The sequence below is a fragment of the Scylla paramamosain genome, chromosome 12 (genome assembly GCF_035594125.1).
Source record: "Scylla paramamosain isolate STU-SP2022 chromosome 12, ASM3559412v1, whole genome shotgun sequence".
Lineage (NCBI taxonomy): Eukaryota > Metazoa > Arthropoda > Malacostraca > Decapoda > Portunidae > Scylla > Scylla paramamosain.
The window spans coordinates 21665876-21800447 of record NC_087162.1 but is presented as its reverse complement, the minus strand read 5'-3'; the positions used below and the strand labels follow the sequence as shown (position 1 = coordinate 21800447).

Below are 134572 nucleotides of genomic sequence, written 5' to 3'. Positions count from 1 at the left end.
AGACTGGGAGGGAGAGGGGACGATGTATGCATATACGTATATTGGCTATTAACAGGTAACACACACACACACACACACACACACACACACACACACACACACACACACACAGGCCTTTCTCCCTGTCCCCCCCACCTACCCCTCTCTCTCTCTCTCTCTCTCTCTCTCTCTCTCTCTCTCCTCTCTCTCTCTCTCTCTCTCTCTCTCTCTCTCTCTCTCTCTACATTTATAATTTAGAGTTTTAGGAAGTTGTTCATTTTGGAGAGAGAGAGTGAGAGAGAGAGAGAGAGAGAGAGAGAAAGAGAGAGAGAGAGCAGTAGTAGTAGTAGTAGTAGTAGTAGTAGTAGTAGTAGTAGTAGTAGTGGTAGTAGTAATAATAGTAGTAATAATGTTTGTTTCTGAATGTTTGCTTTCTCTTACCCTTGTTTCTTGGGGGTGAGGAGAAAGGCAACCCGAGACACGAGAATGAGAAAGTGGGAAGGGAAAACGAAAGTGTTCCGAGTCGATGAAGTGTTTGAGTTAAGGAAATTAGTGGCGTTGTTGTTGGTGCGTTTACTTCCTTGTGTCCTGTTCGTTCGTTCGTTTTTCATGCCACCTTTACAGATGACGCGGGCCTTTGCCTTGCTGTGTCCTGTAGAGAAGATAGGAGAACTTAGGAAGGTGACAAAGGCAGGAAAGGAAATAATGCTCTTTGATATCAGTGAAGTGTGGGAGTTAGGGGGGACTATAACAGTAATGTTGCTGTTACTACCTCTGCTGTTTCTTGTGTCTTACCTTTGCAGTATTTGAATAAAGAAACGGTAGCTTAACCCTTTCACTACTTTAGTTGTCTTTCGTTAACATTGAAAGCATTGTGAAAAATAGCTTTCATGCACACAGAAAAAAAAAAAAAAGATGAATAGGAAATTAATATTATTCTCTCTGAGCTACATGTTAACATTTCTTAAGAATTTATAGTAGAAATGCGTCAAAAAAAAAAAAAAAGAGTTGTCTGTGACTATGGGAAAAACACTGTGTAGTAGTGAAGAGTGTGAGTTATGAAGATTACACTCGCTGCTGCTTGTTTCCTAGTGTTAGTTGAAAAGGGAGAGAGAAAATAACTAAGGAGAGATACAGAGACAGAGAGGGTAAGAAAGTAGCACACTTTAATGTCAGTGAAGTGTGTGAGTGGAGGAGATTAGAGACGTTCTTGTTGTCATTTAATTTGTTTCTGTTGTTTTACATTTGCTGTTTTGGAAAGAAAGAATTTGTAGCTTAAGGGAGAGACGGAGTAAGAGAAGAACTTTACTTTAAGGTCAATGAAATGCGTGGGTCGTGAAGATTGATAAAACGAGTCTCGATAGTGTTTGCTTCGTATTGGCCTACCTGTAGAGGAGAAAGGAAGGAACTTAAGAGACATACAGAGACAGAGGGTAAAGAAAATAACACTTTAAGGTGATTAAGGTGCGTGTTAAAGTGATGGCGGTGTTGCATGCTTCCCATTGTCTCCCCTAACCTAATCCAACCTGTAGAAGAGAGAGGAATATGAAAATAAAACAACAAGGTCACGAAGGTGTGTGAGTTATGAAGACTAATATCGCTGTTCTTTGTTTCCTGCTGTTTTACCTGTAGAGGCGAGAGGAAAGGAGAAGTTAAAGAGAGACAGGCAGAGAGCGGTAAGAAAACAACACACTTTAAGCTCACTAAGATGTGGGACTTAAGATTAGTGTTGGTGGTGTTGCATGCCTCCCAGTGTCTCCTATCCACCTCCTCGCGCCGCCCCAGAGTGCTTCCCGCCGCGGCACTAAATTGTTTGTTTATCGGCCGTTTCCGGGAATGCTCCTATGTCAGCCAGCGCCGCGCCGCCCACGGGGACGCCTTTTCCTGCTGGAGTAATGAAGCTGCGACAGGCGAGGCTGAGGTGTTTCGTGCTGCCATTAAGGAAACTAGAACATAAGAACAATATAAAAAAAAGATCAAATGGTAACACTCTCTCTCTCTCTCTCTCTCTCTCTCTCTCTCTCTCTCTCTCTCTCTCTCTCTCTCTCTCTCTCTCTCTCTCTCTCTCTCTCATGGCAACTAGCACGTGAGTAACAAGGACGACACTCTCCTCTTAACTGGATGTTTTTCGTACTGAAGAAGAAAACTGAATAAGAGCAAGGAATTCCACCATTTACGCACATCTTTTTCAAGGAAACGAACGTAACAAACAATATACTCTTAATTTTTCTTTTTTTTTTCCTCTCTCCCTCTCTCATGGAAATGAAACGGGAAATTTACTTAATATGGACAATAAAAATAAAGAGATATTCGCGTGGATTTTTCTGTCATGGAAACTTGGACGGAAATAAATGAAAAATACACTTATTTCACGTTCTTCACATTCTTTTGCTATGTAGACTGGAAATGTAAAGCCCAGGTTGTGTCTCATAGTGATAAACAAGTGTCTCTCTCGTGCAGGGACAGACTGAAAGGTTTTAGTTAATTCCTAGGTAATGAAGATTCACTACAGACCCTCTCATTAGAATGACAGACGCTCTTCAGAGATCCTGTCCTCTTTAAAGAAGAAACTAGAGGAGAGGTGAATGACTAAAAAAAATTCTGTCGTTTGTAAAGAAGAAAAGACTTTAGTTGAATGACAATAAAGTAATCTTGTCCGTTTGTAAAGAAGAAAAGTCAAGTTAAATCACAATAAAGTAATCTTGTCCGTTTGTAAAGAAGAAAAAGACTTAAGTTAAATGACAATAAAGTAATCCTGTTCGTTTGTAAAAAAGAAAAGGCAGTAAAATATTCCTGTCGTCTTTAGAGAAGAAAACTAGAGTGAGTTGAATGACAAAGAAATTCAGTCCTCTCTAAAGACTAACTAAAGGGAAGTTTATGATAACAAAAAAGTCATGTCATATCTGAAGGACATTAGAGAAAAGCTGAATGACAATGAAAAAAAAAAAATCTGTCCTCAGTAAAGAAGAAGAAAAATAACTAGAGAAGAAGTTGAGTGACAGTAAAGACAAATTCATGTAGATTTTATCCCTCGTTAAAAATGCAAACTAAGCAATAAAAATAGAGTTTAATTCATCTTTCCTCTTATACAAACTAAAACAATATGACAACCACAATATTTTTTAACTACTTTATGAAAAAAATAATAATAATAAGTAATAAAGAATATAAATTCCATCTCTCGTACGTCTTCCGTCTGCTGAAAACCGGATGGCAAGCACAACAAACTCCCTAATCTCACTGTACCTTCTTCGTTCTGCAAACTGGAAAATTAAGTGATGAAAAAGCAAAACTTCACAGTCCATGTACAGTCGCGGCTAGAGATCTTGTAACCTGACGCTCTGTATTCCTGTATTCCACTGTATTTAGCGTCTTCCTTCAGTCTTACGGCCTCTGATCTTGGAGCCTTTCACTTCTCAGGTTTTGGAAGGTCACAGGCAGCACATCGGAGGATTTAAGGTTGAAACAAAACGGTTAAGTTAGTGGAAATGAATACGACAGGTGGACAAACTTGTGGCCGTGACTGTACTGACGTAACCCGTGTACTGGAAACTGGAGTCTAAATATAACTGTATCTTTTCCCTTATATAAACTGACAAGCACCATAAACTTCATATTTTAACTGCATCTCCTCCCTTCTGGAAACTGGAAAACTAAGTGATAAAAAAAAAAAAGCAAAACTCCACAATGCACTTACCTACACATCCCGTTTACTGGAAACTAGAAGCTAAATATAACTTTATCTTATCTCTTGTGGGATATGGAAAACAAAATGATGAAAAATAAAAAGCAAAACTCCATAATCCACTTACATACTCGTATCTGGAAACTGGAAAGTAAATCTAAACTAGATCTTCTCCCTTATGGAATCTGGAAAAAAAAAAAGAAAAAAAAAACTTATTGATGGAGAAGCAAAACTCCATGTACTTACAAATTCCGCCTGCTGGAAACTGGAAACTGAAGCTAAACAAGAGGGACATAAGGACGATAAACTCTCCATTTCACGTGCAAAATACTTTCTTTATGAGGAGAACATTTTGGAGCGGCGCCGTAGCTTCTGATGAGCTTTATAGTAAGAGCAGTTCCTTATAATAGTCTCATGTTGCCCTATTTGTGAGCAGCGCGGCGTTGTTAGGGAAGGATTAGTGTGTGTGTGTGTGTGTGTGTGTGTGTGTGTTGATTAAAGGAGAAGGGAAATGAGGGAGAGGAGAAGGGACTAGAGGGGAGAAGAAGGCGGGGAAAGGAGGGAAAAAAAGAGAAAAGAAGGAAAGAAGATAATAGAGAAAAGGAGGAAAGGGAGAGGAGAAAGGAAAGACGAAGATTACCGGAAAGGAGGGGAAAAAAAGAGAAAAGAGAAAAAATGAAAGATAATAAAGAAAAGGAGGAAGAGGAGAGAATGGGATAGTAGGGAGAAGAGGACGTATGAGAAGGGAAAAAAGAGGAAAAGAAAAGAACGAAAAGAAAATTAAAGAAATGGAAAAAAAATATAAACAAAGGAAAAGAAAATACAAAAAAAAGGAAAGAAAAAGAGAGAGGACAAAGATGAAGAGAGAGGGAGGAAGAGAGAGATGTGATTAAAGGTAAAGGAAAAAGGAGGAGAATAAAGAAATTAAAAAAAGAAGGGGAAGGAAAGAAAGGGTAGAAGGGAGGAAGTCAAGGAGGAAAAAAAAAAGATGGTATGAGGGAGGGTGATAAGAAAGCAGGCAGGGAAGAAAAGAGATCGACTGGAAGGGGAGGAGAGAAAAGAAGTGAGGGAAAAAAAGATAGAATATAGAGAAAGAAATATATAGAAAAAAGGAAAATAGAATATAGATAGAATATAGAGAAAGAAATATATAGAAAAAAGGAAAAACTTAGAACTTAACTGTTATTATTTTAGCTCCTGAATTCCCGAAAACTGACATGATTTTTTTTAGGCAGAAAACGTAAATTAAATACAAATGCAGTTTCCTGTAATCAATGACTTAGGAAAAACGAGGTGTAGGGAGTGAAGCTGTATATATAGCAGCAGCAGCAGTAGTAGTAGTAGTAGTAGTAGTAGTAGTAGTAATCGTTGTTACTGTGGTGCCGGTGCCGGATACAGTAATGGTGGTGGTGGTGGTGGTAGTAGTAGTGGTAGTAGTAATAGTAGTAGTAGTAGTAGTAGTAGTAGTTGCAGGAGTAGTAGTAGTAGTAATAGTAGTAGTGGTGGTAGCATCCATAGTGTATAAGAAGTGGTAGTATACTACCACTTCTTATACACTATTGCTAACAACTGGCACAATAGTGGCAGTTGTTGTTGTTGTTGTTGTGTAGTAACAACACCACCAGCAGTAATAGTAGTAGTAGTAGCAGTAGCAGTAGTAGTAATAGTAGTAGTAGTAGCAGCAGCAGCAGCAGCAGCAGAGGTAACAGTAATAAGTCTATTCTAAAACACACACAAGGTAGACCAGCACTTCTTTCTCATGGCAGGGACAGATAGACAGTTAGACATGGGGAACCAAAGCCGCTGCACCCCACTCACGAACATAACCACACGGGAGGAAGGGGCGGGACATCTCAAGGGGCTCCACACGCACCCACTTCCCTACCTAGCCTCACCATAGTAGCCTTCCCAACACAGGCGCTGTACTGCAAGGTAAGCCAGTGAGTACCAGTAAAACTCCTCCGGGAAAGGGTAAGCTAATACGAATTCTCGTCCTGTAGTTGTCTTCCTATGGAGCAGCATAATGAAGTCTCTCTCTCTCTCTCTCTCTCTCTCTCTCTCTCTCTCTCTCTCTCTCTCTCTCTCTCTCTCTCTATTTCTTGGCCGGACTCCATAGCACGTAAAAGAAATAAAAATGAAGAAAGGGAAGAGAAATCAAGATCAACATTTATAGTGCGTCACTCTTCGGAAGAACAAGAGATGAGAAAAGTAAATATAACAGAAAAAATTAAGGATTGTTTACTCTCTCGGCAGCAATACATTAATATACGTATGTGTGTGTGTGTATGTGTGTGTGTGTGTGTGTGTGTGTGTGTGTGTGTGTGTATACATTCCCACTAGCCCTCCCTTCCGTGTTCCGCGCGTAACGCCTCTCCCAACATCAACACAATTTCGTAACAACTCTTTTGTCATCCTATAAAAGAGCCGTGTTGTTCTTATCTTTGTATCACATTTTTATCAGATTGGGTATTCATAGACTCCACGTAATCGGTTCTAGTGGGACGAGCCATAATAACTGGATTCCCCTCTGAACCGTGTCCCGCTGCAGAATGCGACCGAGGCACAAAACTCGCCTAAACCTTTACAGGAACTTAAATGCTACACTTTTGTTGTTGTTTAGCTTAGAAAAGACACGAGTAATCTCCTATCCTCTCTCCTTTTCTTCTGTGTGTCAATGCAATGTTTACAGCAGTCTAAAGATTAGCAGAGGAAGACCACGAGAGAAGGTAGTTTCAAGCTTTATTTTTTTACATACTAGAAATATAAAAATAAGGACTCCAACACCAGTCTTGGAATCCTTTCAACTCTACTCTTTGGGGACTAAATCCCTCAGTGGGCCTTTTTCTCAGCCTTATTGTACCCTTTACTGCAGCCCTTGGTCAAAGCTCCTCGTACATAAAAAAGAAAAAAAAAAAGAAAGAAAGAAAAAGAAAGAACTATGCCGGAGTGTGTGTCCATCTCACTTGCTCTTACTCTTGCCTCACTCACCAACATTTGCATTCGTTACATAAGCGGATTGAGGGACGAGTACCAGTGAGGGTGAGCGAGTCGCGGTGTGCCAGGAACCCTTTAGCTGTGAATTTTTTCTCTCGCTTTTATGTCCGGCTTCCCTTGTCTGCCATGGCTCAGACGGTGCCCCCCAACTAAGGACTTTTGGTTGTGGCATTTGGGAACCATCACCCTGAGTGGATGCCCTTTCTAACCTCGGACATTAGCCAGGATTCGAAACTGATTGACACTTGTTTTGATTTTAATACCCCTAAAAAATATACCACAAGTACTAAAAGAAAAAGAAAAGAAAAAAAAACTGAATACTGGATAATGCATTTTTCTTTAAGTGTTATGTTTTAAAAGCATAATCTAATCATACACAAGACTATCAAACTAAGATACCAGAGCAGTCAAACCCTAAAAATTTTACTGATAAAGGGTAACCGCAAACACTAAGAAAGCCTCACTGAATACAAGGTGATGCATTCTTTATGTAAGTGTTGTCTTTCAGAAGCATTATCTAATCATACACAAGACTATTACAGTATCAAGTTGAGAAACCGGAGCATTCAACCCCTAAGTATTTTACTGATAAAAACTAATCACAAACTAAGAAAAAAAAAAATCCTCACTGAATTCTAGATAATGCATTTTCTTGTAAGTGTTGTCTTTCAGAAGCATTATCTAACCATACACAAGACTATTACAATATCAAGCTGAGAAATCAGGGCAACCTTTAAAAAGTATACTGATTAAAAATAACCGTAAGATATAACAAAAACTTCACTAAATGCTAGATAATACATTTTTCCTACGTCTTTCATAAGCATAATCTAATCACACACAAGACCAATACAATATCAAGCTGAGAAACCAGAACACTCAACCGGTTAAAAAGACTGTAGCGATCCTGACAGCTTTGGTGACGGAGGGACGAGTCTGAGGGCGCTGCAGGGCTCTTCCAGGTGACGAAAGGGAGTCATGATGCATCAACACGTTCTTGTGTTGTTTTTCGAGACACCAAAGTTATGTAATCCTCGTGTTATGTCGTGGAGAGAGAGAGAGAGAGAGAGAGAGAGAGAGAGAGAGAGAGAGAGAGAGAGAGAGAGAGAGAGAGAGAGAGTTTTGGATTCAGCAGAGTTGAAAAGTGGACTACAGTTTCTAAAGCTCCATTCATATCGCAAGCAATCACGTAAAAAAATTGTCAAGGAGGTGAATGTAAGCACTCGTCTGTCTCTTCTCTTCCACGGTGGACTCAATAAACACTCGTACTTTCTCTTACCTTTTGAGTAATTTTTTTTTCAATATTATTTTATAGTCTTATCTTTCCTTTGTGGTTAATAAACAACACGGACACTATTTTCTTATCTTTTGAAGACTAAGACACTCATCTAAAATCTTTTCTTACTTCTTAATGGGATAAACAAACACTCCCCTTTATCATGTTCTTTTTTCCTTTATATTTTCTTTTTGGCAGTGGTCTTCATAACGGAACAAAGAAACACTCCCTTAAATCATGTTCATTTTTTTTCTTTTTTTTTAGGGTTGGGGGGCAAAGGAAGGGAGACCAAGATAAATTTCAACAGCCTTCGTCTATCCTTCTCCTTCTCCTATCCCGATGTCGCCTCCCTCTCCCCTCCCACCATCACGACGTCGCCTCTCCTCCCGCCATCGGTCCTCATGTCAAAATAAAACAGTAGGGCGGCTGATGGCAATGACGTGACCTTGACTGAGTTTTTCGGCGCTTTAATTTGCATAATGACTTCGGTTTTTTGGCGCCACATTAATGCAGCACTTAATGGAGCGGCTGTGTTGATAAGCTCCCTCTTGCCCCTGTTGTCTTAGGACGTTGGGTATTTTTTTTCAAAGGCGAGGCATTTTTTTTTTTTCTTTTCTTTTCTCTTTACGTTCATCGAATGAGTGAGAGAGAGAGAGAGAGAGAGAGAGAGAGAGAGAGAGAGAGAGAGAGAGAGAGAGCACGAAACCACCAAACAAAGAGAGACAGGATGACAGACAAGCTAGTAAGAATTCAAGCGAAAATTATAGATACAGACGGACGGACAAAGTGACAGACAAAAGGCGAGACGGGCAGAGAAAGCAAGGAAAAGCCGTAATCAACAAGTCCTGCCAACATGTCGAAATAATAACAATACTCACACACACACACACACACACACACACACACACACACACACACACACACACACACACACACACACACACACACACACCAGCAATGCGAGCAAGGTCTGGTATCTTAATGAGAGGATTCGGCGAGGCATTATACTTCGGCACTACTACCTAAGAAAAATATATACATGTAAAATACAAACCTTTCTCCTCATTTTACCTTTTTTTTTTCCTATTTTTTTTTAAGAGTACACGCTATCGTTTCTCTGATGCTAGAAATTAATAATGTGGTAATTTACTTCCTTTCTACAAAGTGAACAAGGAAGAAAGTAGAAATGGATGGAATATGATGACGGAAAAGAGCAGGTCGCCACAGTGCAGAGTAGTGAAATCACGCAGCCCAGCAGGGAACTGTGTGTCTGTTGCTGTTTGTATTCCTCTGTAACCCTTTGTGAGTCAGCACTAACTCCCTACATTGCCTCAGTGCTCAGGCTACCATCAGCCGTTGTAGAGGCAGAGGCACAAATGTCCAGCGATGCTCCTCCACCAGAGACGGTTTGGGCAAGGCAGACAGGAATGAGGAATACAAAGGAAGTCCAAACAGCCAAAGAGCAACTGGAAGAGGAGGAGGAGGAGGAGGAAGAAGAAGAAGAGCAAGAAGAGTAGGAGGACCAAAATACAAGACTGAAAACAGACTTCGATGTTCTTTCTATTACAATCTCTAGTTCTGGTTTCCGTTTATTTTGTAGGACATCAATAAGCGATAAAATAAAGAACATTAAAAAGACACCACCAATGGCATTTTTAATATAAAGTTACGTTGCTGAGATGTTTCAGTCATGGCGTCGATGCAGAGTCAGAAATCACGTGGTTTTAAGCCTTACGAAGGAAAGAAAATAAAAAAAAAAAAATTTCAGGTTATACCATTTAACTATTTCATTATCATTATTATTATTATTATTATTATTATTATTATTATTATTATTATTTGGGAGGGGATAAATAAGGGAGAGTGAATGAAGAAGAGTTGGATGAAGGAGGAAAGCGTATTGAAGTGACGAAGGAAAGGACGCCGAGCAGACTATACTTCTTAGCCCCTTTTACTGCTATGGTCGTCTCTTGTTGGCATTCAGAGCACTTTAAATCATTCTCATCACTTACACTCTGAAGAAACGGAGAGAATATGATGTTAATTTCGTCGTTCCAGGGTACAGAACTATTCGAGACACTGTTTTACGAAAATAAATGTGTAAAAACTATTATGTGATAACAAAAATTTGATAGTGAGAGAGAGAGAGAGAGAGAGAGAGAGAGAGAGAGAGAGAGAGAGAGAGAGAGAGAGAGAGAGAGAGAGAATCTTCCTCTTTAATTCATTACGTAATTTTTGCTGTCTATTTAATTGCAATACGAGGCTTGGCTTTATGTCATGCTGTACCGGTCCTCCTCCTCCTCCTCCTCCTCCTCCTCCCCCTCTTCCAGCACTATTTAAAACACAAAAGTAAGTGTGTAAGAAGTTGCATTAATGATCATGGCAAAAAAAAAAAAGGAAACACATGAATAAGCTCTTAGAATTAACCGTAACACACACACACACACACACACACACACACACACACACACACACACACACACACACACACACACCACATCACATCACATCACATCACATCACATCGCAGTATCATTTTCAGATTAATTTATCTCAGGTAGCAACATTAAATGAGAGAATTCATTGTAATCAACATTAACAAACAGCTGCTATCCACCTCCAAACATAGAAGATATATAGAATGTTTGATTTGATTCCGCTACCTAACACTAACTACACTGTTAGAAAAGAAATAGCTACAGCATGAGTGAAGGAAAGTTGTAACCTACGGCTGGGTCTTGTTAATGAGGTATAAATATTTGTTAGTTATTGACGATGGAGGAGAACATGTATCCCCTTAAGTATCTGGAATGGCAACCTGAAGGGGGAAGACAGCCGGGATGATTAAGATGATGACTAGATGGCGTAAAGAACTTAGAAGACAGGAATATACAGTTAGAAGAAGTAAACAGACAAAGACTACATGAAGATCGCGACAGATTGAGTTGTGATAACGAGATCGACAACTGACATGATCTCGTCTTTCTGGCGTTTGGTGTGGTGAGTTATTGAGGCTCATGTTCTTTCACCTTATAGACTCATAGGGAATATTTCTAAGGGCCACAGCAATGATCAGTCGGGTTCTCATGTGCATTTATTTTTCTATATTGGTGTAGAATCCTTCATTAAACTCCCACTAGTATCAATGACCATTCTTGAAAACCCTAAATACCTTCCATTATAGTTTTTCTTTCATTGACTGTCAGAAAACGTCGAAATGTTTAGAAGTAGGGTGAAGATTCGCTCTCCCCCATAGCCTGTTCCCGTAGGAGACGGCGAAGGAGGGAGCAGCGTTGAGGGGCGGGCGGGGTGGCGGGGTGGCGTTGGTTGGCTATTGATCTTGGGTAATCTGATGAAACGGTTGGGGGCGATGGAGCGAGGGAGGGTGGGAGAGGAGGAAGGGTGTTGAGGGCGCCGTAATGGGGTGATAACTGCAACCATAACTGTGCTGTTAACGAAGGCACTTCTCCTTGTCAGTTTGAAGGGATAGGCAGACAGACAGACGTGCGTACTGACGAGCAGGCAGAAAGAGAAATAGGTAAACATTATGTACAGAGGAGCAAGCAGAGAGATAGACAGACAGATAGACGTCACACATACAGACAAGCAGGCACAGATAGACAGAGAGGCAAACATTATATACAGAGAAACAGGTAGAAAGATAGACAGACAGACAGACAAGCAGAGACATACAGACAAACAAACAAAGATAAACATACGGAAAAAACAACCACGGAAAAGCAGAGACAGACAGATAAACAGACATATAGAGAAAGGAGGCAGAAAAACAGACAGGCAGACAGAAAGACAGACATAGATAATCAGACATACAGAAAAGGAGGCAGAGAGACAAACAGGCAGACAGACAAGATAGACAAGCAGGCAGACAGGCAGACACAGGCAAAATAAAGACAGACCTCAAACAATGAGAGAGAGAGAGAGAGAGAGAGAGAGAGAGAGAGAGAGAGAGAGAGAGAGAGAGAGAGAGAGAGAGAGAGAATCTTCCTTCCTCTTTAATTAATTACGTAATTTTTGCCTCTTGATCCATTGCAATAGGAGGCGTGTCTTTGTGTCATGCTGTACCACTCCCCTCCTCCTCTTCCCCCCCCCCCACACTGCTGCACTCACTGTAAACAACATACGAGTGGAAATCTAATCTAACCTAAACGCACCTGAATGATTAAACTCAACTATTCTACGTTTGTTACAGTATTTGAGCAAACGTACCACAATATAGATGAAGAGACAGGCGTAGTTCATGGCTGCTGCTGTTTGATAGATAGATAGATAGATAGACAGATAGCATTGGTGAGGGAAAGGGAAGAGTATGTAGGGGGAAGCGTGACAGGAGGAAGAAAAGGGGAAAATAGTTTGAGTGACATGAACGGCATTGATGCTAATTGGTGTGGTGATGATGATGATGATGGTGGTGGTGCTGGTGTAAAGGTGACTTTGTATAGACTGGTGCTCAGAACGTTAACTGTAATTGTGCTCCGTCATCCAGAAGTTTGTGTGGGAAGTCTCTCTCTCTCTCTCTCTCTCTCTCTCTCTCTCTCTCTCTCTCTCTCTCTCTCTCTCTCTCTCTCTCTCTCTCTCTCTCTGTGCTCACGCCGATTCCAGCACTAACTTTTTTTACTTTTTTAGTGTCAGCTCAGTAAAACACAAATTTATACAGACACTTTCACGAGATCACTATGCACTGTTTTGTTTCGTTTCTCGTTCTCGTTTTCACACCTCGTTGTATGTACCTCCCTACCTCCTCTGCCCACTCCCTCCCCACACGCCTCACCTGCAGGACTAGAGTTGTGATGTGCTGGTGACGTGAAAACATGAGGTGACGAAGAGGCGAGGTGGTAGGCATTGACTGGGTGACAGATCCTCGAAGTGTGTAGGACTGGGAGGAGTGCTGTCTTCTTTCTTTTCTTTTGTTTATTTTGGTGGGGATGGGGAGGATGGAGGGGCAGAAGAAATTGTGAATACGTTGTTTTGAGGTATGCATGAATTTATTTGTGTGTGTGTGTGGGTTATTTTTTTTAGGTGTTTGTGAATTATTTCGAAGTGTATGAGTAAGAGAGAGAGAGAGAGAGAGAGAGAGGGTGGGAGGGGGGAGAAATATCAAGTGTATTCAGAGCTGTGTACGGGGTGAGACCAAGGCTGAGTTGTGCGTCAAGGCCTTCATTATCCGGGGTCAGCAACAGCACTCACGACGCGGCCAGATAGGCTCAGTGTGTTGTATGTTGTCACCGCTGCCCTGCCTGGTAACGAAAATTGCACACTCTCTCTCTCTTTCTCTCTCTCTCTTTCTCTCTCTCTCTCTCTCTCTCTCTCTCTCTCTCTCTCTCTCTCTCTCTCTCTCTCTCTCTCTCTCTCTCCTGCTGACTTCTTTTTATAACGTAACACTTTTTTCTTAGACTCGGGAGATAACTAGACTTCCATATTGTATTTTTTCTTACGTAATATCAATTTTTGCGTACTTATTTTTTACGAGGTTATTCTTCCCCCCCACCCCCGTTTTCTTTGGTTAAATATTTACTTACTTAACTACCTCATCCTAGGACTTCTTTTTTTTTTTTTTTCATACCACGATACTTTCTTCCTTAACGTAATATCCACTTAACGCAAGGCTTTTTGTACACCGTTGCCTGTTAATGTCTTTTCTATGCGTTAATTATTTACTCACCCTCCCTGCGCTTCACTTCATCTATAAATAACTCCTGAGGTATTTGCGCGATGGATGTTCACCTGATGTGTATTTTGAGGGTGATTATGTGTTTTCATGTTTTTTTTTTTTTTTTCTAATTGGCGATATTTTTTGCTCGTTAACTGTTGATTTACCTTTCTATATATTTCACATTTTGTTTGTTCTTGGTTCTATTATCTTTTTTTTCCAGTTCGTTACTTACATCATCTTCATATATACATTTTTTTATTATAACATTCAACGTTTTTTTTTTCATTCATTTAATGTGTTAACTTTGGACTTATCTCCCTATTTCACCCTTTGTTTGTTCTTGCCTTTGTTACGTAGTGTTATTTTATTTCAGTTTGTTAATTACATCACCTATCTGTGTATGTTATTTTTTTTCTAGTTCTTACCATTATTAGCTTTTTATCAACGCATTTAATTCGTAAACTATTCAATTAAATACATACTTCACGCTTTGTTTGCTCTTCCTCTTATTCGGGTTTCTCTTGTCACTTCGGTAATTACATCACTTACCTTCGAAAAATGTACCTTCGTACATTTTTTTTTTCCCAGCAATACCAACTTAAGTATTCAATTCATTCATTTCATTCGTTAACTATATTGACTTACCTGGCTTTAACTTATTAGCGTTTCTATTTCAGTTCGTTAAATGCATCACCTACCTACATACGTTTTCTCTTACTCTCTTTTTTTTTTCTTTAATTCATTCATTATTATCTACACTTAACTACAATTTTTTTTTTGTTTACTGTTCTTTTTTTTTATTAATTCATTATTCACTTATCTATACCTACGTATACTTCATTTTTGGCACTTATTCACTTATTACACCTGCCTCATCTTCCGCTTACTGTTTTCTTTTATTTTCCTTCTCTCTTTTTCCTTCTCATCATCCATCAACCTATCGGTCACTTTTCAACCTTCACCCCTTCCACGCTTGGCTCCACTCACGTGTCTTTCCTTCTATGGTGAGACGGAGAGCCTGGTGGGCGGCGTGGGAAGAGAGCAGGTGTGAGTTGCTGATACGGAGATGGGCGAGTGTAGTGTTTTCAAGACAAGGCTCCACCGCTACTCTTCTGAACTGGTTAGGGTCACATTTTCCATTTCAGCTTCATTCTCACTGTGTATTCTACGTATTTTTAGAGTATTTGACTAGGTTCGGTTAAGTTCGGTTAGGTTGCGTTGGGTTGGGTAAGGTTAGATTAAGAGTCGGTATGGGATTTTAGAGACTGGCTAGGAAAGGATGGAGAGGGCTGAGACTCGTTGTGTGATCGGAGAGGCTAGCTAGAAGATGAGAGGGACGTAAATAAGAAGGGCTGAATCATTATTGGATTAGAGAGATAAGTTAGAAGAGGACAGGAAGACAGAAAAGGGATTAAAGATTCACTAAGAGAACGGAAAAGGCATCTACGGGGCATGGAAGGGCGAGAAAAGGGTAAGAGTTGATATGAGATCAGAGAGACTAGTTGGAAAATGATAGGAGGACAAAAAAAAAGACAAAGATTCACTAGAAGGACGAAGAAGGCATCTAGGGAGTTTGAAGGATCGTAAAAGGACTAAAAGTGAGTAGTGAATTGGAAAGACTGTCTAGGAAGGATTTCGAGAGATAGAATCACAAAGAGAAGAATGAGGAGGAGATGCATGGGAAGATATCGGCTAGAAAGGGTTTGAAGGAGAAAAAAAGGGGGGTACAAATTACTAGAGGAAGATTAGGAGGAGGAAGAGCATGAGAAAATATTGGCTAGGAAGGTTTTGGAGATGCTGAAAGTTTAGAAAGGGTACAAACCACAAGAAGATAAAGAGGAGGAGGTGCATGGGAACCTATCGACCCTATTCTGTGAAGTTCATCCTACTCGTACCATGGAACAGAGAATAGCGACGCTCGACTTCATTGCCTCACTCGTGTCCCCGTGCAGGTTATCTCTGGTCTCGGTGACTGGCGCTGTGGCTGTCCCCGCGAGATACGAGGGCACGTGAATGTACTGTATGAAAGTTGACGGGAGAGAGAGAGAGAGAGAGAGAGAGAGAGAGAGAGAGAGAGAATTAATAGGTAGATGAATAGATAGATAGACAGACAGACAGGCTGGCAGGTAGACAGGTGGATGGATAAAGAGATAAATAGATAGAATAGATAGACAGATAGATAGAGAGACAGACAAAAGAAACGTAGTGTAGACAAGAAGCGAAAGATAGAAAAAAAAGAGCAAAAACTATAAATCGTTAGAAAGATTATAGATTACGACAGAGAGAGAGAGAGAGAGAGAGAGAGAGAGAGAGAGAGAGAGAGAGAGAGAGAGAGAGAGAGAGAGAGAGAGAGAGAGGTGGATGCGGAGAACAGAAAGACAGGCAAAACAGACAAAGCGAAATAAACTAAAAGAAAGTCAGACAGTGAATCGGACAGACAAACACACAGACAGATAGTTAATTAAAGGATGAGTTTCGTAAGAGTTAGCTAGTTTGGTTCCTGAGACGTCTTGTTACTCGTCTTTTTACAACAGTTTACGTCATAGGAATGAAAAACTTGAACCGGGACAGAAACAGACTCGGAATCCCACGGTAGCAATTATTTAACTCCTAACTAAATCCTCAGCGTTGTTTTTTTTTTTCTTTTTTCTTTCTTTTTTGCCGAGACGTATTCTTTGCGTCAAGGAAGTCTGGAATAATCTGACCACCGCCCTGTAGACTCACGCCCACCTAAGTCTGGAAATGTCGCTTGGTATTCTTTAAGTAGTCTCTCTCTCTCTCTCTCTCTCTCTCTCTCTCTCTCTCTCTCTCTCTCTCTCTCTCTCTCTCTCTCTCTCTCTCTCTCTCTCTCTCACATTTAGATTCATATTACAGTATGTCTTTTGTGTCACGATAGTTTGACCTGACCTAAACAACTTGACAGCAGCCCTTTAAACACACATCCTTTTACATAATATCTTGATCATTTTTGCTAACTTTCCAACGCCTTCTTCTTTCATGTACTTCTAACCGTTCATGTCTTTTGTGTCAAGATAATCTGACCTAAGTACCGCCCTCCAAACACCCTTATTACATATTTTTAGTGCAGTCTAATAGTATTCTTTGCTAGCATCCTATTGTTTTCTTTTCATATGTTTATTTGTTTGTTTTAGATTCACGTACATCCTTTGCGTCAAGATAACTGTACCTGACTGAACCACCGCCTTTCAAACGAACACATAATATTCTTTTCTTAAGTTCGTTTCGTTTTCTTTATTTGATATTTTTAGAATCTTATGTAACATGCCCTTTGTGTGAGGATAACCTAACCTACCCCAACCCTCGCCTTTCACACAGACACTCTTTCAAGTCCAACGATATTCAACAAAAAATCTCTAAGTATATTACATTACGGTATTCTTCTCATATATATTTTAGCTCTATCAAATATAACATAACCTACCCCAACCATCATTCTGCATATAGGCACTTGAGAATCTGTTCAAGTCTAGTGGCATTCATCGATATCATATATCTTACCGCCGTCTTATGTTCTATTTTTAGTTCGAGACGTGACCTTTGTATCATGCTAAGCCGCTCAGTCCTCCTCGTTCCAGAGACGAAGGCGAGTACAGGCTGTTTTATTTCGCTCTTTATCTATGGAAGTCTGAAGAAGAATACGGATTGTTTAGTCACGTAGTGTTGTGTTCTTACTTGTAATGTAGAGGCTGTGAAGTTTCCTGTAAAATGCCACGTTGGTCTAATGCTCGTATTCTTAAACAGTTCCCGTATCAGCACTGTTTTCAGAGACGACAGGTGATTAGTCGTGTTCCCATGAGTTTTCTCCCCCATTGACAATGTAAACTTCTTGTAAAGTTATCACCAGAAACAAGAAAAGAAAAAAAAAATCCTTGATAAACTATCGCTAATGTAAAAACTATCTCAGACACGCAAAAACACCCTTGAAACATTAGTCACCTTGAAGTATATTCCTACACACTTCATTATCTCACACGTCAGCACTTTTTTTGAAAGGTCGCGGAAATTATCACTCGTGTTCTTCTGTTCCTACGAATCCTTTCCCTGCTGACAGGACAAAATCTTGTGAAACTACCACCAGAATCATCAAAAAAAAAAAAACCTTAGAATTTAAATAACTCCCGCTAGAGGATGTTAAACTTAAGATTAGACGATGAAAGGTTTAGAAATGCGGTCGTGAATGGTATGAGGTCCCCCACCACCCCCCCCCTTATTTTTTGTGTGTGTGTGGTTGACTCGCTGGTGCAGGAGCGCTTAAAAAAAGAAAATGCCAGCCTGTGTTTGGAAGTTAAAAATGCATTCCTTGCTCGTCTGACTCTGCCTCTCTGCTCCCGTCTACATGCTCACACACAAACACACACACACACACACACACACACACACACACACACACACACACACACACACACACACACACACACAAATTCACACCTTTCACCACCACAACGAAAATCTACATACTATTCATTCATGTATTTTAGTAGCCGCAGGACAACGTATGTATTCTGTGTTTTATTCATATCCTAGGTAGCGTATGTATTCTGTGTTTTATTCATATCCTAGGTAGCGCGCGCACACACACACACACACACACACACGGGATGCTGCTGTAGCTAGGCAAGGGACCGCAGTAATCAATATACGTAGTGTTGTAGGAAGTGGCGATGGTGGTGACGGTGGTGGTGACAATGGTGGTGGCGGTGGTGGCGGAGATAGTAGTAATTGTAGTAATGATTGTATCCATCACTATCACCACCATTAACATCACTTGCACTACAGTCATTACAAACAGTTAATTTCCACTACACATTTTTCTCCTCTTTGTGTAAGTGAGAGATTGTTAATAAAAAGACAATATTTTCACTTGTTTCTATGACTGATGATCAACTGACTGTGTGTTGCTGCCCCAAACTTCAGTCAATCGTTCAGTCAGTCAGTTGTTCAGTCAGTCAGTCAGTCAGTCAGTCAGTAAGTCAGTCAATGCACTAAACTAATGGTTATAAATGTTTTGTCTTTTTTCATAATAGCATTCTTTTACAAAATAACCGAAAGGAGAAAAGTAAAAATATCTTCTAAGCTTGTGTATATCGGGGTCTTAATAGTATTCGTGCAGTCTCTCTCTCTCTCTCTCTCTCTCTCTCTCTCTCTCTCTCTCTCTCTCTCTCTCTCTCTCTCTCTCTCTCTCTCTCTCTCTCTCTCCGTGTTTGTGCTCTTTTTAGTCTTGCATTGTTTTCTTTTTTTATTATTATTATTTCTTTTCCTCCCCTTCTCCTCGTGCTTTTAACCGGCTAAATGACAGTCGACTAGAACAAACACAGTAAGAGGCGAGCACTTTAATTAAGGCACGGTCTAGTTCAGCTTGATTGCTCTCTGCGGCTGTATACTGCTCCAGCACTCGTTGGAACACCTTGTCTGACGTATTTAAGTTATCCCGTTCCTTGTGCTGTTATTATTTTTGTTTATTCGTTTTGATATATAGTGAATCTGAATTGGTCTGATGTGTATTTAAGTATTTATTGCATTGTATTTATCCCATTATTGTGTTATTAGTATTATGTGTTAAGTGTAAAGGAACCGCAATTAGCTTGTTTAGATGCGTCACGTACGTGCTGCACTCTGGCGGCGAACAGCAGAGATACTTTAAGATAGAGTGAGGAATCGCCAGTTTACCCGTGCTATGGCAACTGTACACGTGCGCCCTTATGTTACACCTGTGAACGCCTTGCCCCTTCGCCTTGACACCTTATAGCGCCACAAGTTGGTGAGTGTTGCATGTTGTATTTGCACGTGTTTGATGAACAGATCAGGGAAGGAGTTGCAGTCTGTGTTTTGTTGTTGTTGTTGTTGTTGTTGTCACTGCCTCCACCGCTACTGACAGGATGGTTGATATTTTGATTGTTGCTGCCTCTATGCATATTACACTCCAAAACTGTCACCCTACGTTGTGCTTTCATGATGATTAATGATTCTGTAAGGATTTTTTCGTTTCACTGATGACAGCAAAAACAACAATATCTGACACATGTAAAAGGTATTTCTGGCATATCACATTCTTAAGCAGGTATCCGCCAAGGTAGAGAGAGAGAGAGAGAGAGAGAGAGAGAGCAACTCAACCCAACCCAACCCAACCCAGCTAAGTCTTTCCACTTCATTCGCCGCCTCGCAGTTTATGGCTACACTACATCACCTGAGCCTTAGTGCCTGAGTACTCTCCACCCCCCTCCCCATAATGCATCGAACAGTCCCTCCCGCTGTCACTGGACAAAGAACACTAAATATTCCCCCACTACGTTCTACTCGTAAAATACCCGCGCCACATCACCGTGAGTCCGCAAGTTGACAGTACAAAATTAAGAGTCTTTTCCTGCACTTCCTGAGATCGGATGAAAACTTGGCAGGAAAATTTTCAGTAAAACGCTCGCACCGCTTCACCGTGAGTCCCTAAGTTGATGGGTATAAAATTACAGTCCTTTTGCAGCTCTTCCCAGGATCTGATGAAAACTGTGCGAGAGAATTTCACTTCATTCCAGGTTCTTGAGACTGTGTGTGTGTGTGTGTGTGTGTGTGTGTGTGTGGACCGTATTCTGAAACGCTTCTGCACTTCACCCTGACAACTTTCAAAAGGCTGTAGTTGATGTTAATGGGTTTTTAAGGATGCTTTTACAGTTCTAGTGACAGATTATCAGGATCTCTACATTATTAACAGGAGAAACACTCGTGAGAACCTGGCTAATCACTAAGAGGTCTTTGTAAATAAGCGTGGTGAGAGCGAAACATTTCCAAATGTGTGGAAAGGGTTGGGAAAGTGACGAGGTACGAGAGTGACATCGTGAAGGGAAGGAGGGATGTATATACTCAATGGCTTCTTTAAAGAGGAAGCGTAATATTTGTGTGACGACGTGTGAATGGGTAGTCTTAGGCTGTAGTAATCTTTCAAGAGCGACGGAAGGCTGAGGATGATTACAAGCTACGTGAAGGGAAAGGAACAAAGATACAGTATGTACATAGGAGGGCAGTGTGAAGGAAGCAAGGAGACGTTAGTAAGAATAAATTAGAATGAGTCACAGGAATGTTGAAGATGGAGAGAGAGAGAGAGAGAGAGAGAGAGAGAGAGAGAGAGAGAGAGAGAGAGAGAGAGATGTGGGGGGCTGCAGAGAAAGACGGTGTTTGTGGAGGAGTGAAGTGGACATCTTAAAACTCCCACGAGAAGCCGAAATATATCGGTGCCTGGAGGATGGCGCTCTCTGTGTTGCGTTTGCCTCGGAGCTAAGCCAGGGAGGCAAACCAGCGGACTCAGCCAAAGAAATAAGCCAGCATGTTAAACTAGAGAAGTAAGCCACCATACCAGACCAGGGAACCAAGCCAGCATACCAGACCAGGGGACCAAGCCACCATTTTAGACCAGGGAAGTAAGCCAGCATACCAGACCAAGAAACGAAGCTAGCATACTAGACCAGGGAACTAAGAAAGCGTACTTAGCCAGAGAACAAAGCTAGTTAAGCCAACAACATAAGGCAGACAATAAAGTAAGCCACCAAAATAAGCCAGGATACAAAACCAACGAACTGAACCTCCAACAAAAAAAAAAAATAAAATAAAAACCAGGAGACAAAACCAACAAATTAAGCTATAAAAAATAAATCGAGAGCCAAACCAGCGAATTAACCCAAGCCACAGAACGAAGCCAGTGAACTAAACCCAAAAAAATAAGCCAGGAAACTGAACCAGTCAGTATAACCCAAAGAACTGAGCCGCTGTACTAAGCCAACTGAGGTAAGACAATGAATTAAACCCTCTAACTAAACCAATGTCTCTGTCTCTGCCTCTGCTACTGCTGGACTGGCGGTGAAGTGGCAGTATAGAGGTAATGTAATAAAGGAGGCGTGGGTGTGGGGCGGATGAGTCCAGTGGCGGCGTATGTGGCGGGGCTAGGTGTGCAATAGTGTTAAGTAAGGGGTGGCAGTGCTTGGGCGACAGGTGGCCTCTCAGGAAATGCAGTGTTGAATTGTGGGGTAAATGGACTGTGTTGAGTTGTCGAGTGGAGTGGAGCAGGAGTACGAAATGTTTGTTATTCTGGTGGTGGTGGTGGTGGTGGTGGTGGTTTTTGTTGTTAAATATTACTTCCGTCTTTTTCTTTCTTTCCTTTTTTTTTTGTGTGTGTGTGTGTGTTATGTATTCGTTTTATTTCTCAGTATGTAAAGATGTTTTTGTTGCTTTTAGTATGTAAACGTGTTGGTGGTGGTGGTGGTGGTGGTGGTGGTAGATATTACTTTTTTCTCTTCCATGATGTATTTATGCACGTTTTATTTCTTAGTACGTTGTGCTGCTGGGTATCATATCTGTCTTTGTGTTTGTGTGTGTGTGTGTGTGTGCGCGTTAACGTTATAAATCACTGGCTAAGAGTTGTCCTAGTTTGGATCATATTAAAAGTAAACAAAAGCGAGTTAGGCTCTTTTTGATACATGTGGACGCACGAATTCGTCCTTCAGTGTTGTGTTGCTATTGTTGTCTTGGGTCTGTGTTTGTGTTGCCTTATTGTTTAAGTTGCATGAGTTTGTGTTATGTTGCGTCAGTGTTTACGCTGCATCCGTGCTGTGTTGCTTCAGTGTCTTTGTGTTACGTATGTGGTGCGTTGCATGTGTGTGTGTTGTGTATGTGATGTGTTGCATCCGTGTTTTGTTGATTCAGTGTTTGTGTGGCAACAGTGCTTATGTTGCATCTGCGTCAGTATTTCTGTCGTGTATGTGGTGTGTTGCATCAGTAATGTGTTGCATAATTGTTAAGGTGTTGTTTCAGTGTTGAATTGCGTCAATGTTGTGTTGTGTTAGTGTTGCTTGTTGTTAGTATTCATGTTAGATCAATATTACAGTGTAAATTGTGTTTCTGTTCCATTTCACTGCGTTACGTCAGTGTTGTTTTGTAAGTGTCTGTTTTGTATCGCTGTTTGTGTTGCTTCACTGCTATTATGTTTAGTTCCTTCAATGCTGTTGTATTGCTTCAGGCTTGCGTTGCTTCGGTGTTACTGAGTTGTATCTTTGTTGTGCTTGTGTCAGTGTTTTCGCATTGCATCAGTGTTGTGTTGCGTTAGTGTTTGTGTTCCTTCAGTGTCTTGTTGCGTCAAGCTTGTGTTGCGTCGTCTTTGTGTTTGTGTCAGTCTTAAGTTGCCTTAGCGTCATTTATTGCGTCTGCATTGAGTTGCATCAGTGTTGAGGTGTTGAGTTGCAGACCTGGTGAATTACTGGAGTGGTGGTGAAGTAGACTGAAGAGGAGAAAGAGGAAGCGAATACAGCAAGAGAGAGAGAGAGAGAGAGAGAGAGAGAGAGAGAGAGAGAGAGAGAGAGAGAGAGAGAGAACTGGGTCATTGAGCGAGACGAGACGAAAAGGGCAGCGAGAAAGGAGAGTAGTGGGCGTGAAGGCAAGGCGACATTGAGACTGGTGAGGAAGACGGAGTGGGGTGGAAGGGAGGGAGGGAGGAGCGGGCGGGAGGACTGGAGACGCTGCTGCAAGGGTGGATGAAAGCCTTAAAAGAGAGACTGTGTGTGGGGGGGAGGTGGATGCGCGTGTGGCGTGGCGTGGGCGGCAAGGCGGGGGCGGGATGTCAGGAAGTGGGGCGAGAGTAGCGAGGCATCCAATACGGGGTGGGGGGGATTGGAGGTGATGGGAGAGCGGGAGGGGAGGAAACTTGAAGGGGAGCAACCATGGAGTCGCCGCCACCACTACTAGTCCTCCTCCTCCTCCTCCTCCTGATTCATGTTGTCTCAGGTCTAGTCGGCACGGGTTTGTGAGTCACTTCCTGAGTCATTCGTTCGTCTGATAATGTATTAGTTGGTATGGGTATTATTATCATTCTCTCTCTCTCTCTCTCTCTCTCTCTCTCTCTCTCTCTCTCTCTCTCTCTCTCTATTTACTCAGTCACGTTCATTCACTGTCTATATCCTTTCACTGACGTATCCTTTCTCAATCCTTACTCTGTTCATTCAACTCCTCCTCCTCCTCCTCGTTCTTGTTCTTCTCATTCTCCTCCTCCTCCTCCTCCTCGTTCTTGTTCTTCTCATTCTCCTCCTCCTCCTCCTCCTCCTTCTCCTCCTCCTCCTCCTCCTCCTCCTCCTCCTCCTCCTCCGCTGTCCATGAGCAGTTATTGACCATTGCCAAAATATCACTATAGAAATCCGATCTCTCTCTCTCTCTCTCTCTCTCTCTCTCTCTCTCTCTCTCTCTCTCTCTCTCTCTCTCTCTCTCTCTCTCTCTCTCAGCCTCACACTCCCTCTGCGACCGTCATTTGAAGCGACTTTTTTTTTTTTTTCAGCAGCAAGAAGTGATCAGAAGAAAACGGGGGAAAATTGAAAATAGCGAAGAGAAAATGGGAGGGTAAAAGAGAGAGATCGGGAAGGAATTTAAAGAAAGTGTGAGAAATAAGAAATAGGAAGGGAAGGAATAGATAGGTAGATAAGCGTTCTGTAACTAAGGCTCATAAGATTAATTTAGTCATTCCTTGTGTTTTTTGTTATGAGACTACGCCGTCTTAGGAGAAAAAAATAAATAAATATAAAAGACCCAAGACTCCTCATCTTCTCCTAAACCTAAGAAGGGAGTAAAAAAGTTATAAATATGAGACGTAATCGAAATGCAAAACCAATTAAGTTCTCGAATCTCCGTGAATGCAAGGGATCGAACGTACGAAGAAAACGGAGATGAGGAAAGTTAAGGGGATGTTTGAGCGAGAAGAAAGAGACGATGAAATAAGTGTTGTAATGCGAGTGCTTGTGAGTGACGGATTTACTTTGCTGAAGTTTCCTTACGTTACTACTAATAAAAAAAATAAACCTTATAAGAGACTTATAAGAGATGAACTTGTTAATCACTTAAGGGAAAACAACTTGCTTAAAAATTCTCAACACGGCTTCCGTTACAAGAGCGTAAAACGCTCTTGTTTGACGAACCTCTTAAACATCTACGGTATTCTGAACCAGTATGACGAAAGTAAAGCGGTAGATATGACATATATTATCTTGATTTTCAAAATGCCTTCGATAAAGACCCCCACAAACGTTTACTGTGTAGTGACTGGCCAGCCGGCTAGTCACTCCACGCTGATCCTCGTAGATTCCCAACATGCTAAGCTTCCCAGGTGTGGGACCGGCCAGACTCAAAGTCAGGTCAGGTCAAGCACCTGGGAGCTGGGGGAACCCACGAGGCAGCAGTTAGTCTCGCCTCGACTCTCGTCTCGCACGCCCGCGGCTGCTCGCCCGGGTGTTGCTGTACACCAACAATAAACCCGATTGTGGTCTGTGTTTGCCTCCGTGTCCTTGGCGTAGAGAACACTACAACTAATTAAAATCATATGGCATCCAAGGCCGACGTATTGAGATGGGCAGAAAACTGGCTAAACAACCGTAAACAAAGAGTAGTAATAAATGGAAAAGCATCCAACTGGACTAACGTAACTAGCGGGGTGCCACAGGTATCAGTCTTGGACCTGTTCTCTTCTTTGTTTATATAAACGACATAGATAAGGATGTTATCGGTACAAAATCGAAGTTTGCTGATAACACCAAAATAGCGAATACCGTAGTCTCTCAAAGAAATGCATAATAATCTAGAGAAATTGTCAGAGTGAGGGCAAACCAGGCAAAAGAGTTTTAATGCAGACAAGTGTAAAATGCTTTACATAAGGTATCAAAACGAGAAAGCAAAGTATATTATGAATGGTACCCAACTTAAAGTGTAGACAGCGAAATTGATTTCGGAGTAATAATATCGGAAAACCTAAAACCTAGCCAATAATGTTCAGAAGTCGTAAAGAAAGCTAATAAAATAATTGGTTTGATCAGCAGATCATTTGAATATAAATCTAAAGACACGATCCTCACTATATAACTCTGTGTTCCCTTCCCTTTCCCTTTTGGAATATTGCGTTCAAGCATGGTGCCCCTATTACTACAAAGACAAAGATAAATTAGAACGAGTTCAAGGTAGAGTAACAAAAATAATACCAAGCCTAAGAAGCAAATCATACGAAGAGCGACTTCAAGAATTAAATTTATTCCCATCAACTTAAACAAGACTAAGAGGCGACTTAATACCAGTGTTTAAAATAATCAATGGCATTAATAACATAGACTGCAGTAAATATTTTACGATAGACTCTTCAAATTACACCAAAGGAAACGGTTGCAAAATTGTTAAGAAATCCTTTAGTTCTCATGAATCAAAACATTTCTTTTTCCATCGTACAGTAAATCTATGGAATGGACTTCCTCGAGACGTGATAGTTTGCAGCACCGTAGAGACTTTTAAACGCCGTCTTGATAAATATTTTGCTCCCAGTCCACAGTTAACAGCGTTTGTTTGTTAAAGATTAAACTCCTTGCCTCCAGGAAATGAGGGCACCTCATTTCATCTATTTTAATTCTTTCCTTTAAAATTTCGTTCAGGTATTTACTTCCCCAACCCCTTAAAGTATTTATTTCCGACCTGTTTCCCGTACAGCGTATGCCGGAGGGAGTAGAGGGTGGGGAGAGAGCCTTTTGCTTTGGTGTCCTTGTCTTCTTCTATCACCTTAGTAGCCTTAGGACAGGTCACCTCGTAAGGACCATGTTATAAGGTCTGTTGTGGCCTGAGTATGTATGTAACTATGTAACATTCCAGACGCTTCTCCCTCATGTCCACTCATGTGCAATCTTTTCATCTTGTCTTGGGTCTTCCTATCTTTTTTCTTGCTTGTACTTCTATATTTATTGTCTTTTTTTTCTCTCATCGTTTTTCCCTTTCTCGTCATGACTCTTCCTGTACCATCTTAGTCTTACCTCGTGGGTCTGTCTTGAAACCTCGCCCACCTTCACTGTTTTTTATACCTGCTCTTATTTTACCTCACGCAACCTCCTGGTAAGTAAAAAGTAATAAAACTTGATAATGAAGTCTTAAAATTCATATTCTTAAGCGCTTTGTTCTCATCAGCGTTATTTTAAAAATACCACTGAGATAATAACTAGTTGTTTCTATCTTTCCAGTGATTATGCAGAATCTTTGTTAGACCATCACTAGAACCACGGAAACACCCTTGTAAATCCCAGTCACTTCTGTCATAGCATGTTAGAGGTAGTCGAGATGAGACGCAGAAAACGGTTGAGAATACGTCCTTTTGTCACACGGTCGAACTCATTAGTGAAAGTACCTGCCATCCTTACCTTCTGCCCCCGTGTGTCCCCTCATCCCTCCCGTCTCGCACCGCCACGCCCGCCCATTGCCTCCTATCCCGACCACCACCACTCCCCGCCCGCCACACCTCTTCCCTTTACTCAGGTGTTGCGTGTGGCTTGGGAGGAGAGGGCACTGCGGGAAGTGAAGGGCGTGTGTTGGTTATTATACTCAGGTTATCCGTGCCTTTTTGTTTTTTGCGTCTTTTTTTTTTCTGTGTAGCAGAGGAGAAGTAAGATGAAGATGAATATATATTAAAGTAAAATAAAACTGAAGTAAGGCATATTAGTGACCGTCTATCTACAATAACGCGGTGAAGATACGTTTTTTATTGATTTATTCATTTTATTTATTTATTTATTGATTTATTGATTTATTTATATTTCTTTTTGTACCACGGGAGGGATAAGAAGGAAAAGGTGAATATAGAATAAAGTAAAATAAAACAGTAAAGTATGTTAGCATATCGAGAAAGACAATAAAGACAACTTTGCGTCATTCTCTCTCTCTCTCTCTCTCTCTCTCTCTCTCTCTCTCTCTCTCTCTCTCTCTCTCTCTCTCTCTCTCTCTCTCACGCAACACAGGAACAATAAAATATGAAGTTGAATACAAAATAGAATAAAACAAATTCAAACCAAAAGAAAGCATATTACTAACCACTTATTCAGTGACACGATAGAGGCACAAAGTTTTGCATTTTTTTTATTTATTTATTTATTTTTTTTTTTACTCCATATAGACAGATGATAAAGTTGAATGTAAAGTAAAATCAAATAAAACCATCCATCAACAGTGACGCGGTAAAGGTACAGAAAAATATGCATCATTTTTGGCTCGCTTAGCATAGGGGGGGGGGAGTAAGGTGGCTGGGTGACCTGGAGAGGGCGTGAGAGCTGGCGCAGGCTGAGAGAGAAGGTGGAGGGCTGCTGTCTTGGTTCCCGCCTGCTGCTGCCGCGCCCAACTCTTTCTCACGTGATATTCAAATTTATCCTTCTTCACCAGTCTGTTTAAAGATCCCGCTCTCTCTATCATGTTTGTTTTTACTGCAGTTTCCCATGCTAAAGATACCGTAACAACAAGTATTCATTTTTTTTTTTTTTTCCACATACTGATTTTTCCTTTTTTCTTTTATATATTATTTTTCTTTGTACCAGCCTGTTTGGAGCTATGTCTGTTTATATGTATGTATGTGTGTGTAAAGTTACGTATGAAAAATGTTTATCGTATGTATTTTATTTATTTGTTTATTCATTTATTTATCATTTATTTATCTATTTGATTTAATTTGATTTTTTTTTTCGCTCATGGACGATGGTTTCTCTCTCTCTCTCTCTCTCTCTCTCTCTCTCTCTCTCTCTCTCTCTCTCTCTCTCTCTCTCTCTCTCTCTCTCTCTCTCTCTCTCTCTCTCTCTCCTTTTGTTTATTCGTTCATGTTATTTACTTCTACAGGAATCAAAATGCAAAACTTCCAAGCTATTTATTGGGTGTTACCTGGAGATGCATGAACGGTGTCTAAATCTTTGTTTCCTGTAGCAAAACAAGTGAAGTGTGTCATTACTTAGAATGAAACAGGTTGTAAGTAAAGAGTGATTAGAGATCTTGTGAAATTGTTGGTTTCTTATCCCATCCTTTTTTTTTTTACTTCCTATTTTCCATCATTCGTTCCATATTTTCTTACTCCCTTTTTTCTCAGTCTTCTTTGATTCCCTCTCTCCATCTTCATACTTTTCTTTCATTCTTCTTTTCTTTGTTCATATGTTTTCCTTCCTTTCTTGTTCTTTCCTCCCTTCCTTTCTTCATTTCTCTCTTCCCCTTCCTTCACTCTTTTATTTATGTATTTATTTGTTTATTTATTTATTGTAGATAGAGAGGGTTGTAGGTAAAGTACAGTTGCGTATTTTTATCTCTCTAAATCGTAGGTACCTCCTTTCCTTTCTTACTTTCTATTTTCCTTCCATCCTTATAATATCTTACTCATTTTTTTTTCCAGTCTGCCTTGCTTCCCTCCCATCTTTCCTTTCTTTCTTCCATCTTTCTTACTACGTTTTTTTTCAGGTTTCTTTGCTTTCTCCGTCTAGGCGTGGGAAACTTTCAAGTGTTATGTTCGAGCAAATGGCGTATTAACATTGGAACTTGCCGATAAGGCCTGTTAGTAGCTCTCAGACATTGCGATAAGCCGTTTTTCCATACCAGGAACCTATTGGCAAATGGTATATAAGCAAGCGTCTTCACAGGGCCGCTGGAGAAATACTCGTCAGTGAACTCTCCGCCCTGCTGCTGCTTGAGAGTAAGACCATCTCGCGTCCTCGCCAGCACTCTTCAGGGATGGCGCTGTCCTTCTTGCCGTGGGCGGTGTTGGGCTGCCTTGCCATCGCTTACCCTTGTTCAGCTTTTCTTCCCACCAGCCTCAATTTTACTGACCCCGATTTGGCGTCTCTCTTCTGCCCTGATCAGATGGTCGGACAAACCACGGACCACAAGGTAAAGTTAGGGCCGAAAGTCTGCTGGTAACTTTGACCCGTATGCTTGAACGCTTCGGGCTCTGAGAGGGAATGCTTTCAAAGGCCACAGTCATTATTTGGGTTCTCAGGAGTGTTTGTCCATATTAATGGTGTGGAATACTTATCGAACTACCAGTAGAAAAATAAAAACACTCTTGAAACTCCTAAAAAAAAAAAAAAAAAAAAAAAAAAAGTAATCGAGAAAAAGTGCCTCTAAAACCACAACACCCTAGGTAGCTGCCACTCCACAGTTGAAAGCAGAGACGTTAAAGAAACTCAGGAGCAAAGCCGACTACTTTTTCACGCACCTACGTAAAAAAAAAAAAAAAAAAAAAAAACATATAACCAGCGGGCTGACGCCTCAGGAAAGGAACTGCTCTGTTCGTTTCATAAATTTATAAAGAAAATTTTTGTCAACAGTGAAATATTAATACAGATCCCGGGGCGCAGTGGAACCAAAGAAAACTGGGGAAGAATGGAACAGCCCCAAGCGTTCCTACTAATGACACGAGTCTGATATTATAAAGACACTCGCTACTCAAGAATTGTTAAAAGAAATGGAACTCGTCTGAAGAGCCTTTATAGCATTGGGGTTTTGCATGTTTATTTACTTGCTTTAATGAGAGTTGAAAGGGTTTGCTGTTAGAGAACGATTAGAAATTTAGGATATACTTACGAATGTTTTATTATGCTTTCTTTGTTGATATTGATAGAGTTGAGTTGTCATTAAAAAATTGCCATCTTAACTACCACTTAATATTCGTTGATGTGAATTATGCACGTGGGTAGTTTCTCTCTCTGTGTGTGTGTGTGTGTGTGTGTGTGTGTGTGTGTGTGTGTGTGACTAATTATTATTGTTACCGACTTTTGTTTCGCGTTCTCTTTTTTTTTTCATAATTTTCTCTCATCTGTTACTCGTTTTTGTTTTTTTTTTTCTGGGATATCAGTTATGGACAGGACTGACGGGAAGACGGGACGGGACGGGGAAAATGTGACGATAAGACGTGACAAGACTATATTTATTTACCTGTTGATCCTTTCTTCATCACCTTTCCCTCCCTAACCACCACAACCACCCCCAGGCCATCACACGGGAGGCGCTGCGGCGGGAGGTTCGTCGTTTCTTCCTGGACGTCACCCCCGCCAACGCCTCGCTCACCATCCCCGAAGACGCCTCCCTCTCAGAGATGTTTCGCATCGTCTATGGTTCGTCCTCATCACCGGCTCGCTTCATCAAGGTATTGGGAAGTCGGGAGAGGACTATTAGCATCTGAAGTCTTATATCAGTATTTGTTAACAAGAAGAGAAATATATTAATTATGCAAGAAAGACGTGGACGGGCAGGAGGTCTGTTTCTATTTGTTAGATTTATTTTTACATGTATAGCACGCTCTCTCCCTCTCTCCCCACCCCCTCTCTCTCTCTCTCTCTCTCTCTCTCTCTCTCTCTCTCTCTCTCTCTCTCTCTCTTTTGCTTCCTGTCATTCATAGTTCATTCTATTTACCTCTTTTGTCATTATATATATATATATATATATATATATATATATATATATATATATATATATATATATATATATATATATATATATATATATATATATATATATATATATATATATATTCATAGTTCATTCTATTTACCTCTTTTGTCATTATATATATATATATATATATATATATATATATATATATATATATATATATATATATATATATATATATATATATATATATATATATACGTTAGTATCAAAAGGTCCGCTGTTGTTTATTCTTCCCACTTTTTTTTCCTTTTTTCCTTTTTTTTGTGTGTATACGTATCGTAAAACCGAAAAAAAGCTATCACTATTAACATATTCGTAAAAATACCTTCGAAATCCCTTCCCAACTCCCCCACAAAAAAAAAAAAAAAGGAATGACAAGAGTATAGTAATGGAGATAAAGCGAGTAACTGTTTGATAATAAGCCATCTTAACTACTTGAGTCACCTGACCCTGACTACATGGCAATCCAGGTCATCGCCATCTCCACCCTATCCATACTGATGCACTTTTGTTCTGTGTACCCGCCATCTTCATAGATCACAGCCTCATCCATCAGTGACTGTTAGTTTAGCCTGTACTTCTCACCCTTACTGGGGAACAAGAGAGAGAGAGAGAGAGAGAGAGAGAGAGAGAGAGAGAGAGAGAGAGAGAGAGAGAGAGAGAGAGAGAATCGTGACCATTTTCTCCAAGGCTGTGAATGACATCGCCTGGAGTAACGCCATGACGGAGGCGGGGAGTCAAACCAAGTTCCAGGCTGCGTACCACATGGACGGGGAGCGCCTGGTGGAGGGTCACACACTGCTGCAGGGCCGCTACCAGCAACTCATCAGAACCATCACCGTGGACAGGACCTACGACTTCTCCAGGGAACTGCTTGGTGAATCCCTCAATGGCATCCAGGTGAGAAGAGGAGAGTGGATAAATATATGCCTCAGAAAAAAAAAAAAAAAAAAGTAAATAAGAATATGGCATTATTTGTGAATGTAAAAATATATGGTATATGTTTTGAATTTTAAAGCATTTACAAAGTCAGTATTAATAGCCTAACAAAACTATTTTCATCGTCAAGAATTCGTTGCATAATTCCCAATTTACGAGTTTTTTTTTTTTTTTTTCTGTATCATTGTGCTGCCGGAATTGTGTAGAATTGAAATAGAAAGAATTTTCATGTAAACCTCTACCCTTCCATTCTGCAAGGAACGCTCACCTTTACGAATTCGTGTGCTACTGTTCTGCCCGGCAAGGTTCTTTAATACTGGATGGCTTAGGTATATGTTTAGTGGTATGAGAGGCAAATCCTACATTACTGCGGAAGTGGCAAACAAATAGAAAAAAAAAATGTATGTTTGTGGCAATAAATTTTGTTCCATTTAATATGTCTGATTGGCCTCACGTGGTATTTTGAAAAAATCCGCCATCTAACTTTACCTGCGTCGGTATCGTAGATGGAGATTCGATTATATTTCGAAAATTCGAAGCGTTGATGTGAGCTAATGAATCCTCGTACGCTACAGCACGGAGTGGAAGCCGCCTGTGCATTGAGAAAAATGCTATTCTCCTCCACCATTGTTATCTTATTAACATGTATTGTCTATTTCACAGGACTTTTATTCCCAGTCGACGTGGATTGAACTAGGACGAAATTCCATTCTGGAGGGGCTGGGATTGCCTGGAGCTGACATCGGGGAGGTGGCTGGGCCCGGCGACGCCACCTGCACCGACTGTGCCTCCGCCACGGTGAGCCCATCTGACCATGACTGTTGTGTGAATGGTGCGGAATCTAGACCTAACCTAGCCTAGCCCTCAGATAAAAAGTTCATGTTATTTCAATATTATTTCTCCTCTCGGGAAACTGAAATTTAAAGACGAACTTCCTCCCATCTGTGTTTATGTATGTTAGGTAGAACTAGTGGGGATTATGGAAATAAGATCAATCTACTGATATCGAGACATTTTATTTCTGGGTAAAACATGGTTGTTTTTTTTTTTTTTCTTATGTACATAATTAATTAACTGAATTAGCATATTAATCCTAACCTAACCTAGCCCTTAGATGAATATCAGCTTACACCAAAGTAGTATCCAGTTAGGTTTGTCAGGTTTGAATGATCATAGATGACTCCTTGGACAGGACTAGCTTGATCATCTGCATGAACGTAGGTTGAATTCATTGATGAGTCAGTCATAGCATGGGTCCCAGTAAGTATAGTCACTGAATTAAGTGTTTGGCAGGGGGAGGTATTACTGTACTTCACTGTATTCTAGAGAGTTTAGAATTTTATTTTCCTGTTATCTGATTAAATGAAAAGTTACTGAATAAATTTCCGTCTGTAATTATTCATAATTAATTTCTTTGGACACCTCAGCCTGGCACCAAGTGTAGTCCAAATTTGGATGAAGAGGTAATTTTTGCTCAAACTATTTCTGAAAAGCCCTTACCTGTTATGTAGCTACGACTAAATTGTAGATGTTGATTTGACTTGCATGGCCATTCTTGCATCCTTGTTTTCACCTCTATATTATTTTGCTCACTTCCATGAAGGGTGTGTGCACCAGCAATGTCATCCCGACGGGCCGGCTGAGCAGCGGCTACTATGAGTACACTGCTGTGGGAGCTGATGACCTTGTTGTGCCAAAACCTGATGGTGCTGGTGAGTATCTTCAGGTTATCTCTTGTTCATTCCTACTTAAGGGAAGAATCCACTAAACGAACTATTCCATCTCTGTACTAAACAGTCCACTTGTAATCCTCCCTTGTAAATAAGATTTTTATAAGAAATCACTGATTTTACAAAGTGATTAATAGATTGCATGTTAGAAGTTCCATCACTAAATTGCTCAAAAATACTATTGTGTCAGTAGTTACTGCAATATAGTGTTACACAACTTGAAATGAGTGTGTATAGGCCAGAAATGTAGTGAATGTGAAGGAAATTTTATGCTATTCTTTCACTTTTTCTTGTTTAGGCAAATGCAGTCATGGTGGAACACAAGATGCATCAGCAACAAAGACAGCCATAGGAGGGATAAACAAGGAGTCCACTTCTCCATGCTTCTCACCCCACCACCACCTCCACCAGCAGGCTGTGGACCTTGCTATTTCAGTGAGTTCACCAGCAACCTTTACTGATTAATGTTTATGGCTCAAAGGGATCAGCCTGATGAGTAGTTATGATTTTGGTCACTGATTTGGTGTTGCATCTAACTCAGAGAATATTGTTATGCAAAAATATTGGACTTTTACAACAAATAGATATGCAAGTCATTTGGTTGTATTTCGAGTAAATTCATGGTTATGAGGAAATAAGCAACTGAACGCCATGTGTCCCCTCCCTAGGCCAGTGAGTACTACATTGGAGTGCTGCGAGATGCCATTGGGACTGAGCACTTCACCAGTCTGTTGAACCTTTACCAAGGCTCAGCACTTTCCATTGTGATTGATACAACAGGATCCATGCAAGATGAAATAAACACTGTGAAAGAGGAAGCAACACTCATTGTGCAAAAATCCCATCCAGAACTATATGTTTTTGTACCATATGGAGATCCAGGTAAGCAATACAAAGCAGATTACAAGATAGAGAGCTTGGGAAAGGTGTATATGAGAGCAGGCAGAGTGGAAGAGGAATATTTTAATGTACAAGTTGATCTATTATGGGTTTGTATGATATCTTGTGCAATCTGTATTTTCATGTAATTATGACATCACCTCCTCCATTGTAGATTATGGTCCAGTCACAAAAACTTCCAATGCCGAGGAGTTCCTTGCAGTGCTGGACACTGTTGTAGCCAGCGGTGGATGTTGCTGTATACAGGAGAAGTTCTGGCATGGTCTTCAGCTGTCACTCATCAACACTCCCGACTATTCCACCATCTTCTGCTTCACTGATGCAGGAGCTAATGATGCCGAGCTGATGGAAGGTGTGTTGGCTCTTGTGGCAGCCAAGCATTGCAAGGTGAGCAAGATGACAGTTGTCATTCCTTTGTTCTGATAGGAAGACATCATCGAGATTTTCATCTAAAAACACATTTGAGACACTTATCCTGTAGTTTTTTACTACCATTTTTTAATCTTTTCGGGGTCCTGTAGTTTTTTACTACCACTTTTGACTCTTTTCGGGGACTGGCACCTCAGTGGGCCTTTTTTTTATAGCAGTTTTGTTGCCTTTGGCCATTGCCCCTCCTACATAAAAAAGATATATATATATATATATATATATATATATATATATATATATATATATATATATATATATATATATATATATATATATATATATATATAAAATAGTAATAATAAATAATAATTAACAAAGTACACGAGACTTACCGTAGGTCAGTTGAAGTGTACTTCTAATTTTTCGAGGCAAATCACCTCTGCTGGTGCGGAGATTTCACATGAGAGAGAGAGTGCGTCACGCGCTGCCGGCAGACTTTAAAGCAAGGACTCGACATCCACATGATGAACCAATTAGGAAATTAAGTAACCTGTAGAGCTTAAGGTAGGGAGGGAGAGGAGGGCATGTGAAATCTCCGCACCAGCAGAGGTGATTTGCCTCGAAAAATTAGAAGTACACTTCAACTGACCTACGGTAAGTCTCGTGTACTTTGTTAATTTTACTTCGGCAAAATCACCTATCTGCTGGGCGGACATTTCCCATGAGGCTTTGAAGCCATGTGGATGACGAGGGAGGATGCAATAGTAGAGAGGAAAAGGAAATGCCCCACAAGAAACAGTACTATAACTATTATTCCATGGAAGGATCTTGTACATGAGACAATCATACAATTGGTGCATAAAATAAGGTACATTGCATCCAACTTAATCCAATCTACAAACAATGTTGAAATATGGTAACAGTTCACATCATAAGGTAAACCTAAGGTACTAGATACTAAATACTTAAAATATCCGTGTACTGCAACACTGGAGTGCAGCAACAAACCCAAATCATGTCTTATTCTAGCACTGCATCCTGAAAGAGGTCAGAAGCAGCCACAATGTTCTTATTATAATATCTTGCAAAGGTAGATTCCCTAGACCAGCCCGCCTTAGCCATAATGCATGCGACAGGGACAGCCGCCACTCCAGCTTTTGAAGCTGCTGCTGGTCGCACACTACCAGCGGAAAACTTGGAGATGTCTATGCCGGACATGCGGAGAATGGTCCTGACCCAACGGGCAATAGTGTCTTTGGAAACTGATTTGTGGGGTTTTATGAAGCTAATGAGGAGCCTGGCATCAGTGTGCATCTCATCCTGTCTAAGCTCTTTAGTCACATCAATGTACCTCAGGAGAGTGCTACAGACACATAATCGTGGATCCTTAGGGTAACGATGGAATGTGACCCTGTTGATGTTAAAATTTGGTCTGGATTGTTTAAGAGTGCCCCCCAACTGTACTGAAATGGAGTGTTCATTAATGAGCATGTCTCTGATTAACAGTAGTTGTAAAGTTTGAATTCTGGCAGCTTGAGTTAAGGCCATCATCATAACCAATTTTAGCGTTAATTCTTTAAGGGTTAATGCATGTAAGGGGAACATGGACCTTAGTTGCTCTAAGACAGGTTGGACGTCCCAAGTGTCAGTGTACCTGGGCTGAGGAGTTCTAAGATTGAAAACCCCTCTCATGAATCGGATGACCAAAGGGTGATTTCCTGCCCTGCATCTGTCCACCACAATGCCGAGAGAAGACAGGGCACCCCTCGCAGTGTTCACACACTCATAACCCACACCCCTGTTAAAGGTTTCCGTCAAAAAATTTACAATGTGACCTACAGTTGGAGAAGTGGGATCGACATTCCGTCTACCACAAAACAACAACCACCTCTGGACATGTGGGCGGTATTGCCTCTCAGTACCTGGTTTCCAGGAGGCAAGTATGATGTTCGCAGCAGCCGGCGAAACTCCTCGTTTCTGCAAGTTTTCCCCTGACAGAAGGCATGCCATGAGCCTCGTGTGGGACATGATGGGGTGTGGATCTGTTGTGGATGGGTGTGTTAGAACATTCCTCCTGTTCGTTATCAAACGTGGGAAGTCTATTAGCAACTGGAGCAGCATGCCCATCTAAAACTGGGACGGCCACAGAGGAACCACCATCCAGCCTCGTGCTTACTCCACACGTAACTTCTGAAGGCACCTAGCAATTAATGAGAATGGGGGGAAAATGTAAGACAAATCAAAGTTTGACCAGTCCAAGGAAAAAGCATCAAAATATTTAGCCTCCGGATCTGGCAACCACGAACAGAATGTATTAACCTGTTTGTTAAGCCTTGAGGCAAATAAATCAATGGACGGTGTCCCAAAAACATTACACAAGGTAGTAAAAATGTGTGAGTCGAGTTTCCACTCATGTCTGTCATTAATCTTGCGAGAGGCTACATCAGCCAAGGTGTTGTCCTTCCCCGGTATGTGCGAGCATGTAACCCATGAGTCATGTTCCAGACACCAATCCCAAATCTGGGTAGCAACATCATTACAGGACTTGGACTTTGTGCCTCCCATTTCATTGACATAGTTTATGGCAGTGGTATTATCACAAAAAACTCTAACATGTCTACCTTCCAGCTCATGTTCAAATGCTTGCAAAGAAAATAGAATGGCTTTCATCTCCAGGATGTTAATGTGAAGCTCCTTTTCATCCAGGGACCAAGTAGCACTTGTAATCTGACACCCCAAATGACCCCCCCAACCAAGGCTGGAGGCATCAGTAAATAAATCGATGTCAGTACCTGGCCTAAAAATGTGTCTGTGGTGTCTGTCCACATTGTCTAACCACCAGGAAAGGTCTAGTTTCATGTCTGCAGTAATATTCAAAGGCCTGTCAAAATTACCATACTCCTGTTTCAAAGCGGCAATTTTTCTGTAGTGAAGTTTACCTAACTCCACTGCTGGGATCGCAGCCACCATGAGGCCGATCACCCTGGCCACCTCTCGAATGGGGGCAACATCTTTACACAAAAGTTCTGCACATCCTTGGCGAATTTTGATTTGTCTACGCTCAGGTAAAGAGGCAGTCATGAACTTGGTGTTAATAACATTGCCTAGGTATTCAATACATTGTGTGGGGATGAGAACAGACTTCTCCATATTGATACAAAAGCCTAACCTCTGCAACAGAGAAATGGTGGCCTGAATCGCCTGAAGACATCCTGAGTAAGAGTTACTGCAAATTAATGTGTCATCTATAAAGCTGGTGATAGTGTATCCTTCCTGCCTTAAAGTAGCAAATACTGGCTTCATCAGTTTGGTGAAAAGCCGAGGTCCCTCAGAAATGCCATTAGGGAGGCAGGTGAATTGATAGATAACACCTTGCCATGTAAAACATAAAAATCGTTGTTGCTCATCTGCAACCCTAACAGAATAATAAGCATGCCTGAGATCGACAGAAGCCAAAAAATCACCCTGGTTGATGAGCCTGATGGCCTGTTCAAAATTTTCCATTTTAAAATGTTTATATGGTATGTATTTGTTTAACCTCTCCAAGTTAAGAACCAGGCGAAATTCCCCGTTTTTCTTTTCTTGCAAAAAAAATAGGAGAGATAACCTGCTGAGTTTGTTTGTGTGTGACTTTAATGACTTTAAGCTGTAAAAGTTTTTTGATCTCTCCAGAAATTATCCCCTGTTGCACAGTGTTGAACCTGTATTCCAAATCATTAAAAAATAAAGGATGAACACTATCAACATCAATATCAAGGTGGCAATGCTGAACAATATCCAAAATGACAGGGTCACTGGTAATTTTACACCACTCATGCAGGAAAGAGTGTAGTCTGCCAGCTTCAAAACATGCACTTGCCTGTAAGTTTACTGGGGCTGCCTGCTGCGGCCGCCCCGGCCGCAGCAGGCAGCCCACATCCTGACGAGTGGAAGGCAGTCGTGGGGCAGCCCTGGAGCCATACCTCTGTTGCCCGTAGGGTTGGAACCTGGCGTAATATCCCCTACTAGCAGGCTTGTTCCAATATCCACCAGGGCGTTTACCTGCGAACTTGCTAGTAAAGGCAGGCTTTTTCTGCGAGAACTTACTCCGCAGTTTCTCCGCTTCCTCAATTTGTCTGGCAGACTGGGACACATCGTCACCGAACAGAAAGCGAGTAATTGGCACCTTATCTGAACAAAGATGAGCATATTTATAGTTTATCTCGCGTTTCATGACAAAACGCCTGGCCAAATTGTTCCTGTGATTGGCATTGCCTAGCAATGCCAATGCACCATTTAGCATGCTCACCTCATGTGCCAACTTGGGGTTACCTTCCTGTTCAGCCAAATCATCCAGTGCCACTAAGGATTTGGTGATAATGGTTGAAGCCCGCAGGATGTCCTTATTTACCTCCTTCAAGCGGAAGTCCGTCTTCCTGGCATCCAGCTTCAGGGCCTCCAACACCTGTGGGTTGCATTCCACTGGCGCAAGAGCATGGCAGTTATTAGGCCTCTTGACAACATCGTCCTCACACATGGCCTTGTAGTCCTCCTCTCTCATACCATTATCAAAGAGAAAGTTTACCATCTCTGCCACTCTATTGTCAATGTCAGCAACCACCGTGTCAGAAGGACCAAAGGCCTTAGTGCCCTGAATTAAGGTGCTGTCAGCAGGGGCGGCAGGCATCGACACTGCCTCATCCTCACTCATCCTGGCCGAGAAACCAGAAAAAGTGGCAGAACAAGGAGGCGACAAACCCCAGCCCCCCAGAGTACTGTCCTCCACAGTCACCTGCGCCGACCCAGTAGGGGGTGGTAGTTGCCGTCTGTCTGCCTTCAAGGCCTCCACTTCACCCCGCAAATCAGCCAAGGCGTCCAACACAACTGACCAAGGGGGAGGAGCAGGAGAAGTGCCGCGGGAACCACGTGCGTCAGCACTGTTACGTAATCTCATGCAACCATGCCTCCCACTCAAGCGACGAGATGAATGATCCCTGTGCCTGTCGTCGTCATCTTGAGGGCGAACAGTGGACCCAGGGAGAGGAGAAGGCCCACAGAAGGCACGTGGGGCAGGAGGGGAAGGGGATCGAGAGGCAGAGGACGCTTCACCGACATGGCTGCCGCACTGCGATAAGGAGAACAAAGCCGTAAGCTTCCCACACAGTTCCATCGTCAGTGGAGACCGATATACCAATAATACAACTCGCCCCAAAAACGGGTAACGAAGTTGAAGGCACTGTACCTGCGTAACAAGTATCGTGGCCTTATCTGAAAGAAAACAGCAAAAACTTGGGAGTCCGTATGACCCAGAATGACCGTGTCTGCCCGACGCGGCAATCAGCAAACAACTGGCGGCAGCGCGTGACGCACTCTCTCTCTCATGGGAAATGTCCGCCCAGCAGATAGGTGATTTTGCCGAAGTAAAATTTCATGTTTCATCTTCAGGTTAAGTTTTCATATGTCCACAGTATTGGCTCATCATTGAAGTCTTCCACTCATTTCCATCAATATCAAACTTTAAAGGGTGAAAAATCCAAAAAGTGTTTGTGACTGATTTTCTCTTAATTGAGTCATGCAATGAAAGTGATTTATTTGAGCCATTAAGTACAATGATGGATAATGATATGATTTAAAATTGTTATTAAGCTTAGCTTCAGCTCAGTGTTATTTTTCTTTCAGGTGAATATAATCTACAGTTACAACAACAGAGAAGACAGCTGCCCTGACTATGTTACCTCAGGCACAGAAGAGCTTAAGTATCTTGCTACCATCTCTGGTGGTCTCTTTATAGAACTTGAAGATTTTGATGCCAGTGACATTGACGGAATTATGCAGGAGGGTGTGGATGAAAATAAGGTATATTGAAATTATCTTGATCAAATTTTTTAACTAACATTTCTTTGGGTACTCTGTGTCAGAGAAAAGATTTGATAAAAGAAGTCATATGGACAACAAAAAGCACTGTCATTGTAGTGAATTGGCTTATTGCACTCAAAATGGACTGGTAATTACAAAGATGGAAAGGAGTTCTTTAGTAGGAGGTTATTAATGCTGTAAATCTTGGGGTAATTAAATTGATTTTGTGACTGCCTTAATATTTTTTTTCTGTCTAACATTTGATCAACTTTGACAGGTAAGTCTTGTCAAAAGAGATGATGTGAAGGGACACCAGGAATTCTCCTTCCCAGTTGATGACTCCATCAGTGATTTTGACTTTGTCATCTTTGGACCCATCACAAAAGCCAGTGTTACTGATTCTGTAGGTAAGTATGATAATGTATATCTATTAAATTACATATCAGTTGCCATGAATAAATAACAATGTGCATATATGCAGACATGAAGTTACAATTGCAAAATTTTAATACATGAGGAGTTGAAATGCAAGTCTACTTGCTTCTAGTATCAACTTGATGGGAAGGGAAAACCTAATTACTGCTGGCTTCCTCTTTCATAAGAATTATTTAATTAAGCAGAAATTGAATTGCAGGAACTTATCATGATCTTATGGATAAGGACACCCTGGCTGTCACTGACGGAGTGGAGATTGTCTCACATACACCAAAGCTCAAGGCAATCAAGTTCACAAAACCAGTTCTAGGTGACTGGTTCTTTGAGGTGAGGAAATGCTCTTTAAATGTGTCTTTGTGTGGAGCACTATTTTCTTTATTTCATTTCTTAACATATACCACTTTTAGATTAGTATAGCATCTTCCATATGAAAAATTCTTATATAGAACTAGATATGTTAATAAAAAAGCTAGTATTGAATACTTCTATTATAAATAGTAATTGGAAGTCATTGCTGGCATTAATTTTGGATATGATTCAGAAGTGTTATTCAGTTTTAGTTTTTAAGAATGCTTCATATGTTCTGAGGCAAGAATGTGCTTCCGTCTTTTCACTTTATCTGTATTTATCAATAAAATACATGTGATTTGTATTTTCCATTATAATGAAGCAAAGATCAATTTAGGTGAGTAATAAGTCTTGACAGCCCCCCAGAGGGATGCCCAGAAGGGAAATGAGGATTCAAAAACAGTAGATTATGAAGCTACTTCAGTATTAATCAACACATTTATCCTAATGACATCACAGGCAGATGGACCCGAGTACAGTGTAGCAGTGAGTGCATCCTCCACCCTTGGTCTCCTGACTGAGTTTGCCGAGCTGGACCTCAGTCCTCCAAGACCTGGCTACGTGGTGGTGCGTGGCCATCCTTTGTCAAGTGAGTTGTGTGAAGTTATAGTGATTGCAAGATTATGGTAATGACAATAATGTATACTTTATGTGATCTTTTATACAGTAAAGTAAAGAGACTGGCTCTGGATTGGACTTGGAGGATTATTAAAGAATATATCAGGAAAACTTCAAGCTGCATTTACATATTTCTACACAGTTAAGACTAACTCGTATCAAAACTAGAGAATATTACTAATTACTAGATAGAATTACTAATTGCTGAGTAGTACATTGTTTTATTGCACTCAGCCTATTGGTCACTCTCATTGTGCTATAAAGTACTTACATCTTATGGTGGTTGTTCAGCTCCTTTTTGTTTTATTTTTAGTTAATTAATTAGTTTTATTTACTTACCTGTTTTTATTTTATTCTATTTTTTTTTTTTTTTTGTCTAATTACTTTTTTTATTCATATTGTTGCATTCAGAGCATCCCAGTGAAAATTTGTTCATAATTTTATCAAGGATGGTGAAAACGTTATTGTTGTTTTAGATATGAAGTATTATGTGGAAGTGACTCTCTTTGGCTACCTAGAAAGTCACGTTAACAGTGTAACATCAATGAAGTTTATTGACACAGTAAGTAACATTGTCTCATATTTGATCTCTGTTGGAATACAAGATATAAACAGCAACAAATGTTCTGTACAAAGCATATTATAGTATATGACATGTATTTATTTTGATTATTCCATTTATATTATCAAAGTTTTGTATCCTTTTCTCTTGTGGCTTAGATTCTCTCTCTCTCTCTCTCTCTCTCTCTCTCTCTCTCTCTCTCTCTCTCTCTCTCTCTCTCTCTCTCTCTCTCTCTCTCTCTCTCTCTCTGTGTGTGTGTGTGTGCATGTTGGTTTGTTTTTAATAAAAAGTGTATTTTCCCATAGGTTGGTAATGAGCTTTCCAATGTTCCCTATAATGGGATAGTGGATGAGCATTTCTTCATCTTGTCTGAGAATCTCCCTGCAGGTTCCTTCTACATCCAGATTGACGGCTTGCTTGAGTCAGGTGAGGAGACTGTCTTGGTGTGGGGAGGCATCTTAGCTGTACCCATCTTTATTCATCTCTATGAATATATTTTATATAGTATTTATTCATTTTTATTTACTTTTATTTTGTATCCACTTCAATTACATATATTTTTACTGTTTTTCCTCTCCCTTTTTTTTTTTCAGTGTACTTCAAATTAATGATTTATATATAATGAATCCTTTTTATTGCTGAGAAGTATGAGTGACTCTTAAATTTTCATTCACCTGCAGCCTAAAGGAAGATAGTCAAAAGTAAAAGTAGACTAGCTGCAGTTAAAGTATGCCTTGCCTTCATCCTTTAGATATATTTCTGCTCAGTTAAAATCTTAATTCTCCATTCTGTAGCCCCACAGTTCACAGTCAAAGCCTATTCATTTTTAATTAAAATATCCTCCTCATTCACTGAAATCATCCTTTACCATAAACAAAGCTAGGCATCCCTGCAAGCCATATACTCAACAGATCATCCATTCACATCTTTGTAACACTTATGTTAAGTATAATGTAAAATATATTTCCTCATTTTACTTTTCCCAGGAAGTCCCTTTATTCGTCTGTATGCTACCATGGCACAACCTGTGGAGTGCCTCATTGAGCTTGTGGTAGCAGACTCTGTGCTGTCTACCACTCCAGGCCATTCCACAAAGGCCACTTTTAGAGTACACAATTATGGACCTAAAGCTGAATTCCAGTATACTGCCATTGATGAAGAAAAGTTCATACATGATTGGAGCCCTCATAAGTAAGTTCATGATGCATGTTATAATATTTGAAGATAACATTTGCTATTGGTAGAAAAAATGCTACAGTACATCATAAGTATTGTAAGTTCTCCAAGCATTTGATATAAGATATGACTGAAATCTTTGTTTACTTTTACTCATCAGATCTACTATTGCTTCCATGGGTTTTGTTGATGTCGAAGTGGACTTCAAGGTGCCATCATCAACCTCACCAGGCACCACCAGCACCATCACCTTCACAGCCAGCTCTCTCCTCAATGAGCACAACATCAATACCTACATCACGTACTACATCATTCTTGATGAGGTACTGACACGAGTTTGTTTTGGAAAGAAAAGGGAGCGAAAGACTTGTATGTTTGTAATGAATCCAGGTAGCTGTTTATTACAAAGTTAAAAATAGAAGGGATGTCTGAGCACATTTCTTGCATTTGTGTGTCATTGAAGAAATAGGTATTCCATATGCACAGATAATTCACTTCAACCTGTCATTCATTTACAAGGTTGTAGGATCACTGAAGACCAACCACTCTAGCTGATTTTTGGGTAGGCTGAGATAGATTACCTAATCTAACCAGATTTAACCTTTCCTATCCTAGTTCAGCCTATTATTATCAAATATAGAATAATCTTACCAGCTCCAGAAGTACCTGATGTGCCTGATCTTTGTGTGATGCAGCTTATTTTTTAGATCAACTGAAATTCACTCTTCCCAGCATGACGACTCTATGCCTCCGACCTGTGTGAGCACTGATGTTCCTGACTGTGCTGGCTATGACTCTGAAGATCTGTGCTCTAGAAAATCTTGGCTAGTGGAGGCAACATTACAAGACGATGATTCCGGTGTGTAATATTTGCATGCATATAATTCTTATACAGCACCGTTGTGAAACTGTAGCTTACTACCAAAGTCACCCTATCAGTAGATCCATAGCTTATGAAATCAGCATCTGTCACTTACGTATGCGTGTGTGTGTGTGTGTGTGAAAGAGAATAAGCTTATGCAGTTTTAAAGCTTGCTATATTTCATTCTGTTTATCACCAAAATAGAATACAGTAAGTTTTTCACCATTGTATATAATTCATATATCCTTAAGCATAGTTTTATTTTCATAAAGTGAAGCTCAGTGCAGTATATGTCTGCCACATTTCACATAGATAATTCAGATGTTTTAATGCCTTGTAGGTAACTCTTTCATCAATTCCTGCAGGACTGCTACAGGTTTACTCCCAGCCTGATGGGGACCTGACTCTGGATGGGTTCTCAACGGGTACCACACATCCAGTGACAGCCACCTTCAATGGCAGCTGCTGCCTCCGAGCCATGAATACGAGGTGTGTCATTAAAGTTCCAGGACTGGTGCCACACAAGTTTTATTTCACATCCAGGCTACAAACTATAGGTTATCTCCTTCGAAGTAATCCCCCTGGCACCGCATGCACTTGTCCATCCTTCTCTGCCAGGCTTGCATGCACTGCTGGAAGGATTCTTGCGGGATGCTCCTCAGCTCCGTCGTCACGGCCTTTTTGATGTCGTCCGCATCATCAAAACGGGTCCCCTTCATGACCTCCTTGAGCTTGGGGAAGAGGAAGAAGTCGCACGGAGCGAGGTCAGGTGAGTAGGGCGGTTGCTCCAGCACGGCGATGTTCTTCTTGGCCAAGAACTCTCTGATGCTCAGGGCATTGTGAGCAGGCGCATTGTCGTGGTGAAGCAGCCACGAGTTGCCCTGCCACAACTCCCGCCTCTTCTCGCGCACTGCACGAAGCAGACGCCGCAGTACTTCTTTGTACACATGTTGGTTGACTGTCTGGCCCTGTGGCAAGAACTCGCAGTGGACGATGCCCCTCACATCGAAGAAAGCGATCAACATGACCTTGAAGCTGGACCTGGACTGCCTTGCTTTCTTCGGCCGTGGCGACGCCGGACTCTTCCATTGAAGGCTCTGGCGTTTGGTCTCCGGGTCGTACTCAAATACCCAGGACTCATCGCCGGTGATGACTCTCCTGAGCAAGTCTGGTTCAGTTTCCAGACGCTCGAGGATGTCCTGACACACCTGCATGCGTCGTCCCTTCTGGTCATCGTTCAGGAGTCTCGGCACCATCTTCGCACAGACTTTCCGCATGCCCAGATCTTCAGTGATAATCTTCCACACGCTGTTGTGGTTCATGCCAAGCTCATCTGCGATCTTTCGAACAGTCAACCGACGATCGTCACGCACCATCTGCTTGACACGCTCAACATTGGCCTCATTCCTGCTCGTTGAGGGTCTTCCACTCCTGGGGTCATCTTCCACGTCCTCCCGGCCCTCTTTGAACCTCTTGCACCACTCAAAAACACGTGAGCGTGACATTGTCTCATCCCCGTACACTTTTTGCAGCATACCCAGTGCTTCTGACGGCGTTTTCCCCAACTGCACCAAAAACTTCAAGTTTGTTCGCTGTTCAGCGCTCATTGTTAAACGACCTGCAACAGAGGACATGATTTTAAAAGCACGTAAGAAAAAGATTAGTGACTGTAGAGGGTTGGGAGCGCAGTTGTATACTCCAGAAGGATTACTTTGAAGGGGAAATATGGTGGTTTGTGGCTTGGGTTTGAAATTCATCTTTTAGGACACCAGTCCTGGAACTTTAATGACACACCTCGTATTGTTGGTGTTGATGTGAGGGGAAATCTTGGCTACTGTCGCTATGATCTTGGACCCCTGAAAGGTACAGCTTCTGAATCAAGGAGTTGGTGAAGCCAGAATAATGTGGTTTTTCATTCATTTGTATTGTTTTATGTATATGTTATAAGTATAACAAAGCATGTTATCATATGGATATCATAAGTGAAAATCATCATATGTCATTATCTCACTGCTCACATTACATTGTTATTATTAGTTTTGGGTACCAGTAACACAAGAGGTGTGATAAGTTGAATGGTCCAATAACAATGAAATTTTATTTCCTATAATTTTCCTTTATGAAAAAACTACTTTGGTGATTGTGTATATAAGATCATCACTTTGGTGTGCAACATTTTTTTTGCTATTTTATCTTTATTGGTGCCTTCTGTTGTATTAATGAAGCATTGTATCCCTCTATTACTGAACATCATGAGCAGGTTCTGTAGTGGAGTTTGTGGCAGAGGCTGTGGGAGAGAGCTGGGTGTACCTGAGGTGGAACATCAGTGACATTCGGGATGACCTAGACAGATATTCTATCCTGATTGATGAAGATTATTCTGACACTGTAGGTATATGGTTCCTGTGTAAGACCTCTTCATCTGTAATGTGATAAATGCTGAACATTCAATTTTAATGTGGTATATTGTGAAATATTTGGTGCAGGTGATGTGGTGACCTCACACTATAGTTTATACTGTATTGTGGTGCCCACAGTTTGGATGATGAATATTACAACCAAATTCAAGTTCCATAATTGCAAATTGGAGGTTAAGTAGACAACCTTGCTGAACACAGCATTGAACATTCCAACGAAAAACTTTTCATCTGTGAATAATGAATATTTTTCAGTCGCGCTGTCCAGACCTTGTGTGCTACAAGAATGTGACTTACCTGGATTCCTGTATGCTGCACACTTTCACCCTCACAGCTCGCTACAAGAGTGTTGATGGAGTGGTGACAACAGGAGCTCCACGGAAGACAGACGCTACCACATCGGGCCCAAGTGAGACCGCAATTTGTTGTTGGACACAGTTTCTGAATGAGCTTACATTGCTAGCCAAATGCTTAATTCTAGTGAAAATTACAAATAATGATAGTGCCAGAGCCTCTGTGAGTAGGAGGAATTAAAGGGCACATTTTAGTTGCAAGCAGAGGCTGAAGCTGACCAAATTAATGCTTTACAATTATAATGTATTATGCATTTTGTTTAGGTCCTCTACCACCCACCAATCCCTCCATTGACTACACTAGTGACACCACAACCAGCCTCTCCTGGACACCGCCAAGTAATCGAGCTTGCCTAGATCACTACCAAGTGAGTGCTACTTCTCTCTTTCTTGGTAGTTGTATTGTCATTATTGTCGTTATAATTTTTATTATTATTATTGTTTAGAAGTCATCCACACTCTTTCTATGCAGGTATGCTTCAAGATGTATGGGACAACATTGAATACGTGTAAGAGTAGTAGTAATAGCAGCATAGTTCTTGAGGGACTGGAGCCATGTGCCATCTACCACATTAACATCACTTCTATCTCTGTCACTGGTCAACTTAGTGAGGATTCCCTTCTCTTTGACACCAACACTGATGATGCAGGTACCTTTTCCTTTCCTTTGTATACATGATCCTGTAGCCAAGATGTCATGATAGTAAAGTTTCAGGAATACTGGATGTAATTATCAAAGTCGGGTGTTGTTCCTGCAGCACCTGGTGCACCCAGGAACCTGAGAGTGAACAATCAGACAGAATACATGGTTTCTTTGGCTTGGGATAACCCACTTGACAGAGCCAGCTGTGTGGACAAGTAAGTGCTTTGAAGTCTGTCAGCGTAATGAGCTGGAATGGTGTTATATCTAACTTGACTTCAGGATCACCATCTTTATCAAAGTGTTTCACACATTCATTATTCTCCTTTTTTTAGATGGAGGATTTCCTACCTTAAACAAGAAGTTAAATACCAGGAAGTGAAGCTTGTGGCTGACAACTATGCAACAGTCTCTGATCTTGAGGCCTGCTCTGAGTACACTTTCTTTGTATCTGCTGTTTCTCCAAGAGGAATTCAAGGTGGCACAAAGTCTACCCAAGCTATAATGGAGGAAATAGGTGAGTGCAAACTTCATCTGGGTATGACTATATTGACACAATATTTATTTTATGTGATTGTAAATTCCATTCGGAGGACTTAAGTGAAACCTGGACCTAACAGAGCCAACAGCAGTGACATCAGTGAAGGCCACAGCACTGAATTCCAGCAGTGTGGAGGTTGTGTGGGTTCCTGCAGTCAAGGAGGAGTGTGTTCACCACTACCTTGTTTGTATCACTCACCTCATCAGCTTAGTACAGGAGTGTCACAACAAAACAGATCTTCAACAAACCTTCACAGTGAGTCATCATGAGTTACACAAGACTGTAGGTAGATAAAATTTGGTTGTGTGATACTTACATCACATTCTTCCAGTGGCAGTGTGTTCTCTTTATTGTGCAACAGTGTTTCTGAAAGCTAGCTTTATTTTCATGTTGGTGTTGTGTTTACTCCTAGGGTCTGGAGGCATGTGTGGACTATGAAGTGACAGTAACTCCAGTGTCTCCCATGGGTGCTCTTGGCAGCCTCACCTATGATCTGGCCAGAACTGTTGACTTTCGTGAGTTTTTTTAATAGTATTTTGAAGGTAGAATGGCACTAAGAATATTGAGCATGCCTTTGCATGTAGGGCATTATTGCAAATGTATTTTTAATTAATTTCCTCAGGGCCCAGTCCCCCCACCAGTCTGCAGGTGACAGACATCACTTCAAATACAGCACTTGTCACATTTGGGCCACCATTGGAACATCCACTTTGTGTTGTAGAGTATGACATTGAGGTGCAGGAAATGGAAAGTATGAAATCCAGTAAGGTGAGTGAATTATAATTATGTCTATTCATCTAGATCTATTAATCTGGTAAGATTACTGTGAAGGACCAGGAGCTTCAGATGGTTGAGCACTTCAAATACCTAGGTTCCATCATCACAGAAGAAAGATAAAATCAAGAAATTATATGATTAATACCAGTATTGCAAGATGAGAACATCAGCCTCAGAGGTAAACTGAAACTCGTGTGTACTTTTTTTTTCTGTATGCCTGTGAGACAAGATGCTCATTGAAGAACTACAGAGGGAAATACTTGCATTGAGAATGAGATACTACAGAAAAATTATGGATATTTCATACACACAACACAATGAAACAAAAGGCTCATCATCCAAAGAACAGTCCAGTCAAAAAAAAAAAAAAAAAGACATCAGTAAGGTAGGGCTTTGTGACAACCCAGGCCATGGATGAATGGAGGGGGGAGATGCACAGCAGCACCCCATCACCCAGGTCCAGAGAAGGGTTATAGGATCATTGGTAATGACTTGTGTTTTAATAATTTGTGGAATAACCGGCTTGAGTTGCACATGTTTGGTCTTTCTTCCATATCTAAATATATCCAGTTTCTCTTCAATTGATGTTCAGTCCTTGCAGACATGATCTCTTCTAGTTTATTCCAGATATCTATACTTCTGTGGGAAATCGGAATTTTACCATTCCTTTTACCTAATTTTTTCATGTCTTCCATAATGTCTATTAGCCTCTACTTGTCCCCATGATAATTAGTGTTTTCTATCTAACTTTATTAATTTATTTATCAATTTATATAATACAGTCATCTCCTCTGTTCTTTAAAAAATTGCATTTCAATATCTTTTTATTTTTTCATGTTTGATCTTTCAACTATTTTTGTTCCTATGCTCTGTATTGTTTCCTGTTTCTTTAGATGTTTTCTTATTAGAGGACCATGCAGTTCAAACATATTTCAATCATTGCATTATTTTTTTTTATTTAATTATTATTATTTATTTATTTATTTATTTATTTATTTATTTTTTTTTTTTTTTTACATTTCTATAAAAAAGTAGAAAGCCACACTTTATTCCATAACATTTTCATTATCTCCAAATATCTTCTATCTGGTGATAAGTTATTCTGTATCAAAACTGTCAGGTCCTTGTCTCTTCTTTTGCTCTTGATATTATCTTGTCTACTTCAGCTTTTCCCCATTTCTGTCACACAACATCCATGTACAGCAAATTCTAACCCATATTATTTTTTTGAGAAGCCATACTTTATGTACAGAAATGGTACGTGTTTCTTTACAGATGCTTTCTCCCAGTGTGTATCTGCACCAGACATTGTCAGGTTTGAATGCTTGCACTGACCATGAGATTCGGGTCTCTGCTGTTACTCCCTCTGGACTTGTAAGCGACAAGTCAACTGTTAACTTCACAACAAGTGAGGACACTCCTTCAGCTCCTCGAGCCCTCACCCACATCACAGTCGCTGTGAACCAAATTGAACTGCATTGGTTTGCACCTCTGGTAACTGTCATTTATTTAGCTTCACCAAAAGGTACTGTGTCATCATGAAAATACAAAGAGTAGTTTGCTGTCCTCCCTTTTATGAGTACTGCCTGTCTTGCCCTACAGACCAATCGCCTGTGTGTTGACATGTATAAAGTGTCTTGGACCAGTGGCAGTGACAGTGGCAACATGGACTACACCCCTTCAGGCCACCCACCAGAGGTGAAGGTAGGTCCTTGAGAGGTGCTATTCACTTTGTCTTCTGAAGTTATATTGATTGCTCTGTAAGTAAAGCACTTTTCCACTTTCTCATATATATTCTTCTCCTACAGATGACAGTGAGTGGACTGGAAAGCTGCTCATCATACACATTCACTGTAGTACCTGTGACACCTTTGGGAGACAAGGGACCCTCTGTCACATACACTGTCTCCACCAGCTGTTAGAAGATTGAAAGACAAAAAAAAAAAAAAAAATAGAGCTGCTAAAATAACTGGAAAGCCCTTATGTTTGTCAACTCAAGATTCTGGGGCACCACTCCTGACGTTGATGAAGGCCTGCAAGACATGAGGATGTTGGGATGAGGATGAGGATGAGGGGTGAGGATGAGGGTTGTTGGTGCTGTAATTGTAACTCATCCATTAGTCTTTATGGACCAGTAGATTCTAGTGTATTTTCTGTATTACAATTAATTCTTTCTCTTACATTTCTTAGTAAATCTTGAGTTTTCTTTACCTTGCTATTTGTAGTGAAGAAAATTGACAAATGTTTTGGTATTTGAGATAAAATTGCATGTATGAAACTAATCACATTTATATATTGAGCTGTACTACTTGTAACAAATGCATGCTTGGTAATTAAGGAAAATCTTGTTGGTTCCAACAAGACAAATAATTATTTCTTAGATTTTACTTCAGAGAATTCTATTGGCAAAAGATAAACAACTTTCTCAAAGGAAAGAAGTAAAAAAAAAATGTTGAAGAAACCTTCCACATGTATATGTAATTACAAAAGTATGTTTGCTATAATAGATTAAGTTTGTCAGTAGCAACATTATGACTGGCTGCAAAAACACCATATGATATACAAATATGTTGAGATCATTCACCATTACTAACTTCACCTCAAGCTAATAGAATACCACATAAATGTTTTCACAGACAGTTCAGCCAGTTCATTATTCATCATTCATCTACATGATTTAGTTCAAACACTGCTGTATTTCCAGTACTTATTCATATGTCTTCACTTTCTAAAAACAGTATTGACACTGAGTAACTTGGGTCACATTCATGACAGAAATAGATGGCACACTATTGTTTACATGATCACATGAATATTACTGACTTTCTTGGGACAGGCTTTGTTCATAGCATTGTTCTAAACTATTTGACAGCAGCAGAATTAGAACAGCAGAAGACTCATGGAGTCTGATGACTATAGTAACACTTGAAGAGAAATTTGAATGCTTGTCTCTATATAGTTGATCATCTTATCACAGACCATATTCTTAAATGTGTCAGTGTCCCATCTCAAATACTGAATAGAAGTTACAACACAAAACCTTTAAGATCTTGGAAAAAAAAAATCAAATTTTTGTTCCCAGCCAAATACTGCAATTTTGCAGGGCTGTTACTCAGATTAAGGAGGAAGAATTTACATGTCTAAAAATTTCTTTCAACTTAACAGGGTATGAAAGAAATCACAATAATGTGATTTTGGTGCATCTTAGTGTTTTTCCACTCCACAATTTTTTTTTTTATTCTTATTTTTAGTCAACCCAGCTATGTCAAAGGCTTTTTTGATGAAGGAATGACAGCTGGGGTTATGGACTAGTGGACAAGTACTGTATAAGATAATGAGGGAAAATTAATTTTTGTTTATAGATGACGAATACCACATCATAGATGAATGGGAAAAGAAGAAGAAATGTATCACTGAACTTGAAAGATTATGCAAGAAGAGAATGTCCATTATGTAATGCCATGTGTTTTGAAATAATGAGGAATGTCTCTAAAGAATAGCATTTTTTTCCTTCTTTTTTTTATGTTGGAGGGATATTGACCAAGGGAAAAAAAAAAGAAAGAAAGAAAGGTACTGTTTAAATATTGCATCCGTGATTGAACAATCAGGGTGCATAAGTCACTACCAACTGTGATATAATGATCAGTATTGCCTGAGTGGAATTTGGTCAACCTTTACTGTACATTATTCATTTGTAACCAACAATGATAAGATAGAGTGAGGATGGTGATGCAAGATGTACTGTGATAGTGCTGAATTGTGAAATGCTGCAACAGGTGCTTAAAGTTTCAGCAGTTTGAGTTTATGTATTAATATCGATGAAGATGGCAGCAGATCATAGAGAGAGAGAGAGAGAGAGCAGTAAGAGGATATTTGCAAAGATTTTCTCTATGATGGCAAAGATGTTATAGGAGATTTTTGTGCTGTCCACTTAAACCATATGCATACAGCATTAATAAAGAGGATGAACACTCTGGAATTTAAATATTTGAAAAATAATTACTTGTGTGAAGTGGTTTGGCTGATTAAGATATTATAGGATCACTGTTTTTTTTTTTTGTAAGAGGGGTTCTGGCCAAGGGTATAAAAAAGAAGGCAAAAAAAAATAAGGCCCTTTGAAGATGTCATTCCAAAAGAGAATTGTTCAAAAAGAATTTATCCAAAATTATGAGGCATCTTGAAACCTTCCTCTTGAAAAAGTTTAAGTCATAGGCAGAAGGAAATATAGAATCAGGCAGAGAACTTCAGAGGTTACCAGTAAAAGGGATGAAGGACTGAAAATACTGGTGAATTCTCGCATTAAGGAGGTGAAAAGAATAGAGATGAGAGAAAGTAGAAAGTCTTGTGCAGTGAGGGTGCAAGGGAATGCATGCATAGATTGCTAAGAGAATAAATCACAGATGAGTGCTTTTTGTTCATCTAGAAGAAACAAGAGTGGTTGAAATCACTTACAGATCAAGAACAGACCATAGAAGCAATAGAGAGAAGTTTTAAGGAAGCACTGGACCACAAGGCCCAAGAATATAGGCATGAAAGGCATACATGTGAGAGGAAATTAGTTATATATAACTTTGTAATAAATCATTGCCAAGATGATTTACATGAACTACAAGATGATTTAATATTGCCACTGTGAAGACTTAACTTTAAATAAAGTAGTGGCCATTATATTGTGAGGGAAGTGAATAGAAACATTAGGTGAGTGAAATATAATGGAAGTTCACTCTTGGTAAATTTGTTTGTAACAAACCAAAAGGTGGCAGCAGATGGTGCCGGATGAGCTGCACCACATGACGACTGTGCAATTTCACAGCCACAGGCACAGAGGTAATCTGGCAACTAATGAACCAATTCACAGAGTAGTATTTTCTATATGAAACATGTTACTTTTTGTCATGGTCTGTTGTGAGAGACAGCTGATAAAAGCAAGGAAAAGAACAAAAGGAAAAACTGTTCATTCCTTATCTTGTTTTTTTTTTTTTTTTTCCAAGCTACGTTTGCATGTCCAGCACAAGGAAAGTTATATAGAAATTATGAAATTTAAGCCTTTTGCTGGTATTAGTGCAAAAGATATGAGAAGGCTGCCTTGGCTCCTTCTCCAGGCCTCTTCATGGTTGTGAATGAGGGTGGGTTGCTACTGTTGGTGTGTTTGAAGAGAAGGATGAAAAAATGCCAGAGAAAGTGGCCATTCAGGTACTGAAAATATGCAGAAACATTGATGAAAATGTAAACGAGATGCAAAAAAGTGAGAACTGGTTAATATATAATCTGTTGTCATGGATGGCTTCTCTTATGTAGGGATATAGATGTAGCAGATGTATGAATGTGGTAACATGTGGAGAATAAGTGAACAACAGTAATTACCAGAATTTTTTAATTTTTTCCCAACATGCAAGGTGAAATAAAAAATTAACTTTACTTTTTTCTACATATATAAACATCTACCTGAGGAGGGATGGGAGAGGATGGAGAAAGCTACTTATAGATTCCTTTAGTGAAAATGTTAAAACTTTTTGAAGGGTGCCCATCTCCTTATCATCACCCCTAGTTGTTCATTTTGTGGGTTCACATCAAGAAATGCCATGTTCACATCACTGATGTTTATGTTTTAGTAGAAAGGATAATAACAGTATAATAAAGAAAAAATCCATATGCCTGTTTCTTGTAAGTGGGAATATAAAATTTCCATAAGAACTCACAACTTTTCTCTCATCCATTTTAGTTCTTGTTCATATGATAAAAGGAACACTAGTACAGAGGTGTAGTATGCTCTCCTTTGTTTAAAGAAGGAAAAATTGCAGTGCTACAACAACTAAAGAAAATGAAAAAATAAAAAAGATAAATGAAAAGCTCTTTTTTTACAGATGGCAAATATGTAATCCTTTCCAGGTACATTTTCTTTAACATCTGAGTGGAATTAATAACTCAAAATGTTGTTTCTAAACATCACTTACAGTTGTTGTAAGGGATAAAATTGAATGATTCAGAAACCTATAAACTGCTGCCTGCCCAAAGCAGAAACCCACAAAGGAGTTGCTGTAACTATTTTATGTAGGAGGGACACTGACCAAGGGCGACAAAAATCCAATAAAAATAAAGGCCCACTGAGTTGCCAGTCCCTGAATAGGATCCAAAGAGGTAGTAAAAAAATTGAAGGATTGAATTGATGAATAAGTGTCTTGAAGCCTCCCTCTTGAAGAAGTTCAAGTCATAGGAAGGTGGAAAGACAGAAGCAGGCAGGGAGTTCCAGAGTTTACCAGAGAAAGGGATGAATGTTTGAGAATACTGGTTAACTCATGCATTAGAGAGGTGGACAGAATAGGGGTGAGAGAAAGAAGAAAGTCTTGTGCAGCGAGGCTGCAGGAGGAGGGGAGGTATGCAGTTAGCAAGATCAGAAGAGCAGTTAGCATGAAAATAGTGACAGAAGATAGCTAGAGATGCTACATTGCGGCGATGAGAAATAGGCTGAAGAAAGTCAGTTAGAGGAGAGGAGTTGATGAGATGAAAAGCTTTTGATTCCATCCTACCTAAAAGAGCAGTATGAGTGGAACCCCCCCAGACATGTGAAGCATACTCCATATGTGGATGGATAAGGGTGTTGTACAAAGTTAACAGCTGGGGGGGTTAGAAAAACTGGCAGAGACGTATCAGAATGCCTAACATCATAGAAGGTGTTTTAGCTAGAGATGAGATGTGAAGTTTCCAGTTTAGATTATAAGAAAAGGACAAACTGAGGATGTTCAGGGTAGAAGAGGGAGACAGTTGAGTGTCACTGAAGAAGAGGGGATAGTTTTCAGGAAGGTTGTGTAGATGGAGGAATTGAGTTTTTGAGGCAATGAACAATACCAAGTTTGCTCTGCCCCAATCAGAAACTTTAGATCAGAAGTCAGGCATTCTGTGGCTTCCCTGCATGAACTGTTTACTTCCTGAAAGGTTGGACATCTGTGAAAAGATGTCAAAAAGTGCAGGGTGGTATCAGTGTAGGATTGGATAGGACAAGGAGTTTGGTTTAGATCATCGATAAATAATAGGAAGAGAATGGGTGACAGCACAGAACCCTGAGGAACACCACTGTTAATAGATTTAGAAAAACAGTGACCGTCTACCACAGCAGCAATAGAACGTTAAGAAAGGAAACTTATGATGAAGTTACAGAGAGAAGGATAGAAGCCATAGGAGGGAAGTTTGGAAATCAAAGCTTTGTGCCAGACTCTATCAAAAGCTTTTGACATGTCTAAGGCAACAGCAAAAGTTTCACCAAAATCTCTAAAAGAGGATGACCAAGGCCACTCATCAGTAGAGCGGCCTTGACGGAACCCATACTGGTGATCAGATAGAAGGTTGTGAAGTGATAGATGTTTAAAAATCTTCCTGTTGAGGATAAATTTAAAAACTAGATAGGCAGGAAATTAAAGCAATAGGGTGGTATAGATAGGCAGGAAATTAAAGCAATAGGTGGTAGTCTGAGGGATTGGAACAGTCATCCTTTTTAGGAACAGGCTAAATGTAGGCAAACTTCCAGCAAGAAGGAAAGGTAGATGTTGACAGACAGATTATATGCACAATGACATGTGCTGCAACATTATCAGTGGGTTGTAACATTTCTTGACCAGACAGATAAGAATCACACCTGACACATGTTAGGTTCAGGTAATATCTCCCAGCCTCTGCAGCTGTTGTCTCTCAAGGGACAGTGTGTTACAAGTTTACTTTACAAGCAGTATATTATGAATCTGCATTTTGTTCTGCTTTTGGCTGGACAAAATTAAATGTTGTACTATATATTACTAAAGAACCACTGGCTTGAGTCTATTAAGGTATGTGTGCTTTGAAATTTTAAAGTATGGAAGTCTTCACAAAATGTTCATTGATTGTACAGTATTTTCCCATAGAATCCATGATGACCTGGTTTATTCTGCTTATTTGATTTCTTTCAGTTACCTGATCACATAAATGTAAGCATGAGGTCATAATCCTTAAGGACTTCTCTTTTTTTTAGAGGATTGTGATCTGGAATTGCAGGCTCTTGGGAAAAAAAAAAAAACACTATCAGCAGAGCATTTATCAAGTGACATGACTTGGATTTATCAACTACTCCTTTCAAACATGTACACTCCCTGGAAGTGTAACCCAGCTTCCTAATGTTGCTATTCCATATTCATAAAAGATTAGTTATCACATTTTTTTATTCTTTATCAGTAAATATTAAAAGTTGTGTGGCTGTCAGTAGTGCTCATGGAGATATTCATCAAAATGATGTAAAAGATTTTGTTAGTCTCTTATTATCAAATAACCCTTTTTTAAGAAAACAAGGTTATTTCAACATACAACAGTAAATCCATATCAGCCTGTTTTATGTTTTGTTATTTTGTTATATTTAATAATTAATTTAGAAAGAATAAAAGTGTCAATTGTGAGATGTGTAAAGCAGGATATAAGTAACTTACTGGTTTTGTAAGTGGAAAGAATTAATGAGGAAAAACTAAATGTGCAACAGTTAAGAAACCAACAATTTCTTCAGGGAAGAATTTTAACTTTCTGGAAGTATTCCTGTGAAGTAAGTTCCTGGAAATAATGGCATATCAGAGATATGAGAATTGATAAAGATACACAAGACAGCTGGCATCATTCACATCTTATAAAACCAAGATGAAATGTTAAGCCAAGCTTAGACCAGCAGCATTCTACCATCAGGCATCTGGTGTGTTTGTAGTGTCTTCACTTCATCCTTTTTGTGAGCCATTTTACTTCAAGTACTCAGCAAAGACCACAACTGAAAGGCTCCCACTCCCCTCCCCTCTTGCCCCCCCCCCCCTCTCTCTCTCTCTCTCTCTCTCTCTCTCTCTCTCTCTCTCTCTCTCTCTCTCTCTCTCTCTCTCTCTCTCTCTCTCTCTCTCTCTCTCTCTCTCTATTTTATTTTTTATTTATTTTGGTATACTGAGTAACATTTTTTATTTATTTATTTATTTTTATCTATTTATTTATTTATTTTTATTTTATTTATTTATTTATTTATTTTTTTTTTTTCACCACTCATCCTATTTACCATTTTGCAGAGAAAATGCATCTGTCATTGGTGGCTGTGTTTGTGTTAGCAGCAATACTGCAGCCAATCAATGCATTCCTTCCAACTAGCCTTAACTATTCTGATCCTAAGTTGGAACCCTTCTTCTGCCCAGAGCATATGAGTGGAATTACTTGGGACCATAAGGTGAGAAAATATATATATATTGGTTCATGAATCTGTGATAAGATAATAATTTTGCATTTATTTCTTTGAGTATTTGCTCTGTAACTTCACTTCATATATTTGATCATATACTAACAACACAGAGTAAAGCTTGACTCTTCTTGTTCCTGTTTTAGGCCATCACAAGGGAGGCATTGAGGCGGGAAGTCCGCCGCTTTCTCCTTGAGACTGTCTCAACCACCAACCAGACATTAACAATTCCTGAGGACGCCTCTCTTGTCGAGATCTTCAGTGCATATTATGGTCCCATCGCCTCGCCCATCCGCTTCATCAAGGTATTCAGTAGTTTTTTCTCACATGAGTTCACTGTCATAATCAATGACCTGTTTCTTCAACCATGTTGGGTAAATAATTATAGAGAAATCATTGTCATCCTGTATAGGACAGCTAGAAGGTAGAATTGATTTGACTGCAGCATGCCAAACTCATATCGATGATGTATGGCAAGAGACAGGATATTGTAGTTCAGCAACAATAATTTATGCCAGCAGCTGTGTCTCATGAGTTGTCTGTATTATATCAGGGCTTCTTTCATCCAAACCCAGTGTTGGTTGAACTAGTTTTAACATGGGTGTCCCTGCTGCCATCAACCACATGTTAAAAAGATATTCAGATATTAGGATAGGTTTGCAATATAAAATACCTTCAAAAGCCTTCCTAAATTGTGAACTGCATTTATCTATATATGTCTGTCTATAGATAGATAGGTAGGTAGGTTGAAAGATAGATAGATGGATGTAACAGATGTTCTTAAGAATTCCCTCTGGGGATAGTCTTCAAGAGATGTCTTATTTATTTTTGTCCTTCATTGCCACATACATGTGCATTATCCCCCCAACCACTTCACCCTTTGTACTTTAACCTTCACTTGACACATCAGATCTGTTATACACACTTCAATTACACAGGCTGTGAACAGTATAACTTGGAGTAATGCTATGACTGAAGCTGCTGGACACCTGAGATTCCAGACAGCTTACCACATGGATGGGGAGAGTCTGCTGGAGGGCCACATGCTCCTTCAGGGACGTTACCATGAGCTTGTGAGCACCATTGCTGTGGATGAAGCCTACACTTTTGCTAGGCAACTCCTGGGCACATCTCTAAATAGCATTCAGGTGAGAGTGCAGTCTGAAAGTGTGCAAGTAATGCTGCTTTATATATTGGTTCATGAAATCTGTGATAAGATGATAATTTTGCATAGACCTCATTGTTGATTAATGTAACCATTGGATACTTAAGGGTTCACACTCTTCATTGTTGTATATAATTGCAACAGAACACAACTAAAATTTAGGTTTTCTATGTTTGCTGCAACATTAAAGCTGATACATTATCTGTTTGAATTTAGTAAGGACCTTCAGTGTTGTGAAAATTCTGTAGATATACAAAGTACTAACTTTGAGAAATTTGTTGACCATGACTAGTTTTAGTAAGATGAAAAGAAAAATATTAAGTATTGTGTTGCTTTATTTATTGGTAAATATATATATATATATATATATATATATATATATATATATATATATATATATATATATATATATATATATATATATATATATATATATATATATATTAAGAACATTACCACAATAAGGTAAGAGAATCCAAAGTATTTTACCTCTTCCATTCATGTGCGTATCTTAAAAAAAGGAGAGAGAGAGAGAGAGAGAGAGAGAGAGAGAGAGAGAGAGAGAGAGAGAGAGAGAGAGAGAGAGAGAGAGAGAGAGAGAGAGAATTTCATGAGTGTTGCTGATGTAATGGAATATTGTGCACTTGTTTGGTGTTTTCCTCTGTCTTGCAGAAGGGTTTCACTCACTTTTCTCTTACATGAAGCTCACCTTTCCTTCTTATGCTCAACAGGACTTTTACTCTCAAACAACTTGGGTGGAGCTGGGACGGGATGGAGCGCTGGAGGGGTTGGGGTTGCCAGGGTCTGACCTGGGAGAGGTGGCAGGCCCAAGCGACCCAACGTGTACAGACTGTGCCTCTACAACAGTAAGATGTGCTCCCACATTTTGATATCACATGGTTTATTATGCGCTCTATTAATCTAAAAGGAACTTATATAAATGCAATCATGATGTAGTTTTCTTAGGGGATGATGTTACTGTATGTTTTCTCCTTGACACATTCTTTGCAAAGTAGAATAAATACAGTAGGGTACGCGACAACAAACACGATTCGTTCCAGTGTAGCATTCGTTATGGAAAATGTGCATTATGGTGACTGAAGAACTTATGGGAAATAATTAATTAGTTCCAGGGAACCAGAAAACAATATAAAAAGATCCATAATTCTCAAAAGAAATAAATCAAAATAAGCACATTTACACTACTGCATTTCAGATAACACAACAAATATATACTGTACCCTCCTGCCTAGTCCTAAATTCTTACCATCCTGGGTTTTGTGCATTATCATTCAAGTTATGCACTGATTTGACAAGTATCAATCACATTTACTCACTGTTGGCGTCACACATATACATACACTAACCCCCATAAGATGGAGCCATTCTCTCTCTCTCTCTCTCTCTCTCTCTCTCTCTCTCTCTCTCTCTTCTCTCTCTCTCATCTCTCTCTCTCTCTCTCTCTCTCTCTCTCTCTCTCTCTCTCTCTCTCTCTCTCTCTCTCTCTCTCTCTCTCTCTCTCTCTCTCTCTCTCTCTCTCTCTCTCTCTCTCTCTCTCTCTCTATCTCTCTCTCTCTCTCTCTCTCTGAAGTAAGAACAATCCTAAGGATTGCTAAATAGGAAGAGATTGATTGAGAATAAAAATGGAATTACGTACTATAAGATTGAGAAAGAGTAAGAAAGGATAAAGTGAAAATGACATTATACAAATGAGGGGTGGAGAGAAAGAGTAAGGTATCACTCCCTTGTCCCTTATCTTTGACAGATAATGGGGAGGGGAGGTGATGGGGAGGGAGGTTTGAAACAAGAAGAAAGGAAAAATGGGGAGGAAGGGACAGGCGCCAAAATAGGTAAGCAGCAGCTCACACAGCTAGTGAGTTAGTCATGAGAGTCTTAGTTTGTTATTACAATTAAATTTTGATTAAAATTTCAGTGCTTGCACGAATGGCAAGTTCACCTTGCCAGTTTTGGTTCATTATTTCAATTAAACATTTATTCAAATTCCAGTGCTTGCATGAGAGGTGAGTTCATTATGCCAGTTTTGGTTTGTTATTCTGATTTGATGTTTATTAAATTAATAATTTCAATGCATTATTGCAGTTGTATGATGTAACGACCGTGTGTTGTCATATACTTTACTGTATATTGATATAAAAGAATTAATCAATTTAAGAAATGAATGAGAGCAAAACTGTGAAAGCTGTAGATGCATGTATGTAATCTGGAATTGCCTGACCTGACAGGGAGAATGCAGGGACAATGTGATTCCAGGAAGTCTGCTATCAAGTGGCTATTATGAATATGATGCATTTGGTGCTGCAGATTTTATTGTCCACAAGCCAAAAGATGCTGGTAAGGATCATTACTTTTGGATATTTTTTACTAAATTTTTTAAGAAGAGCTCTAGCCAAGGCAACAAAAAGAGTGAAGAAAAGCTCTCTGAAGGTGCCAAACCCTAAAGGAGACAGTAGAGGCAGGTCCAAAATTACTTGGAAACCTCTTGAAAGAGTTCAAATCATAGGCAGGAAGAAATACAGAAACAGGCAGGGAGTTTCAGAGTTTACTAGTAAAAAGGATGGAAGACTGAGAATACTGGTGGGCTCTTGCATAAGGGAGGTAGACAGAATAGGAGTGTTACATACACGTTTCCCCTAACCTGGTGCCACACTGCACCAGACTTATAATAACATGTCAGGTATATAGTCATATTTTTCCTGGTCTGACCAACAAACATTTCCTTTATTCCATCCTTAGGAAGGAATTTGTAGGAATAAGGAATGAAGATGGAAATATAAAGTAATGTATTTTTTTCCCCAATGAATGCAACACCTCTAGGAGGACTCGTATACACACAAATAGTGATTGTGATTTATTTGTGAGATTGGATGACATATTAATATTCTGTTGTTTAAGACAGGTAAAAATCATTGTAGCTAATATGGTTTATTGTTAAATATGGTACCATACAGACATAGACACAATATTAAAGAATACATACATACATCTACTGTACCATTAAATAAGTATCCTTGTATATTTGATGTGTAAGTCTGCATATTACAAGGACATGTCTTTATATTCATAATGTTTCAGTATCTGAAATCATTGAATATTTCACCAGGCAAATGTAGCCATGGAAGTGTGATGGACTCTTCTGTGACCAAGGCAGCTACAGGAGGCATCAACAAAGAAACTTCCTCACCCTGTTTTTCTCCCCACCACCACCTCCACCAGCAGGCTGTGGAAGCTGCTATTTCAGTGAGTTTATCCTTTTGTGATGTCATAGCTTCTCAGTATAGTATAATGATCAAATTAAAGTTATAGCTTAAAACATTTTATTGGGTAGAAAATCTGGTTGCAACAGTTTCCCAGGAAAACCACATAATTCTTTGTACTCTTATTGGCTGATACTTGATACATCAAAGTGTTCATAAATTTATTTAGAAATGCTTTTTCTAGATTTAATACCATAAATATGTAGAGAAAAGCAAATTTATTATATGTACTAGTAATTAATCATGAAACTGATTTATGGATATAATAATACAAAGCCTTTTTTTGGTTGGGTATGTAACTCGTAGTACTGAGAGTCATTGTTTAATGTTTTTAATATATTTGTACCACAAGACTTTTTTTTTCCAAGATGTGTGTGGCTCTAGTATGAAAAAATGTACATTGTCACTTTTCAGGCTAGTGAGTTGTATCTGAGTCACCTGCGAGACTCTATTGGTGATGAACACTTCCATAACCTGCTGGATCTCTACCCGGGATCAGCGCTGTCCATCATCATTGACACCACAGGTTCCATGACATACGAGATTGCAGCAGTGAAGGAACAGTCGCGGCTCATTGTGGAAAAAACTCATCCAGAGCTTTATGTCTTAGTGCCTTATGCTGACCCAGGTAAGGAATGCTGGTATCTCAAACTGATAAAAACTGTTAATCATACAAGGAGATGTTCTATCTAAATAGGACCATTGTCACTCTTGTTTTCATATACAGTACTGTTCACAATCAAGTAAAGACTGTTGTAGATGGACCTTGTCTATTACAATGTGTGTTCTTGGTTTTCCAGGTTATGGGCCAGTCACAGAAACCTCAAACTCTGCAGAGTTTCTGGAGGAGCTGGACAAGCTTGAGGCATTTGGTGGATGCTGTTGTTTGGAGGAAAAGTTTTGGCATGGGCTTCAGTTGGCACTTGCTTACACTCCAGACTACTCTAATATATACTGCTTCACAGATGCAGGAGCCAATGATGCTGAATTGATGGAGAGTGTCCTTGCTTTAGCAATATCAAAGCATTGTAAAGTGAGTAGCCTTTTCTTTTTTCATAGATAGCAAAGTAATGCAATATTCTTATAAGGGATGAAAGAAAGGCCCAGGATTGAAGATCATGTGTGTAGGAAAGTGTAGTGTAGAGGTGGAGTTCATTGATGCATCTGTCAGGCAAAAATGTAATGAAAATACTTTTTAAATAGTATTAGAAATACAGAGTAAGTGTTTGAATTCAAGTAAAGGCAAATAAACATTGTAATGGATAAAGCAAAACTGAAAACATCTGTGGTGTGTGATAAATCATAAATGATAGACTTGAAAACTGAATGTTTCAATTTTAATAATATTATTTTCCTTGATTTTTAGGTGACAATAGTTCATAGCAACAATGAGAGAAGCAAAGCCAGTGAAGAGACACAAGCCAGTGATTGTGTTGGATACGAAGTGTCAGGAGTGGAGGAGTACAAGCAGTTGGCAATCCTCACAGGGGGAACTTTTGTTGAAATTGACAAGTTTGATGTGGATGATGTTTTGGGCATCATGAATGAAGGAGTTCAGGAAAATGAGGTAAGGAAAAGAAAACAATGTATGGGTGTGTACAATTAGAGGAAATTACAGTATATTTATTTTCAGTTAGATTTCAATAATTAAAGGGAAGTTGCAAGGTATTTTAAGAAAGGATTGCAAAGGATTGTCATTTTTTTTTTAGTTTATTTTGCTTGGTAGTCTTTTCCTATATGACTGTGTTATGCTATACTCAAGATGAAAATTCTTGCATGTGATGATATACAAATGCAGACTTTTATTCTGTGTTGTGAACATCAGGTGACTCTTCGCGTGCTGGACAAAGTAGTGGGAAGACAGAACCTCAGTTTTCCCGTGGATGACTCCATCAGCCTGTTTGGAGTGGTCCTTAGTGGAGATATACAGCATGCTGTCCTCAGCCACTCTGCAGGTCTGAATTTTTATGCACAAATCCATGCATGCAAACACACACACATACACACACTACATATCCATTCCATTAATCTAAAAACATTTGGAGTCAAGATGATGAAGTAAAAATTCATGGTAAGAATGAATTGTTAATGTTTTACAAGGATAAGGAAATCCTTGAAATTCTATTGGATACACTTATTTATAACTTGACATTCACTGAAATTTATTCTTGATTAGATGCCACATGAAGCATTTTTATAAGGTGAATGGCAGTATCCTTGCCTTGATTCATCTTCACATTTGGAATTAAAGTAATAGATTAGTGTTTGAATCATCATGTAGTTCATTCTTTGGGAGATACCACTCTGACATACAGTATTCAAGCCTGTACTTCTAAAATGGAAAATTACTGTTTAAAATATTATGAAAATTCTCCCTTGATTTGCTATTTGTCAATTTCAACTTTCCATCTTACACCTTTCTAGTTCTGGAAAATTGAGTTTAATAAATTAATTGCATCTATTACAATGTTTATTTGCCTTTACTAGAGGCATAACAGTGCATTTGTGACTGCTGAATTTTGGGTATTTTGTATTAACTCCATGTTCTTGCTCTTCAGGTATTTCATACAACCTAATGAACCAAGAGACGCTGGAGGGGAGTGAGCGGGTGGAGATAGTTTCTTACACAACTTCCTTCAAGTCAATCAGATTCAACAACCAGTCTATTGGTGAATGGACTCTTAAGGTAAGACATGTATCCTTTGTTACTAATATTCACTATTTTATTTTATTTTATTTATTTATTTATTTTATCTATTTATTTATTTATTTATTTATTTATTTATTTATTTATTTATTCATTTATTTTTATCTTACTGGTGACCACATTATGTTGCTCATGGTTCAAAGACTTCAAAATATTTCTTAATTTTTAGGACAATACATATACATGTGTTCACTGGCATATCTCTCATTAACAGACAGGAAATATGTATACTGTATCATATCATTTATTTCTTTAATAGATTTATTAATGTTTTTTGTGGAGTCCAGAATTATTTTTCCCCACCATTCCTCATCAGCTTTCTTGTTTTCTTTTCTCATATTTCTCTTCACATCCGTACATTTACTATTGTACTTTTCAGCTTTTTATTGCTCTTACACAAATAATGTATCTCTCTCTCTCTCTCTCTCTCTCTCTCTCTCTCTCTCTCTCTCTCTCTCTCTCTCTCTCTCTCTCTCTCTCTCTCTCTCTCTCTCTCTCTCTCTCTGTCTCATGCTGCCATCTATAAATTCATTAATAAAAAGGCAGTGCATAAATAAAGATAATAAAAAGTTTGGCACAGACTGTGATCCCTATATTTCCACAGCTGGATGGAGAGTCCTCAGAGTTCACAGTTGCTGTCACTGCCATCTCCAGTCTGTCCTTTCTGGCTGAGTTCTGTGAATTAGAGTTATCTCCTCCTCGGCCTGGGTATAGAGTTGTTCTGGGATATCCCATCTCAGGTAAGTATTTTCATCCCTTTCTGTTGTCCTGAATTTTCATGAACTTGATATATTTATCTTATCACTTCAGCACTAAAGTCACTTGTTTTATTGTGCCTTAATCTTCATTTAATGATCTTGATATAGAAATTTGTCACATGGATGAGCCTCAATACACTTCTCACTTTGACCCAACACAGTTTATCACTACTTGTCTATCTATCTATCAATGTACAGTATACCTAATGCCTGTTCCTAGGAAATCAACCCAAAATAGAATAGCTGTGGCAGAAGACTCCATTTTTATCTGTCCATGCATTCCCTCCTTGCATGCCTGTTTTCTTGCATACTCCAACACTCGTATTTTATTGGAGGTTATCTTCTTGTACCACCACATCTGCCATACCTGTGTGCACTTCGTTTCACTTTTTGCCTTTTTTATGACCTTTCTACATTAGGGTGAAATAAGTCTGCTTAACTTGATGCTCCAAAAAGGTCAAGGAAAGAGACAAGGGATTGCCTAGTTTAGTGATTGTTAAGATAGCAATTTTATCTTGTCTACAGGTATTTCTACAACAATATATGTACTGTATCATGTTTTCCTGAATCCAAATCATCTTTCTGTTCAGCATTGCAGTACTACATTGAGGTGACACTCATTGGATATGTGGAGACGCAAGTACAGTCAGTCAGTGGCATCACCTTTGTCACAGAGGTTAGTTGTGTAAATGTACACACACACACACACACACACACACACACACAGACAGGAAATGCAAAAGGAAGTGTTGAAGTGCCTAGACAACATGATAAGGAAGGACAGTAAAATACTACTAGTGGGTGACTTTAACTGCAAAAATGTAAGCTCAGAGGAGATGGAAGTTAATGGAAATGCTGGACCATGGAGTGAAGAAATGCTACAATTAGCCATGGTGAATACAATGGACCAATGGGTGGAGGAATTTACAAGATACAGAGGGGAGGAGGAACCATCTATACTAGACTTAGTATTCAAAAAAAAAAAAAAAAAAAAAAAAAACAGAGCCCAGTCTAATCATTAAATACTTAAACCCAATGGGAAAAACTGACCATGTGGTGTTAGAAGTGGTACTGCAAGATTGGGAGGTTCTACCATGTAAGGAGGATTATAAAAATGGGAGACTAAATCACGCAAAGACAAATTCTTTGGGAGTATTGATTGAAAGGGACTTATGGAAGGCAAGACAATGCAAGAGAAATACGAAACATTCCTGAAAAAGTACAATGAGGGTGTGCAGAAATATGTACCACACAGTGTATCAGTGATCAGTGTTTGAGGGACATCAAGAAGTACATTTTTCCACATAGAACTGTGGATATCTGGAATGGTCTAAATGAGGAGGTTGTTACAATACCAAACGTGCATAAATTTAAGGAAATTTTGGATAAATATAGATGTAGAGACAGGACACTATGAGCCCTGCTCGAACCCTGTATTATACAACTAGGTAAATACACACATGCACACACACCCACACATACACACACAACAGTACAGTATGGTATGCGACAACAAACATAATTCATTCCAATGTAGCATTTATTATGGCAAATGTGCATTATGGCAACTGAAGAACCTATGGGAAAAAAATAATTGGTTCCAGGGAACCAGACAATAATATAAAAAATTCCACAATTTAAAAAAATCAAAATAAGCACATTTACACTACTGCTTTTCAGATAACACACAAATGTATCCAGTAGCCTCCCAAGTTTCACACCTAGTCCTAAATTTTTACCATCCCAAGTTTTGTGCATTATCACCCCGAGTTTCGCACTGCTTTGACAAGTATTGGTCACATTTACCTGCTGTCAGCGTCATTCGTTTACATACAGTAAACCTCCATAAGTCAGAGGAGGGAGGTTTGAGACAAAAGAAGGAAGAGGAAAGGAAAAAAAAGCAAGTAAGGGACAGGCAATGGATAGGTGAACAGTAGCTCACACAGCTGGTAAGTTAGTCTTGCAAGTTTTAGTTTGTTATTCCAATTAATTTTTTATTGAAATTTCAGTGCTTGCACAAATGGCAAGTTTATCTTGCCAGTTTTGGTTCTTTATTCCGATTAGATAATATTTATTAAAATTCCAGTGCTCACATGAGTGGCGAGTTCATTATGCCAGTTTTGGTTCATTATTCCGATCAAATATTTATTAAGGTTTCAGTATGTTATTGCAGTTATAACAAACGTCCGTTGTTACATACCCAACTGTATATTGAATCAGTATATGATATCGTTAAGTGCTCAGTATCAACTGGAAGAGTGCCTAAGGAATGGAAGAGAGCAGACATAGCGCTAATTTATAAAAGTAGTAGAAAGAACTACTAAACTATAGACTACTATCAATGACCAGCATAGTATGTACAATCTTTGAAAAAGTGTGAATGAAGTAGTGGACAGAATTTCTAGAAAAACATGATATAATAACAGAAGAACAGTATGGCTTTAGACAAAAGCTATCATGTGTAACAAATTTGATGAGCTTTTATTTGAGAGTGACTGATATAACAGAGGAGAGGGATAGTTAGGTACACTGCATTTAGATCTAAAAAAAAATTTCTACAAAGTTCTCCACAGCAGGTTATTATGGAAGTTAGAAAATATAGGAGGATTGAATGGAAAATAAAAAAATTGGTTGGAAAGTTACTTAAAGAGAAGAAAAATGAGAACAGTGATAAAAGATGTAAAATCAAAATGGAGAAAAGTAGATAGTGGAGTACCACAAGGATCAATGCTGGCATCAATACTTTTCCTGATCTATACAAATGTTATGCCTGAAGGAGTAAAGAGTTACATGAGCTTGTTTACAGACAATGCAAAATTACAAAGATATATAAGAAATAACAAAGACTGAAATTTTACAAGAGGATTCAAATAAAATCTAAGATTGGAGTAAGAAATGGGAGATGGAATTTCATGTGAAAAAATGTCATGTAATAGAAATGAGAAAAAGTGAAGAGAAACCAAAATGAACATATGAAATGGGAAATGAAGAAATAATAAAAGTAAAAGGAGAAAGATCTGGGAGTGATAATACAGGATAGTCAACAGTCAGAGAAGCATGTAGAAAAGATATTCAGAGATATGTACATATAAAATAGTGAGAAATATTGGAACAGCATTCCACTACATGGATTGAGATATGATTAGAAAGATAATTACCACTATGATTAGGCCAAAGTTGGAATATGCTGGATCAATATGGTCTCCCCACAAGAAGAAACATGTTAAAAAACTAGAAAGGATACAAAGGATGGCAATAAAGATAGTTCCGGAACTGGAAGAATTAACATACGAAGGCAGGTTAAAGGAAACGAACCTGCCAACTTCGAAACAAAGAAAAGAAATGGAGATTTAATACTAATTTATAATAGAGTGGAAGAAAGATCATGAGAAACTGCTGCTAAGAGAAGTAGGAAATACCAGTTACACATGAGGACACAGCAAAAAACTAAGAAAAGGCAGGTGTTTGAGTAACATAAAGAAATTTAGTTTCGCACAGAGAAATGTAGAAGTTTGGAACAAGCTAATTGAGGATAGAGTATCAGCAGTGAGTGTGCACAACTTTAAGGAAAAACTGGACAAGTGTAGATATGGAGACAAGACCACATGAGCATAGCTCAGGCCCTGTAAATTACAACTAGGTAAATACACACACACAATGAAAAATAAACATATTATGCAAGTTAATACATGTATATATAGGAAAATATTGAGGATAGATTGAAAAGATTAAAAGTTAAAGGAAAATGCACCATGAGAAGTTAATATTTTGTGTGAACCAGCTGCTCTCATTTCTCTTTTTGTTTCTGTATGTCCAGAAAGGTGAAGCTAAGTCTCAAACCAAATACCACGGCCCAGTGGATGATCACTTCTATGTCTTGTCTGAGCCCTTCCCATCTGAGCCATGTTATGTACAGGTGGATGGAGTCCTCCACTCAGGTACATCAATTAGTCAGTATTAAGTGCCTGAAGTAAAACTGAATTATGAAGGATTTTTTACTTGTATATAATGTCTTGGACAAATACTTTTGATCTTTCAAAAGATAGCATTCAAAAGTAATGTGATGCATTACTTTTGATTTAAGGAGAGTAGAGAAACTACTTTGTAATTAAATTGTTTTGCCAGACAAAAATTTTTTACCATGCCCTGAAGAGAATTCAATAATAAATTAATCTTTACCACAGGTCAGACTTTTAGTCGCATCTTCCCAACAATGGTGACATCAGTTCAATGTTCAGTGGAGTTGGTGGTGGACAAATCTGTAATGGCAGCACATGCAGGGCAGAAAGCCACAGCCTATTTCATAGTGGAGAATTATGGTCCAGATGCAACCTTTGATCTCTTTGCTACAGATGAGAAAAAGTTTGTCTCACATTGGAGCCCCAAGACGTAAGTAAAGTTTTACCCCATGTTATTTGTGTTCAGATATACAGCCCGTGACACTCGTGATTAGAACTCCCACTGACACGAGTGTCACATTGCATAGACTGGCAGCTCAGTCCTCCTCAGTCTGAAGAAATCTGCTAGAAGAAAATAACTACATGGCAACTTAAGTTAGTCCTTCATATGTTTTTGAAAGGTTAGAGTTATGGATTCAGTGTTTGACATATTGACCTAAGGGAAAGATGTTTTTGTGACCACTCCTTGCTTTGGCTAACAAAACAGCTTTGATTGTTTTATACAAAATGTTCTGTTAAGGTGATGTGTAATGCCTGGAAAATATATGGGCCACAATTACATAGTATGAATGTTAGAGTTTCACTAGATTAATGAAATGAAAAGAAAATATATTGCACAATGAAAAGACTGAGTGCATTGGTGAAGAAATGGAGTGATAAGGGATGCCAGGATTTGCCTCAACACAGACATGGTGGTGGAGTGCCCCAAAATGTTTGACAACACCTTGCGTAGTATCAAGAGACAGATAAAGGTACATCTACAGCTTAGAACAAAACAACTAAAAAAACAAACATTTTGGGATGCCCCACCACCATATTTGTGATGAGGAACATCCTGGTATCCCTCATCATTCCATTTCTTCATCAATGAACTCACAGTCTTTTCACTGCCATTATTTATATGGCTTATTTTTCTATTCATTTCACCATTCTAGTGAAACTCTAACATTTGTACTATGTAATCATGGCCTGGCATCATGCATCACCTCAGTAGAACACTTTCTTTTAAAGAACAAACACAGCTGTTTTGTTAGCTGAAGCAAGGAGCCATCACAAAAGATAACTTTCCCTTATGTCAATACGTCAAACATTGAATCTGTTACTCTGTGCTTTCAAAAACATATGAGGGACTAACCTAAGTTGTCATGTAGTTATTTTCTCCCAGAAGATTTCTTTTCAGACCGAGGAGGAGTAAGTTGCCAGTTTCTGCAATGTGACACTCACGTCAGCAGGAGTTCTAATCACGAGTGTCGCTGACTGTATACCACGTTACCTCATCTTAAGATAGCTAGTCATTTTAATTTTCATGTTACATTACAGTAAATATGCCATGTAACAAGCTAATTTTGATGCACATTGATAATATAATACTTTTTACCTAATCTGAGGTTTTACATAGATGTCTACAAGTGTCAGTAAGTAGGCATTCTTTTAGTGAGAAGGAAAGGTGTTAATGTTCAGGGTAAAGGAAAAATGTTATTGTCCACAAGGAAACAACTACAGAATTTAATATTTAGAATTATCACACAAAAAGGTTTAAAGTTAAAATAATCCAGGCTTGTTAATCAAAACAGAAATTAAAGGAGATGAAGAATAAAGAAGCACAAAGCAAGAAAGCAGTTTTTTTTTCTCTCTCTCTCTCTCTCTCTCTCTCTCTCTCTCTCTCTCTCTCTCTCTCTCTCTCTCTCTCTCTCTCTCTCTCTCTCTCTCTCTCTCTCTCTCTCTCTCTCTCTCTCTCTCTCTCTCTCTCTCTCCTTTCTGTAGCATACATGCTCCTAATGTGATGTGTAGTTACAGTGACATTAACCACTAGTACTGATGTTTTGTGTTCTTTGCAGGTCATCCATTCCTCACATGGGCTCCATCAATGTCACTGTGGTATATGGAGTGCCAGAAAGTGCTGTAGCTGGCCATGTGAGCACCGTGACATTGACAGCCAAATCAAGACTCCACAAGCACAACGTGAACTCAGCCATCTCTCACTTTTACGTTCTCCCTAATGTAAGTTTTTTAGACACTTCCTTTTATTTAGGTATAAATATACCTAGAGTAATATGATTTACATAATGTTTAATGTTGATTTGCATATTGGAATCAGAATATTTTGGTTGGTAAGATGGCAAAATTAATTTGAGAGTGTAAAGTTAAGTGAAGTGAGAGTTGCCAGATGTACTCATGCATGTCATACTCATTATGGGTATTTTCTTGAATAATTAAATGGTGAACACTCTTGGTTTTGTTGTAACCACTGGTTCTCTATGATGTGAAGATCCTATCTGTGTAACTCTTTACAGAAAGACAATTCATTTTTAACACTTTGGCTTGGTTTTTTAAAATTAAATCAGTGCCATGTGACTGGCTGGACACTAGTTTAGAGGGAAAAAAGTTAGAAATGGATTAAGTGGGTTAGGCCAGGGGTCATAGTTATCCTGTCCTTTTGTTGATAATTCTTTTTAGAATGGTTATCTATTACCTCCAGTTCCCTTTTATATGTTCCAGGGAAATACACTTGTCATTTACATATGATTATTGGTACTCTAGGTAACAGATGAAAATCCACCAACCTGCATCACCAATGACATGACAAACTGTGAAGACTACAACACAGCAGAGACTTGTGCTGGAGGTTGGTGGTCAGCCAAGGTCACACTTCAGGACAATGAACTGGGTTTGTAAGAATTCTCTTATATTAAGTAATGCAATCACCATTTTGCTTGGGCTATAATCAAAATCAACTTTTTCTTAAATCTATGTAGTGAATTAGCATATGTTTGTCTGTTTTTTGTCTGTTGATGATAATATTCAGTAGGTATTCCTTAGAGACATCATTAAAATTACTACTCATGAATGTCCACAAAAAGTTGATGGGATAAAAAATTTCTTCAACACAGGTATGAACAAAATCTACTCACGTCCAGCAGACAATCTTACTGTGGATGTTTTTTCTGAGGGCTCAACACATCCTATTAATGCCACATTTACTGGTTCTTGCTGTGTGCGGAAAGCAGAGGTGATTGGTCGTGACAAGCTGGGCAACACTGGAAAATGTGAATGGGATCTTGGTAGTTTCACTGGTAAGAAATGTCGTTATCATCCATTTTATTTTTTATTAGTGATGTAGCTAATATTATGTTTTCTAAGTGCCACATACAAAATATTGTACTAATAATTAAATTTCTTTCATCCATTACTCAATAACTTTGAGTAGGTCTAGTGCTGGAGTTTGTGGTGGATGCCGTGGGAGAGAGCTGGGTATACCTGAGGTGGAACGTCAGTGAAGTTCGTGATGATTTTGACAGATACTCTATTCTGATTGATGAAGATTACACTGACAATGTATGTCTATGCTTCAGTTTATATATATATATATATATATATATATATATATATATATATATATATATATATATATATATATATATATATATATATATATATATATATATATATATATCACACAGTCATCTCTCATTATAAATGGGGTTTAGGTAACAGACACACTGCTAGATAAGGAAAATCCATGAAAAATTAGGGGACCCCTTAAGAACACTCCTCAGACCCCAAACCTTGTTTAACTAAAGAAAACTGAATGTACATGATTACAAACGCTGATGGGTTGCTTCTCATCATCCCCTCCATTACTTGAATGAATCTGTGGTTGCCAGCAATCCGTGTAAAAGTGAAACCATGGAAACGGATACTATGCTTAACAAGCACTGGCCATATATTTAATCTGTTTCAGTCGCGCTGTCCCAACCTTGTGTGCTACAGGAATGTGACATATGTGGAGCCATGTACTCTGCACACCTTCACCCTCACACCTCATTACAAGAGTAATGATGGAGCAGAAACGAAGGGTTCCTCACAGTACACCGATGCCGTCACACTGGGCCCAGGTGAAGCTGCCTGTCTGTCTGTTACATACCTAAGCAAGTTCATATTGCTATATATATATATATTGTTTTGGGGTAAATGACCAAACACAAATTATTTTTAAATTGCTACATGCTTAACAGTGCCAGAGCTTAAGAGAGCAGGAAAAATTTAAGTGTTCATTTGCCCACATATAGAGGCTGGAACTCACCAAATTAATGCTTAATACTTACAATGTATTATGTGTTTTGTTAGCTCCTCTACCACCCACCAATCCCTCCATTGACTACACTAGTGACACCACAACCAGCCTCTCCTGGACACCGCCAAGTAATCTTGCTTGTCTCGACCACTACCAAGTGAGTGCTGCCTTAGTAATACACATTGGAGATTAAATATCTTTCACTATATATAACTCTGCTTCTGCTAACTTGAAGTCCATTAATATAATTCATTGAGGTTTTCTCTTGTTTCTTGTGTGTGCATCTCCAACAGTCAGACAGGCACACTACTGGCTGCATGATTATCACCTATACATCTTGTCTTGTCATGCTATAGTGGTTTAGAAAGCTTTATGTCAAAGCTACAACATAATAAAATTTTAGCCCTCTAGAACTGCTTTTAAGTATTTGAAACCCATACTTCTAAACCAAAGGTAAATAAATTCATATAATTAAAGATGGTACTTAATGTTAGCTTCCACTAACTTCTTTAGCAGTTTGCAATTAGCTAAGCTAACACTCTAGTCAGCAGATTACTGGTTAGTGAAGTAACTTTTCAGGTAGTGGCATCCACCTTTGGTAATACTTGACTTTTTACTATGATTTCTATTATTAATGAGTTAAATCATCATCCTTATTTTGCAGGTGTGCTTCAAGATGTTTGCATCAGCAGAGAAGTGGTGTGAGAGTAGTAGTAACAACAGTATTGTTCTGAAGAGGCTGCAGCCTTGCACTCTCTACCACATAAACATCACTTCAGTCTCCATTTCTAACCAGCTTAGTGAAGATGCCCTTTTCTTTGACACAAACACTGATGATGCAGGTACGTACTCTCTTTTTCTGTATATGCATAACCTATTGCCAATGTACCAGGTAAAAAATCAATAATACAAGCTCAAATTAATGATAATAGATTTATTCAGTATTTTGGTGTGATGGATATATTTTTTATTCATATTTAATTGCATTTTATTCATATTTAAATGGCATTTAATTTAAATGCCATTTAAATGGCATTTAAATTAAGCACCAGAAGCAGATTGATAGGATCATACATATTGTGAAAAAAAAAATGTATGTCTATATTTCATAAGAATTTGTGCAAAATTGCAGTGAACATGTTATACCTTAAATTAAGTGGTTGATCTGCCAAAACTACAAATGTTTTATGTGAATTAGAAGATATAATAAATGAGAGAATATTGTCTAAATCATCTTATGAACATACAGTTTATGATTCAGAGGCAAAATCAAAATGTTTTATATGAATTACGTTAAAATGAAATAGAAGCTAGCCATGTGACAGAAGGAATCATATCCTACTGTATAATCTCAATATTGTTGGTATTCCAAGATGACTGGTGGTTGAGCATAATATAATGCCTTATGCTTCCCATCCAATATATAAAACTCTCAAGCAAACAGAATAACATGAAATGTTTTAGATTTCATAATTTTAATTACAGTGTACAGTACATGGTTTTACTGCCCTTCTACTATGATTCAAAATACTACCCGTGAACCCTTAGTTCAGATATCACAGATATCTGCAGTTTTGATTAGCATTTGTATTTTGGACATTATAGTCACCATTGAATAGGAATATGGAGACTAATGTCAAATATTGCTCCTACAGCTCCTGGTGCACCACAGAACCTGAAAATAAACAATCAGACAGAACATTGGGTGTCACTGTCTTGGGATAGTCCACTTGAGAGGGCCACCTGTGTGGACAGGCAAGTTGTTAACTTTTCATGCAAGTGAATCACACTGATAACAAGTAGCACTCCTCCATTTGGTTTCAAATACAAAGAGAGTGGACATAATATGAGATTATAGAAAATAAATAGTGTATGTTGCTGAACTCAGTTAATCTGAAACACACGATCAAAAAAAAATATTGAATTATTATATATTATTGATTGAACCCTGTTGGTCAGTAAAATTACAAAACTGCAAATATAATTGAAATAGCTTCTTTTATTCATGTGAAGCCACTTTACATTCATAATACCAAGCTTGGATTCTGTAGTCTGCAATGGCATGTTAGATCAACAGGCTTGTTCCCTTTGTTTCAGCTTATATGGATCACCTGCATACATAGCTGATAATTGCTAATACTAGATTATGTTAGCATATAAAAGTCAAGATGATGATAGTAATGATTGCAGCTTCTTGTTACAGATGGATGATTTCCATCCATGGTAATGAAACCAGATACCAAGAGGTTGAGATTCTGGCTGACAATTATGCAACAGTTTCTGATCTCAAGGCCTGCACAAAGTACACCTTCTTTGTATCTGCTGTTTCTCCAAAAGGGGCTCAGGGCAGCACAGAGACAGTTAAAACTGTGATGGAGGAAACAGGTGAGAGTATAGACCCTGCCCACTGGTAATTTTAGTGACAGTATTTGTTTGTGAATAAAAAATTCCATTCATTGTGAGAAACTGATGTGAAACCTGGACCTGACAGAGCCAACAGCAGTGACATCAGTGAAGGCCACAGCACTGAATGCCAGCAGTGTGGAGGTTGTGTGGGTTCCTGCAATCAAGGAAGAGTGTGTTCACCACTACCTTGTTTGTATCACTCATCTCACCAGCTTAGTACAGGAGTGTCACAATGATACAGATCTTCAACAAACCTTCACAGTGAGTCATCATGTGTTACAGAAGACAGTAGATAACAGTTTGTTGAATGATATCTTTGTCATCTGGTAGCAGTGTGTTTTCTTGATAGTGACAAATAATTTTCAAGGCTAACTTTACTTTCATCTTGTTGCTGTGTTTGCTCCCAGGGCTTGGAAGCATGTGTGGACTATGAAATCACAGTCACTCCAGTCTCTCCTTCAGGCAACCTTGGCAGCTTCACCTATGATCTGGCCAGAACCACAGATCTTCGTGAGTTTTTCAAATAGTACAGTAAAACCTCATTATGTCAGAATTGGCTTTTATCTTAATCTAGCACAAGCTGAACAGTTTCTTGTATTTTAGAAATATCTAGTTAAGACCAAAAGTGGTCTTGACTCAAACACTCCAGTCTGAAACAACTGTAACATCACTCGTTGTACCACTTACTAGTATGATGGACCACGAGACTGTTCCTTTCTACCTGGGGCTGACAAAGCTAAGAGTGTGAATGATGTGTATGTGAATATGTGATGCCTTGTCTGAGCTACCCTTGTGGGATTACTGGGCCTGGTATATAGATAGACAGAAGTTGGACTCTGGTCTAGGGCAACAAAGAGCTATCTATATAAAAAAAGATCTAGTGAAGGTGCCAGCCCATGTGGAGTACAGTTTTAAAAGAATTATCCAAATTTGAGAAGTGTCCTGAAGCATTTAAGGTTAATTGTAGAAGGGAATGCAGAAGCAGGCAGAGAGTTCCAGAGTTTACCAATAAAAGGAATGAAAGATTGAGAATACTTGTGGTGGAGAGAATAGGGGTGAAAGTAGAAATCTGTGTGCAGCAAGGCCATGGAAGAGGTGGAGGCATAGTGTTAGCAAGATCAGAAGAGCAGTTACCATTAAAGAAACAATAAAAGATAACAACGAGATGTAACCTTAAATCAAAGAGAGAGAGAGAGGCAAAAGATAGTTAGAGGAGAGTTAATGAGATGAAATGCTTTTGATTCCACTCTGTTTAAGAGAACAATATAAGTGGAATCCCTCATATGCCAAGTCTGTTCTCCAACTAGCCAAAAACTCCTTCATTAACAGAAAATGTCAAAACCTTTCAAGATCTAACTCCCCTCGTGATTTCTGGCATCTAGCCAAAAACATCTCTAATAACTTTGCTTCTTCTTCTTTCCCTCCTCTATTTCAACCAGATGGCACCACTGCTATCACATCTATTTCTAAAGCTGAACTCTTTGCTCAAACCTTTGCTAAAAACTCTACCTTGGATGATTCTGGGCTTGTTCCTCCCTTTCCTCCACCCTCTGACTACTTCATGCCACCTATTAAAATTCTTCGCAATGATGTTTTCCATGCCCTCGCTGGCCTAAACCCTCAGAAGGCTTATGGACCTGATGGGATCCCTCCTATTGTTCTCCGAAACTGTGCCTCCGTGCTTGCACCTTGCCTAGTCAAACTCTTTCAGCTCTGTCTGTCAACATCTACCTTTCCTTCTTGCTGGAAGTTTGCCTACATTCAACCTGTTCCTAAAAAGGATGACCATTCTAATCCCTCAAACTACCGTCCTATTGCTTTAATTTCCTGCCTATCTAAAGTTTTTGAATCTATCCTCAACAGGAAGATTCTTAAACATCTATCACTTCATAACCTTCTATCTGATCGCCAGTATAGGTTCCGTCAAGGCCGCTCTACTGGTGATCTTCTGGCTTTCTTTACTGAGTCTTGGTCATCCTCTTTTAGAGATTTTGGTGAAACTTTTGCAGTTGCCTTGGACATATCAAAAGCTTTTGATAGAGTCTGGCACAAAGCTTTGATTTCCAAACTACCCTCCTACGGTTTCTATCCTTCTCTTTGTAACTTCATCTCAAGTTTCCTTTCTGACCGTTCTATTGCTGCTGTGGTAGATGGTCACTGTTCTTCTCCTAAATCTATTAACAGTGGTGTTCCTCAGGGTTCTGTCCTGTCACCCACTCTCTTCTTATTATTCATTAATGATCTTCTAAACCAAACTTCTTGTCCTATCCACTCCTACGCTGATGATACCACCCTGCACTTTTCCACATCTTTTCATAGACGTCCAACCCTTCAGGAGGTAAACATATCACGCAGGGAAGCCACAGAACGCCTGACTTCTGATCTTTCTAAAATTTCTGATTGGGGCAGAGCAAACTTGGTATTGTTCAATGCCTCAAAAACTCAATTCCTCCATCTATCAACTCGACACAACCTTCCAGACAACTATCCCCTCTTCTTCAATGACACTCAACTGTCCCCCTCTTTTACACTCAGTCTGTCCTTTACTTATAATCTGAACTGGAAACTTCACATCTCATCTCTAGCTAAAACAGCATCTATGAAGTTAGGTGTTCTGAGACATCTCCGCCAGTTTTTCTCACCCCCCCAGCTGCTAACTCTGTACAAGGGCCTTATCCGTCCATGTATGGAGTATGCTTCACATGTCCGGGGGGGTTCCACTCATACTGCTCTTCTAGACAGTGGAATCAGAAGCTTTTCGTCTCATCAACTCCTCTCCTCTAACTGACTGTCTTCAGCCTCTCTCTCACCGCCGCAATGTTGCATATCTAGCTGTCTTCTACCGCTATTTTCATGCTAACTGCTCTTCTGATCTTGCTAACTGCATGCCTCCCCTCCTTCTGTGGCCTCACTGCACAAGACTTTTTTCTTTCTCTCACCCCTATTCTGTCCACCTCTCTAACGCAAGAGTTAACCAGTATTCTCAATCATTCATCCCTTTCTCTGGTAAACTCTGGAACTCCCTGCCTGCTTCTGTATTTCCACCTTCCTATGACTTGAATTCCTTCAAGAGGGAGGTTTCAAGACACTTATTCATCAATTTTTGACCACTGCTTTGACCCTTTTATGGGACTGGCATTTCAGTGGGCATTTTTTTATTAGATTTTTGTTGCCCTTGGCCAGTGCCCTTCCTACATAAAAAAAAAAAAATATGTGCGGCACACTCTTCACTCCATACATGACAGATAAGATCCTTGTATAGAGTTACCTGCTGGAGTATGAGAAAAGTGGGCAGAGATGGCTCAGAAGCAGTTTTAGCAAGAGATGGGATGTAAAGTTTCCAGTTTAAATTATTAGTGAAGGACAGACCTAGGATGTTCATTGTCAAAGGGGGGGGACAGCCAAGTGCCATTGAAGAGGGGATAGTTGTCTGTAAGGTGCATGTAGTGTTGTGTGAAGTAATAGAGTTGTCTTTAGAAGGCATTCTGTGATTGCCCCTTTGTGCTGTGAGACACAAAAGAGAAATGTTTAGGGAGGTCACAGCTGGGTCAAAAGCAAGTTCACAAAACCCACCTTGGCCAGTGCTTGTGAGACCTCCCTGGGAGAAATTACCATTTACTGGAGATAAAAATTATATCCCTTATTTTAATTAGTATAGTGTTTTATGTTGTTATTGACTCATTATCCCAGTTTTACACTATTTAATATGACCAGGATTGAAAAAACTGGTGAGAATATTTAATTGTGTTTTTGGTAGCCACCAGTAGGTGTACATACATGTTTTGTCTTGAACTACTGAGCTGTGTGAGTTTGTACATTTTATTTATTTTTTATTTTTTTTTATGTATTTTAGAACCTAAACTGAGGAAATGTTTCTATAATTCTTGACAATCTTAGAAGAATTTGAATATTGAACACATAGCAAAGTGAGAATGTCATATCCTTCCAGCAGGCAGACAGGTGACAGTGACACTTAGAGCTTGTCTGTGTGTTAGTATGAGACTATTGAGAGAATATTAATTTTTTTAAAATAATAAAAAATCTTCACCTAATTTCATAATAATGTTGATAATTTCAGCTAAATATAGCAGGAGAAAAAGCATTTCATTAAATATTTTTTTAATGAAAATCATAATTACACATCCTATACTGTCTTGTAATTTTTGGTGTCAAAAAGTTTGGAGTAGGAGGGTGAAGTCTGGATTTCACCTTGTTTAGACTTCAGTTTTATAGGAGCAACTAGGCCCAAATTACTCCATTATATCAAGGTCTTGCTATATTTTAAAGGTAGAATGACAAAAAGAATGTCAAATATGGCTTTGCTTGAAGAAAAATTATTACTACTGTCTCCTTTATTAATTTCATCAGGCCCCAGTCCCCCCACCAATCTCAAAGTGACAGACACCAATGCCCATTCTGCACTTGTCACATTTGGGCCACCATCGGAACATCCACTTTGTGTCATACAATATGACATTGAGGTGGAGGAAATGGGAAGTGTGAAATCCATCAAGGTGAGTGAATTACCCATAAGCTTGTGTATGTTCTCTAGAGCAGCCATGGTGTATTTACTAAGAGAATACACTTGTTACAGATACTTTCCGCCAGTGTGTTTCTGCAACAGTTGCTATCAGGTTTGAATGCCTGCACTGACCATGAGGTTCGGATCTCTGCTGTTACTCCCTCTGGACTTGCAAGCGAAAAAGCAAATGTTAACTTCACAACAAGTGAGGACACTCCTTCAGCTCCTCGAGCCCTCACCCACACTACAGTTTCTGTGGACCAAATTGAGCTGCATTGGTTTGCACCTCTGGTAAGTCATTTATTTAGCTTCACCAAAAGGTACTGTGTCATAATGAAGATTTAAACAGTAGTTTGCTGTTCTCCCTTTTACACATACTGCCTGTCTTGCCCTGCAGACAAATCGCCTGTGTGTTGACATGTACAAAGTGTCTTGGACCAGTGCCAGTGACAGTGGCAACATGGACTACACCCCTTCAGGTCACCCACCAGAGGTGAAGGTAGGTCCTTGAGAGGTGCTTTTCACTGTCTTTTGAAGTAATATTGATTGCTTTATAAATAAAACATTTTTTCAAACCTTATCATACATTTCCTTCCCTTGCAGATGACAGTGAGTGGACTGGAAAGCTGCTCATCATACACATTCACTGTTGTAGCTGTGACACCTTTGGGAGATGAGGGATCTCCTATCACACACACTGTCTCCACCAGCTGTTAGAAAACCTAGAAGCTTAGGATAAAAAGGATGCAACATTCTATTCATAATTGTATAAGGCCAGTGCTCCTTCAGTCAACATTTCCTTAACTTTATCTCTCTCCTCACTTAAAATTACATTCTTTTTACATTGGAAGCTACATTATTTTTACATTGGAAGCTCAATAATTGGAAAATGTTATTAACCACTTAGTTAAAAATTATCAATATTTTGAATGCATCTTTGCCAGTATTTAAAAGTATCATTTTGCCATCACTTTTGGTTCAAAACATTGTCCCTTAGCTGAACACTTGAACTTACTCCAAACATTACATTCACACGTCATTAATGGAATTATCATAAATAGGTAACTGACAAAACTAACCACAACTGCATGGGAAAAATTTTGTTGTCTTTTTGTAAAATTGACCCACATTAACATGTACCCTTGCCACTATATTAAAGGATAAATAATACTGCATGCAACTTAGAATTGTCTTTTCTTCAGAGTATTATACAACTGCTACACAAATGTACTGTGTAGAGTACTTAGTATAAACAATCTTTCATAATAAAGAGCACCACTACAGTCAATAGAACAACTACTTGTTTCATGCATATATAATTTCATTCTCATTGCATGCTGCATGTTATTACCCTTGTTGAGACATCTCATATTTCAGATGGATGTAATTACTGAGATTTTCTACAGCCTCTACCTTCCCTTGTTTCCAAAAATTTAAGGGTATAATTATAGGATGTATCAGCTTATATTTCAGAAATACTTTAAAAGTATTATTTGCAGCACCCAAACATGTTTTGTGTGAAAAGTATATATGTATGCATGTATATATAATGTATTTACCTGATATTGTTTATCTCCTGGATGTACTCCACCTTTTCTTCATAGGTTTAGAAAAATTAGTGGTGTTAGAATTGCCAGCACCACTTTGCATGTTCCTGACACTGTTTTAACTTCCTTGTGCCTCCAGTCCTTTTTCATAAGTTGTAGCAAAAAAATACTGAACTTAATTACTGCCTGAATTTAAAGAAAGTGAGGTATACTATTTCTAATGAAGTAGAATTTTAGTTATGTGAAGTAGATTTAGGGTTGGCAACCACTGTAGTACAGTAGGAATGTGTGTGCTTTGGGGGCTGAGGGATCCTCAGGCACACAAGTTGAAATCTTGGCCACAGTCCGAGGGTAGGAAGGGCATCCACTTGGAGTAACAGTTCCCAAATGCCAAAACCATGGTCCTTCATTAGGAGGCACCATCATAGCCCTGATAGACTTGGAAAACTGGACATAAAAACCAAACTAGTTTTAGAATTATGTATCAGTCATTCTCAAGTTTGAGTACAGTAAAATCCCTCTCATCCGGCATTCGAGTATCCGTCAGCTTCAAGTATCCGGAACATTTTTCCCCGAGCCTTAAAATCAATAAAAAATCAATGTGTACTTATAAAATTGGTTAAAATTCCCACACGAGGCATACTTTGTCCCCTCGCCACCAGAGCGCACTGCTTTGCGCCACCCATGGCCCACTGCACTGTGTTTACTCAGTGACTCAGTACCACATGTGCACTGTTTATCGCCTGACGCCTTCATCATGCCTAAAGTTGTAGAAAAGAGGAAGCATGTTGTGCTTACACTTAAGCAGCTGATCAGATCAGCTGATCTTTGTTATGGTAAGATGTGTGAGTGTAGGGTGGTGATTGTGGACATAATTTCACTTCTATTCAAGTATCCAATAATATTCAAGTATCCGGCATGTCAGCGGTCCCGTTGATGCCAGATAAGAGGGATTTTACTGTAATATTTTTGCCATCCTCTGATAAAAAACTGAACTGGACACAAACCAAGATAAATTCAAAAAAATTTTTACCAACAAGCAAGATTCTGAAAAGCTATCATGCAATTGTTATTTGTTATTTGTATGGGAGAACAAAGCCTTGCTGCATATTCCTGGTTGTATAAGAGGAATGCTGTCTTCATATTCCCTGTGTATCATAAAGGGCAACTGAAAAGAAACAAGCTAGGGACTGAAAACCCTTCTATACTTTTATTACTGTTCCAGATGCATATCTTTTAAGGGTGTCTGAACCTGGTATTAGAGTATTTGATGGTTAGTTGAGCCAGTCTTGCTTATGTCATTTTGTGAATTAGTAAAGAAGCAAGGCATCCTGCAAATATGTAACAGACAAATTGTCTCATGCATAAATACCTGATGCCTTGATGTTATTACAGTGAACTCTCACTCCTTATGATAATAATATCCAAGTTGACTGATCATCCCAAGCTTATGCATTACTCAAATCTGGTTATTGTGTAGCAAAGCAATATTTCACATACAGATCAATGATATGTCTCCTCACATGTATGAATCCAGTCAAGAGTGGTTTGATGCATGTCAGCCAGTCACATGTTTGGGAGAGTTTGTGTAAAAATACCTGAGATTTTACTTAATTAAGTGATAGGGATCATCTTGGAGGGCATGGTCCTATAATGGGAAATCTTGTTAATATATTTACAAAAAATGGTGTTCTAAGTAATCATATGATATCACATTTTTTTTCTTTTTCCCTTAAATAATTTGATTCACTATGAAATTCATATATATATATATATATATACTCGTACAACACTGGAACAACAAAAATTGAACTGTCATGAAACAAAACACAATTTTTGCTATCTGATCCTCAGAAATGTTATATTTTCATAAACTCTATATGAGCAAGCATTCCTTCTGGTAAAACTCATATCATGATATTGCACTTCTGATTAAATAAATCTGACACAATAAACTTAATGCTCAGCAGGGGGGAATGATTCATTATCTTTTAAACACTTTTTCTCTTGTATGCATTTTCCCCCTGTCTCCACAATCACCCACTGGCATGGGAATTTTAAAAACTAGAATGAAATTAAATGCATTTGTCTGTTGATTTATAAATACACAAATATATAGAGTCTGTTAAATATAAAGAGATAATACCATCTTTTCACATGCAATTTTCACTTGAAATATAAAATAAACTTCTCTGTTGAAGTACTGGTGCATTCAGTTCATTATGCTGTGCGAGCATCTGCTACACCTTCAGGAACCTTGACCGTAATGCCATTCAATTTCTTGTTCAAACACACCTGACACCCCAAACGCGACCTGCAGAGAAGGAGAAAGACAAAGGGATGGGTCGGCATCAAAATTAGTAAAGCTATGCATCAATGGATGGAGGGAGAATACATGTGCATTTGGAACCACAATACTATATATATGCATATTTTTTTATATACATCAGGCTGAGATCCCCCTTAAAGGGAGGTGACCCAGATAACATGTTACATCTTCTCTCATTGTAAGAATCAAAATACAGAGGAGGGAGTTCCCAGTCCCCTTGCTCTGCCTGTTTTAGTTGCCTCTTACAATGGACAGGGAATATGGTAGTAGTATTCCCCCCCCCCCCACCTGACCCAAGTGTGTAACCACACCTTTTAATCACAAAGGAAACAATATCCTTACACATTTTATATACAGTCACATTGGTAATAATAACTGGTAGTACACTATACATTCTACCACTTACCTTACTGTTGTTGAGTGTTTCATGTATTTTCATCTTTCTGTATTCATTATACATAAATACAGTTGTCCAATAGCTAATTGCAATAAAAATACTATATCAGTCAGGACTTTGTGCAGTTACCTAGATATCAAACAATTAATATGAATGTCTCATTATGGGACAAAGATCAAAGAGAGGATTCCCAGTCACTTTATTCTGTCCTTTAGGGTACCTTTAATAAGGAGCAGGGAATGTAATAGCAATATTCTGCAAAACTTGGCTACAGAATATGAAAGCAACCAGTCTGGCTCCAATACCTAGTAGTAGTAGTAGTAGTAGTAGTAGTAGTAGTAGTAGTAGTAGTAGTAGTAGTAGTAGTAGTAGTAGTAGTAGTAGTAGTAGTAGCAATACATTGAAAATCAGTCTGTTATGCTTAGCATGATGGCTTTTGTTTTTTCAAATCCACCTTAATATTCCAACATCTTTTATTAATATTGGTATGTCATTGTTGTTGTAATAGGATAAAGGATCATTAATTAAAATATATCTTAAAGCCTAACCATATTTTGTAAATGAAGATTTACTCAATATTCAGATTACTGTGTCTGACCCAGTTCTCTTAATATTAGTCCAGTGGAACAAGGATATATGAAAAGGCAAGGAATTACAGCTTTGCAATTAATCAATTACTGAGTTTCACTAGCTCATTTGTATTTTCTCGGATGCATAACTCACTGCATTAGTTCGATTTAAATATAATATATGTCTTAAGTCATTGTGAGCCACTTCTCTTCAAACAGCACATGACTTTAGCAGGAACTGAGACATCTTCCACTTCCTCCATGAGGAAGTGGTGTGGCAATGCTAACGCTGACATGATGTGGTTGATGGATCAGCCCTCATCACTGATGACAGAGGAGACCATGTGATTGCCTCATAGACACACCAGGATCACCAGGACAATTGAAAAGAAAGAAAAGATCTCTTTTTCCTTGCCAGTGGAACCTTTTGTCAACCCTGGATGCTATGAAATAAGGATCATTGTCCACAGCATAATTATCAGGTAATTAATTTTCTTTTTATTTACCTAAGAAATTTGAGAAGAAAATTGTTTCATTTAAGATGTATGCTTCTGTACTAAATAGAAGCAGTGTTTAACAGATTAGAAATATTTGTTAAATGTTATTTTCAATAGAGTAAAGCTGTCATCAGTTTTGACCAATCATCCCTTCTGAAAACTATGAGAAAACCAAAATATATAAGTAAACAAAAATTAATATAAAAATATGTATGCAGTTCTGAAAGTCTGAAGATTCAAATTATGTCCTGGTAACTGTACCTTTCAATCCATCCATCATAAATTTCACCTGCAGTGTTCCTCAAGAATCTTGAGAACATTATCAAAGTAAAATTTGATTAAAATTTACAATTGCATGTGTTGTCCAAGTATAAAACCACATTTACATATCCAAGTTGAAATAGTACTGATCAGGGGAACAAAATATGGCAACTCTTCAGACTGCCTAGTGAAGTAGATCTACAAGCATTTCTGGATTTAAGCAAACTCAGTGCCTACTAGTAACAATGAAAATATTAACAAACTTTCAACCTCCACTAAATCACAGTAAACCTTAGGACAGTGTTGAGTGACTTGCCTGTCCTTTGATATAGTACACAGTGTCCTGCATATCCCTGAATGTACATCTACAGTGCTTGACACTGAATTACTCTGCCCTGGGTGTGGCCAACCAATTCAGTATAAGACAGACCTAAAATTGTGCCAATGCATTACGCCACCTACACAAAGTGGCGCAGTACTATGAACTTCTGAGCCCACCAAGCAAAGCCCAATCATCTGTTGTCTTACTGGTGTGTTTTGCACTCAATCTGGATGTATGGGAGAGTCAAGAAAGTCACTGCCAGATCTAGATCTGTGACAGTAAAATTGGATTCATCACCATAGTACCTCTTGCTACTTACCACCACCAGACACTCCTTGGACACATGCTGATCTGTTCAGAGACTGCCTTTGTTTGGAGACCAGATTCCTTTAGGGCAATGACCTAGGCACTGGCCTGGGCACTTAAATCCTCCTCCTTGCCCATATTGACAACACAGGGGGACTCAAAGAGGGGCAGCAGTATGGGTCAAGCAGGACAGAACACCAGCAAGACAACAGATGATTGGGGTTTGCTTGGCAGGCTCAGAAGCTCCTACTACTATGCCACTTTGTGTAGGCAGCATTATACATTAGCGCAATTTTAGGTCCCGCTTTAGGATTAAGCAAAATTTTATAACAAATTGGTCAGCCACAACTAAATTGGAATAATTAATTTATTAGTCAATGTCAAGCACAGTACTGTAGGTGTACTATTTCATCATTCTGTAAACCACTACAGGTCCAGTCAGCAGTGAATCACACCAACAAGTAACTGTATTTAACAAATTGAACATGTTGCATATTTAATAAGAATACATCTGCTTGGTGAAGACCTATGAATAACATTTGCAAAAGAACTGATTCACAGCAAATTACATCCACTGTAAATTCACTGCACTTGTACTGATACTGTGTTTACCACTGTACACACATTGCTGATCTAACAAGGAAGTGCACCAGTCACAGGTCCAAGGTGCTGCAGGCATATCAAGGTAAAATCCAAACCAAGACTACAGCAAAATACAACGTTTTGGGGGGAACATCTGGAAGACTTTTTAACAGTTCTTTCACTTAATCTAATAAAGTAAGGTAGGGTTAAAGGTTAACTGTATAGTATTTTAACAAAAATGTCATTAAACAATATCTAAAATACTTCAACAAAATTCATAGGGGATTTGTAAAACACTTCCTACAATATTCACAATTACCTTTCCCTCTTGTTTATCAACTTGCAAAATAAAGATGCAGACAAGTAGTAAAAAAAACATTATGAACTCTTCAAAATACCTTTTCTATTCCTGCTCCTCTCTTGGTCAATGTATAATGTCTGAAAAATAAACTTGACATTTTCATTATTTGGACATACTTAGTGCCACACATTTACATGCTAGACTTTTATACAGTATTCATGTATGAATTTGATTCTTAACTCCAAGTACAAATGCTGTATTACATATAGCACATCAGCCAAGACATAAGTGTAACTAAGAATTTTTTTTGTGATAACATAAGTCTAACTGAGATTTTTTTTTTTCCTGATAAAGTTATAAGCATCATTATATCCTGCATGATGTAAACTTTCCAAGCCCTCAACAGTGGGTGGAAACAAAGCTCTCACAAACCTAGATATGTTGGTCATTGTCAAAGCAAGCTCCTCATTTGCTATTTTCACATACCGAGGTTTGCTTTTTACACTCTTTGGACATATGTCTACAATACCTTCAAAGGGGCTTATAGTTATAGTGGGCATTTGCACTATAGGAAGGTTATTGGTAAAGCCTCCATCAATATACTTCTCTCCTCTAAATACAGGAAATATTACTCCAGAGAAAATGGGCAGGAAGCAAGAACATAACAGACACTGTATCAAGTCCTCTCTTGAATCCCAGTGTGACACAATCTCATTCTTTAGATCTTTTACTCTTGTGACAGATATGAACAATCTTCCATTTGCTCGTAAATGAGCATCATGAGGCAAAGCTTCAAGGCCTGATTTTACAAAATCTTCAACCTTGAAATTTGGGTTAAATGGGCCCATTGTCCAAAGCTGAGCAGCTATTGCAGTCTCAATAAAGCTTGACTTAACAATCCCTAGTGGAACACCACACGCTATGCAGGCTGCAAGAAGAGCCCCTGCAGAAGCTCCTGCTACACTGGCATTCTGAACAAGTTTGGGTGTGTGATGATGTAGACATTCTAGAGCCCCTAGCTGGTAAACTCCCAGGAAGCCAGAGCCAGACAAAGAGAGAGACACGTCCCTAGAACACGCAAATAAGTCTTAGCCAAATTATCAAGTCCATTTTAAATTAATATACATGACGGTTAATTTCTAGACAATATTGTGCATATGTTGCTATGATTCACTTTTTCTATTAATGTAATCTATGACTCTTCAATTAAATAACCTTCATACAAGTGTGGCTGGTGAGAATCTTTTTCCCCCCTCTCTCTCTTGAAGCCCTAGGAACCAAAATGGATTTTAATTGTGTGTGTGTGTGTGTGTGTGTATGTGTGTGCTTTGTCTCAGCTATCTTTGTTTCCAAGAATATTAGTTTGGGCTTACACTTATAAGACAGAAAAATCATACTCAAAAACTTTAAAACAGGACAAAAGCTGTTGAGGCAGGCAAATACAGCATCCTGAAGTGGTTTGGTCACCTAAAGAACATGAAAATGAATATAGTATTAAGAGGATGGTAGCTACTTTAGACATAACAGGAAAGTCCTCTATAAACTGAGAGAGAGGAATTGAGAGGAAATACCAGTGTAGGCTAGGATAGAAAACCTCAAAAACAATCAAGGGAAAACTCATTTGCCATGCCAGTGTAACATGCGAAAGAACGTAATGACCAGTAGCAACTGATGGTGACTGCAAATTTAAAGAAAGGATGTAACTATGGTAAATTTAATGTGCCTTCACATGTTAACAATAGATGGCAAGACAAATAATCCATCACTAGCACCATTTCAAAGAGGAGCTGCTGCCATGAGTGACCAGGTGAGTCCATCTTGATGTTATCTCTAATCACAAGTACCCCAGAGAAGCAATCAGGAAGAAAGTGAAGTATTGGAGATAAACAACTATCCATAAGGACCCTTTACAAAATCAATGCTGTCTAAGCATTTGTCACTCACCCAACAAAATTTCACAGTTCCAAGATACAAGTCCACTAAAAACCTATGGCTTCCCCTTATTACAGTATTTGGTGTATGGAATAAGTGACAATCTATTATTTAAATCTATTTCCTGTTCCTAAGAACCTCCCCAAAGGAGGATAACCTGGACAAAAGTATCATATTTCCTATTTTTCCATCACTCCCTGTACTCTCTACATCTCATTCTCCTCTCTACCCTTATTCTCACATACATTTTACTCCATTTCACTGAAGGGTGTCGTCTTCCATTCACTGCATCTACCACACACAAAACTACTGTCAATTTCCATCACTCTTTCCATGTGGCCCAACCACCCACCACTCAACAATGCATTTCTTCACCACTGCCTGATATACAAAATCTATAGCACTGTACACTTTCATTATTTTCACTATCCATTCTCTGAAGAACAGAATGTAGTTGAAAACTGGCTGGAGACATGCAAAGGTGATTGGAGCATGTACCAATATGAGAGAATCATGAAAAATTAAATAACAGGATAGCAAGTAAAAACTGATATGCATAAACAGCCACACAATCACACATTTCTATGATGGTCACCCTCATCACGTAATTAACATACACCACTTATGAGAAATGTTATACAGAGATAATAAAATAACTTGTCTGACAAACTTGTGAAAAAGTGCACCTAACTTCTACTCTTGCAAATACCTATACCACTAACTGACAATAATTATAATGAGAAAGGCCTAATGTGTCTCAGTACTGTCAATTAAACTAAACAAATATCAAACAACATATACATGTACATGCTGCATAAGGCAACTCTGGTGTACGCATATTTACAAATAAATAAAATATGATTTTCATTATGTTTGAAGAGAGAAAATATGGAAACATGAGTAATTCACTAATTCCTAAAAGTGTTGCTTTTATGCTGCCTTACAAAAAAAATGTAGAGATTTGCCTCCTTTCAAATAACTCTTACTTGCACTCAGGATGAGATACACAAAAATTCTGAGGCTTAATTATTGCTTTAATATAATCTACTGCTTCCTTCAACTGTTATTTATTTCTCCTTTGCAGAAAATATTGTGGTGATAATGATGATTATGGGATCTTTTTAAATATGCAATATTTCTTCAAATCCAAGCATCAATGCAAGTTTCTAGTATTTTTATTTATTTATCTTATTTTATTTTATTTATTTATTTTTTATTGTGCTTTGAGAGAGACAAGGAAGCTGTTGGAAATGTTCACTAAAATGGATTTCTGCACCACCTGCAACTCCTGACATCCACACAAATAAGCTAACACAACAAAGTACCACACAACCTGCATCATAATATGTATATGTATAACAGGAATAACAACGAAAATGGATAAGAATTACTAAAGAAAACAGTTCAATACTCGTGTGTGTGTGTGTGTGTGTGTGTTGGTGATGTATCAGATATCTGCCTCTGCCGTTAAAATAATGTCTGCATTTCTATCCATATCCACAATTTCAGACAAATCTTCTGCATCATTATTCTATCAGTGCTTTCAGATAATAAAACTTCAGCATAGTAATCTGCCTATACATCAGAACCACAGAGGTTGCAAGTCTTTCTTTCTTTCTCTATGTATATATCTATCTGTCACAACAGTTACATGTGCTATGTTATATAGGCACACTTGGAGTCTAGATGTACCTACATAGCATAATGCACAAATGTACCTTAATGTGTGTGAAAAAATCCATGTCTGTATTTGCAAAGAATTAACATCTTAACCTCCACAGTTTTATCTGCAACCACAATTTATGAGAAATAGATATTTGTCTCTGCCTCCACTTTCACAGAGCCCTAAAATGTGTTATCTGATGCATCACTAGTAAGGATGTATGTAAAGACACTGGGTATTGCCTTACAAATACTCTCATAGAGCAAAAAATACTTCTGTAGTACAAGAATACATCCAGAAACATTCAGAAAAAAGAACAACCTATTTGCTATAGCAAACTGTATCTCACATTACTGTCCTAGTAAGTGTGTCCTCTATATTCTATACAGAGTAAAATAGTTTCTGCACACAAGTATTCCAGAACATTACATGAATTGCAGAGTATTATATAATTACCAACACATTATATCCATGAAAAATGTACATTATGTACATGGTAAAATATATATATATATATATATATAGAGAGAGAGAGAGAGAGAGAGAGAGAGAGAGAGAGAGAGAGAGAGAGAGAGGGGGGGGGGTGTTGAAGTAATACAAAAGCTTACTAATGTGCAGAAAGATCAAGTGTATAGTGTGGGTTACATGATGCATACAAAACAGACCACCAGTGGTGAGTGGTGCATCAAGCTGTCCTTAATTAGTTCCACAAAAGAGTAAAAACCTAACTGTGAGTTTTGGCATAATGGGGAAAGAGTACTTGATTCTACACATCAAAAACTCTATCATGGAGATGTCTAAAAATTTACTAGACATACCTTTTTCTCTGAAATATCAAGAAAATGCCCATGCATTTTGCAGGATGAAGGTAAGTGACTAACTATGAAAGTTAATATCAAAATTGGGTGTGAAAATGTTTATAAATGTATTCATCTACTGCTGCATAAGTAAAACTGGAGCTGGATGGCATACCATCCTCACTTATTGCTGTTTACTTTAATGTTAATGGTGCCTCAAGCAATTATCACCAATGTAACAATGCTAACTCTGTTGCATAATTTAAATTTTTTTAATTCTCTTTAATGAAAGTAAATCTATTCCATAAAATGATAGATGCATATATTTGAGACATGCTTTTGTGGTCCAAGTTGAGACTTGACTACTGTAATCCAAATGGCATTAGTTCTTTGTAAAGATCAGCAGAGAAAATGTCCCACTGAAACAAAGTAAAGATGTCCTCCCCAAGGGAGCTTGGGACCACAACTCAGAAACCAAGCCACCCATGCAGCTATCAAACACCAAGCCTTGACTGCAACTGTGAAAACACACCATAACCTCCAAGAGAAAAAGTAGTTCTATTAGAAAATATCACCATATAAAGAAGACCAGATACAGTAGGGTATTTGACAACACACAGTTCTTATAAGGTGTAGATGCAATAACATAATGAAATTTTAATAAAAATTTAATTAGAATAACAAACCAAAACTGGCAAGATGAATTTCCCACTTGTGTGAGCACTGAAATTTTAATAATTTTAATTGGAATAACAAATCAAAACTGGCAAGACGAACTTGCCACTCAAGCAAGCACTGAAATTTTAATAAAAATCTAATTGGAATAAACCAAAACTTGCAAGTCTTGTCAGCTGTGTGAGCAGCAGCTCTCCTATCCGTCACTAATGCCACTTTCAATGAAATAATGACACATTCAGTCCACCACCTCCACCTCCACCAGTAGCGGCCAAATAAGCTCATCTGCACACTAACCTAAGGTTAGTTTAGGGCACTTTATATTTGTTGTGCTATCTCAAATAGCTAATTTTGAAGTATTTTTCAAAAATTAAGGAATTTCTTATATTAGGTATTTTCTGGTTCCCTGGAACCAATTAATTTTTCCACATAGGTTCTTCAGTTGCCATAATGCACATTTGTCATAATGAACAGAACACTGGAACAAATCATATTTGTTGTCATATACCGTACTGTATGTGCTGCAAAAAACCTTACTGTGAAAAACTTGAGTTACCAAGAAACACAGTTTGTTGATAAAGATGCCACAAAACTTGGTGTACCATTTTACAGTATGACACCTGCATCCAACCAAAGTTTGTCGACATTATCCAAGACGACAACAAATAATAACAATTAATGATCCTTTAAACAAAGTGAGTACATTTTCAAAAAAATCCAGCATATTCCTCTCATTTGAATATACATTATGATTTAATATCATACTGATATATAATGATGTATAAAAATTTATTCTGCTATTATGATGTATAACAAAACCTTTACCCATCTGGAGGTTTCTTACATCTCAGAAAATGCAAGGCATCCTGATATCCAGAGTGATAATACCTATTCAAAATGTGTGGAGGGGGAGGCATCAAGCTTCTATAAAGACGCTCAAAATTACCATATGTAACATCCATCCTCATATCAGCCCATTTGATATCATACCCACTCTTCTTTTCCCTGGGAGAAATACTGGCACAGCCACTATAAGGACTTATGGATATGGTCCGTGGACAATTACCATGAGGTAGGCGGTTTGTGTATCCACCATCTATGTGCCACTCATTATTAAGCAAAGGAGGCTGCATGCCAGAAAAACCTAAAATATAGCAAGAACTACGCAGAGTCTGAATCAAGTCTTCTCTGGAATCCCATTCAGAAATTATTACATTTGACATGTCACGCATACGAGTCACTGACACATGAAGTCGACCATTAGCTTTGAGATGTGCATCAGGGGGTAATCTTTCAAATCCAACATTAAGATGATCTCCAAAATTGAACCCAGGAGTAAATGCACCCATTGCCCATTTCCTCGTTTCTGATGCAGTTTGAAGAAACCCTGCCCTCACAAAGTTTAAAGGTACATCACACAGAATACATGCACCAAGTAGGGCTCCAGCAGATACTCCATAAAAATTAGCATTTTGTAATAAACTTGGAGAAGAAGATTTCAAACAGTCAAGAGCTCCAATGAGGTAAATTCCCAAGAATCCACATCCAGGGAGAGAGATGTCCACCTTCCTAAAACACAACAGAGATTGCTTATTACAATCCAGACTGATATATATGCTACCTATCTATTATGTTCTTTAAATACATCCAGAAGTATAGCTTTACAGAACAAACTAGGGCTTGTGTAGTCACCACTAAAAAGCTGGATTTTCCATCATTTTGTTTCCTGGAGTATTGAATGAACAGTCTGACCTACAATGATGTAAAGGTCGACAATCCTTTATCAGGAATTCTAAAATTCAAAAACCTCAAAGATCCATATGTTTTTGAGAGCTAATATTATCTACAACTCACTGAAGTCATGGCAACATGACCAAAAGCAGCAAATCAAGATCATAAACAATATTCCTCTACATCACCACAACTATATCAAATGTTGTCTTTTCAACATGCAATATGCAAAATAGTTTTCAATATGTATGATATTTTCACTTATAATTAGTTTTCCAAAATACAACTAGACTTACAATTGATTTTCAAGACAAAAACTATTTATGATCAGTTTTCCAAAACACAGACCCACCATATAGGTAGAGATGTGTGTATTCCAAAATTATGGCAGAATCTGAAGTCAACATTTCCAGCACAGTACTGAGTATTCCAAATAAAAGACTGAATCTATGCTACTTGTTTTCATACCAATAATTTTGACTAATAATGAGCTTGCTTTGTAATTAGTAAAACTGCACAAATTTAAAGAATGATGCACTGTATGAAACGGTTATTCATAACACTAATCATTTTTCTTAAATTCTATGTAGTTGAGGAATACCATTCACTGCTGTGTGTGTGTGTGTGTGTGTGTGTGTGTGTGTGTGTGTGTGTGTGTGTGTGTGTGTGTGTGTGTGTGTGTGTGTGTCTGTGTAAACTAGCTATGGATTAAGTTTTCTCTAATTCATGTAATATTTTCTAATTGCCACAAACCACTGAGATTTTTTAGTGGCACTTTCTCCCATGCATAGATCATGAAACTCTAACTCTGGAGGTTTGCTTAAGCATCTAAACAACATTTCAAGAAAAGTTTAAGCATTTTAGAAAAACCTTTCAATAAATGGATATTAATAAAGATTGTACCTAAAATACTAAGCTTTAAAATCAAGCATTTCACATGATTAAACTCTTTTAAAACTATTTCATGTAGTATATATTTAGATGAATATAGATTAAAACTATGTTGGCTTGATTTATAAAGCAGTGCACAACTACAACTAGAAATTAATTAAGACAGTCATTAGTACAGCTTAGAACTGCAACTCTATGATAATTTAATCAAGATGGCAGCAGATGTGGTTTCCACATAACTTATTACCAATACAAATAAAAGACTATGAAATATTCAATGAAATTTTCCCACTAAATAGCACTTAATAAAATGATTTACCATTTTTGTACATTTTGCACTGCTTGGAACTGCTACTCTATAATGACTAAATCCAGATGCCAGTACATGTGGTTTTTGCATGATCTATAAGCAATAGATATAAAACTATATAAGACAGTGGTTCTTAACCTTTTTTTGGCTGTAACTCAAAATCCAGTCCATGGTGACCCATATACCTTCATAAACACTCTTATTTGAAATTCAAATTAAATTTAAAAGGCTAGAGTAGATGTACGCTTTTTTTTTTACCTCAATTAAGTTTTCTACGTCTCTATGATTTTCTTAGCCTTATATGTTAATGACTTAGGTATTCTATACATAGGATTAATACTTTGATAACACTTTCAATAGGTATACGAGTACAGGGGAAAAAAATTATGCACATATCCTTGGCGACTCACTGGTGACCCAACTTTGGGTCATGACCCAGGGATTAAGAACCACTGACAGGAGATATTCAATTTATTTTTCTACTAAATGGCGTCCATCTTAGTAAAACATTTTGGCATTTTTTGTATAATGTTTTTAAACAATCTATCCGCAACTTAAAAGTTCTGTAACATGTTTCTCTCCACATGTCTCTGACACAGTGGAATATTTTATTAAATAACCACTTCTAAAAAATTAGCAAGAGAATTATGATAAATATCTTGAGCAGTCACAATTCATAATGATTTATGTCTTTACCATTCAACAACAACCAAGGATTCAAGATAGATTTTATGACACTAACCTAATATCATCTATTTATCTATCTATCCCTCAAACACCTCACTCCCTCTGTTGGAGTGCTGCAAGGGAGTGGCCACAGCAGAAAAACATCCACTTCTCCCTGTCCAGACATTTCCTTCTTGCTTGTTCAATCACATGGGTTCTATTAACACACCTTTCACACATATATTCCTTTACCTTATCCTTCATCTTCCAAGTGGCCTTCCTCTCCAATAAGCATCTTCAACTTCACTCACATACACTTTCTTTACAAACTTCACTCATCATCCCTTCAACATGGCCATACTATCTACTTTTCACCCATTCCACCACTCCACAATTTACACAACTTGTACATACACTTGTAACAGACATTTTCATTGCTCTCACCCTAATACTTTGTCACTCCACACAATCCTCTCAGATTACCAGAGTATGCACTCTCAATTCTTATGCCCTATGCTGTGTTCAGGTCTCTGATCCATACCTCAGAGTTGATAGAGTACAGTTCATTCAGTCTCTCTTTACATCCATAGAAACATTTCTCCCATCCATGACTTTTGCAAGTGATTCTATGACCTGCCTACCTTTCATAACCATCTCTCAAATCCGTTTCATCATGTTCATGAAGTATTTTGTTCCCAAATACTCAAAATCACTCACCTCTTCCATTCTCTCTCCTCCCACAACTACCCAATACCTTCCCACAGTTGACATGTAAGGTATCCTAGTCACAAACCTTCACTTCTCTTTGCTCAAATACAATCACCATACTTTTCCCAATATTCACCTTCACCTTCACACACACACACACACACACACACACACACACACACACACACACACACACACACACAAGGGAAATTATTTGGCATTCTGAAGTTCCCTTTCACTCTCAACTAGTAAGACAATCATCTGTGAACAGGCATGTTACTACAGCCCATCCCATTCCAATCTGTTTCAGTATTCTACTGACATTTCTTACTTTGTCTTTCATCTTCCTCGTACAGCCATCCACGAATATATTTAACAACCAGAAAGACATCATGCATCCTTGCCTCATTCCTATTCCTAAAGCTTTCCCTCCACCCTCCACCCTCATGCACACACTTGTACCCTTATAAAAATCCTTAATTCTGTCCCTACACCATAATTCCCTTTGTCTTTGCCAGTTTGCACATTACAGCATCCAATCTACTATCACTTCACATCCATACCTTAACATTTCTGTCAATACCTATAACCTGCCACACTTTAGCCTAGATATTGCTTTCTCAACTTCCTGCTTACCAATTCCTCTTTGCCTAACCATTCAACCTCCACCTGTTTCCACATCCATGCTAAACATTACTGTTTCTCTTACTGTCATGTCATTCATTAGGTGATCAAAAATACCTTTTCCACACATCTTCCATTAGTCAGTTATAATCAATGACATTCTGATAATGCTGTAATTTTGTAAACCAGAGTTGTCCTTTCCAGATTCACCATAAGTAAGGATATCATCACTCTACAACTCCAAGGAGAGCCCACATAACCACTCAACAAAACAACACAATGGAGACAAAGGATAATATGGAGATAACCTTAGCCTCTTCTCCCGAGATTAATACTTACATGTCAGACAGAATTAAGGTTGCAGAATATCATGTAATATATATCAACTTCCAGAAACTTGTTAAAGAAAAAAAGAAAAAAGAAATAAATAAATAAAAAAAAACGAATGAACTGACGCATCCCCACGCTGCATCATCCCCCCTACGAGTGCTTGAGAGTCACTGCTGGCTGGTTGCCAGACTCTGTGTGGAACAAGGCAGAGTTAGCCATTATGGGAATCAGAATACTTTCTTATTTGAAGTTCTCACTTAATTATGAAAAAATAAATAAATAATAAATAAATAAAAATAAATAAAACAAAAAATAAAATAAAGGCAAGGGTTAGGTTAGGTCAGGGTTAGGTTAATTAAGGTCAGGTTAGGTTAGCAAGAACTTCAAACAACTAAGTATTCTGATTCCCATAACAGCTAACCCTGCCTTGCTCCACACAGCTTTGACAGCCAGCCATCAGTGACTCTTAAACTCTCGGAGGGAAGGGTGTAGTGCAGGGATGCGTCAGTTCATTAATCATTTACTTTTTTTTTTTTAAGAGGTTTCTGGAAGGTAATATATATTGCATGATATTCTACAACCTTAATTCTATCTGACATGTAAGTATTAACCTCGGGAGAAGAAGCTAAGGTTATCTCCATATTCCCCGAGACAAATAATCACCAGAATACCAATATATGTCTGCTACACCTCACAATTATTAAGGAACAATTCAGGCTTTTTCATTTATTTAATCTTATTTTTATTATTTTTCATTATTATTATTTTCTTTTATACTTTGTAAAACTTCTTGCTTTAATGGAAACTTTTATTTTATGAGCAACTTGTTTATGATATCATAATGTTTCAGTGTGATGTCAAAACCTGCCAGAGAAATTCTTTTATGAATATCATTAAAAAACACATATCTTACTTTGTCCATAACAACAAATATCACACATATTATAGCGTGATACTTAACAAGGGAAGCAGTAGTTTTCAGCTATGAGTATTTGTTTATTTTTGAAGAATTGGGAAATTTCTCAAAAACTGATAATATAAAAACTCAAAATATAAGTTAAGGAGAATTTCACACTGCTTTGAAAACTGTGCAGTTATTGAAAAGTGAAATTAAAAATGAATGAAAGAAATCCATAAAAAATGTGAAATTATTTTGGAGTAGAGGCAAAAAACTTAGTCTTGAAAAAATGGGCTGCAAAGTTGGTTGACCACAGTGCCATTCAGCTCTGAGGTCTGCTGGGGCCACTAAGCAACATGTAGTCACATTATTGCCTGCTGGGCTCACTAAGCAATATGTACTCACAATATTGTGGGTATGGCCATTAGGCAGTACTTCTTTAGATATATATGCAAAATACTTGTGCATTCCAGCCAAAGTGCCTAATGTAATTATCACCAACACAGGGTGTGTTGTGTCCTCAATCTTCTTCAGTTTTTATATAAATGACTGTAGGAGTCTGTCACATCATTGCACTCTAATAAAGTAAGTTGATGACACTGTAATCATAGGAAAAATTAGTAATGATGATTGTAGACTAGCACAGGTTCATGATTTTGTTGAATGGTGTAAAACTAATGATTTTGAGGTAAATGTTAAGAAAACAAAGATGTTATTTGATTTATGAACAAAAACAAACATATCAGATCCTATTAAAATTGAGATGAAAATAGAGAGAGTCAGTCAGTACAAATACCTGGGCTATATGATAGACAATCAACTACAGGGTTGCCATAATACAGATAAGATGACTAAATAATGTATCCAAGGGCTCCAATTTCTAAGCATTCTAAATCATTTATATATAGATAAAAATAATCACTCTTCTATAAATCTACTGTGGAGTCTATAATAAATTTTTCAATCACTGCCTGATATGGAAAGTCAACTTATAAAGACAAGAACAAGCTAGGAAGAATTGTTAAGAAGGCAAAGAAGTTAGGTGTAGAAGCTCCACCAAGGTGTACTGAAGCAGGTGAAAAGATAATGAATGATGCAAGCCATCCCCTACACAGTTAACATTTATTCCTAAGGTCAGGAAGAAGGCTTGCTTTACCCTCACAATGCAGAGGTAGGTAAAAGAAATAATTTGTTTCTAAGAGTATCCAACTTTTTAACCATTTGAGAACTGAGTACAAGATAGATAGAGTAATATAGTTTTTTTCCATTTCCCTCTATCAATTTTCACTTATTAATTCTATATATGTAGCTCCAAGCCAAAAAAAAAATTAATTTCATGTTACAGTGTATTGTATTATAATATGACAATAAAAAGATTCTTTCAAGGATATGTGCAGTTCCTTGTTTTCAGTAACCATTTCATGTACATAAGGGTTCTAATTGTCATAACAGTTTGTCACAACAGTGACAAAGCACTGCTCTCATCATTCTTCACAAAATGCATATATGTCACATCAGTGAGTGCAGAGCAACACCCTAAGACAGTGAGGGGAGGACAGGGGCATGCCTTGGAGCCAGACTGCTGCCTGACAAATTTGTTTATTCTTCCTCATATATTGTTCTCCTTATGCCTCTTTTGCTCTTATTGCTCTTGTAAGACTTAAGTTTTGTTGTTGTCTTGCTTGGATGATTACATCATCCAAGAGAGAGAGAGAGAGAGAGAGAGAGAGAGAGAGAGAGAGAGAGAGAGAGAGAGAGAGAGAGAGAGAGAGAGAGAGAGAGAGAGAGAGAGAGAGAGAGAGAGAGAGAGAGAGAGAGAGAGAGAGAGAGAGAGAGAGATGAAGAGAGAGAGAGAGAGAGAGAGAGAGAGAGAGAGAGAGAGAGAGAGAGAGAGAGAGGGGAAAACAGCTAAATTTATGAAGTGTGTCTGTGGAGTTGATATGCACAGACTCTCTCTCTCTTATGAAGTTTGAGGAACACTTGCCAAATGTCACCAAAAATATTCTCCAAAAATTAATTGGAGTTTGTTTTTGGATGCAGAAACTGAGATTATGTTGTGACAGTCATTTAATTAAATTACCACACAATATATAGCAAGATTTAAAGGTATGGGAATCAGAACCACTCAAAATAGTACAGCTTTGAAATTTCTCTGACATGTTGCTACATCACTAAAATTTTTTTCCGCAAAAAATTCAAAATATGGTATTTGAAAAGATTATCCTTACCATTCCTAAACAGACATGATTCCTTCTGGACTCCATAAACTCTGGGATACTCACAGGTAGTCAAGATATCCAGAGGTGGACAAAATGATAACCTATTTCTCTCTCTGATACCCCACTCCCACCAGAAACAGAAGCAGAAGAGCTTCCACCTTCACAAAGCTGCACACTTTCAGTGGTAACAGTTGCACTACTTGCCCAAGCATGCATCTCCTTCATTTTCCCAGTAGATACTTTCAGGCCCTCAGATATCATTTAATATCTCTACTCCCTGAACTTTTCCAATACTTCTACTTCTCTAATACTTCTACCTCATAGCTGACAATAAATACTAGATTATGTGCATAAAACACCTCCCTTGGAAGTTTTGTCTGAGAAGCTAATTAAGTGTATGGGTTAATTCATGTGTTTTCAACTCATTCCTCAACACATATTCCAATAAAGTCACTGCCAGATCATAACCATAAATACTTACTCATCTGTTAGACCATATGCCAAGTCCAGCATGTCTAATTCTTCATCTGTACACATTTCTTCTATGTTGTCGAAGTCTTCCTTCTTGAAGACCAAGTGACATGTGGAACATGCCAGGGTACCTTCACATGCACCTGTAAAGTGTAATCATGTAGTATACAAAACATGAATGGAACAAGTTACACATTCACAAGTTACATTAATAAATTTTTCTGTGTGGGAAGAATGCCATTAGACCCTTAGAAACAAGGCCTTGAATTTGGGCTGATTTTGAGCTTATTTCACTGGGAGTGCCGTTTATAAGATATCCTCATTAAGCACATACATCAATGTAATGATCTAGTTCATAGGTTTTATTTATGAAGCCTCATGGGATTTCAGGTGAAAATTAACTTATGCAAAATACCTCAGAATAGTTACAACTACCATAAATTACCTAACCATCTATCTACCTATCCATAAACCTTGTGAGATCCCCTTAAATGGGATAGCTGAGTAAAGATGTTACACTTTGGTGTTTCATTGTAAAAATAAAAATATGGAGGAGGTCCTACTCCACTCCCCTCATTCCATCACTTTTTAGCCATGTTTTACAATGTGGTAACCTTACATTAGGTACTACATTAAATAAAGACAGGGCAAGAAAAGAAGAAAACAAAATAAAGAAGAAATGGAGAAGACAGAAGAATTAGGTAAAGAGAAAAAACGAGCAAGTCAAAACACCAGGAACAAAATTATAAACACAGGATGTCATGGATGAGGGAACCTCATGAGAAAGAAATCAGAGACCAAAACCACAAGTGCAGACACAGGTCATTACAACAGGAAGAAAGGGATTAATATAAGATATTGTGGATGATAGCGCAAGAAGAGAAAATTGGCCAGGAAATTATCAAAGCACCAGAAGGAAAGACACTTAGTACAGGATGCCAGTCCTGTACCAAGCAAGTTCTGTAGTGACTGGTGGAAATGTAAAATGTTCTCAAAAATAAAGATAACCTTTTGAGGGTAAATAAGCACTCCCAAATACAGGTATATTACATTGTGTGATACAGGGAGAGGTCAGGAGAAGGCAAAGATCAGAGATTCAGAGAAGCCTGACTAAAGGGTAACAATAGGCAAGATGGACAGAATTACTTTAACATGAGGTGCTTACTTTTTTTTTCGTTTTAAGTAAGAGGGCCACTGGCCAAGGGCAACAAAAAGTTAGGGAAAAAAAAAAAGTCCCAATAGGGTGCCAGTCCTCAAAGACAGGTAAAAAAGAATCATAAAAAATTTAGAGGATAAGTGTCTTCAAACCTCCTTCAAAAAGTCTGAGTCACAAGAAGGAGGAAATACAGAAGCAGGCAGGGAGTTCCAAAGTTTACCAGAAAAACTATTGTATTAGAAAGGTGGACAGAAAAGGGATGAAAGTAGTCTTGTGCAGTGAGACTGCAGGAAGAGTTGCAAAATGCAGTCTAAATATAGATAATTTCATGAAAAAACTTGAGGATATTTATTGTTATCATTATGAAATGTGTTGTTTATGTTTTGTATTGTATGGGACTTACATTGTGTATAAAGATTAACCTAATAACTGTCAATTAATCACATTAATTACTGATGTGATGATGACATCATGTGTGTTTTCTCATGGAGTATTATACAGAATTATTGAATATTATGTCAAAATATATATGAAACTGACATCAAAGACTACATTAATTATTGAGTTGAACATTGAGTGCTCGAATAAATACATTGACATAATTCACGTAACTGTTAAAGAAATGTATGATGTTATGTAAGCAAAGTTTTTCATGGTTGAATGTTTTGTAAGAAATAAATAGCATCAAGTAAATCTTAAAAACTGAATGAGTCTCATTAGTGCAGTAGCCTAACAGCAGATATCTGCAAATCCATGCAATATCTCAGTCACAACGAAAGCATGTGAGTAATAGAGTGGCAGTAGTCTTCAAGTCCAGCCACAGTGTGTACAGCAAGGCTGCGAGCCCTTACAACAATAAAAATCTCTTCTATATTTGTAATGATACCAATAGAATTTAACCTCATAAATCAGATATTCCTTTTATTCACTTTATTCCACACATTAATAATGACAAGAAATTCTTTGTGGTCTTTGTAGTTCCTCTGGTTGCCAAGGTTGATCATGTATAAAGTCAACTAGTCAGTAATGCCAGATACTGTACTTATATATTTTTTTTTCCCATCTCCATTGACAAAACAATCAAAACTAAAGACTGTAGTCCTGATGAATTCTAGAATGCTGTATGTGAAAGCAATGAGGAGGGTAATGACAATCCACATGTGAATACTATAAGCTCACAATCATCCAAAGGGCATCAAGATGTCAAATACTTTAAAATATACAACAGCAAATATCTCAACTATGAGTAACAACATAGAAGTTTGAACTACTATGAAAGTATTGTATTAATCTCAAATCTAAACTGTATTCACATCATCATAGAGAGAATTTTACTCGAAGATCATAAACATATCTCTGAATAATGGAATACTTACCAAAGCCATCAAGGTCAAGGTCATTATTAATTGCAACATCAAGGAGGTTGTCCCCCTCTTTGCCCTGCACAGTATAAGAGGTTCCATCAGCCTTCTGGTAGGTCACTTCAATCCTGAGAAAAAGAAAAAAAGAATAGCACTGTAAGGCATAACAGTCACTGAAGTAAAGATGGCAGACTAGCAATATTACATTCATTATCCAAAAGCTTTTCACACAATAGAAGACAGTTTTGAAAGTGCCAGTCCGTGAAGAGGACAGTCCGAACAAAAGCAGGATCAAAATCTATTCAGAAAAGTGTCTTCAAATCTCCCTCTTGAAAGAGAAAACACAGAAGCAGAGAGTTCCAGAGTTTACCAATAAAAGGAATGAAAGATTGAGAATACTAGTTAACTCTTACATCAGGGTAATGGACAGAATAAGGTTGAAAGTAGAAAGACCTGTACAAAGAGACTGCAGGAGAGAGGGAGGGAGGCATACAGTTAGCAAGATCAGAAGAGCAGTTAGCATGAAAGTTGTGAAATAAGATAATAAGAAATGCAATCTTGCAGCACAGAGAGAGAGAGAGAGAGAGAGAGAGAGAGAGAGAGAGAGAGAGAGAGAGAGAGAGAGAGAGAGAGAGAGAGAGAGAGAGAGAGAGAGAGAGAGAGAGAGAGAGAGAGAGAGAGAGAGAGAGAGAGAGAGAGAGAGAGAAGACAGACAGAAATAGTTGATGAGGCATAATGCTTTTCATTTAACCCTATTTAAGAAAGCTGTGTGAGTGGAACTCCCCTCTACATACACAGACATATAAGGTCCCTTTAAAGAGTTAGTAACTGAGGGGGATGAAAAAAACTGGCCGAGACAGAACACCTAACTTCATGCAAACTGTATTAGAAAGAGATAAGATGTGAAGTTTCCTGTTAAGATTATCATTAAAGATCATTAAAGGATAAACCAGGAATGTTCAGTGTAGAAGAGAGAGACAACTGCATGTCACTGACTAGGAGAGCATGTCATGTCAAGTTGACAGTTGGATGAATTGTTTTTTTGAACCCAATAAGAAATTTTAGAAAGACTGAAAGCCAAGTGGCTTAGGTTAGTGTCCTTAAGGGGGCTTCCAGGATGGACAAAGCCCCCATTAGAGTTAGGATAGGTTAGATTAGTGTCCTTAAGGTGGGTACATGTGCCACGAGTTAGGGGGGTGTTCTTTGTGGTTTCTTTCTTCTGTTTTAATTAATTAGGTTTCAATTAATCTTGGATATTAATTTAAAGTTGGTATTGAAGTTCTTTTGCTTTGATTAAGTTTAAAGTTCAATTTAGCTTTGATTTACCTATTATATATATATATATATATATATATATATATATATATATATATATATATATATATATATATATATATATATATATATATATATATATATAATAGATTAGCTGCCACCCTGCCACCAGTCATGCATGGTTTCTGCCAAATAGTTTTTTATCTTGTTTTATATGGTAGCATTTTAGCCGGAGGTCTATAAGACACTGGAAAATCCCATGACAACCGGATTAAGTTCCATTGATGTTCATTTCCAAATAGCAAATAAAGTTTTCAAATTATTTTTCTCTCTTCTCATTCACAATGATATTTCTAGAAATTAGTTGTTTACCTTGGAATTGTGGGACCTCCTATACTGGGAACAATGATATCTAATCAGTTCATGATAATAACAAAATTAAATAATTAGTGCCTTAGGGGTTTACCTTAATTTTGGTAGAAAACAGTAAGTGTTACATTATATTGTGTGTGTATCACTGGTGTTTGACTACTACCTAATCAAAGACAATTTACCCTTATTTGTTTACATCCTAATTTTTGTTTCCATGCACCCACAAAAAAATATAAATAAATAAAAAATAATAAATATATTAATAATAATAATAATAATAATAATAATAATAATAATAATAATAATAATAATAATAATAATAATAATAATAACTACCTGGCAAAGGGAATTTCACACCCTCCTCTCTGTGGGCAACAATATCAATCAGTCTCTCACACAAATAATGAATACATATAGGCACAAAAATGGTTATTTTCATATGAACAAAGCCTTTAAACAATCCAGGGCTTCATGGCCTGACAAACATACCTGCAGGCAATAATGTCAATCAGTCTCTGACACCAAAATCTTGCGCCCAGCCTTATATAGTGGCCGCCATACATGCCAGGAATTAGTCCTCTGTCTAACTATAAGATATAATTTTGCAATATCCTTACTAGTTTATCACCATTCCACATTCACAAATTCTTCTTGAACATTTTTGCTAATGATCCCACATACTCCCTGATTCTAACACTGTCTATTAATAATTTTTGGGTCTAAATATTAACAAAGAATTTCTTTCAAAATACATAATATTATCAGTTTTTGGCATATTTCCTCTTAATCTACAATATTTTGTGATTGGGATTTTCCATATGACTGGCCCAGCTGAAACCGGGAATATGGTTATTTTACAGTTGCCTTGTAAAGCAAAGGATATTACTCTGAGCACCTTCCTCATCTCCATTTATCAACATCTAATTCAACAACTTGTAGCTTACAAAGTATATACAAAATTTTATTTAAACAACCAAGAACAAAGTAAATTTTTATATTCATGACCGTTCCTTTAGGCTATAAAAAATCATTTCATGGGATTATTAAGATTTGGATGGTGATATCTTCTCCCTTTTTTTTTTGTCCTTCATATTTGCTATTTTGTCCCATGACATATCGGGGGGCAAAGCCCTACCAGTTATGTAAGGTTTGTTTGGTGTCCTTAAGGGGAATCCAGCTTCCCTGGTTAGGTTAGGTAAAGTTAGGTTAGGCTAGAAATTTTCCCAGTTTTCAAAATATGGCATCTCATGCTTAGACTCTTTTAGGAATAAGGGAACAGACCTATTATAAGGAATTACCAAATATAATACTGAATTAAACGAAAATACGGTATTATTTTAGAAGAGGACCATAACACTCAACACATGAGGAATGTTGTTTTTTATTACTTTTAAGGTTACTAAGAAACTTGCTTTATTGAAGTTTTCATCACAAATTAATAGTTTCCATGATATAGGATATTTTTGTTAGGTGATGCACATAGGTTAGGTTAGGTCGTCAGGTCAGGTAAGGTTAGGTCAGATTAGATTAGGTTTGGTTGTGTCATGTTAGGTTAGGTTAGATTAGGTTATGATTGCCTTCTTTTAAGCTATCATCTCCATTCAAATACCCTAAAATGACAATTTTTGTGTTCCTCACTTCTCAACAAGTCCCCAAGATCATCGGGGCATGAGGGGAGAAGAGGTGAAATGAAGTATTTCTGATGTATTTTATGCTTAAAATCGTCTTTAACATAAAAAATAAATAAATAAATAAATAAATAAATAAAAATAAAAAATTTAAAAAATAACAAATATCAGTTTTGTACTCTAAATGCAATTTGGTCCTATTGTAAACATTTGCCGAAAGCAATAAAGTATAACAAATATAAACGAATTGACTAACATTCAAGTAATAAGTAGAAGCAAAGCCAGAGCAAAGGAATATAAACACATTTAAATAGCTTCATGCTTACCACTCTTCTGCAAAATATGAGGCCAACCAGACACACAGTAATTCACTACTACAGGGACTGAAAGCACGAACTATAATGAATCTCATGAATTCCAAACCCACAACACCCTTACAAATTGAAAACTTAAGTAATGCAGGTGCAAAGCCAATTAATAAGGTGATCAACTATCGTTGTTTAGTGTTCCCATCATGATACTCTTCTTCCAGAACAACAACAGCAATCCGAATGACACGTGGAAGCAATGAAGTGAATAAAACAGCTGATACAGAGCCATAATTACCATTCCTTCTGAGCCCTGGCGGCGGTGGAGGCACAAAAGGGCACTCTGGAAGGTGCCACAGCAGACAGCCGAGGAAGTGTCAGCCTGCAGAGCCCCCTCAGCAGCACCCCTGAGGACACCAGAGACGAGAGAGCCATTGCTTGGTGTTCGTACAGTCACGGTGATAATGCACAATGCTCCCAGCTTCCCTGAGATCTCATCTGCCCTACTACGTCAACCTGCCTGGGCATTGTGTCGCAACTGCTCTAGTCTGCCTGTTACATAAAGCAGATTTAAGTACAAATAACAATCATCTAAAATTTATACATAACTCTCAATATGATCGTTTATTAATATAAATAAATATTTTCTAAGTATTTATAATTTCAAAAGGGAGTTTAATTGTGCCCGTTTCCCCTTCATGTTGCCTCAGCTGACTGCATATCTTATCTTATTTACTTATCTATTTTTCACTTAATGGAATTGAAACTCGTCCATTCTGTTGTTGTTGCATTTTCAGTGGTTAATGTTTAGATTGGTGTGGAGCGGTTATTGACTCTGGTAGAATAATGTAAGCCAGCAGAATGTTCTAGGGGAATCTAGGCCGAGTTACAACAAGAGTCGAGATCTCGTGTTTGGTGGTGGCTTTGGATTTGTACAGGGTCGCGAAACCTTGATATAAGTAGCTTAAGAAATTTTGTTTTAAGGTGAGGATCATACGCCTTTTGCGTGCCCTCGATCCGAAGACCGCCACCTTAACCCCCACCCCCTCTCCCACCCCACGTCAAACATGCATCACGAGACCATCAAGAATAGCGGTCATAGCTCTGTCGTGACGCAATTTTGTGGTCAATTGTGACGAGTCATGACGGTCAAAGATCATTATGGAGTTGACACGATTTTTTTGTGCATGCTTCAAAATTGTGGAGCTCGACGATTATTCAATCCTTCATAACGCTGTCGTGGCGTTGTCGTGACGATCGTAGGTCTGTCATGACGCAATCATGACAGTCATAGGTCCGTCATAACGTAATCATGACAAAAACGTTACGACAGCGTCACGACAGAGCTGTGACCGTCACGATTGCGTCACAACAAATTTATTAGTGCGTCAAGACAGAACTAATATTTCTGACAGCTGTTTGACATTTCAGAAGATTGCATCACTATTAACCTAAGAATGCGTCACGATAATGCACCTAGACGACGCATGCGTCAAAACAGACCTACAAATGCGTCACGGCAGCGTCATGACAGAGCTAATAGTCACAACCTTGTCATAGTCTTGTCCCAGTAATCAGTTCCTGTAACAGGTGCTCTCTTGGTTATTCAGGGACACACCCACAATGATCTTTTCCTTCATTGCCTTTTGGTTGTTTTTTTTTTTTTTTTTTTTTTTTTTTGCAGGTGAACTCTGTATTTCACCAGCATTGTCTGGGTATGCATGGTCAGCAAATTCAGCTTACATAGTAGCACCAACTTCCGCACGTTTTTGTCAGTCAGCAACATAGCACTGAGATCCATTGCATAAATATAGTGGTGCTGCAGAATGTGACTCACACAAGTACTCATACAACAGAGGGCTCTGGTGGTTGTTTGTTGTTTGATATTGTCACCTTGTAAAACAAGGTGACGCAGGCTTTTACATGGAGATGGCCAACAGGGCTCTGGTGGGTGGCCTTCCCATCCCTTTTTATATCCACCGCAGTCATTGGGGGAGGGGTGGGTATAATTGTGATGTTAGCGAGACGCCAGCATGACATTCATCGTGAAATTTTGCGAATCGACGTTTTCATAATGCTGTCGTGATGTTGCCATGAAGATCACAGGTCTGTCGCGACGCTGCCATGTCACTGTCGTGCCGGACCAATAATCGTGACCAAATAATATCACGACTGCACCAAAAATGCTATTGTTGGTGCTGTCGTGACGAAAATATTGAATGTGTGTCTGGGGCTACAATCCCGTAGAAGTGTGGGTGACAAACAGCCGTGCACGTTCTTCCATTTGCACCTACCTACCTGTGTAAAGCAAGATTATCAACCCTTGTAAGCATAAAATCTAGGAATAGGAACCGACTGGATGTCGAAGGCGACGTGAGATTGGCCCTAAAATGGACCCTACATGATTAATATTATTGACACAATATATTGACTCATTTTTATTGAGCAATAAAATATCAGACTTTTTGATGTCTTCAATATATTGTGTCATTCTTCAATACCGCCCCTTCACTGTCAATAATATTGTACAATACGGAATATTGCACAATAATATTGATCATGTAGGATCAGCTTTACAAACACATGAACATCAAGATTTGCTGCTCAGATGCAATCCAAACCATCTCATGTGCTGGGATGACTAAATGTAGAAAACTATTTTACGAGAGGAATTAAAGTTCATTTATATTTTTCTCATGTAGGAGAAATCTGTTTATTTATTTCTCATATCAAGGTTCATTCAATGTTATAATGATTTCTGCTAATAAGTTATTACAGGATTAAAGATCTCTGAGTGTGGCCAGTTGTAAAAAAAAAAAAAAAAATGCTGATGGGAATTATTTGGAATTCAAATTTCAGAAAGGGATCGCAAGTACAAAACTTTTTGGGAACCACAGTTCTCAGGCCCAGTAGGGATGGTAAAACAATGCCCCAACAAATTTTTCGATTGCCCTCTCCACATATACAGAAAAAAATAAATAAAAAAACACAAAAAAAAAAAAAAAAAAATATATATATATATATATATATATATATATATATATATATATATATATATATATATATATATATATATATATATATATATATATATATATATATATATTACAGGCGTGTTTCAGTCAGCCAGTGATGATATCACAGGATTAAGCCCCCTGGGCCCGGATCCACAAACTGTGTGTTTGGAACTGCGTAATTATGTGAGTTGATTATGAAAAAAAAAAAAAAAAAAAAAAATATATATATATATATATATATATATATATATATATATATATATATATATATATATATATATATATATATATATATATAATTATATCAGGCGTGAAAATCTCAGACAAATTTCACGTAACACCATTGTCGCTGCCAGACGTGCCAGACGTATAAGCATATCATGACTTTTTCATCTGCCTTCTGCAATGTAAAAGATTTTGCACTTACAAACATAATTTTCATGCTTAATAGTTTCCCTATAGCACTTGAAAGTACATTTCCATGTGTTAATTTTGCTTATTGCAAGACAACTTATTAGACGCAGGGGAAGCAAGGTGTGATGCAAAAGATGGAATTGAAGGTGTTGGGGGATGAGAATAAAGGAAGGGAGAAAGAGAGATATATTAAGTGGAGGAGGAATCCCTAGTTAGACCCTTGTTCCCCACCAGTAAAGCTGCCCATCCAATCCAAATAGTTAGAACCTTGTTCCCCACCAATAAAGCTGCCCATCCAATTCAAGCAGTCTAAAATGGATTGTTCTAGATAATTTTTGCAACACCTTAATATGGCATTATAACTTACAAGTACTGTTACCTCAGATACACTTGTCCACAACAATATACTTAAAAATAATTTTTGAAGATCTGAGAGATAGTTTTAAGTGAGGCATCAGATTTGACGAGAGAAGGCAGAAATCCAGTTTATGCTCTCTCTCTCCCTCTCTCTCTCTCTCTTTAAAAGATCAACAAGACAAATAAAATAGGGATGATAGGCGGAAATTGATAGGTCTAGTTACGCAAGGTCTGCCACATGTAGGCTTGCTATTGACAGGTTCTTGCAGCTTCCCTTATTTTTTATATTCTTTAGCATGCCTTACCTGCATGATCTTTTTCTTCTTAATCATGCCAGAGGGCATTTTATTTATTTATTTATTTATTTAATTTTACTATAATTATTATTTTTATTTATTTTTTAGGAGGATTTTCCTGTCATTCAAATTCTTCAGAAAATGCGTGGACTTCCCTATGAAGGACATTTTATTCTCTTAGAAATCTAGTTCGATGGTATTTTTCCTCCCTCATACACGTCCCTGGCTGCTACCAGACATATAAACCACGTGTGTTTCAGTTTATCCAAATTTTCTTACATAATTTGATGAGTGGTGTTAAATAATGGCTGGAGGGCAATTAATAATCAAATGCATCACATAACCCATAATCATGATTGGCTAAGTCATATTCATGGCCAAACCCCACACATGTCAGACCCAAGGATGACTGATGGATTTGGAACTTCCTTTTCTCAAACCTGGTAGATAACTCCTCAAATTTTACCCACTTTCAAGCTGGTAAAAATTACATTGCACTTTTTATGTACTTTCCAGTAATAATTTGATTACAATTTTGAGGTGCCTCTCATGATGGGCATAAATTACAGTGAAAAAATGTGCCAATCTTGGAGTATAGTCAAGACCTCCATCTCATGATATAAATATCATACCTGTTATGGGATCTAAGATTATAAAATAAGGATAATCACAATAGTTAAATTAAAAAAATATGTTGTTTTACTCAAATTAATGTCTACTGTTGCTGTAAATAATCTTATAATCTAATATATATAAATATATATATATATATATATATATATATATATATATATATATATATATATATATATATATATATATATATATATATATATATATATATATATATATATATACAGTACAATACGTAAGACATTCCTAAGATCCTCCAAGTCTTTGTCTTCGTCTCAGCTGTGTCCTTTGCTCTTGGCGAATTAGGTCACACTTGCCCATCTCCCACATCCTGCAAACACATCAAGATGATGCTGATAGCCTTTCCTCATTTTTTGATTTTATTAAATTCCTGATTTTAATCTCTCTCTCTCTCTCTCTCTCTCTCTCTCTCTCTCTCTCTCTCTCTCTCTCTCTCTCTCTCTCTCTCTCTCTCTCTAAATTAATTAATTATTAATTAATTAATCAATTAATTACGTAATAAAATAAAATTATAACCAAGTAAACTCATATGCACAGCTGCCTTCCCATGTTCTTCTCTCAACTTCTTCACCCTCCTTCTCCACCTCCCTTCTTTGTGTGTGTGTGTGTGTGTGTGTGTGTGTGTGTGTGTGTGTGTGTGTGTGTGTGTGTGTGTGTGTGTGTGTGTGTGTGTGTGTGTGTGTGTGTGTGTGTGTGTGTGTGTGTGTGTGTGTGTGTGTGAGGCCACACTAAGCCTATGCCATGGTGTCTCAACACTTCCTGACTTACTACAGCATAACAATATTCTTATGAACGTGAATAGTTTTGGCAGACATGTATTATTATCTTAGTAAAGAGAATAACAGTCATATAAGGTATAAGGAAAACCCTGTCTTGTCCTGTCTATCCATGGCAAGATAGGGTGTTTATTCACATGTATATGTGTATTCACAGGAGCTCAGGTGGCCCCCACTGTAAGACCAGCAGTTCAATTGCTTTCTCCCTCTCCTCAAGAGAATTGTTTTATTATTTTAATGGGTTTTTAACACTTTTTAGTTTGACAGGTCTGAAGATGGGATTGTGTTACCCTGAGACATAACCAGAAATAAGGAATGCTGCATTTACTGTGTGTTCCTACAACAACATAAGATTCCATTCACAGGCACTTCAAGGACAAAAAGCTGCAGATCCTGTAACTTATTCTGTCAAACTGTTCTCTCCAGTGGGGAATTCTGATCATAATCTTCCTCCCTACTAGATGTCTCCAATCACAAACTTATTTCTGCATTCCATCCTATCACTCAAAGGGGCTTTCCTAAATCCACCAAAATAAAGGTGTTTTAGCATTAAGCCTTTGCTAAAGGGAAAGACCAGAGTAAGTACTTCAATAATATTTTGTGGAATTACCATTGCTTATATAATAGATATCTATTTCTTTGTGTAACATGCATAGTGGATGATTGTTTCTAGTATGGAGTATATTCCTCACACTTTCTCTAATTATAAGGTTCATAAACCTTAGTTTAACTAAGTTTCTTGTGCCTATCAATGAAAATCTTCATATTTTATATGGGATCTCTGATCTTGATCCTCGAAAAACTTGTGTCCTTTATGGGAGCCCCTACTTTTGTTCTCCACAACTGTGCTTCTGTGCTTGCACACTGCCTGATCAAACTTTCACAACTCAACACTCACATTATGCAACACAGTATCATGATTTAGTGTGGTTGCAAGGGGTAGAGAGATTGAAAATACAACTTCCTCAGTTGGGTTAAGGAAGGGGGATAAAAACCCAGGGAGGAGTTAGGATTCTTTTAATCTCTAACGTTTTGGCTGAATAGCCATCCTCAGAGAGACTGATTTACATGAGTGAAAACACACTATTTATAACAACATACAAAATTTTTCCCATTTGACATTCGTACAGAGTATTGCCATCCTGGCGTGTACCTCACCTAATTTTATTTTCCTAGTCAGGTGGCATTATCCGCCTACGTGACGAGGCTTTACTGGGGATTTTCCTTGTACCTGACCTGAGGGCCAATCTGGCAGAATTACCCGCCCACCTGATTAAACCTTCTCTGTGGTTAATGACTTCCCTAGTTGTTATGAGGACTGCCTCTATAGCTTTTCTCATTCTTTTCTTCAATCCAACTTTAATTTCTTTAGCCTCTTCCCATTTTGGCAGGTGTTTACATTTTTCTATGTGCAATACAAGGGAATTTGATGTGTTGTGTTTTAAAACATCTCTCCTATGCTCTGTTATTCTTGTTTTAAGTCCCCTGCCTGTTTCTCCTATGTACTGCTTTGTACAACCTTTGCATGGTATGCTGTACACTACGCTGTTATTATTAACAAGTCCGGTCTTTTTAGTCCTCGTTAGCTCACCAATTTTCTCTCCCACTAATGTTGCTATTTTTAATCCTGTCTTAGACAAATATTTATTAATTATGGAAGCCTTGTCCGAATTTGGTACACATATATATACCTCTCTCTTTCGCTGGTTGTACAGGGATCTTTATTCTCTTTGTTTTCAGTTGTTATTTTCTTTGCCTTATTCTTAAGCCTAACAAGGAGCCCTTCAGGATAACCCAGCTTTTTGAAAGTTGATATGATATATCGTATTTCTTGCTCTAGGAAGTTGTTGCTGCAAATTCTGAATGCTCTTAAGTAAAAACCAATAATCACACCAGATTTGACCCTCATGCTGTGGGCTGAAAGGTAGTGAATGAAAGAATGAATGATTAAAAGAATCCTAACTCCTCCCTGGGTTTTTATCCCCCTTCCTTAACCTAACTACTTGTCAACATGAACAATTCACAACTTCCTCACATGAGCCAGAACAAATATGCATCTTTAATGTCATCAGTACTGAAGGTTTTGCACAATGTCTGCATAATGAAGCAATTGTGGAAGTCACCAAGCCTCAGCATACACCTCAACCTCATTAAATATAATAATGATGTAAGATAGTTTCACCTGATGAAAAAAACAAGGATATACTACTTAATTCAGGTTCACTTCACTCAGAAACTAGATTAATATGGACTGCCAAGTTGAACCAATTAGGGTAAGACACTGTGGCTGTTTTTTAAGTTCTATCCTTTACAGGCACTTTTAATTTAAGAGTTAATGCAAGTAATCATGGGTTAAATTCAGTGTTATCCTATCCTGATGCATCATTCTTAATCAGCTCTACCTACTTTATTTGTATTCCTTTAAGAAGAATTTATAAATATTTTTGTTCTGTCACTTTACTAAGGACTAAATACTCTCTGCTGACCAAGACAGAAGTAATGACAGTTGTGGAAACTGCCTGATCAAACAAACTGATACTACAAACTATGATCAACCTTGCTTTATGTCTTTTCAAAGACATCCAACCCTTTAGGAACTAAGCATTTCATGCAGGGAAGCCACAGAACACCTGACTTCTGATCTCTCTAAAATTTCTGATTGGGGCAGAGCAAACTTGGTATTGTTCAATGCCTCAAAAATTCAATTCCTCCATCTATCAACTCCACACAACCTTCCAGACAACTATCCCCTCTTCTTTAATGACAACTGTCCCCCTCTTCTACCCTGAACATCCTCAGTCTGTCCTTTTCTTATAATCTAAACTGGAAAACTCACATCTCATCTCTAGCTTAAACAGCTTCTATGAAGTTAGACATTCTGAGACATCTCTGCCAGTTTTTCTCACCCCCCCAGCTGCTAACTCTGTACAAGTACTTGATCTGTCTATGTATGGAGTATGCTTCACATGTATGGGAGGTTCCACTCATACCACTCTTTTAGACAGGGTGGAATCAAAAGCTTTTCGTCTCATCAATTCCTTTCCTCTAACTTCAGCCTCTTTCTCATTGCTGCACTGTTGCATCTCTAGCTATCTTCTACCGCTATTTTCGTGCTAACTTCTCTTCTGATCTTGCAATCTGCATGCCTCCCCTCCTCCCACAGCCTCGCTACACAACACTTTCTTCTTTCTCTCACCCCTATTTTGTCCACCTCTCTAATCCAAGAATTAACCAGTATTCTCAATCATTCATCCCTTTCTCTGGTAAACTCTGGAACTCCCTGCCTGGTTCTGTATTTCCACCTTCCTATGACTTGAACTCCTCCAAGAGGGAGGTTTCAAGACACCTATCCTTCAATTTTTGACTACTGCTTTGGATCCTATTCAGGGACTGACATCTCAGTGGGCTTTTTTTTTTCTCTAATTGGATTTTTGTTACCCTTGGCCAGTGCCCCTCCTACATAAAAAGAAAAAAAAAATAATAATAATAATAATAATTCACAAAAAAAAGTGGGAGAGAGCCTGCACTGTGAAACAATCACACCAACCAATCCCATGCCAATGAGACTTATGAACAGAATAATAAGCAAGGTCAAGGATTCAAGCAGATAAAATTTGTTATTTTAGAAATGGACTGTGAAAGTAATGAAGTGTGTGGCAGATATGATATGCCAATAAGATGAAGAAATAAAATGCAGAGTATGTGCAAAGATTTAGTGCAGCACTCTTAGGTGGACCGGCCACATAAAGACAATGACAAAAAGTGAGAAGAATAAGAGAAAATATGAGTATGGCAAATGCAGTGGATGCATGACAATGACCTCTGTTGAAATGGGAGTGCAAGAGTATATCAAAGAGAAAAGAGGATGGGAGGATCAGAGCATGCAAGGAAGGAATGCCTGTCATCACTGTCTACTATAGTACATATTACGAAAATGTTAGATATAGATAAACAGATAGGCACCTATCATGATATGCCTATAGTTATCTCAAATCATTGGCCTGTTAACCTCTTAGATTAACACTTACTTGGTTTCCCAAACTAGAAGGGCAGCTTGGTATTGCTCTTGAAGTGCTTTGGCTTTTTGTCGGAAAATTTCCTTTTCTTCTTCTGGCAACTCTTTCCACATTACTGATCCATCACGTAGTAGGTTCTAAAATTGTGAAGAAAACTATCCATTATCATCTTGTGTTCATACAAAAAAAAATCAGGCATAAAATAAACAGACCGAAATTATAACAAAAGAGTTATAACATACCTTCAACTTAATTCCATCTTGCTTTAATGAATTTAGGTAAAGTATGAAGGAATTTTTTGGATACTTAGGTTTCCCCAACCTATCATACTCCGCTTTTTTCACAACATTCTCTGTCTCTTTGGTGAGCTTTTCCTTCATAACTTTCCAGTCTTCCTCAGGTTTCAGTTTCAGTCGGCCTTTTCTCTTTCCTCTGCCATCAGATGCTTGCTTTACTGTCAGTGCATCTAACTTCTTTACAAACTCTTTATACCTGAAAGAAAACATCACACTTACATAAACTGTTCACATCATTCTTAAAAAATAAATAAATAAAAATAACCAGCAGATACACCAGCAAATTTCTCTAACACTTGTACTGCCTTCTTCATGATCATCATCTTAACAATTACCCTAACCCACACACCACGCACCATCTTCATCACCATTAGTTCCATCACCTCAACAAATAAATAGTTAAGGTTTTTGCTTACAAAGTAGGAATAATTATGAGTGACAGTTGTATTCTACTGTAAAAGCAGATCTAGTGAAAGTATGTAATCATACCTAGTTTAAAGACAACATATTAGTTATACTAAGCACACATATGGTAGATTTCTGTGGTTAGGTGTCAAAAGTGTGCACTAAGCTCTAGTATCTAACTAAACACTTCCAGTATCCTGAAAATGAGATTAAGTAAATAGTAAGTAGTCTTGTAATTATACCAAAAAGAAACCATGTATTTTGTGCCTATGAATGAAAGAAAACATCAGCCCACATGTTTTCCATTCTGAATTTTGATTTCACTCAAAGATTTTATGTAGTTACTTTTCCTAGACGTATTTTAAGGAGATTATTTCACCAATTTATAAGTAACTTTTGGAGTTTTTAAGAATATTCTATATACATAGTTGAAATATCCATAATTCCAAATCATTATATAATGTTAAAAAGTGCAAATCTACTGAACAAGTAAATAAGGAGTTATTTATTTTATCTTGTTTAAATTACCTGCATAACAATTTCAAAGTAAAACTGAAACACTTACAGTATATTATATTCTGTCTTTTTTCTCTCATACTCTAGAGAGTGAAGGTTCTTCTCTTCAAAGGTGAGACTCTGCCACATTTCCACCACTTTATTGTTGACCTCTAAAACAAAACATATATATATATATATATATATATATATATATATATATATATATATATATATATATATATATATATATATATATATATATATATATATATATATATTTTTTTTTTTTTTTTTAGAATGCAACAAAAAAAAAAAAAAAAACTGAGTAAATGATGAAAAAGAGTAAATGAGAATAAATGAGAATGTGAAAGAAACTTGGTGTTTACAAGATTTTTTTTATAAGAACACTATAGGGGAAAGACTCAAGCAGTGATGAATGTACTGGTATAACTGAAAATATACAAAGTATTTTTCCCCCAAAAAAATTGCAATATTAGTAGGCTACTGATAAACCACACGAGCAAATATTCATATAATGATTGCAATAATAATAATAATAATAATAATAATAATAATAATAATAATGATAATAACACAACAATAATAACAATAACAGTAATATAATAATAATGATAATAATAATAACAATATGTAGTAATAATAATAAGAATTAGAATATTAAAAGCTCACATTCAAATTCTTGAAAAATGAGTACTTAGTACAGATAAAAATAAATTAATTTTCAATGGAGATTTCAATATATATATATATATATATATATATATATATATATATATATATATATATATATATATATATATATATATATATATATATATATATATAAAGAGAAAAAATAAAAATAAGTTACTGTATACAATGTGTAATTTTCAGGTTAGACTTACCTTTATGAGTCAAGTATGGATTGTTTCTTCGGATATCATCCAGATTATTCACACGAAATTGTATATAAGGTGACAAAGGTTTCCTGGGAATCTTAGGAAGATCAGGCTCTTGCTGCAAGGTCTTCTTCCCAGCTGAAGAGACAAGACTGGTAGGAAAGAATTATCAAAATGTTAAAATGTAACTATGAAGCAGAAAGAAAAGTGGTATGGCGGGCAAATATTCCCAGTTTGTTGATTATTTTAGAGATTTTTCCCCCATTTTTTTTCATTGGGTAAGGGAGGCCAAATTTGGCTTCTCTTACCCTAAAATCCAAGCTTGCTTGTCCTGGAGAGTGATGGCAATAGAATACATACAGAGCCATTATTGGTTTTACCGATATTTATATTCAGGAACAAAAACTAATTACTGAAATAACAGCTTTCACAAAAAAACAAATGCAAAGCTTTGAAAAAGCGGTAAATTTTTACAATAGGACCAAACTATTTCAAGAACAAAACTATGATATTCATTATTGGTTTTTATGTTACAAAAGATCTAGATCATAAAACATGTCAGAAATACTTTATTTTGCCTCTTCTCCCCTCATCCCCCTCTGATCTTGGAGACTCATCAGGAAGCAGGGTTTATGGACAGGAAACACAAAACTGGTCATTTTAGGGTACTTGAATGGAGATGATATCTTAAAGGAAGGAAATCCTAATCTAACCTAGCCTAACCTAATCTAACCTTACCTAACCTGACCTGACTAAACCTAACTTAACCTAACCTAATCTGACCTATGCGCATCACCTAACAAAAATTTCCTTTACCATGGAAACTTAATTTGCAACAAAATCTTTGATAAAGTAAGCTTCTCAGTATCCATAAAGGTAATAAAAACAACACTCCTAAATGTGTAGAGTGTTTTGGTCCTCTCCTATAATAATACCGTAAAAGCTCCCACAGAGGCAATCCTACACTGTCTAACAAGCACGACTAATAAACAACCAATGAGAACACTAATCATAATGTGTTTTCATGAGATGAGTGGAAAGTGTGGTATGAGTGACAAACTTCCAACCTCTGAGAGCTCGAGCTGAGAATAAAAATGCTAATGGACCTATGACGGGCACAGATTATTTACTGCCTTGAGTCATTGCATCATAGGCATTGAGACAAGAAATCGTCAAATCATACACTGTCTTAACTTGAAAGGTCCTCATATCAACAACAAAATATTGCACCAATACCTGTCATCATCACACAGCCCCAGTGTCGGGTGGCCTCAGGGATACTACTAAAAAAAGAGTGGTTCCATCAGGTGAGACTTCACTGCCTGAATGACCGTTTTCAGCTTATCAAGTCGCCGAATCTGAGACAAGACATAATACCAACACTGGTGCTTCTTTATAGTCACAGCTGTTTCTGCTTACCATAATACTGGCCACAGTCTTTCTAAAGAGCCTTTGTAGAGCATACATGGTCGAGAAACATTAGCCAAGAGGGACATGACCATCGCGCTGTTCTCATCCTTGGTAAACAAACACTATCAGCTGATACAGAAACGTTTACTGTCCGCCACTGATCATTATAGACACCATAATTCTTCCATTCTTCTTTATTTCTGAGTTTTTCTATGTAATATATTACGTTAGGTGATGATTCAGAGATCAGTCAAGATATACACGAAGATCAAGAAATGCCTTTCGGACAAGGGGCACCGATTGTAAACATTGTCCCCCCATCACCCTATGTGTATTATGGCGGGGTATTTGGAGAGAGAGAGAGAGAGAGAGAGAGAGAGAGAGAGAGAGAGAGAGAATCCCTGAAATGTTATTATCTACATACCTTTATCCATATCCTACAACTATATCTCCACTCCATTATTCATTATCATCTAGCCAATGTCTGATCTTACTCCTCTGTTTATCCATGTCAAGAGGTTTTTTAACTTGAAGTTTTCAGCACTTCAATGTAAGTGTTCTAGTTTTTCATGGTCCTTGCACTATCATTTGTATAATAATTAAAATGTGGGATTACTGGATATTTATTAGTTTCATAAACCAGAATACATATATGAATAGATGCAGTATTTACACTTCATTGGATTATTTTGACCACATTTACATACATGCACAAAAACATGCAAATACACACACACAAACACACACACACACACACACACTATGGGCAATGAAGAGCTTTTTACAACCCTTTTATCAATATATGTCTTGGTCATATTCAAGGAAATGCATGCAAGGTGAAGAAGCTTTTCTGGAATCTGTAGTCTACTGCAGCTATCATAGCCTCTTTTGTTGAATACAAGGGTGGATGCACAGTATGAATTTAAGAGAGCTGTTAGTGCATATTCTTATCCTTAACTCAGTGAGCATGTTATCATATTAACATTACTTAAGACATCTTGATTTAATTCGTTTCTGAATGGCTTGAGGGTGAATGGTAAAACCCTCAAGTTGAATGTGTTAGATATCAAAGGACATATAGCACCTTGGAAAAGATGAGAGATAATGCAAAAGAAAAAGGAGTGACAGATAGATGATCAAGTGTGTTGAGAAGGATTGGGGGAGATGAGCACATTGAAGGAATGCAATAATACTGTAAATAGTGAAACTGGGGTATTATGAAAGGGTATCCTCGAGAAAGGAGTGATTGAGACAGGGAAATAACACAACTGGCTGCTATAATGATATGCTGGACTGAGGAAGGAATATCAGAAAAGAGGCAGAGAGTCAGAGGGGAATGTGACATTAGCCACAAGTGTGTGAGGCAGGCATGGCCTCTGTGAAAGTAGACAAGGACAAGCCTGACCAGGGAGATACAGACGTCATCCCAAATTGGAGTTTGTTGGACATCTGAGTAGCTTGAGTAATCTTTGTTTTTATTGCATGCATGTCTAAAATGAAAAGGAAAAAAAATCCTATATAGCATCCTGCAATTTATGACATAAGCAGGTTAGGAAAGCCCCTTCTTTCTGGCTCACAAATATACATATCATATGGCAACTTTTTATGATTACTTTGCTCAAGCTCAAACCACAATTCTAAACCTAGACTAATATAACAGTAGTATCTGCAAAACTCCAGTAATGGCATGCATAACATTTGATCTAGTTTGCCTTGAAAATGAATTACTTTTATGCTAAAAGCAAGTCATCTTTATATTGCAAATATAGATATTACACTTCCCAATAGAAAGCAGAATGTTTTCATTACAGTTTTAATGTATTTAAAGTACTTACTTATTCAAATATTGCAACTTCAACCCAGTCAATTATTCTCAGTCAATTATTGTAAAAAATTTATGGGGGGAGATGAAAGGCTAGTAAATATGTCACATTTTCACAACAGTCTTGAAAACTTGTCACCCTATCCTAAAAATTCCTCTTATAATGGATAACAAAACCATAAAGATATGCTCATTGTTTATTCCAGTGGCATGGACTACCCAATTTGGCACATTAAATAAACAGACAATACTTCCTGGAGAGAGAAAAGCCTCTAAGGTAAGGCGGAATGTCAGAACAAAACTTTTGGGTAATTTTGTAATGTGCTGCTGGCTGTGATGGCTCATCCTTAGATGACAACCTCAGGAGCCACACTTTACTACAACCTTCTTGTTACCTTCCCTCTGATAAAGGCACTGAGTTCACTTCTGGTGAGGGTTCTTTAATTTATTAAATGAAATTGAGCAACTAATTAGACTAGATAAACATCCAATCCAACATAAAAAAGTGAGATTCCCTGTATTTCAAAACACTGCGCTATATGAAAAGAACAAGGACAGCAAAGACTGACAACACAAGCTCAAAGCATTAGAAGAAAAGCTAGTGAGGTAACTGGCTAAACTAATTGTCATGTTAATATCAGCCTAGTTCCCACTTTGGTTTGAATATGGAAACATTTCAACAAGGACACATCCGCACCCCATAAGGATGCTCATTCTCAATCACACTGATCATTCATTCACTGAAAGCACAACATGTAGGATCCCTTTCAAAAATCCTCCAGTAGCACATATCCTTGAACAAGACCTTCACAATTTTGATTGCCAAACTGTCTTCCTTGCATTCTGTCACTTCTATGGTATTGTTGGAGTCCCAGCAGACTGCCTTCAGCCTTTTACTGCCCATTCTTCAGCTTGGAGTCGATGTAAGCCTTGATGTTGTCGAAGGAGTCACGACCTAGGTAGTCTGGCTCCCCACGTTCCCACCTGGCCTTTCCTTCTTCTAAACTTTCTTCACGGACTGTCAAGTCAGACAACTGGTGGGCAACCTGCACATGATTCCATAAATTAAATCCTGAACATAAATATATATATATATATAAACATCCACATTCAGAAGAAGGCTATTCTAAATTCACAGCCAATTATTCCCCAACATCCCTACAAAGAATTTACAGTTAATAATTTGCCTAACATTCAGAGGAAAAATAACAGTATCATATTATCCACCCTACTCATGTAATGTGCACTATGTCCAATGTAGCTATGAAAAAGAAGCTTTGTAAGTAACCATTGTGCATATGGGTGCATGTTTACAAATGCATGTTTTTGTGTAAGTATAGAGTGCATCATCATATAATTCACCCTATTCATATATTGCACACTTATGTTCAATGTAACTTTGAAAAAGAAGCTTTGTAAGTAACCAATGTGCATATGAAGTGCATGTTTTTTGTGTAAGTATAGATTTCATTCAAAAGTAGTGTGGGAAATAGACTAGTGTATATTCCTGACCATAGATGGCATCAGTATATGTAGCCAAGACGCCATTTGTTGTTAGGTGAGGCATTATTTTTGTCTGCATGCCAGGACAAATGGCCAAACTTATCCACCTGCCAGCCCTTGGCACTCACCGTCCAACAGCACAAAGGGCCACGCTGAAGCCACGGAGGCAGCAAAGGCAGCTTTGAAAAAAAGTGCTTTGTACTGGTCCTTCTTAAGACCAATAGGGGATGTAGATTACCTCTCTTAAATCCTAGCCTTTGAAATGGTTCATGCACTCTTTCAGCTTGGCAAGTAAAGCAGAGAAGCTCCACCACCTTAGCAGAGCCACAGCCTGCCAGTGACTCCCACACATAATAGTCCTCTGAGCAGTAACAGAAGCAATCAAGTAAGGATTGTGGTAATATACAAGTTATTTACCTCCTGTAGTTCACTTTCAGCTGGTGTTGTCAACTCTGAGCCCCCACTCGCCATACTGGCATCCCTGTCTTTGCCCTCACTCTCCACTGTGGCTTCCCTGCCATTATCTTTTGTACCAACAGTAATTTCAAATGACACACACCAGTTAGACTCCTCCACATTGTACGAACCATTGAAACTCTCACCACGTTCACCAACCTCCAAACTGGGGGGGACCGGGAAACTCTCACAAAGATGTTCATGAAATTCCATCACACTAGGGGGAACTTTGTAACTCTCAGCAATGGGTTCACTCTCTACAGTCTCAAGGAAAACTTGACCAGTGTCACACCTTTCAGGGCTGTGAACACTGGGCTCAGCCTTTACCTCTTCAATAAACACTGGAATGGAGTCACACATTTCAATGTGCTCCTCTTTATCTACAGTTTGTAAACATTCCTTCACTTCCTGAATTGGCAGCATGTAAAGAATTAGACTATTAGTACATCATAAATACAGTTAGATTTCTAGTGAGAACTATGTTGATATTATACATATCCTCTTGTAAGATATAATGTACATCTTCTCTTGTAAGGTTAGTTCCCTAAACTAATAGCAACTACATATATAGATATGAATTACATGTGAAAATCATTAAATATATTTTTAAAATAATATGTATGATCACTAAAAAAAGCAAGTAGTCTATTACCTAAAAGCACTACTAACTGTACATAGTATAATAGCAGAGCTCTTAAATTTACCTGTACATCTGCAAGGGGAGACTTGCCATCTTGGACATTTTGTAGATCCTGTACAGAAGAATATTAGCAAGTGATTAATATTGCACACCTGCCAAACGGAAATGCAGCCTGGTAGTCTCGATACTTTGAGGAAATATTAATTCCCTTCAATGCAAAAAATAATTCCAGGGAAAAACAAACCACTCATTTTATGTATCAAACCACTCAATTTACATATTAGAGGATACATGCAAATTTTAGTGTTTCAGAAAAGGAAATTAGCATCCTATAAGAATTTCAGGGCTGCAGCATTTTATAAATTTTATATGCATTGCCAGACAAGCTCGTATACTGGAAACTGCAAATATTTTAAACCAGATATGTTTATACCCATCACATACTAAAGAGTTCTCTGGTAAGAACCTAATCTAAAGTTTCATTTTGTATTGTCCTTTGGCCATAGAATATCATTATTAATCTGCACATTGCCAACTAAGCCAAGGAAGCAGCAACACCACAACAAACTCCAAAAGCACCCCTGGCCAGCAACGACTGCTTACTTAATCATGTAGAATTCGCCAACTTTCCTTAGAGCAGTTATCCATAAAAGGCACCAGAATACTATTTGAAAAGAGAAGCAGCTACAAAAAAATTCCTGTATAATATGACCTAACAAAAGCCCAGCCCACCAAGTTCTGTGCCAAGGCATATCAACAGCTGATGCTTCATTGCTTCAGGGAGAATGCAATATCATGTTAAGCACCACATGGTATCACACATCAATGATCAGGGTGGATTGAGGCTGTCAACATCCTAACTCATCATACACAAGGTGCAAATTTTCACCTTGAAGGGATGTCACCACACATATGCAAGAGATGATGAGCTAATCAAGAAGATACCATGAAGAAACCTTACAAACCACTTGCTCATAATGATCTCAAACATGTTCCAAAGAGGAATTCAGCACCACTTTCTTTCTACAAGTAAGTTATTGACCAAGAACAGCAAATAATTTTGATATGGATAAAGTCATTTGAAGATGAGAAAATTCAATGAAGCCAAAACTATATCAGTAAAGTGATGAAAAGTGAAGATGCAAGTTATTCCAACAGTACTGAAGTGAACTAAAAAGTGATGAGACAAAGGGGAATGTTATATGCAATGAAGTTGTCTGTGCTACCTTAACTTGCAATTAGTTTGTGTCCTAGTGGTAAAACTTCAATAATGAAAAGAGAAATGGAAAGTTGGGTACAATCAGTTTATGAATGCAACAAGTCAAAACTTGTTTAAAGTGCACCAAATATGTTTACTACAACGTAAAACTCTGGTTAGATTGTACAAAGGACTATTACGCATGTCACAGACTCACACTCAACTACAGCCAACAGTAACAGTCTCACCATATCAGGAATTCCAGGCTGGACAAGTTTCATGTAGATGGCCCACCAAGAGTTGAGGTAGGGGGCAAGGTGCTGGTAGCCTGGGGGAATGTCCACACTGCCACTGTTCCTGTCATACCTGTGTTGCCAAGGCTTCATTGACCCCAAGAAATGGACCAGCTTGGCATCCCCTCCATACCTGCAAAAGGAATACTCTACGTAGTCCAATGGAGGCAGCAATTCATGGTTGCTTTCATACAACTGCCAATGTTTCTCTACTACAAAATATCTCATCACTAGTGAAATCCAAACCTAACTAATCTAAAACTGTAAACAGGCAATATCAAATTCTTTGTACTCTCATACTTGTAACAAATGGTCTTCACTGTGCTGTTAACTTTCCAGTCTGTAAAAGTTGTTAATCACTCACTGCTTGTAGGCTGGCAGGTAGGTATATGTTGCAGAAGCGACCATGTTGAACACAAAAGAGACACGTTGCCAGTTAGGGAAGAATGTGTTCAGAAGGCCCTGATCTCCACCATCAAAGCTGCCACTGGACTCTGCATGTTGGAGGAGGCGTGTATAGGTGTCATGGGACGGCGCAAACACAAACATGCCAGAGTTAAAGCAATCTGGCCAGCCAATGTCACACACTGCAGTCAGCTCCGGGTGGGAGAAGAGCTCGTCAGCATTTTGCACACACTGTAAAAGGAAGACAGGTGATGCATAAGTGTAAAAATCTGTCTTCTAACATTTTTTCTCTGTAGTATCTAATGAATAATGCCACTCTACAACTATTCGTTAGATTTAATACAAAATAAACCATAATTTATTCAATACTTCACCAAATGCGAGTCAAAAGACCCTCACTGAATAGCTTCTTTATTAACCTTTTGAGATCTAGAATGATGCATTTTTGTGAATTTATTATAGTATTCAGCCTTTTGCACTTGGTTGTCAATAACCTCAATCCAGATCATCTGAGTTAAAAAGGGCAGGAATAACTAGCCATCACTCAGGACTGTAATCTTTCCTTACCAACATGTCAGCGTCGAGGAACACACACTTGCTGTAATCAGTGAGTGTCCAGCAATGCAGCTTAGTGAAGGTGATTCCAAGTTCTGGTCGCTTCAGGAGGGCCAGGTGGGCTGAGTCTCCAGAGTCCAGCACATCCACCACCACCACCTTGGAAAACACTCCTTCCAGCATCGACCTGTACATAAAACTCTATCAAAATCTGCTCAAAACCCAAGATTGACAACTACCATGTCACTGCTTTTCAAGTCTGTCCTTTAAGAAAATCTTGTGGGCTCTGATGATTACAAATCCAGACCAGAAATGGCTATCTTTGCCAGTATGTATTATCATAAACTGGCTAAAAAATTGGCTACATCTCAGATTACCCAAATCTCTGGGCACTCTTTATGTACACATTCATCTCACACTCATAGTGCAGAAATTGTTAACAAAGTACCCTATTTTTCCCTTTCCCACTCCTTACCTGATGGCCGCGCTGACAGACGGTGTGATCATGACACACAGGTCCTTGGTGGTGTTGTTGGAGCGCAGGGAGTGACCCAGCACCAGGGCACCAATAGCATAGCCATCGTTGGTGGCCAAGGTGACGTATGCCTCACTCACTGAAAATATATGCTTGATAATTAGTCACTGCAGGAAAACAAAATTAATTAAAGCATGTCATGTCTTTCTTTTCATTGCATGAAGCAAACATCCTGAACTGAAAATGGTGGGTGCAATTCTTAATTTCTACTGGTCATCGTCAGAGTGTGTGTGTGAGTTGATAAACAAGACAGATAAGAAGCAATCACCCTCCCCCGAATAAGGTAATGTGTGCAAACACGAGGCAAGAGTTACAGTTCCTGTCTTGGGGCTGGTGGTTCACTGCCAGGGCGAAGGGCCACAGTCCCCTTTCCGGAACGAAGTGTGCCACACACAAAAACATGTTTGAAGACTTAAATACTAAGTACTTTTTATTTAAAATTAATTAATGTTATAAATTAATAACCCTGAAAATATTTGTATTATATTTTCATTTATTTAAATTTGGTGTTCAAATAATATCATTGGTTAATATAATGGCCACAGTTAGCTCTTATCCGGTACCCAATACTCAAGCCGTGCATCAAGGCAGCAGGAAGATTGGGAGCGGACAGACAAAACCCCGGGGTATGTAACACCACTCTCTTCATGGTTTGAGGAGAGAACATCTGGCGGCGTCTCTGGTCATCCACACTATGCAACTTAAGTACTGACCAAAGTGATACCGCCGGAAGGTATAAAAATTAACTGATGGATGCATTCACGCACTAAGTCTTGCTTCTGAACACGGCATCATAATACGTCATGGTGCGGGGAGCAGAAATGTGAGTGCGCAAGTTAGGTTCCGACCACTTACCTCCCCCATACACACACACACACACACACACACACACAGCCTCTCCGGTTGGTCTCCGATACCCGTTTCACCACTTTCCTCACAGTTACGTAACTTATCCCCCTCCCCGTCTGCCAGCCGTGCCGGTAACAGGTCACACACCCCAGCCTTGAATACCATCTCGCTCCATATTTAGCGACGTTAGTGGAGGTGGTGGTGGTAAGAGTAGTGGTGATGGTTGCGATGGTCGTGATTGTTTTAGCATCATCATCATCATCAGTAGTAGTAGTAGTAGTAGTAGTAGTAGTAGTAGTAGTAGTAGTAGTAGTAAAAGACCCGAGAAAGTTTAATTTATGATCTCGTAAACTAAGTGCCAAGGAAATTAGGAAGGTGACTAAACCTAGAAGAGGTCACTAATGGGTTTTTTTTTTATATACCATCGCAGAATGGTATCTTATGTCATACTTTTCACCATCATCACCGCCAGCACCGTCACCGAGTCCTAGACTTCCTCCTCGTCCTCAACAACAACCAGCAGATCCCTGATAAATCCTTCCCTCGCCCAGCTTCACTAACAAGGAAAACTCCCATTACGCAATTTAGCAGTGGGCAATAATGGAGTGCTAACGTCAGTCCCTTACTCTTTTGGTCCCAAGATAATGAGTCAACCGCTCTTGCCTTTGGTTGATGACGCCATGCAGGTCACCAGACCAGTCACCAGGCACGCTTCCACTACAAGCGCATGCCTCTAGCACAGCTGCGCACCACGTGAACCTGGCTTCAACCTGCACCCACGTGTTCTCGCTCTCTAGGTCACCTCATCGGCTTAGGGCCAAGGCGAGGGCGGCCCCGACCGTGCCTGCCTGCCTGCCAACTCCATTGTAGCGATGACGGACGGTTGCTCAACTCGCTCCACGCTGCATACTTGAAATATACGTTCACTTTCATTTAGGTCTCTTGTATGGGGAGGATGCAAAACTCAAAGTAGGTTAATCATAAGTAATTAATTTCACAATAATCAATTTCATGACTGACGCTAGTCATTATTCAACAGTTACATGAACGTGTCACAACTATGCAAAGTACAAGTTGTAAGCGAACGCGGAGCCACACTCGCGTCATCATACACACACTTAACCATTGTTACACCCTGCTGCTTCAGAGTGCTGGAATTTCCTGTTGACTTTCACTACATACACTAATTTCTCACCGACTAAGAACATGAATCCCGAGTGTGTTATGAAGCTGGGACAATACTCAAGGACGTCATTCCCAACTGCCCCACTGCACCACCTGTTAGCCGCCACCCGCTTGCCAAGTATGCATTACACACGCCTGCCGCCCAAGCAGCCAGCAACAACCACGCGTCACTTGAGGCTTACAAGGTAGTTCATGACGCAATATAATCACTGATGAGGCGTTCGGGATTATAAATCTGCCGATACAAATAACTGTTGTGGGAGACGGTTGTAGTGAGTGCCATCACTCCTGTTGACATCAGGTCTGCAAGGCCGCCCAGTGTCATTCAAATACCGTACAAACCTGTTTGATACGTTGCGGATTTGCTTCTTCACAACTTACTACATACTTTTATTTGCTTTCTTTACAGGTTGCTTGCTTAGCTGGTTATTGCCGCCACCAGGACGCACGTTACTCCTGTGCACCATCAGGGACAGTGACCCATGCCGTTCCGCCTCTCCTCCCTCCGCCGACCCTCCAAGCTGGTCTGGTTGCCCGTCAAGACAGCGAGACCTGGGCGCCCCTGAGTCACCAGGTAACAGGATCCACCATCCACACCCCCACCACCCGCCGGAACTAAGACATCAGCATGTGAGCACGCCTAAATGCGCGCACTCATGCACACCAATACAGCAAATACATGTGCATGAAAACGTTGGCACCTGCTATCAAACGAGGTATGCTTTTGCGCGAAACACACACACACACACACACACACACACACACACACACACGTATCGCACTTCCACGTGTATATAATCGCCTTCACACACCAATATCTGCAAGCGAAGGCTAAGAGAGAAAGCATTCCCTTCTCCCATGCCACCAATGAAAAAAAAAGGGGGGGGGGCAAGTGTCTTAACACCAATAAACCTAACTGTAGTCATCGCTTTGTGACATCAGCTCCCATGCCACTCTGACAGACAGGAAAGGAGGAGTGTCTGCATCATCAGTTAGACGTATCATTCCGAGGCAAGCAGCAGGATGGGCACAATGATTGGTCTTGCCATTTACACACTCGACAGGATGCTCTAACGTAAATAGGTTACTCGTAAGAAGAAAAATTAATGTTCCCCTAAAGAAACGTTCCCAAGACATCAAGCTACACCTCCACCACCTGTCAATGAAGGTCGTTGTATCTACTGACGTGCACCAGGCGCCGGCTCGTGACACGCTGACAAGGGTGGCAACCCGCGCCTGAGCATCTCGAGGAAGTGGAAATGGGTTGAATTTTTCAATATCAATTCTTTAAGCAGCAATGACTTCAGCACCTCAACAATGACTTTAATACTTTCATATATTATTAATTTTGCAATTACTTGATGGACTGCAAACACGGCATCGCGTGCATCACGTCAGTGACTACTTTATTCTTGGGACCTGCAATGAAACATTGGTGGTCTGCAAAGTGCCTGACACCACTGCCGCTCAGACACCACACGTCCTCACCTATAAGTGGCACCATCAAGGCAAAGTCTCTCCCCATTAACAAAAAGTCATGCCTCCTGATTCGTCACTCCGTTACGTGGGCGTGCCTGTCGCCTTAAACATTCCTCTGCACGCCAAACTATACTGCACTCAGACCTGAATAGAATGAAAAGTGGCAAACATCTCCATAGACTTAATGAAATACTATAAATGCATCCCGTAGACTTAAACCGCGAAGAATTAGAGGCATAAATAATTAAAAAAACCTGGAACTACATACATTTCCAGATCCATTTCGACGTATAAAAAATTGTTCCTTAAACAAGTGGTACACTGACAAAAAAAAAAAAAAAAAAAAAAATTAAATACTAGTGGACAGACAGCTAGCAGCCAGAAAACCACCAATCATCCAGCCAGCATGGGTAAATAATTAACATGCGCGTAACAATGGCTATAGTCCAGCAGGTTCCACTAGGTTTCAACTAATTCGCACAGCTGCATGGATCAGGTTTTGCGGAAGCTTGAAACTCGAACTTTACAGCCATGAATACAAGATTAAGCAGATAATAAACTAACAGTCTGTGCTGCTTTAGATATGTAGCGAAGCTGGGACTGGTTAATAAAAAATTCTCAAGGTCTGGCGTGTCTCCAGGCGAGTGAAGGATGAACGGAGGTGTTTCACGCGTCGCCCCTTAACTCATCATGACACCAGGCGGGCACGGACAGACCCAAAGGAAGCTTAAATCTCTCTTTAGCTTCCTTGGAGAGACCTTAGCACACGCCACCACGCTCCCGCTGCATCCTTTGCCCGACACCTGGCTGCCCTGCCAAGGACTTCCGCGCCTGAATTTATACCAAAACTAAGTGTGAAAACCATGTGACATGACCGAAACGAAAGCCTTTAAGATTTTTAAGGCACAACTCGGGCAACCTGATATTACCGGAGTTCCACCTCGCTGAACGCGAAGCCGATCCGCCTCGAAGCAACTTGTCTGCCGTGTTAACAAGGCTTGTAAATAAATACTGTGGCACCTCTCCTCCATCTCTGCCTGCCTGCCTCCCTCCCTCCCTCTCCCGCTCACAGTGGAGGACGCGCCCGTCAAGGACACCCCTAAGTTGGCAGCGGCCGATAGTCACCAGTCTGAAGTTTTCCTTATTCTTGGCACTGCTATTATTAGAGCACCCTATTACCTCAGCACTCTCTACCTGCAGCCAACCTATCCCTACCCGTCGATAATTTTCTCAGGTTCACACACAGAAATTGCCCATGAAAATCAACCAGATCGTCAAAACTGAACACAAAACAAAAATCCAAGAATTAATGTTGCCTACAAACGAAGTTTTTGATCGCATAGTATAAAGAAAACGGGGTCATGTATATCTATCACTTTCTCGACTGAGCGCCTCCCACACAGCCTCTGCCGCCCCAGCATGCTACCACGGGTCTTGCACAACTGTGCTGGCACACCTCAAACCTTGCCCTGCCCGAATAAAGTCATAAGTACCTGTGAATTAATCCTTCAAGAGAATGAAAAAAAGATAAATAAATAAATAAAATAAATAAATAAATAAATAAAAAGTTAAATAGCTGACAGCGAAATCACATTCTACGCTTCGTTTGAACACCGATGCCGAAGCTTTACGCATCTCGCCAGGCGATAGTTAGCGAGGCGGGAGTCTCACAAGGGTTTACTGTTCACCTATAGATAATTGAGGATTATCAGTGGCATGAAAAACCGCAGATGTGTCAGAAGGACAACTGACTAAGATATCTCTACCACGTGCTGCCTCAAGCCCTTGTCTCACAAAGGCCACCCGTCATGCG

The 134572-nt window shown here is 38.5% G+C and overlaps 6 protein-coding genes across 14 annotated transcripts in view; 2 read left to right on the top strand and 4 right to left on the bottom strand.

Moving 5' to 3' along the window:
- Positions 1-19234: 19234 nt before the first annotated feature.
- On the top strand, positions 19235-52866 carry LOC135105875 (uncharacterized). Of its 2 annotated transcripts, none has more exons than XM_064014514.1 (31): positions 19235-19384; positions 30404-30559; positions 31558-31767; positions 32470-32604; positions 33410-33518; positions 33835-33971; positions 34205-34418; positions 34591-34823; positions 40464-40640; positions 40918-41047; positions 41275-41402; positions 41883-42012; positions 42518-42603; positions 42909-43029; positions 43590-43794; positions 43940-44102; positions 44512-44638; positions 45007-45126; positions 46442-46504; positions 46902-47029; positions 47314-47467; positions 47676-47779; positions 47884-48061; positions 48170-48269; positions 48387-48568; positions 48672-48847; positions 49005-49107; positions 49215-49360; positions 50645-50863; positions 50972-51073; positions 51178-52866. In XM_064014514.1, the coding sequence occupies exons 2-31, from the start codon at positions 30509-30511 to the stop codon at positions 51289-51291; spliced, it is 4245 nt and encodes a 1414-aa protein (XP_063870584.1). In that variant the 5' UTR covers positions 19235-19384; positions 30404-30508; the 3' UTR covers positions 51292-52866. The 2 variants fall into 2 exon arrangements, with proteins under 2 accessions (XP_063870584.1, XP_063870583.1); XM_064014513.1 differs by lacking the exon at positions 19235-19384 and adding an exon at positions 29055-29301.
- Positions 36702-40116, bottom strand: LOC135105874 (uncharacterized). Its single transcript, XM_064014512.1, has 2 exons — positions 40027-40116; positions 36702-39909 (listed from the first exon to the last, which is right to left on the bottom strand). The coding sequence occupies exon 2, from the start codon at positions 39736-39738 to the stop codon at positions 38353-38355; it is 1386 nt and encodes a 461-aa protein (XP_063870582.1). The 5' UTR covers positions 39739-39909; positions 40027-40116; the 3' UTR covers positions 36702-38352.
- Positions 52867-58013: 5147 nt separating the features above from the next.
- Positions 58014-84935, top strand: LOC135105872 (uncharacterized). Of its 2 annotated transcripts, none has more exons than XM_064014509.1 (31): positions 58014-58070; positions 58426-58580; positions 58736-58894; positions 59528-59737; positions 60486-60620; positions 61998-62106; positions 62876-63012; positions 63444-63657; positions 63830-64062; positions 64396-64596; positions 64855-64984; positions 65588-65715; positions 66341-66476; positions 67085-67170; positions 70312-70432; positions 70679-70883; positions 72511-72673; positions 73214-73340; positions 73564-73746; positions 73881-74008; positions 74415-74568; positions 74801-74904; positions 75412-75589; positions 76403-76502; positions 76951-77132; positions 77239-77414; positions 77561-77663; positions 81522-81667; positions 81748-81966; positions 82073-82174; positions 82279-84935. In XM_064014509.1, exons 2-31 carry the CDS (start codon positions 58431-58433, stop codon positions 82390-82392), a joined length of 4533 nt encoding a protein of 1510 aa, XP_063870579.1. In that variant the 5' UTR covers positions 58014-58070; positions 58426-58430; the 3' UTR covers positions 82393-84935. The 2 variants fall into 2 exon arrangements, with proteins under 2 accessions (XP_063870579.1, XP_063870578.1); XM_064014508.1 differs by having other exon boundaries at positions 58040-58103.
- On the bottom strand, positions 82853-109791 carry LOC135105873 (patatin-like phospholipase domain-containing protein 2). 2 transcript variants are annotated; one of them, XM_064014511.1, is made up of 4 exons: positions 109100-109790; positions 105234-105346; positions 102712-102844; positions 82853-89854 (listed from the first exon to the last, which is right to left on the bottom strand). In XM_064014511.1, the coding sequence occupies exons 1-4, from the start codon at positions 109234-109236 to the stop codon at positions 89110-89112; spliced, it is 1128 nt and encodes a 375-aa protein (XP_063870581.1). In that variant the 5' UTR covers positions 109237-109790; the 3' UTR covers positions 82853-89109. The 2 variants fall into 2 exon arrangements, with proteins under 2 accessions (XP_063870581.1, XP_063870580.1); XM_064014510.1 differs by lacking the exon at positions 82853-89854 and adding an exon at positions 90083-95422 and having other exon boundaries at positions 109100-109791.
- A 3903-nt stretch (positions 109792-113694) lies between these two features.
- Positions 113695-122117, bottom strand: LOC135105870 (uncharacterized). Of its 2 annotated transcripts, none has more exons than XM_064014506.1 (6): positions 121849-122117; positions 120436-120581; positions 119598-119700; positions 118574-118823; positions 118344-118468; positions 113695-113849 (listed from the first exon to the last, which is right to left on the bottom strand). In XM_064014506.1, the coding sequence occupies exons 1-6, from the start codon at positions 121929-121931 to the stop codon at positions 113765-113767; spliced, it is 792 nt and encodes a 263-aa protein (XP_063870576.1). In that variant the 5' UTR covers positions 121932-122117; the 3' UTR covers positions 113695-113764. The 2 variants fall into 2 exon arrangements, with proteins under 2 accessions (XP_063870576.1, XP_063870577.1); XM_064014507.1 differs by lacking the exon at positions 121849-122117 and adding an exon at positions 121666-121808.
- A 1728-nt stretch (positions 122118-123845) lies between these two features.
- LOC135105867 (glycogenin-1-like) overlaps positions 123846-134572 on the bottom strand; it is a 35764-nt gene continuing 25037 nt past the window's right edge. For 2 of the 5 annotated variants that reach the window (XM_064014500.1, XM_064014499.1), the window contains exons 2-8: positions 129187-129325; positions 128724-128898; positions 128116-128387; positions 127707-127884; positions 126325-126372; positions 125582-126028; positions 123846-124707 (exon numbers count right to left, since the gene is read on the bottom strand). In XM_064014500.1, coding sequence (XP_063870570.1) covers positions 124555-124707; positions 125582-126028; positions 126325-126372; positions 127707-127884; positions 128116-128387; positions 128724-128898; positions 129187-129325 — 1412 coding nt within the window. In that variant the 3' untranslated portion in view covers positions 123846-124554. Of the gene's footprint in view, positions 124708-125581; positions 126029-126324; positions 126373-127706; positions 127885-128115; positions 128388-128723; positions 128899-129186; positions 129326-131668; positions 131897-134572 lie in introns of those variants that run through there. The other 3 variants (XM_064014498.1, XM_064014501.1, XM_064014502.1) reach the window with 3 other exon arrangements.

Excerpts from the sequence above, each read along its gene's own strand:
- LOC135105870 (XM_064014506.1), bottom strand. The coding sequence starts at position 121,931 with ATGGTCATGTCCCTCTTGGCTAATGTTTCTCGACCATGTATGCTCTAC. Across the intron at positions 118,824-119,597 it reads AAGACAGAATATAATATACT|GTATAAAGAGTTTGTAAAGA; the intron begins GTAAGTGTTTCA and ends GTTTTCTTTCAG. Across the intron at positions 113,850-118,343 it reads CTTCTAGTTTGGGAAACCAA|GATGTGGGAGATGGGCAAGT; the intron begins GTAAGTGTTAAT and ends ATGTGTTTGCAG.
- LOC135105874 (XM_064014512.1), bottom strand. The coding sequence starts at position 39,738 with ATGAGATTACGTAACAGTGCTGACGCACGTGGTTCCCGCGGCACTTCT.
- LOC135105875 (XM_064014513.1), top strand. The coding sequence starts at position 29,146 with ATGGCGCTGTCCTTCTTGCCGTGGGCGGTGTTGGGCTGCCTTGCCATC. Across the intron at positions 34,824-40,463 it reads TGGCAGCCAAGCATTGCAAG|GTGAATATAATCTACAGTTA; the intron begins GTGAGCAAGATG and ends TTTTTCTTTCAG. Across the intron at positions 47,030-47,313 it reads ATGAAGATTATTCTGACACT|TCGCGCTGTCCAGACCTTGT; the intron begins GTAGGTATATGG and ends AATATTTTTCAG.
- LOC135105873 (XM_064014510.1), bottom strand. The coding sequence starts at position 109,236 with ATGGCTCTCTCGTCTCTGGTGTCCTCAGGGGTGCTGCTGAGGGGGCTC. Across the intron at positions 105,347-109,099 it reads GCCAGGGCTCAGAAGGAATG|GATTGAAGTGACCTACCAGA; the intron begins GTAATTATGGCT and ends TCTTTTTCTCAG. Across the intron at positions 95,423-102,711 it reads GCATATGGTCTAACAGATGA|GAAGGTGGACATCTCTCTCC; the intron begins GTAAGTATTTAT and ends GTTGTGTTTTAG.
- LOC135105872 (XM_064014509.1), top strand. The coding sequence starts at position 58,431 with ATGCATCTGTCATTGGTGGCTGTGTTTGTGTTAGCAGCAATACTGCAG. Across the intron at positions 58,895-59,527 it reads CGCCCATCCGCTTCATCAAG|GCTGTGAACAGTATAACTTG; the intron begins GTATTCAGTAGT and ends TCAATTACACAG. Across the intron at positions 82,175-82,278 it reads GTCACCCACCAGAGGTGAAG|ATGACAGTGAGTGGACTGGA; the intron begins GTAGGTCCTTGA and ends CTTCCCTTGCAG.